Genomic DNA, 133,105 nt, shown 5'->3' on the forward strand with positions numbered 1-133,105 from the left:
AGACATAATTAGCACTGGTGTTTCCAGACTGCAGCTGCTCTGACACTAATATATCCAGGGTTACAACTCTAAAACACACTTCGCTATCAGATAGTGGATACAGCTCCAGGAAACAGATAACAACATTTTTTAAGAGCACTTTTCTCATAGGCAAAGCCTTGTTTTGGGAAATTTCTCACTTCATGAGGAAAAAAAGTAAAAGATCTGGCTGAATATTTCTTATCTATTTTAAGTTTTCCAAATGTTAATTGGACTTACTCCTATAAAAATGGAAAAGTTCAAATTGTTTTGAGGTTGTTGAAGCATATTGTTTTACGTCAAAATACACCTTTGTCTGGAGAAAAGGAAGATTAGCCTTTGAAATTTTTGAAACTTTGACTTTTCATCCCAATTGAGAATAAGGTTCTTCTAAATTTCAATAGTTTTCCCATGGTGAAAAATTGAGTACTGTTAAGATATGAAAACAATAGTGAGATCGACAGATTTTGTAAATTAGTCCTTCAGCAGTAGGTAGTAACCTACTGAAATTGGTCATCACTGAATTAGACTCATTGAGACTCATTTCACCATTATCCAGTAAAGAATTACATCATCTTTATCCCCAAAAATTGCAGAGAAAAAGGTTATGCCATTTTTTATGGAAGTCAGTCAAAGCTTAATAGGAAAGTAATAATATCATGGTCCTGATACTTACATTCCTAATCAGCATCCCAAAATTCTCGAAGTGGTCAAAGTTATAAAACCTTTATGGTGCCAAGAGATGAAAACAGCTCAGTAGAATGTTTGACCAATTTTGATTAACCAAGTGCAGAAAAGCTTCGGAAAAACATTAAAGCAACCGCTTGAGGAAGGTCAATAGGGATGAAGACAGTATGTTGATAAACACATACTGAAGAGTGAATAAATAGATTTATTCTTTAACTTTATAGGGTTATAAACTTTTGGTATTAATACAGTAAAGGGCCTGGGCATCATTGCAGGCTGCTCAGTGGAAACTACAGCTCAGTGAACAGTTTCAGTCAAATGAATAATCAGGTTACATGAATGCAGGGTGTAGAAGGTGATTATGCCTTGAGAATATTGGAGATGATGTAGGTCTGCTTTCTCTCCCTCAAAGGAGAACTTGAGTTTGGATTAGAGATTCAGAGAGGGCTAGTGAGAAAGAACAAGTGCACAGAGCAATTTCCCATGAAGAGAGACTGAAACTACTTGATTTGTTTACCTCAAAAAAGGGATAAATGAAAGTCTATGTGCTGAAAGTAGTTAACATTTCACACACATTCTCTAGCAACAGAATTAAGATGACAAAATCAACCACTAGGAGGTTGGAAAATGCCAAAACTAATAATACTTTAACAAATGTGTCTCAAAAGAGAGAGAAATAATAGTAAGAAAAATGTTTTGTAGAGAGTTGCTTAGTTGCTTTCTCAGACGTAAAAGATTTCATTCTTTGAAAAGATATTTCAGGTCAATTTTTGCAATATAAAATCTTCTTATGATATTTACATTACAAGAACTCTTTCTAATTATACTTGTGCTTACACTTATCAGAGACTTATTTATGTTGCATAATTGATAAATGAACCATAACCTGTCACAACCTTCATGTTCTTTCAGGAAATTAGAAGTTGGTACTATTTAAGATCAAATGTACCTCTAGACAATAGCAGAAATGGAAATAATTATTTTCAAAACACTCACCTGTAAAACAGTTTTCCTAGACTCTTTCCTAGACCTTCCACTTTTTTTTCCTCTTCCTGATTGCAGCAGCAACAATTTTAATGGTTAAAAAAATTTTACATGTTCATTCAAAATGTCAATATTTTATAAGTTATATATTACATATAGAGACAGTTATATAAATACAGGGAGGATATATAAAGCATAAACATTTTTCATGAGTGCAACCATCTTTGAGTCATAAAAATAGTTTGCCAGCATGTTAACCAGGGACAGTAATCCAGTCATGATTTGTAGCTTAATCTAGTAAGAGATGGAAACATTAAGCTTCTATCATACAGTCAATTTTGAACTGCCAGTGTATCTTCCTTACTTCAGATCTTTCAAATGAAAACAACGTTATTCCCTTTGGGTGGGTCCAATATTGTTTTGAAAGGATTCTAAGATGTAATGTGTAGTAGTTTCTGATTGTTAGACCAAGGAGAAAACATTTAGGATGTGTGGATATTCTCAGCTCAGTCAGAGAGAAAGAGAAAGGTTTTCTAACCAGGCAAGAGCCTGGGAAACAGTTGGGAAAGAATGTAAATAATTCTCTAATCTATCTTGTTATTCACATTGTTTATAGATATGCTCTGCCACTGTGCGTCATTCACTGCACACCAATGGTGTGACATGTTTTTACTCTAAGACCAATGAAATTAGTCTTCTCGATGTTCTCTATATATAGAGCGGTATATTTCAAATAAATCAGAGCTCATTTTCTTTGCCTTCTGATCTGGAGTTCTCTGTTCCCGTCCTGCTCGACAGCGACAAGGGTGAATTTTCTCAAAAACATAAACACGAACAAGATAATGGAGATAACTGATAAATGTAACTAAATTGCATATGATAAGATAGATAATACAATATTTAGATAATATATAATTACATAAACATATTTCTATTTATGTCAAAGTCTACCAATATGGTCATGATGTGAATATTAAAATCTGAAATTTAAACATATTTTACATTCTACTGTTTTGATAGATACAATTTAGTTTTGAATAAGACCAACAAATGATATCATGTTTTACATATCATTTACAAAATTATTGCTTGTGAAAATAAATTACAGGGTGAAGGTCTTTTTATCACACTCTGTGATCATTTGTTTTTTACAGCAGTACTACAGAGGTGATAATCTTTAGTCTTGTGGAATGACAACCTTTTGAAAACAGACAACTTCCTACTAAATTAGCATACAAAATATGCTTTCCTTACAGTTATGCAATTCCCACCCCCACAGTACCTCAATTATATACTTATGGGTAATAAATTATCTACAGACTAGATTATGGCTCTGTGTGTCATGACACACAGAGTCTATTTGCTGACTGTAGGCTGAATACTCAATGATGATTGTGTCAAGCTGCATTCCATACTTTCTACTGGTGCATCTAACTATTTATTAAGGACAGAGTTTAAATTCATTCTATTTCAGGACCAGTATATTGGTAGAATAAAGCTTGAAAGGGAAAAGCCAGTGGTACATGCAAAGTGCAATTTTCTCCTACATATGATCATCTTCTTTTGACATAAATTTGCCAACAATCAAACTAGATTTATTCATCTAATTCCACAGATCTTTTCAACAGACTGAATCTGCATGTTTTAATTTTAAAAGTAGTTATTCAAAAGATTTTCATGGCAGAATTCAATACTACTTTGTTTTGTTGCATCCCAGGTTTGGGTTTAGATTAGGGGTTCTAATCTAAGTTAGTTAGCTGAGTCCTGTGTACCCCCGTGCACCCCCCATGTTTCCCCCCACCCCGGGTGGCTCACTCCAGGCTGCCTGCCATTGGAGCCTCCCCTGCCACTCCTGTGACCACTCCCCCGTCCAGTCCCGGGAGTTCGGTGTCTGTCACCCTGATCCCGCAACCCCATTCACCCCGGGGCCCTGTGTCCGCCCCTGCCGTGTTCCGATTGGTCGCCGTCTCCACGTCATCGCCTCAGCGCCTGTCCCAGTTGGGCAGGAGGATGTCTGCCCTCCCTGTCACACCCCCTATATCATACCACTCCCCCCTGGTCCCAGCCACCATTTCCCCCACGCGGGAGCTGGAAGTGGGGGTTGCGGTCTCTCCACCACAGCTCTCTGTGACCAATAAAACCTTCCCGCCTTCCTCATGGGTGATCTGGACAATTTCTTCCCTCTTTGCCTCGGACCCTCACATGGGCGACAGAACCCAGCAAGCCCCAACCGGCATGCCGCTGCAGCGGCACGCGGGAGAGAAGTGGCGAGCCCGAGCTCCAGAGGGAAGCGGTGCCAAAAGGCACTGGAGCTGCCCAGAGCTGGGAGAAACAATGCACTGTCGCAAGTGACACCCGACAGTGGGGCCAGGGCCGATGGAGTCACCTGCGCAGACAGAGACTCACCATGAAGCACTGGGAGCTGCGCAGGGAGCTGTTGCCACCGGTGCGGGGCCGTGCCGCCGATCAGTGAGTGCCGCCGTCATGCTGAGCGAGTGCGGTCCACGTGGAACACCTCCGTGCAGCCACATAGCCGCACTGGAACAGTGCTTTGTGTTGGACTGAAAACGGGAGCGGAGACTCCTCAAAGTAGGTCAGTGAATTCTCCGCCACCCACAGGGACGCACGCAGTGCCCCCCTGCATGGGAGGGGAAGTGAAACTCTTCACGGCCACGAAGAGCCAAAGAAGAGAACCTTCCCGGGACCGAGGACCCTGGTGGCAGCCTTTTGTTTGCAGAGATTCCGGTTTGGTGACTATTTAGTGTCCGGGGGGGTATCCGGCGAATACTCTATGTGGGTGGGCTTTGACTGCGCTTCTGAGGGTATGGAACATGCAGCACACAGTGTGAGCGGTGGCTGCCGGGGTCTCCTGCATTTTTGGGTTTTTTTTTCCACTTTTTCTGCACCAGGGGTGAGGTAGTATGGGTAGAAATAGCATGGGGACTGTGCTATCTGCCCAACAGAAGAAATTCTATTCCTAGTTAAGGGGATTCTATCGGTGAAGGGCCCCCTCCCCACAAAGGTTCAGTTAAACAGTTTGTATGATGGCTGTACTTTTCCTTCCCATGCATAACCGCAGGGTACACTCACAAAACGGAGTTCTGGGAGCGGATGGGAGCGAAATCGGCGGAGGGGATAGAATGCATGGATCCCTCCGTAAAAGATTGCTTTGCCACCCTCCATTTGCTGATTTCAGAAGTTGTAAAAGTGGAGTCCACGCGGGAAGCAAGCAGGGAAGGGAGGGAGCCATCAGGCAAAACTGCTGTTTCCCCTGAACCTGTTTCCCCATCTTCTTCTCCTACCCCTTCTTCCCCTAACCTGGGTGGGCAGGGGGGAGTACTCAGCCGCTGTAAGGCGCAGGGCAGCTCCACAAACGTAGGTCGTGCTCCTGGCTCCCCCAAGCTCCCCCGGCATCCCCGCCTTGGCGAAATTAGCTACTTCATTGAGGAACCGACCCCCAACCCCTTTTCCAATCCTTTTTCCCCGGTCAGAAATCCCAGTTCTGGCACTACCCCGCGCAGTTCTATTTCTCTGAACCCTTTTCTTTGTTCCCCTGAGGAGGCTGCAGCCACGTGGTCGGGGTCTTTGTCTTCCCAAGATGGAGGACGGCCACATGGAGGGGCTTCTTCTTCCCACAAGCCCTTTCTCTCCTTTGTTCCCGGTGTCCCCGCCTTTGACCCAACCCCCTCCTGCCTCCCTGTGGGCATGGGTCGCATTGTTTCATCTGAGTATTAGAAGTAAGATATTAAACTCCATTCTTATTTGGCCTGAACTGTTGTTATTTTTTTATGTAAAATACATGGACTAAGAACTAGTTTCAACAGTAATAGAACGTCATAATTAATAATAGGCAGAATAAGAATGATTTCTTATCCTATTTAAAGATGGTCTTAACCAGCTTTCTTGAACAAACATAACTCCAGAAAGTCACTATATCTTTTTCATGTAATGTAAAACTAGTAAAGTAGATAAGACACTGAATCTAATATGGTGTACTAAAATAAAAAATTGGATAAAGCAACTTAATACCAGCTACTGAATCCTAGAGTTCTCCTCAAAATGTAGCCATTTATGTTTAAAATAGGTATCGCAGTAAATAAAGTAAATAAGTATTTAAAATACAGGAGAATACTTAAAAATAAAAACACAAATTACTTGGTTTTTGTCCATTAATAAGTCACAGCATCTATTCAATTATTTGTCATAACCTTCACATAAAAAACACTAAGGAAAAACTGTGGATTAGCGTGTATATTTCCAGTTTCCATTTAAAATTAAATTAGATAAATTAGGAGTGCACTATGCCAAGAATGAATCCTTCCTTAGTCAGGGAGTTTCAGAAGTATCGCTTATCTGAATGAGTAACTGAGCTGGGATCTGTATCCAAAGGAACTTATTCACTTTATTACATGCGAGGAGAGTGGCTACAGTCTGTATCATACATAAGAAAAAGTGATAAGGGAAAGAGAAAGGAAAGACATAGCCACAATTGACTATATGCCAAAATGATCATGTTTCTAGAGACCAAATTTGATCTGTTTTAATACCACAACTATCAGTAACTATCCCTTCTGAGTCCATTAGTGGATACCAACTTGCTTTCCTAGAGAATGACAGTTTTCTCTCTTCTATATTTCTTTGTTTTAGGTTGTTTCCTTGAATGATGCCAAGATTCCTACAACATTTTGCCGGGAATCTATTATGATCCCATTTTTTTCATCTTTTACCTTTTCAACATCATTATTTCTTCATTCCCTGTTGTAGTAATAAAATACTCTGTTCCCATTTTGAAGTAAACTCAGGCCTCTTTCATGATCCTCCTTCATTCTTAGTGACATCTCCTTTTTCCACCAAATGCCATTACCATTTCTTGGGCTTTGAATGTCACAGGTTTGCTCCTGTCTCTTCCACTTCTCCAAATTAGTGAAAGTTTTCAATATCAGAAATCATCTCAAAATGTAGTTAGAAATGTAGAGAACTATAGCTTATAGTCTTCTGTATATCCCTGAAACTCTGTTAGTAACACATGACCTATGAATATTTGGATACCTAAGTTTCATGACAGTGCAACCTAGATATTACTGAAAGTAGGATTGATGTGATCTGTGAGAAAGCATACATATAAATAAATACATACAAATACATACATACATACAAATAAAAATAGCAAAGGAAGGAATAATGCATCTCTGCAGTTCAGCAACATGGGGTAGATGGAGCTCTGTGGAGGGTTAAAAAGCATGTAATTTGAATATGCAGTGTATCACAGACATGTAATTTGAATATGTAGTTTGAATATGTAGAGTATCACAGACTAGATTTTCCATGGACAACCAGAGAGTTCACCCACTTTATGTCACTAAGTTGGTATTTTGAAACAAGCCTAGAAAACTCAAAAAGTGATATGGATTTCAGCATGAAAAGTAACACCAATAATGCATACCAAACTAGACAGTATTTCTGTGACTTTCTGGTAAACTTGAAAGACATATTCTACCTGAAAGAAACAGAAAAAAAAGTAAAACTTAATACCACAGAAGCTTTTTAAATGTTTCCTGTTACTAGTAACACCAGTGAAGCAGTACTTTCAGCATCAATGTGTATGACTGCCTAGGGAATAAAGAAAAGAAGAAGCTATTTCAATAATATTTTTACAAATCTGTATAATATTAAGCATAAATGTGATCTGGAAAATATTCTGCTATTACTAAGTCAGCAGTATGCCAGTTTCTATTATCTCTGTTATGGTCATGTATAAGAGCTTTAATCAAGGATGAATTTCTAATTCCCTAAAGCACTGTAAACCCATCCATGCTTAAAAATCAACTGTTTGACTAACAAGGTACCAGTAGGCATAACTACTGTCAAAGTTCAAGTAAATTAATATGTGATATTTTAATCACAATTAAATTTACTTTTGTTCAATGCCATGCAAGCACATACAAATCATGGTTATTTTTTTACATAAAGAAATTCAGATTTCAGGCACTACTTGGTGCAAGATACCGGAGCTAATTAATCTCTACTGATATATCCAATATCTTTAAACAGATCTATATGTCTGTCTGTATAAGCCTGTGGAAAATAATAATATAATTGAAGAGACATGGATGATGCCCTGTGAAACAGGAAAATCTACAAAGACACTAAAAGAGTAATGAATGGACCTTTGCATAACAAAGAAAGACTGGACAGTGGAAATCAGATAAGAAAATAGATAAGACTGAAAAATATGCATCAGATAGAATACTGGTTATGTTTAGCCTGAAGTGTCTAAGTACAAGAGGCTGGAAAACAAGTCTAGTAAAGAAAAACTACTGAATATAGATAGAGTAGAGGAAGTAAAACAGCTTCAAGAGAAATGACCACATACAGATATAACTTCTGAAAAGATTAAAAAACCTAATAACAGCTTTGAAAGCCATTGTAAGGTGTTAAAATAGAAATTGGATCATCATATTCTTAAGGTTGGAAAAGACCACTTAGATTTCAAGTCCAGTGATTAACCTAGCACTACCATGTTCACCCCTAAATCACATCTCTTAGTGCCACATCCCTTTTCAGGAATGACGATTCCACCACTTCCATGGGCAGCCTGTTCCAGTGCCTAACTCTTTAAGTGAAGAATTTTTTCCAAATATGTAGTCTAAACCTCCTGTGGTGCAACTTGAGGCCATTTCCTCTCATCCTGTCGCTTGTTACCTGAGAGAAAAGAGTGGTCACTGGAAGATATTGGAAGTCCTGTGATTTAAATGCTCAATATCAGATCTTATGTGTACCTTAGTTTCATTGGCATGTTTGATAACTGAAAAACCAAACACATAATTTAAGTGATGAAATACCATGTCTTTACAACCAAATGTGTCCATACTCTTGTAGGAACAGCATTTATGTCAACAAAATCCTATTACAGCATTAACCTTTTCCAATTGATCTGAAAGTAGGAAGTAAAAACAGAGTTTAGCAAGTTGCTAAAATTGTCAGTGTACATTCTACACTGTAGCATGAGGTAAGATGGGAAAAATCGAATGAGAAACTGAAAAGCTGCATCATCAGCTCAAAAATGCTTTTAAAGCTTCTGGTGGTAGAAGGAGAGCCAAATCTAAAGTTTTAATATAATTTGACTTTGTGCCATATTCATATTCTGTATAATAAATACTCAAACTCATCTGTAAGCAGTGTAGAAGGATAAGGCAATGACACAAGCTATGTAGAAAAGCATGAACTAAAATTTTGAGGAGATTTGTGTATGAAAGTAAAAGAATGTTAGTAAATATATGCAAATAATATTATAATTTTCTGACTGTAAAGATTTAACAAAGAAATCAATCAGGATTGCCTTACAATTATGTCACAAAATACAATATACTTTATCAGTTTCATTTTCATTTTTTATCTGAACCAGTTTTGCAAAACTCCTGATGTTCATAACTTGCAATGAAATTACCTTTTAAAGTTTTGTAAAAAAGGTGAAATGTGGGAGTTGCAATTTTTATTGTTCTGTAAATAACAGTACATATTGTACAATGAGTCTGACTTTCTAACTGATCATTTGTAGGCTTTGAAAAACTTAAATGAAAAATCCCTCTGAAAGCCAAACAAACATTCTGATATTTTGAATTGGAAAAATAAAAGTAAATTTTAAAATTTTCCAGTAAAAAAAAATATTCTGATTTGGAGGTCTTGAAATGTTTTAGTCTGTATAATTTCATTGTGTTATTTTCAATAATTACGATATACCATATTATGTATCATTAAGATTAACTTGTAAAAATACTAGTTAAAAAAATTAAGATAATTATAACTAATCAAAACAGATATTATTCTGATTATTAAGTGAAAACATATATTTTAACTGTATTTAGAATATTTAATTAGAATATTTAATTTTAAATGTTTATGTGAATGAAACACATATGTTAGGTTATGTGAATGAAAGCTAATCACAGGCAACACACCTGTCCTGCCAGGACTGTGGGAAGAGCGCAGGCAGATGGGCACTGACGACCCAATGAGTAAAATGATGTTGTAGAACCAGCTTTTCCAAAGACCATCAGAGAAGACTCACTAGGCCATTGACCCCAGTGGAAGCCCCACCAGGACCAGTGAGCTAAACTCTCTCTCTCTCTCTCTTCATCAGGATATCTGTTCTATCAGGGGTGATTCCCTGAGTGGATATAGAACTTACTACTGATGCAGGAGGAAGAGTATTTTGGTGTGCGAAAGTTTCTCATATGGCTTAAAGGGGCTATAGGAATAAGCAAGGCTTATTATGGGATGCTGTACTTGGACCGGCTGGACTGTATTTAGCTTCCTCCATAGTGGCCCATACAGTGCTGTGGCTTGCATTTGTGACAAATAAGAGCACTGATAAAACACAGGAGTTTCGGCTACTGCAGAACAGTGCTCTCACAGCATTAAGGTTTTCTCTTTTATTCATCCACCAGCAGCTTTCATTACTGAGCAGCCAGAGTAACTGGATCAAGTTCTTGCTGTTCGAGTTTATGTGGGCTCCGTGTCTGGTGGCATGGGTGCCATCCAAGGCACTGTTTTCTCTCTGTGTTGACGTGTGCAACAAGATGTGTTAGCAGTGTGGGTGTGCTAACAGGAATGCTTGACACTGTCTGGACCTGGGGACATGGAGCCACATCAGCCCCATGTCTATGAGGCTGAGACCGGAAAGGCTCACTTGAGCCCTGACGTCCATCAGACGTGGACTTTAATGACTTAAGGTCCGTGCTCTAAATTGACACACCCATACCAGGGGACACTACGGAATTTCTGAAAATCTGGTGATGCAACTGTTTACCTTGATGTCCTTGGTGCTCTTGGGTATTCTAGAAATGGAACACCATCCTTTTACAGTCTTCTCTCCTGAACCTGATTTAATTTCCTTATTTAGGTGCCTCTTACAGATAATACAGTCTCCTCTCTGACCTGTACAGCAAGTTCCTCTCAGCTTCAGCTGATGTGGCAACTAAAGAGTTCCTCTCTGCCAGGAAAAAATCCTTTGTTCCTTCCTTGAATTAACCTCTGTTTCTAGAGGTCTTCAGCAGCCCTTTGTGTGTTTCTTCTTTGTCTTAAATATTTTCACTTTCTAGTCTTCTAAGTCTCTGAAGAGAAATACTTTATTTCAGGTGCAAGGTTTACACATTTATTCATGGATGTTCATCATCCTATCTGACAACCACTAGAGATGGCAGTCACATCACTGTTAACTTACTGTCACTGCTAGAAGTCCAGTGCAGGAATCAAGGACAGTACCATGGCAAAAACTTGAATGGGACTCTTAATCACAACATTTAAAATAAATGGGAATTTGTCAACCTATAGACTAGGTCCTGAATTTTATTGTAACCTGTACTTACTCATATCATGTTGATAGCTGGAAAGATTTACAAGCAAAAAAAACATTCTAAAAAGTGTATGTATACTACAAGAGATCTGTGACTTTTTACAGAGATTATTTAAATTCTTATGCCAGGAATTATGATATCACCATTTTAAAGAAGACTGTAACTTCAGTCTAAAATTTGTATATGCTCAGTTAATGATTTGCTACATGAAGCTATTTTTGCTTTAAGAAAGAAAAATAGAAATGAATATACTTAGAAGGCAATAAATACCACTATGAGTTGGAAGTGTAATTTATGGTAAATTATGGGAAAGTTTTCCTTTTCAAAAGGAAGATTTCAGAAATATGTTCAAACATTTTTAATATTTCTAAATGCTGTCCAGACTGTATACCAAATATTCTATGTTTAGAAGGACAGCTTTTTGTGCTTGAAGATTTTATATTTTTTTTTCCTGAACAGCAAATGAGGATGAAAAAAAATACTTTTTTTTTCTATTTTATTTCAATTTATCCTATTTTATTGAAGCCCAGAGTTGTTCAATTAACAACTGAGTTTAGTAGCTAACTATCAGTAAAAATAATTCAGAAGAATTATACAAGGTATTAGGAAATGATCTGAACTGATTTAAAAGGTTTGTTGCAATCTGTGGGTGCATTACTTTTTGAAGGGTGAGAATCAACTGTGCTGGAGAGTAAGTGAACCTCATGAGGTCATGCTATTTCTATGCTGAGTCTGATTCTTATCTGAAGCTATTTTTTGATGGATTTTTTATGACAAGAACAAACAAAGCCATCTTGTCCAGTAGAGGAACTGGAAGATACACATACTTCTATTCATATTTTGTGACAGCTGATTGGCAAAGGCTGCTTTTCTATGCAACACCAGAATACTATTGAAAACCTGTTAGGAAAGTTATACATTTTGTTTAAAAGCTGGGTTTTTTTTTTTTTTTTTTTTTTTTTTTGGTCATATCTTCTATTCTATATATCAAGAAAAAATTTGATATATAGAATATCAGATATTTTTAAAATACATAGTTTAAGCTATTAATAGACATAGTTTTTTAAAAGACATAGTTTAAGCTATTGATAGAGGTCATCAAATAGGATTTAGGATGCATGATCATAGGTCATAACTTTCATAGATTTTTCTTTTCCTCCTGTTCAGAAATAGTGTGCAAAATAACATGCTTCTTATGAAAAAACACCAAAATAATCAATGTATTGACTTCACAATGTTGAATCAGAATCAGAAGAAACTAGGAAATTATAAAGAGGGAGATATTTACTAATGTACTAAAAAATGTTTTGGTCACTGGGATCATAAATTAATTAATATAATAAAAGAAAGTGCACAAAAATATTCTAGAGACAAACTTTGAATGTTAATGTATCTGCTTCTCTACAACCAAATAGGCTTGAACTCATTCAGGTTTCTACAAGCAGGTACCTACCTGCCTTTGCCAATCTGTAGCACCACTGTGGCCACAGTGCAGCAAAAAAATTCCCCACTAGATGGTAGTGGTACCACTAATACCTGGTCCTTCATCTTAAAACTGTATTTTTCAATTGCGTTGATCCTTGTACCTTCAAGATCATAATTAAACCATTTTTAACCCAGTTATAAGCCTACAAAAGGTACTGATAAATTAAAAAAAATACTGAAATTTCCACCGTGTTAGTAACCATTTTACTAGCACTTGTTGTTGGGCTAAATAGAATAAAAAAATAAATATGGAAAAGGAGCTGCAAAATTCAGAAATCAATAAATGACACTAAATGAATATAATAAAAAAAAGCCAAAATCTTTCACTTTGATTCAATTCAAGATTAAAATATAATTTTATATAACACCCTGACAATCATCATTTAGGGAATGGGTCTTCTGTTCTCTAAAGTCTTCAGTCCTTTACTGAATTATACTTTTCAAGACTCACTGTGCTTCTTTATCCAAAAAAAAAAAAAAAAAAAAAAAAGTTGCTGTGATTTAGAAGAAAAGGTCATCCTCAAAAGCTCATAAGAAAATTGTTGTAAGCCACAATTTTCAAGAGACTCTTTGCCATTAAAGAGAGGAGCACTCTTTATAACTAAATGGTTTCAAACTGAAAATTTATAATCAGTTCAAGAAATGATAATACTCAACATCCGTTTCCAGACACAAATAAGTGGTTCAGCAAAAACGTATACAAAATTTTTTGTACACAAACAAATATTGGCTATCAGGGAATAATTTAAAACAACATTCCCAGACTGCTCTGGGGGATATCAGTTGTATGTTATGCACTTTGACTTGTCTTAATGCTTTTCTGCCATTACCATTATATCATGTGTGTTCACTAGCTCTCTTGCTTTGCCCTGTTTTAGGAAGGGTCTCTGAGCTATTTTAGCCGCTAACACAGCCTCTACAAACTTTTTTAAAATTGCTTTTTTTTTTTTTCTTTTGAAGTACTCCTCTATAGCCAATATTTTGCAAAAAATATATATTAATCTGTATCTTCATGCAATCATATTAGTCTGCTAATTTTAAAGAAGCTTTCACTAACTTGGGGTTGCTGCTTCTAGATTATTTGATGCTTGAGAAACTAAAAGAAAGGAGCCCAGAAGTAATAGCAACAAGCTAGGAATTAATACCAAGGAGGAAATAAATCAAATTAAATATGTTGGGTCCATATGTTGGGCACAATCTGAATATCCTAAATCGAGTAAAACTATTCACAAGTAAATCTAGTTCCCCGATGCATCTACAGATTAAAAATAGTTTCTTCTAGAAATTCTACTAATTGTTTCCTTAGGGAGGATATTGATGTTTATATAAATTGTTATGTCTGCTGGCAGACATTTTCTTAAGTGGAAGATACTTCAAGGAAACAATTCTCTTTTCCTGGCTATAGCTACTGAATATCATGAAAACCGAGTCTGGTAATCTATCCTGCCAACTTTTGTTGTACTTAATGCTCATTTCAGACTGATTTATGCATTTTTCCTGGGTGCAACACATGGACACAATGAATTCTCCACTAAACATCCAAGATAGTTTCACAGGGTTTTTTACCCTTGGAAAGCATACAAAACCTAGCCCGGACATGTAGAGTCTTCAGACTTCAGCTGAAATATCTGCAGTCTGTAATCTGTGAAACAATTTTGTTTCCCTGAAACAGGAAGAAATGTGAGTAGTTCCCTAAAACCTTGAGTGCACTTTGTTGAGTTTCTCTTTTTGAGAAAAGGACACATCATTATCAGCTTTTTTATATTTATATTATTATGTTTGTTTTTCTGTGATTTAGGTGGCCAGAGAATATCATCTGGTGGACTTAAGGAACCAGTTCCAACTTCATATGAGGTTGCTACAGCTCCAGGTCCAGCCAATAGAAATTTCCCCTGTCAAATTTTAACACAGATAGTGAAAATAAAAGGCCTGGTAGATCATCCAAAGCAGCCTTGGACTTAGACAGATGTCTAAAGTCTGAATTGTGGTTCTTAATTCTCTGCTTAATTCCTGACTAGTTCTTGAGGTTCAGAAACTCAAATAATGGCTCGATTTCCCTTGGCATCTGTGTTCTATTCGTGTAAATGACCCTAGTATTTGAGATCTGACTCTATGGGGATATTTAGACCCCATCTCCTAGATGGTGTCTAAATACACAGCTACAAACTGAATGGGACAATGCCTATCTACCAAAGGACAGTAGAACTAGTAGTTGCAGTAGCTGTAGGAGGAATATAGTTCCCATGGAATTTTAAGGATTTATGTTAAACTGCTGGCATCTCAGTGACTACAGCTCTCACTCAGGACCACAAGACCAAGGTTCAGTTTTTCCCTTTCCCTGGGGATGTCACTTCAAATCACCTGCCTCCCTGATTAGAAAGTGAACTCCTCCTGTTGAAGTCATTTAATCCAAAGAAAAGCCAGTTGGGCCAGGAGAACTGTTACGTGTTTTTTGATACCTATGTCAGTCTCCTGGACTGTGGCATAAACCAAAGAGGGAAGCTCAAACCACACTAGCTTTATCATGAGTTGTAAATTCTATGCCTCTTTTCTTTCTCTCAACCAAAACCAAAGAAAACCTGAAAACAAAGAACAGCACATTTTATTTTTCAGAAAAAGTCACAGACCTTAGTCTAACAAATTTCTGCAGACAGTCCTGCAAGGAAGTATTCACCTTGGTGAAATAAAGCACCCTAGTTCTAAAGAGAAAACTTGTAGAAGCTTATTTCAGCTTTTCTGTCTCACGATGCTCAATACCTAGGCAGTCCAGTACTTAATTTTCTTCAGGCATCATGCTGCAGGGTTTTATCCCTAACACTCTAGTCTGGATTCTACTTGAAGAAGTAGGAACTTCAAAATGACATTTTTAAAGTCTCTGCATTGTGGTACACACACCATTTTTCAGACTATAGCCCTTTGATCTTTTATTATGTAGAGAATATTGTAGTCAGAGACATTAGTTGATTTGATTTTTTGGAGCATACAAAGAAAAGTGCCAATTCTATCCCATAGTGGTCAGTTTGGAATTTCTCAAATTCCAGCTGCACGTTTTAGATAGTTCTACATATAACTGAAAATCCTGCTGCTGTAAAGAAAGGCTGGTCATCTCAGGAATTTATTATAAATATTTTATAATCCAGAAAAATTAATAGGAAAATTAGCTTCATGTAGCAATTTCTAATAAACAACGTTACAATATATCATGTGCTAAAGAGGCGGAGAGAAAGTTAGTTTTGTTTTAGTTTGTTTGGAGGGGGGGTGGGTGAGTTTTGTTTTGAGTTTGCTTTTTTATTTTAAAGGATCTTTTCTTTCATACACAGGTTTATGGGCAATATATTCTGGAAGGAAAGATTTTTACAACAAATATTCATATTTGCAATATTTTGATATTTCCAGTTGAAAGACAATAACAAGTTTGAAGTCTATAGGAAAGACAATTACAAGTTTGAAATCTTTAGGATTTAATATTATCCTGGTTTAAGATTAGTTAAAATACTTCCCACAGAAATCAACCCCTCATTTTCCTGAGGATAGGAAAGTGTATCTCCCACATTCTTCCCACATGTATCTTAATGTTTATACTAATCACTGACAGCAGGGTATGTGCCAACAACACTTTTTCAGATGGCTGTCATTTTAAGGTAAAATGAAAATATAGATCCCAGAAGCCACTAACACCCTCCATGATTATTCTTTCAAAAGTCCTCTGTGCCGACAGTGTAATCACTGAAAGAATAGCAATAGGGACTCTGAGTGACCTTGAGGACTCAATAGATTTCTGAGTTGTGATGACTTTCTTAAATAATTCTTACTGGCTTTCTCTTATTGCCATAGAAAAATCTTTGCTTTTCTCCTTTCATATCACAGAATATTGGAGTTCTGGAAACATAATATTTACTGAAGACCTTACTGTGTAAGAATCCAGTACTAGTTACTTTTTAGAAACAGCATAGTAAAGTGTGTTTATTAACAGATGATGAGGTGATCGTAAACTTAGGAGCCATCATATTGGACTGGAAATTCAGATTCTGTCTGTTTGGACAAATATTGTTTTCTTCTAAAAAATATTCTTCGCACTTCTCTGACATTTCTTTCATGTTTGGGATATGAAATTACTGGAGTGTAAAAATAAGATTATCCAGTTTTTTACAGTCTGAGAAACTGGGGCACTATGTGGGCAAATGGCTTGCTTAGCTTATGGCAGAGTTGGGAATTAAAACAGCATTTTCTAACTGCTAGTTTCAGTAGCAAATATTATCCCGGGTTTGTTACTTCTTTTGGAATTTGGGGAGTTGGGATTTTTTGACTCCATTAATGTTAATTCCATTTTTGTTATAGTAATTTAGTAGCCTAGGGTCTAGTTTGTAGTCAGCTGCAAATTATTAATCCAATAGCCATTTATCCCAATTTTTTTATGTGTAAAGAGTTAGCCTATGGCTACCTCATGTACAGAAGAAATAAGCAGACCTGAGAAGAAGTTTCTGATTACCAGCTGCATACTGCTAATATGAACATATGTTGTATGTGCAACATACAAGTTAACTCTTTTAGCCAAGACAGATGAAAATTGAAAGCTTTTCCAAGTGCCTTTTAAATTCAAGGATGTGTGAGCAGTCAAACAACACATATGTTGTATGTTGCACATACAACATATGTGTTGTTTGACTGCTCACACATCCTTGAATTTAAAAGGCACTTGGAAAAGCTTTCAATTTTCATCTGTCTTGGCTAAAAGAGTTAACTTGTTTTAAATCATGCCTTGTGTAATCCTGTCCATAATACAAATAAAACAAATAAGACAAATAAGTCTACAAATCCTTTGGAAACTCAGCTCATGATAAAGGTTAGTGGTTTTATAGTTTATTTTCTCAAAGCCTACTTGCTAAAGAAAGAGAAAAAGATATCATTATTTTAAATATTTTCAAAAATATAAGTTAAAGGATCTAACTGCTGTAATTAAAAAAAAAAAAAAAGTTTATGTACTATAATATCTCACAGTGCTAGAAAACTGTAAAGTTTTTCTTCAACCAAGATGTTAGAACATACTATCAAAGCTGTTAAACCTTAGAACAAAATAACCATGCAGCCAAGTGTGGAATTCAGAAGATGTGCAGAAGGGAAAAAGTAAAAGAAGAAATAGGGAGACTTGGTATGTCAGTGCTCCTGAGCAATTAAGAAGGTAAAAAAAAAAAATACTGACACATCAGCCAGCTTCATATACAGATAGAAAAAGACATAAGCCTATGTATTATTACTGTAGGATGGAGTATTTGAGCATTTTACTCTGCTCTTTTCCACTCTCAGTGTAGCAGCTGCATTTAAATAACTCTATCACTTTGCTGGACCTGGGGGATTCACACTTTCACTCAAGTGTTTTCTCACTTATATTCTCTGACTCCAAAGGCTACCTTTTACTCAGATGGAAGCTGGAATACTTTGTCATTCCCTTGAAGTCTTCATTATTTTGTCCAGGACAGCTGGTGTCTTAGGAGAAGTAAAAAGTAATTCTGTGTGCAGAAAACGTTTGTGAATAATTTGCTTAAATATTGTCACAAGCTGGAGTCAACCTTTCTTATTCATGACTACATAAATTTTGATTTTTATTGGTTTTAAAATCCCAAATACGTAAATCTGATGTAAGTTATCAGCTGTGTGATACAGACCTGTTCACCTGGCCAGCTTTATTTGGTTAGACATTAGCCAGCAACGAGTACTCACAGCCCAGAAGGACATTCGTATTCTGGGCTGCATCAACATAAATGTGACAAGGAAGTCAGAGAGGTGGAACCCCACCTGAAGTACTGCATCCAGCTCTGGGCTTGTCAGAAAGGCATGGATCTGTTGGAGCACATCCAGAAGAGGGCCATGAAGATAGTCATAGGATCATAGAAAGGTTTGGGTTGGAAAGGGCCTTAAAGGTCATCTAGTTCCCTAGTGATAAGAAGAAAAATTCAAGAATGATTCAAAAACAGACAGGCAATGGCTGTGGTCTACATTTTTAAATGAGACTATATTCTCATTTTAGTGATGTCTCCATTGCTGTTTAAGAAACATTGAATTGATTTGATTTTTTAGGAAGTAGATTACTGCATTTTCAATGCTGCACATAACAATGCTGGACATAATTAATCAATGCAGAACCTGTAATTGCTATCTTAAATTAAGTTTCCCATGCTGAAAACTAGGAAAAAGTGTGGCAAGCATATTTCTCTCTCTCTCAGGATTTTTCATAGAGGTGCACAGAGAGAAAGAAAGAGAAAACAATTTCTATTTCTGCTCCTTGTTTTTCTCATGTGGAATGTGCTTGGAGAATTGTTTACCTGGGGTGATTGCTTGATTGGATTCTGGTGAGGATTGTTTGAGTCTGGTGGCCAATCAGATCCACTTGTGTCTGGACTCTCCCGAGAGGGTCACAAGTTGTGAGTTAGTTAGATATGGTAGTTAGAACAAGTAGGTATGTAGTTTTAGTATCTTCCTTTATATAGTATTTTAATGTATTATAGCATAGCTATAATAAAGAAATCATTCAGCCTTCTGAACTGGAGTTGGACATCATAATTTCTTCCCACTGGGTTCACCTGCATTTTTACAGTAACAAAGAGGTTAGGAATCTTCAAAAGATTCTCTGGCCATACAAGACATGCATCACACTTGGTCTTTGAGATTTAGCTGCAGCTTGCTGTGGTTCTCTTAAAGTTCACTCAAAGTGCTTTTCTTGCCAGGGAAAGGAATGTATGGATGGGAACTTTTGTGCATCTGATCTCATTCTGATATCAGATTAAAATATGCCTGGAGCACTTATATGGGCCTAGGTACTAAAATGTGCTCATGGATTCTACTCTAAATATAGCTCATCTGTCCTAAAAGAAGCCACTTCACCACTTTGCAATTCCATCTGTTTGATGGCGCCTCATTGGAATTCTGACAAAATTTTCTGGGGACTTTCTCTCTCCCAGCTGAGTCTGATAAAATGTTGGCAGACATTGGTGAGAACTTAAGTATGCAATGAGTTAATAAGAGATCCATGGTGACTGAGATAAAAAGATCTTTTGGCCTCTATAAGAACACTGCTTCCTATATTTAATTAAAAATATACTGCATATATATTTAATAAATATAAATATATTTTATATATATATTGCACCACTATATTTAATTAAAATACAGTGCACCACTATATTTAATTAAAATAATATTAAATTTTCCCTGGTATATTGCTGGCGAGTCAGTTAAATAATCTCAAGTGTCCTTAAATGATTGATTGAGCTGCTTGGAAGTGAGTTTGGTTGATTTAGTTGCATCATGTCTCCTTCAAGTTCATTTCTCTGAGCATGGGGTAAAGATCTCATAGCTGATCTGCACTTGGTTTCACAGTGTGTTGTCTTAAAAATATAATTTTGTACGTATATTTCACCAACTTAAATATTCATATGGGCTCTTTATTTAACAACATTCCTGACATTAGAGGAAATTATTCTCCAAAGAATGAGATAGAGACAGAATGCTCTGAATTAGTATTAGATGGCTGAAGAAAATATATGGAGAGGAATACTCTATTAATTGGAAAGCCCATGGGAATATTCAGCCAATGAAATCCAGTGATTGACTGCATGTTGCTAACTTACTAGACTTAAATAGATGTTGACTCATCGCAACAGTGGTCATAGCAACAGATCATTCCATTTAGAGGCAAGAGGGATGTAGAGCAATACTGTGCTTGAAATATGTTTATACTTAAACAGACACAGACATACAGAGAGCTATAGATATAAACATCTAAAACATGCTTTCCAAGAGCCATATAATCATTTTACAACCTGTTAGGAACTTTGCCCTAGGCAATACTTGTAGTCTACACACTCAAAGATATAAAATGAGAATTGAACCATTTTGCTGCAGCAATTCATATCCTGACTTTGTTCTGCTTAATCTTTAAATCAATTGTAGATTAATCATCAGGCAAAGTATATGAACAGGATTATATGAGAGTAGGTTAATACAGTTTATATTGATTTGAAATATATAATTTTTAAAACTGACATATGAACTTTTAAACAGAAAATTACTTATTATGTACTTTCACTGTAAGTTTTGTTGTTTTTTTTAATCAGAAGGGCTTGTAAGAATTGTAAAAGTAACATGCCAAAGTACCACCCACACAGTGATATTTTTAACATTCACTACCACAGGAACATAATGCCCTCATCATTGATGAGTTCCTGAGGAAAAATGGTTACAGATGCTTCATTTATAACAGAACCAATTTTTTTTGAGAGAATGATGAGTAGTGGAACCACGCTCTTGTTATTAGAATAATCCTACAAGAAGCTTTTATGTTTCACCTAGTTCTGATGTTTAGTCCCCTGTAGTATCTAAATAACTTATTGTCTTTATTATTCTTTTGATAGTATTAATAACAACTTTAATAATTTATGATAGCACCTTTTAACACCTAGTGATGTAAGAGTATGGAAAAATGAATTGGTGGAAGACACAGTCAGCATTTTCCACGTCATAGCACTTGAAAGGTTGGACTATTTTTCATCTGAACTGCTGCTGGAAAAATGTGGATGCAAAATTTTTACAGGAATTTACTACTTTTTCCCACTCACAAACAGGCTTTGCTTTAACTGGACTGCTCCTAGCAAGTTCTTAAATTGCTACCCAGAATCCTTGTTTCTTTCTACAGAACTACCTCACCTTACCTTAATAAAATTAAGAAAAGAATATGTCAAATATATGCTCAAAATATTTATAATATTTACAATATTTATCTTTTTAGACAGAAAATGCATATTGTGGGCCAGACCTCTATCCTATGAGAGAAAAAACAAAAGGGGGGAAAAAAGAAGAAGAAAAGTAGCTGTAGATCTCTGTATACAGTTTTCTTACTAGTTATTCAGTATGGATAAGTACATCTCACTGCAGGGGTTATGTCATTGACATATGGTAACAAACACTGTGCTGGCTTTTTCTTATTAATAGCCCAAGAGAGATACTTCCCCTCAAACTCAGAGACTTTTTTATAGAATTCACTTGCTCAGAGTTCAGAAATTCCCCCAGAGGAAAAATGCCTACTGAATAAAAAGATGTCACTTACAATAGTTTCCCTAATGTTTCTAATGAGATTTGAGACTGTGTGGCTTAGTCAAATATAGTTAAATTTATATATAAAACTATAATATATAGAGGGAATATAAAATATGTAGAATGATAATTTATACTGCACATATAAAAAATTTAAACAAATTTTGCTATTTTGGAAATTCTGAATATGGCTATTCATCCCTAAAGAATTATTTTTTACTTTTGCATTTTTTAGTATACATTCATATATATTTTTATACCTGAGGTCACCTTATCATAATTTTTAAAATCTCTATTACTGAATCTTGATTAGTTAAGATTAAGAAACTTTTGAAAACAGGTGCTGACAAGTGTGAGAACAACTTTAATTTGTAACATGAATATATTTGGCAAATTTCTATAATCTGATTCTATGGATAGAAACAAGCACAACAGAAACCAGTTATACCTTAATTTGTTGATAGATGTTCTATGATTACAGTGTGCAAACATACACTAGAGGAGCTGGGAAACGGCAACAACATTACCCAAAGAAATCTCTAAAGTCCCCTTGACATTCAGACCAAGAACTTCCAGAGATTTCTCAAAAGGAACTTGGAAACAGTGCTCACATGTGGGAGTTCAAAGACTCTCTCTGTGTCCCTATATAGATCCCGTTCTCTTAAAGGTAAGCTTCAAACCCAGTATCCAGGAATAGGGTGCACTTTTAAAACAGTTGAACCTCCTTTCCAATGCTGCCAGTGTTGGAAACTACAAAGCTGCTAGGCATGCTGAGAACTGCCTACACAGTGATACAGATTATTAGCAAGCAATGGTGCTTACTTCTTTTTCTGAATAATTTATTTTTTAATGTATCTTAATTGTTCTGTATTAAGAACTTAATGTTATTCCACAGAATTATTCATTAAAGCTATGTTTTCATGTAGAATAGCTCTATCCATTTTCAGTTATGCTATCTGAAATGCTAAAATGATAAGGTGCTAAAATGATAAAATAACAAAATGAAGTGGAAAAATAACTTCCAGAGTTCTAAACATGTCATAAGTAAAAAATATAGTTGGTGGAACATGAGTTGCATATTTCCACAGGGATGGTAATTTAGATGAAAATGTGTTGAAGTAAGTGGAATTAGAATAAAATAGAGTCTGAGAAATCAGAATTTGGTTAAATCCATGAAATGAAAATAGAAGAAAAATCTCAGATTTATCTTTCAAAGTGTGGGACAGTGGTATCAAGAGCTCTGGTGGTTATATGGGTATTTGAAAAAATTATACAGTACTGTAAAGAGGATGTGTGGTGATTGAGGGACATGGACAATGCTATACAAGCCAAGCTCATTTTTTACACTAATCACTAGTATTTATAGTTCTCTAACGTCCATACAAAATTTTCCACTTGGGCCCCTTTGCCTTGGTTCCCTTAGCAACAAAATCTTTCAGGTCATCAAGTCCCTGTTACATTCTTTTGCGCCAGCAAGGTCCTTGTTACATCTTCTCTCGTCAGAGGTGTCAGAGTGACCAGACATGATGTCTTCACTTTTGTTCTTGCCTTGAGTTTATCTCTCCTACAGCTTCCACTGCACCAGGGCCAGGAGGTCCGCAGCACTACCTAGCTCAGCTTCTGTAGCTGTCTGGTCTTCCACAAAGATATATTCTTTTTCAAGCAATTGTTCTAGCAAGATAGGCCATATAAAAACTGAGGATAGTCAAGAAAAGCCAGTTGCTAAATATTCCAAAGTACTATTTGATAGTAGTTTTTATTTGTGGATTTGTATCAAAAGACACAAGGAACAGGATGTGTCGCAGGACAGTAGCACAAAGACTTCTTTGTAAGAACATTTGTAAAAACTTAAAAACATCTATTGCTGAGTAACTGTTCTTCAGTTAATAGGTATTCAGTTAATTGGAGGCTAGACTATCTCATTATTAAATTATAAGGTATAAATCTAATTTGAAAATGATACTACATGGTGATAAGGATAGGGATGTATGTTTTCTTCATTGAGGTAGAGATTGCATATGTTTGAACAGCATACACCCCAACTGAGAAGACCAAAGAGCATTTTAATCCCTATTATTCAGCATTGTAATTCCCATTATTCAGCATTGAAACTCTGCAAATGGCAGAGTTTGGATTGTTTTTCAGAAGTGTCTTTCTCTTCCACTGACTCTGAGATAACAAGTTTGCATCAATCTTTCCAGTCAACTACTTTGAATAAAAAGACTACATCAAGAGGTCTCATTGTTCAGTCATTTTGCCCAAGAAATTGCAGCACAAGTTCTGATAATGTCAGACTAAACTTCTTAAAAATATTTCTCTCTCATGGTAGATAGGTATCTGCCCAGAATTTTAGGCAAGCAATTGAAACACACAGTCACAAAGGACAATATATGATGCAGTACTAGGATATAGTTTCAGTAACAGGATGAAGGACTTTTTCTATTTGAAATTCTCACACATTCCTACATCATGATGATGTACTAATATTATCAAACATGTCATTACACTGCAGTAATAAAGTAAGACATGCTCATACATCATAATCTAAAATACTGTCATCTGTAGAGGTATGATGATTTATATGGTCTGAGACTAAAATCACATAAAACTTGATGTGAAAACGTCTGAACCTATACTCCATCTAAGCAATTGCTCATTATAGATTCAAAAATAATCTAGACACAGCCAATGAAAGAAATTATCTTCCTAATCTAAATGCTATAGAAACTACAGGGCATTTCCAAATAAGAACAATTTTAATGTTAAAACCCCCTAAATCTCCTTGGTTTTTGGTTTTTATCTGTAGATTTTAAATATTATATTTTCATTTTTAGAAATATTCAGAATTCAGAGATAACTACTTAATAAAGCTTTAGCAAATGAGAGTAGAGAATAGACACAAATGTAAATAGTAGTGCCAAAGGCAAGTGCTTAGATTCTGCACTGCAGAAAGGAACTCTGGAAAAAATCCCAGATTTTTTTGAGTAGACTATAAAGCAGTAATGAATTAAAGAAATTCTCCTTCTCATAGACCCTGACACCCTTCAAAGTGTCTGATGGGTTCAAGTAACTTTAAAAGAAAAAAAAAAAAAGAATGAAGGCATCGAATTTTACATCCAAAGAGAGTAACAGAAGCTGAGGCTATCAACAGGTTATTCCCTGTAGGTGAAAATATCAGTCAATAGATTAAGAAGGGATTATTAAAATTGTTTAGCCATAAAAAAACTCCTTGGATTATTGATAGTAATCATTCCTTTGTCTCAATTCTCATATTAACACTTCTCTATTATTGGATCAAAGATGAAGTAGATAGGTAGTACATAAATTTCAAGGAATTATCTGGAATTTTTTAGAACAATTATCAACAAAGATACAGTAGGTGGGGCAGTAGACCTAGTGTTGAGGGTAAACAGTGTGAGACAACTGCAGGCAGGAACCAGGCAGCACAAGTTTAATGGTGGTAAATCCTGAATGCTGTATTAATAATTATTCTACGTTACCACTGATTACACCATTTATTAAAATTCACCAGTCTGCTGTGTTATGTCATTTGTCCTATATAGTACAGTTGTATTGAGCTATGACAACTTACAACTCCTAACTGCCTGCTGAGTTTATGAGCTCTAATACATGGTTTTTATGTTACCTAATGAGCATGTCATAGCCAGCAAATTGCTAGGGACAATTTTTGATGCAGGTTGGACACAACAGTCTGGAAGGTTCTTTGCTCCTTAAAATCAAAGATGAACTTGTCAGATGCATAATAATTGATGAAAGCTTTTGCTTAAGGGACTGTGAGACAGTAGAGATTTAACATCTCGGGAAGTGAGAGAGACTTCAGCACAGAAGGCTTTGGTATTGTCAGTGCACTAATAGGCAGGAAGCAATGGGATGCTGACAGGCCAGAGAAGGGGATCCAGAAACAGTGGCTTCATTTTCTAGGACAACCTTCACAAAGAACTCTTTAATGGTCTATTCCAGTGTGCAAGAAGCTGAATAGGCATGGCAAGTGGCCCAACTGGTTAAATAAGGAATTGCTGACTGAACTAAAAAATAAAAATATCCTATATGGAAGGTAGAAAAGGAGACGAGCTACCAATGTGAAATTAAGAATTATCACCTAAATTTGCAGCAGTGGACTTGAGAATGGCAAGGATGCGAAAGGCAACCGCAAATTTTCTTATATATTTAATGAATTTAAATAAGCTTCAGATGTGCCTCCCAAATCTTCACTCTAAATGTCATGAAGTGTTGCTAAAATTTGCACTAAGACCACTCTTCATCATATGAAGAACATTTGGGAAGCCAAGTGTTCAGAGGGAATCAAAAGTTGTAGCAGCATAATCAAAGGCTCATGTCTACAAGTCCAAGTGAATTGTGTTGGTTACATTTTCTGCAAAGTATAATGGGGGAAAAGAACATATACTGTGATCAAATGAAGAGGAGTTACTGAATCACATCCTAAGATTTAGAAAGATGAAGTGATTTTTTGATACAACAAATATATATTTTTGATATAGGCAACAATTGAAAAGCAATTCAGAAAAATTTAAATCTAAGAAAACTGCAGCTGAATCCATAAGGGAGGAACGAAAATTGATAACGTGACAATCTGTGATAGGTTTATCTTCTGAAAGTTCTTTAACACAGTACTGCCCTAACCGATCTGGACTTACCTCTTTGCCAAAGGTTGCCCTGTAGAGACAGCACAGAACAGACAGCATGTTCTTACAGTTCCTTTGGTTCACAGTCTGGCTGTGACACTCCAGCTCCTAATAAAAGGAACTATTTATTAATATGTCAAAGTGCAGCAGCTGACAAGCAATCTGTCCTGCTGTAGCTACTGAGGTGGTCGTGATCTCTGGCAGAAGGTCAAGGAAACATCTTCAGCTAAAGCTGCAGTAATGGATCTGACAGAACTTTAAATTAGTGTTTCCCATTTCAAACTGGACAAAAATTGAATTTTTCTCTCTTCCAATTGTGCTCTAGACTTTTTTTTTTTTTTTTTCCTACATTGGTCTGCAGGAAACTTTAAAGGAAAAGTGAAACATAATTGAGGGAATAATTTTTAATTACTACTGGCATTAAATACACTCCAATCTAATTGTTTGTGCCTGTCTCACACTTACATAATGTTAAACTTCCTGTCTTTTTTAATGTTTCATCTCCAAATTATTGATACAAGCTTTGAAATAGTAGTTAACTGCATTTTGGAATTTAAATGAGCTGTGACCTATTTTTTTTTTTCCGACCAATGCCAAAGAGAAAGACCACTGTCTTTCAAAACAAGCTATATCAAATCAAAGATTTTATTAGGGAAAAATGTTCACTTCTAATCCATCAATACAAGCACAGCACTGTAGTGCATGATAATGAACATAAAGAGATCATGGGAGACTCATTTGTGAATTTGATGAACATTTTCCACACATATGTGATCAACTTTATGGTACTATGGTACATAAGCTTATCACTCTCCCATTCATGTTAGAAGACTTCTTAACTGCTGCAGAGAAGCCCTGTTCTTGGCCAACAAATGTAAATTTTGTGGATACTATGCAACAATAAAAGTGATATTTTTGTTTGTTAATTTAAAAAAACAAAATCCATGGGTGATGCTTTCATTTGTAAAAAGACATTCCTAATTGGGCACTGCCTTTCAAGCAGAATAATCTGGTAATAGTGATGGACTTACATAGTCATGCAGACCAGCAGGTATTACTGAATATTTTGAAACAGTTTTATGGCTGCATTGTCTCACAGACTGAATTAATGTACCAGTTGAAAGGAAGGCAGTAAGCACAAAGGTATCCAGGAGATCAAGCTCTCCTCCAGGATTCCTGCTGGCAATTTCTTGTAGCATTTTTTTTTTCTTCATCACTTTGGTAACTACAAATATGAGATAATAACTGTTCTTTTATTCTCCCTTCCTGTTTCCTTTGTTCAGATTGTAAGCCCTTCAGGAGAGCAATATTCTCAGATTGATCTATTGCTCACTGTAAAACATCTTTAGCTAGATCACCTAGTCCTATGTCTATATCTATCTATATATCATCTATATCTATATCTATATCTATATCTATATCTATATCTATATCTATATCTATACCTATCTACCTACATCCATCTTTATATGTATGCATCTATATCTTTTATATCTAGATAGATAGATATACAGATAGACAGATAGATAGATATAGAGACTATATAAAGACTGATAGACACACACTGTGCCCAAGAACTGTGCTTCTTTCAGAGTAGGTCCTTTACTTACACTTGAACTTCAAGAAAAAGGTGAAGAAATAAATTGCTTTAAATTCTGGATAAGGATAGAGATTTGATGTATTAAGTACAACTGTAATACATTAAAAAATTTGAAATACAGTTATAAACACCTTCCCTATGAATTCATGATTTTCAACTAGAATTTCTAGTAAGAGAACATACTTTTGTTAAATATTTCTCTCCAAAATAGTGCTCAAGAATGACAGAAACCAGAAGGAATAAACAAACTAACAAGATAACAAAATGGTACCTCAGTAAATTAAGTAAAAACACAAGAAAAAAATATATTTTGCAGAGAAAAATTCCTTCAAATACATTTTAAATGTCCAGTATAATTTTATGTAAATTTTGAATGGAGATTTTTGTAAAAGGCTCTTAGGGAAAAAAAAAAAAAAGAAAACAAGGGGGCATGATACTTTTATTAAATAAATAATGGACCTTGGAGTAGATTTTAAAGTGGATTTATAAATATTTAAAAGATCAATATAATTTTCAAGTATTGATCTGAAGGGCTTGATATTTCATTAAACAATTTCTTCTGCCCTTCCCCTCTTTTTGAAGAATTTATATTTAAGACATAAATTTGATTTACTTTTCAGGCTGTTAACTGTGTCTAATTTCTAACTCTAGGCAGTAAACTTTTAAGTATTTGTAAGCATATACACAAAAATCTTCCTGCATCTCAAAGAAAAAAATTGCTTTTTAAGTAATAGTAATGAAAATTATCTTATTATTAACAAGCTTTTTGATTTTCTGATTCCTGAGAATTTTGTTCCATACTATAGCAAATATGTATACAAGGAATATATTTGAATGACTATTTTTGAACACAGCCAGTTGCATAACCATATGGAGCTTGTAACAAACATGCAGATCCTTTACTTACACTTGAACTTAAAGAAAAAGAGGAAGAAAAAAGTTTAAATTCCATTTGTGGTCATCCCCGAACAACAGCAGATAAAATCTATCCATATGTTCAGCCAATTAAAAGCTTTGGGGTTAATATTAAAGATACTCTGCAGTAGTCTATGGGAACTTTAATATCTTGTACTAAGGAAAGTTCATACTGCCACAAAAAGGTATGAAGTAAAAACCCCAGGAATTTGTATTATTACCTGTTCATGAAAGAACACTAAACTCACAAAAGCAGCACACAAAAGGCAGACATCTATGTAGCACAGGAATGGATCTTCACAGGAAATAGTAAAACCCCTATAGGCAGGTTATGATCAAAATAGAAAAGTATTTAAAACAGACATTCATGACCATTCATTTTTGAGATAAGCAAGGAAAGCATCAGTTCTGTCACTTCAAAATACATGAGCTCCACACTTGGAACTACAGCTTTTTTGATAAGTACTTTTGTTATTATTCTATCTACATTAATCAGAAAAATGCATGAGTTAAATGTTTATTTCATAATTAAAGACTGTTATAAAAGCATAGGAAAATTATGTTTGTTTTCCTGAATCTGATGAATCTGTCTTTAATAAATCAAGGACAAATCTTCCTGTTAAAGTTTTAGAGAAAGGACTCAGATCATTAAGCAATTTTTTTAATACAACAGTATACACTATAATTGTATTAATTCAATAGACATCTTCTGAATGTACATTTTGTTGGACAGGAAACTACTGAACTGCTGAGGAAGTTAAGCTTTAGTCTGTGTAAAGTAGCTTCTTAATATCTGCAATAACTACTTTTGTAAAGAGCTAATATGTATCCCACTGATGAATATTCTGTCAGAGTTACGTCAAAGACTTAATTATTTTGCAGAATCAATTGGCTATCAGTCTGCTTTTCGATATCTTAAAGCAAACTTGGGAGATAAGTAAACAAGGGGGAAGAAAATGAAAAATATAAGTTCAGTCATTTTTCGTAGTAATATCTTCTAGACTTTCCAACTAAAATAAGTACAAGAGTTTAAGGAGGTTAATTTTATTTTTACTGATGATCAGCATCACTATGTGACCTTCAATTCTGCTTTTAAAAGTTCTTGGCACACTTGAGGTTTGTACCTAGTTTGGTAAGGAAATTCACAAACTGGTGAATTCTCCTGTGTACACCATTATGAAGTAGAGTGCAAAAGGAACTAGAAGAATTATTTTCCTAAAGGACTTTTCACTTCCTAGTACTGTTTTCAATTACATCAGCTTCTACCATCAGAATAAAATGTTACTGCAGAAATGCACATATCAAGAGAAAGGCAAAAACACTTTCCACAAGTTGATAAAACTACTTGTAAAACATCTATGTTTTCTCTCAAGGGAAACCCAGGAAAAATAAGAAGATGTTTCCCTTTCTCCTCCTCTGTAGTGTCCCAGTATTATCTGCATTTGGACATACTCCTTTACGTTGTCACAAAAGCTAAAAGGGAGCAGCAGCAAAGCCAAATGTTTCTCACAAAAACCCTCAGTTCATCTCAGGAGCTGATTCATCTCTGATCTCAGCACTCAAGGATACCACAATCAGACTGTAATTGAAAAAGCCTAGTAAGACATTTTTTACATATGTATTACTTCTCTATGATTTCAGACATTTCAACTTAGTTACTCTGTTTCCAGAGATTTTACAAGTATAAAGGTTTTATAGTTGTCAAAATATCATATCTTATGATAAGATCTTTGAAAGTCATTTAAGCCCCACGTAAGTTGTGGCCTCCGTGTGCCATGTAAGTTTTTTTTTGAACAATAAGTGTTGAGCTTCAAGACCAATCATGCATCTGACTCTGGCCAACAAGGAAACACTACCAAAATCCCTGGGGAAAGTTTGATGAACTCATTTGCCCTCCAAGGATGCTGAATGCCAACAGAACCTTTCTGAGGATGTTGTGCTATATTCCAGTATCTTACTGAGGCCAAACCTACAGGGTTTGAACAATTTTCGGCGCACAAGAGGTGAGCAAAAATCTCTGGAAAAGGCTGTGAGGACAAACTGGATCCTAGCACTTCATGACACATTTGAGTAATGGCTGCAATTTAAATACAAACCACAAGAAAGAAAGAAACACGCAAAATAGCAACACGTGTTCATATATTGCAGTGATCTGTTTCTTGATTTTCAGCTGCATCTATCTCAGGAAGGTTGACTAACCTTCAGTAATGAGATACAAGAAGAGACATTCAGAAAAAATATATCTGTAATAAATATCAATCATCCTGCTAGAAAACGCTACCATTCATTAAGAGTAAAAAACAAAAATACAAAGGCTTTCTCTTTCATTGCTAGCAATCAGTGTATTTTACTAGAATAGTTGTTACCTCATTTGTTACACCTCTAGATTTTCATAATTTCCAATATATATTAGATGAGCTGTAGAATTTTCATATTGGTTAGGCGAAAGCAGTAATACTAGCCAAAATTAATTTATCCAGAACTGATGGGTGGCTGGAATTCCCTGGTCCTTAGTTATATGTTTCAACATCTTCCATTTGCTGTGTATAGTCCCATTACATTCCACTGATAAACTTTTACCAGACATGCTCAAAGCCACGAGTTATGTTTTGTGCTAGGTAATCAGATAATTTATATTCTAGTACCACATGTTACATCTAAATTGCCCCTTCTCACTAAAAAATAATCCTATGAGAAAAACTATGTATTTCCATAAGAAAACATTGTAAGAGAACACACATTACACAGAATAAATTTCACAGCTTCTGAAATAATTTTAGTATATTTGACATCAGTATTTCATAGTAAAAATAGAGCTAACACCATCCAAGCATGAAACATATTCATCAGGACAGTTTAATCTTTAATTCAGAGAATACTAATAAACAGTTACATCTGACTCATGTCCATATGTGTTCCATAAGACCTGCAGCAGCAATCAAAAGAGATGAAAAATATCCATTCAAAATGGTTTTCTTAAAGAATGTGTGTTTCAGCAGTTTCTCTTCAAGATCCAGGTAACTCAGAACAGGCCCTCAAATATGAGAATTTTAAAAAGAGAAATGTAAACAATATTTTAGTCAATATTATATTTTCTTGCTTCCTGTCCATACTCCCTCCTCCTTCTGAAATCTTTCCCAACCTTCCACCCAAATTTTTATCTACTTACTGGACATATTAACTTCAGATAAGTCTTGCAATGGGAAACTAGAATGTAGTGTGCATGCATTGGCTTTGCACATTAAACCATGACTGGTCTATTTATTTACATTTTCAGATCTTTGAACTAAAATATATCTTGTGTTTGTTTTCCATAAAGAAATTAAATAACTTACTATTTTCAAAAACTTAATTTTATGACCCAAATAGGTTTTATATCATTCAAATCATCACAGTTTCTTTTCTGCTTTCTTCCTTCCCTTTCTCCTCACTCAAAAAAAAAAATGTGAAGGAAGAGAAATAATATGATTTTTTAGGGGGTTGTTATTTTTTATATGTTTTATAAGTTTTTGAATTCTTTCCAGTATTTTAGTACAAGTAAAGTATACAATTAAGGGCAAAAACATTTTCCATTTAACTCCCATTTCACAGTCTGAAAGATATGAAAGTTTCAATCTCATGTCTTTCCCCACCAGATAATAAAAACTCTTTTTAGTGCACAAAATGCAGTCCAGTCTCAGAACACAAGGGAAAGGATATGTGTTCTAGGGACAATATCCCCATGTCAGCACGGACAAACTGAAAACTGTCCTAGGATATTTTTATCCTATAGAAACATAAATGTGAATCTGTCCAAGAAAGGGAAAAAAAATTCTGCCTGCCTAATGCTAGCTGGCCCTTGTTATAAATGGGATTGAGGGGTTCACCAAAGCAAGAGATATCATTAGTAATCATACTACCTTATTAGTATGCCCTTAGGCATACTAATATATACTACTAAAAAAAAGTCTCAATGAATTATTTATAACAAGAGATTTAATTAACTAACTTCCTTGCTCCTTTCTGCCTTAGATTTGTCTAAGCACAGATTGCCATTTTCACACATTTGTTTCGTACTCAGAATAATTTTTCTTAATCAATCTTTGAGTGAGTAGTTGTTTGTTAAAAATTCATCATAAATATCCACTGTTTATCATGAATTCAAATTAGCTTGGCTTGTTTTTTGGTGGGTTTTTGTTTTTTTTTTTTTTTGTTTTTTTTTTTTTTTTTTTTTTTTTGTAGCAAGAGCATTTAGTTTCCCTTCTGGAGAGTAATTTTAGAGTATTTGCACCAATGTATTTGTTAGGTAAGGTTTTCTATTTGGCACCAGTCTTAACAGCATTTGTATTAGACATACTTCTATAAATAATACAGTAACTGCATAAGAATGGGTGCCTGAATATTTAGACACCAATGATGAAAAATGAGCAAAGAAAGTCAGAGAAAGTTGCTTTAACCACAATTGCATCCTAAAGAAACACTGACCATGACTGCCCTTCTGTGCATTGTTTGCCTGTAATGCATAGACAGGGGTTCAGAGGCAGCCCCCACTGATGGCCTCTGTGCCTATGTGTCATCATATTCCCTGGGAGCCACTGGAAAGGAGATGTAACAGAGAGGGGGCTGTCTGGGCTCTGAGCACAGAAGGTGGCTTAGTACGAGAAGCCCTACTCTCGCCAGACATATTGGCACTGTCAAACCATCTGTCTGCGATTGTCTAACTCATACCAAATCACACTGCCTTACATATGTAGTTATGTGAGATTACAAGACCAGCCTCTTGTGGGCACATAGATGCAGGTTTGCTCCATGGTCCCTAAGTCGGGCCCAGTGTTTATATCAGCATTTCGTAGCTGATTACCCAGACTTTTCTCTGCTGGGAACTCAAACTCCATGCTAAACTGGGAGGTACCAGAGTGATCAAGAGTACAGAATAAGTATTAATTAGGTTGCAATAGACACAACTCCAGTGTCCTCAGTCTGAAGTCCTGCAATTACATGTAAGATAACTTGATTAAGTTGTCAAGAATATGACTGTAAGCGCTGTGAGATCTATATATACATATATACATGATCCAACACATATCCTGGAAAACTGGGTTGATCCCATTAAAAGTTGTAGAAATCATGTAAATATAAAATAGGCCATTTGCATTTTCATCTTACACAGTAATCTTACACTGAGCTTACTGAAGATTCTACCTTTGTATGTGAATTTGACATAGGATTACTTCACTGTTTTTTAAATAGAAACTACATTTTCCTGAAATTCAGTCGCAAAAGAATGAAAATGATTCCATGATACAAGACAGTGGATGAATGCTACTGTACTTATTTACAAGTCATAATATTTTAAAAGTGGCCTTTCTCTTCCAGTTTGTCCTTCCCTTCTTTTTTCTTTTAAAATTGTTACTTACAGACATGTTCAGTGTCCTGCCAGTTATGTGAACAAGACAGCTTTGTGAAGCATTATGGTCTTGATAGCTGAAGGAATTTAACATGTCCTCCTAAGTCTAGAAAATCAATTTATAAATGATGCACTAAAAAATAAAAGCATGAGATATTTCACTACTGTGCTGTGTTGTTCTCTTTCTTATATAGCAGAGGAGACACCAAAAATACATGTGCAGATTTAATCCCTGAATCACATACAACAGAAAGAGGGACAACAGAGAAAAATGCCATGTATTTTTTCTGTAAAATAATAATCCTTAAAATTTAGTGTAACATAAATCAACAAGAATGCTTCTTCATTGCAAAAGTACCATATGCCACTAACTCTTCTCCAAAAACCAGAGACATATTTAAATTACAATGTAGAACTAAATTGCCTTGAATGTTGCATTCAACTGGAAGAGAAAGTAGACAATCTCTATTTTCTGAAGTTTCAGAAAGCAACATTTCACATCTCACTCTGGCAAAGCCCTCTCTTGTTCAGCATCTAATATGCAGTAAGGGCTACATTAAATGATTCTTGGTACAGCAAGTTTCTGGCTGATCTCAGTGTGGACTCTGACTGACAGAGCATCAAACGTGGCAGAGCAAAAAAAAAAAAAAAAAAGAAGAAATAACTGCTAAAACAGAGCTGTACTGTACAATGACAGTGCTGAGACCGCAGGTCCAATTAAGACTGCTGCCAAAATATTCCTCAGGAGGCTGGATAATTTCCTAGAACCGTTGGGGCCCTTATTAGTAAGATCGGTTCAATCTTCTTTTGCAATCCAAAGCAAAGCACATCCATACACAGTATAAATTTGTATTATGTGTACAATTCCCATCAATAAAAAAATTAAGTGAACTGACTTGTGCAATGACTGAGAAATAATTACCTTTATGGACTGGCTTCTCTTTACTTCTAGTTTGCCTAGTTTAGGCCTCACACGCACTTCGGAACTACAGTGATCAAAGGCCCCATTTTAAATCCCTCTCTCACGTCTCAGAAAGAGAACCTTCTTGTTCTCTTCAAATACCAGCTGCTAGCATAGGCATTACTGAGCAGAATAATATTTAAAGCAATCAAAAAAAACTGAACACTTCAAATATCCAAAAGAACACATCATTCATTTTAACCCCTCCAAAAACACTATCTACATATCACAAATATAAGAAACATCTACCTAACCTGTATAATTTAAGGACCAAAACAACATTTTGTTATTACTGTTACCCTCTTTCCTTTCTTTTAATAGCTGCACCATTTAATTAACTCTATCCCAATTGGCTATGACCTTCTTTAACTCTTCAAAGTAACAGTCTTTGAACTCCTTTTCTTCACAGTCTTCTGCCTAGTTGAAGGTTCTCTGTGCACAGTTAATAACTTCCTCCATTGCCAGAAAGACAAATTTATTAGCCTCTTTTTGTGACAGAAGTTCTAAAATAGTCTCCACAAGCAAGTTCTTATACCTTCAAAAATTTTCAGGATTGCACAATCTGAAGTCTAGTAGCAAGACATATTCGTGAAGTCTGTGATTAAATATGTCTTTGTAAATGCAAGCAACTCACCAGATACTGGGTTGTAAAATATTTCTACATTTTAGATTAAATGCTTTACAGCAAAGTTTCTGTTTCAGTGTTAATTTCAGAGCTGTGAAATTATTATTTTACAAGGGGCTTAGTGACAGGTTCAAAAAAATTATACAAGTCTGGCATTGTTTGAATTACTTTTCTCTCAATACTCTCACCTATTTAGACTTTTACACATAAGGCTCAGGCAAATTTGGCCCCAATTTACATAATTATAAGGACATCATAGAATCATAGATTATGCAGAGCTGGAAGGGACCCACAAGGATCATCAAGTCCACCTCCTGGCTCTGCACAGGACAGCCCCAAGAGTCACACCATGTACCTGAGAGCATTGTCCTAACATTTCTTGATCTCTCTCAGGATGGTGCTGTGATAATTTCCCTGGGGAGCCTGTTCCAGTGCCCAATCTCCCTCTGGGTGAAAAATCTTTTCCTGAACCTTCCTTTTCCTAAACCTCCCCTAACTCAGCTTTGTGCCATTTCCTCAAGGCACTGGTCACAAGGGTGAAGAGATTGCTATGTGCCCCTCTGCTTCCCCTTGTGAGGACATTGAAGCGATGACTGCAATGAGGTCTCCCCTCAGTCCTCTCCAGACTAGGTATTATAAATGGAGAAAAATTCCATACCAAGTCAACACACTGTGGATAGGACAGCTGAAACCTTTGTTTCTTCTACAAGGTGTTTGCACATATTTCTCTAGACATCACGCTCTAAGACTCGACATGCTACTTTCAGCTTGTTTACTAGTTGTTTGCAACCTTCTGAAAGCCTTAGAGAGCAAACCATATCCTTGTAATTGCAGAAGTAGTGTCGATTTTTTTCCACCTCTCAAGTCTGTGCAAAATCTCCATCTCACCTGTTCCATTTTCTTTCTGGTAGCAGGAATATGCAGGGCAGATTGCAACCTACACTTTTCTCGTGGCACCAAATCTGCCCTCCTGAAAGCCAGATCTATGTGTAAAGAGCATCTCTTTGTATCTGCTTTCTGTACAGAGATTCTTATACATGGACAAAATCTGTTTAGTTCATTCCTTTAGTTGACATTTCCATCTTAATACTATACATTCTCTTAGCTTCAAAGGTCTAATTGCAGGCCTGTGATCAAGAGAATGAACCTGTTTCTTTCTGACTGAGGCTGATGCCTGATATAAGTGACCAAATGACCTCCAGAAGTCCCTTTCAGTCTCAACCATTTTGTGATTCTCTGATAAGGACTGTATTTTGCAGTTCTGATTAAGAATAGTCTGAATTATGATGTTAAAGTACCACCACACAGAAAAATAGGATATTGTGCATGATATCAGAGTATTCAGCAAACACAGTGCATCAACATCCCCCTGGTGTCTGTCACAGCCATGCTGATACAAAAGTGCTTTTGCCATTTTAGGTTATGTTATTCAGGGTAGGTAGTGTTGCTATGACAGCTGAAAAGGTTCTCCTGTCAGCCTATGCTGCATCTCTAGCAGGAGCTCTGCCAGCGTGGCTGTGCTAGAATTGGCCTTGTAATGTAGATGTGTTCTGAAATATCAATGGAGCATGATGCCTGGAAACAGAAAGGCTCAGGAAGCTGGTACTATTGTTATCGGAAAAGGGATGTTTTGTGCTGTCAATAAAACTAATTTTTTCCCAGAAAATTTGGAGCTGTGAAAATGTGGTTGCATGATAAACAGATGAAGCCCTCTGAGAAACTCGGAGCATTGTATAATTCTATCCAGATACCATGCCTTGCTGCAGGACAAGCCCATTTTGTTTGGCATGTATAGAGGTATATATGCATTTAAGTGCCTACTGCTTTGAACTCAAAGGCAGAGGTATTTGCACCAGAGGTCCTCCTTCCAAAGTCCTTGAGAAGAATGAAAATTTAAATTTTTTGTAATTGTCAAATGTGACTTGACATTTCCATCTATTTTACATCTCCAGATCTCTTTAGAACCTGGAAAGGAAACTCAAAATATATTTTCAAGTTGTGACAAAAAAAACCCAAAACAGAGTAAGGAAGGAACTGCACTTCATTATATTATGCCATAAGCATGGGGAAATCATGTCTGAAATGCTGTTCACTAAAAGGTTCAAAATATAATTAGTAAATTTCATATGAACTGATGCTGAAAATACTGTTAAAAATAGAACAAAAATTTGGTTCCAGTACAAAGCAAATGACATAAAACCTTTACAGCTGCAATATAAAACATGCATGATGGAAAATAGATTCGAATTACAGTAGTTGGGAAGTTGTATACTTAGTCATATGAGAGAAAGTCCTGAAGTTTAGCAGATGTGTAAGTGCATTCCAAAGTCTCTGATTCTTTTACAAAAGAGGGAATCTGAAAGTTCACATGAAACTTAAATAGTGACAAGTAAACATTAAAATTTCTGAGACAAGGTGGATTATGCAAAAGAAGGCATTCAGTAACTCTACATCCTCTGTTACCAGGGTCCCCTCTCCATTTAGCAATGGGCCCATAATATCCATAGTTTTGCTTTTGTTGTTGATGTATTCAAAGAAGCCCTTCTCATTGTCCCTAATCTCCTTGGCGAGATATATTTCCAGTTGGGCCTTGACCTTCCTACACTTGAGCAATGACATAAGTTCCTTGTTCATCCATGCAGATCGGAAAAGTGATCCCTGAATATCAACCAGCTTTCTTTGATCCTTCTTACCTGCAGGGCCCATTCCCACAGGACTCTTTCAAGAAGATCCCTAAGGAGGTTTACTTAGGTCTCCTGAAGTACATGGTTGTAGTCTTACTTGCTACCCTGCTTTCTCCTCATCTGATACTGAGCTATATAATTTCATGGTGACTACAGCCAAGACTGCCCTCATCCTTTGCATCTCCAACAAGACCTTTCCTGTTTGTTATAATGAGGTTGAGCAGTGCACCATTTCTTGTGAGACTGTCCACTGTCTGTCAGGAAGTTGTCATCAACACTTTCCAGGAACATCCTGGACTGTGTGGTTTGCTGTGTTTCTTCTCCAACAGATGTCAGGGAAGTTTAAGTCCCACTTAAGAACCAGGGTCTCTGGCTGTGAAGCTGCTTCAAGCCACCTGTAGAAGTTCTCATCCACTTCCTCATCTCAGTCAGGCAGCCTGTAGCAAATACCCACAACACTGTCACCCTCACTAGTCTGATCTGTTATCCTAACTCATAGGCTCTCGACATGCTTATCCTCCACTTCAAGACAGAGCTCAGTACGTCCCAGGTGTTGCTTCATGCAGAGACCAACTCTCCTGGTCTGTCTTCCTTGAACAGTGGGTGGTCTTTCACAACAACGTTCCATTCATGTGATCTATCTCACCACGTTTCTGTAATTGCAATGAGGTCAAAGCCCTGTAATTGCACACAGATCTACGGTTCCTCCTGTTTGTTTCCCTCAGTGCATGCATTGGTATACAGGCACGTTATAGAAGTATTTGACTGTGTCAATATCCCAGGAAGTGTGCAAAGCTTAGCCCACAGAAGTTATCATAGCCATCCATCTCTATATATCATATACAAAAATGATCCAATATAGCAAAGTACCTTGAGTCATAGCAAAGTTGTTGCAACCTGCATGCCTTACCTTGTAAAGAATATACAAAGTGCAACAGCAAATAGATTCTTTTTTAAACTTGTGCTTTAATTGGCTCTTCCATTATATTTCTGACTATTTTTACTATAGTATATTGTATATTCCTAAAGTACGTGTGATGCAATTTGATGTGGTTGGGAGCAGGGGGTGGAAGGCAGGTGACATAATATCAGAGTGGAGACAATCAAGAGTAGCAAGATCTCAGGAGCCCAAAGAGAAAGCAATTGAGCCTGAAAAGCCATTGAGTTCCCTGTCTGGCAAAATGCCCATTTCTTTCAATCAATCAATCAATCAATCAATCACATAATACATTTAAATGAAAGAATATTTAAAACTTAACTTAAAAAAGTACTCCCTATTCAACATAAGATGTGAAATAAAAATAAACTATTTCACTCATTTCTCCATTGCCATCTAATACACCACATTTTTAATGAGCATATGAAATTTGTATCCTACACATTGCTGTTAAGTTCATTTTGCTGGAGCCTGTTTCTATAGCGGCAGAAGCCCAAGAGAAAGACCACACCACAGAATATAGCTGTAAGGATATGATAAGCTTTTCTAAAACTATTTATGATACTATACTGGATAAATTTTTGTTGCCTGTATACCTAATATTTAGTGCTTTATAGCAGTGGTAAATACACATACACAGTTCAAAAAAGAAGACTTTTCTATTCACTGCCCCAACCCAGAATATTTATCACTGTCTTTTTGAGTCTGTTTATAGTTCAGTTGACAGCATTACAACTTAGGATTTTATAGGTAAGGGAGACACTAAAAGGATAACTGATACCCTATTAGGTCCTCTATGCACAAGGATGACATGTTTTTTTCTTCATTAATATAATGTTATGGCTTGTTATAAAGAAACATATGATTAAAACTGTCCTTGAATCACAGCAAATTCTTGGTTTCTTATGATCCAGTATAAGAGCAATTTAGTAGTCACTGCCAAAATTCCTGAAATCTTATGTACTCTTGCTGGTGGTCTTTGAGCTATTGTCCTCTAGGCACTACTACCAGTCCAGTTTTATTAGGAAATGATTTTGTGCCTTAATCAGACTGTATAATAAACTGAAAATTATTATCAGTTCCTTTAAGAAGCAAAACTTAAAGATAGGTGAAACTACATTATATATATCCCATAAAGGCACTGTAAATGCTAATGTGCTCTATGAATTTATAGAGGATTTAATGCTAAATCTGATTAAATGAAATATTGAAGTTTTTCATACAAGAAGGACTTTGGAACCCAGGGGAAGGATAGAAAGCACTAATAATGTCATTATTTTCTGACATGTAAGACAAGTTGGAGAAACTATAAAGAAATCTTTTGTTTTTCCCTTTCAGGCCAAAGACCTGTGTTCAAGGCAACAGAATACTTTGTTTCTCTTAAAAAAAGGCTTTTATGCAGAGAGATACAGAAGTCATGTAATTTAATATGATAAAGCTGCATTTTACATGTAGGGAATATAAATTAAGCTAAACCCTTGTTAGAAAAAGAAAAATCTCAGAATGAATTCTCTAGGTGACATCTTGTAGCACTGAAGATGATGATGAATAAGTACTGATGTTTCCACAGAGATGACACTGTCATTCTAGTTGCTTAGTTTTTGTTGCTATTTCCCTGCTAGATCCATTAAATTGGTATACTGTGAAGAAAATAAAATATCATCCTAATGAGACCAGGTGCTCTTTATGTAGTACTAGCAATATGCCTAGATTTTGTTCCTTAGTTCTTGTGTATATGTTCTTTTTTTTTTATTGTACAAATGCTGAAAAAATGTTTTCAAATTGTGATTAAAGATGCAATACTGAATGTTCTAGATCTTCTGGGCTTTTCTGGTTTCCTATAGAGATGTTCATTTTTCTCTTCCTCTAAATTTATGAAAGAACTGTATTTAGAAAGACTAATTTAGTTGGAGGGATTAAATGTGAAGAATTAGTTTACCTACATTTCATCTCTGGTTATGCATCTGAATATTTGTTATGATGAACAGTTCTTGATGAAATTATTTGTCACATCCAGCCTATACAATCCCTTGCTATTAGTGACCACTTTGAGGAGTCCCAGTATGACTAACCTGTGCTTATTCACTTAATCTGTATTATACATTTTTTTAAGTAAAATAGAAAAGACTGCATTACTACAAAGTATTTCTATAGGGTGTATTCACTGCACTTAAGTTTTTTCCCTTTGCACTACATGGCAGATGTTTCCATCCTCCAGACAATGATGAAAGCTGACAAACAAAATAAAATCATGACAATCATCAGGCTGCTGTTCTCACTGGTATTGGAGGATACTGGACTCTTAGGGCTGGGACTGAGTCTTGAGATGATGTGGTGGGGGAATATTTGATGGCTGTAACTCATTCTATGTGACTTGATTCCAGCACAACATCTGTAAGGTTTCAGAATATTTTATACCATCTTTGATGAGAATGCAACTTAAATAAGTCACACAGACAGTGTACCTGGTAATTCTCCCTCAGAAGACGGATACACACACCCAATCCCACCATCAGCGCCAGCAGAGTCAAAGCTTACACAACAAGGGAATTGTATTGATAGTTCTGAGATCCTCAGCCACCAAAGACAGGCCTTTGAACTGCTTGTGATGGATAGAAATCTTAATCTATCTGGTTCTTTATTCCTGGGTCACAGGACAAACCTGTAAAGCAGACTCTTTAGATTAGGTACTAAAAACAAATGGCAGAGCAAATGGGGTGCTGCCAAGTTTCTACTGTCCTTATGACACCCTATACAGCACAGCATACCATTTAGGAATCATTGGCACTTGGGCTACATTTACCTTTGGAGATTTTGCACTTTGCACTGCAAAGCCACAGCTTTAACCAGGCACATTGGAAGACACCAAATTCTAAATATAAATCTATAACAAATTACAGACTTAATCTAAGTATACATATCAGCAAGCTTCTCACAAATGGAAATTGTCATGATTTAATATCCACAGATTATGAAATAAAGGGAAACAATGGCATATCTGAATCAAATTGTAATATTGATTTTTTTAAAAACAAACACAGATATATTCTCTTAGTATTACATCAGCTAAAGACTTTACACTTGCATTTAAAGTTAATAGAATACATCTTACAGAAAAAATTAAAAAAAAAATACTTTGTGGCCTTCAAAATGACAATAATTTTTTCTAATTATCTTTCTTTGTTTTTTTCCCAAGCATAAAGTATTTGGATTTAAAAGATGACTTAGCAGTCCTTTCTTCAAGGCGTGGTGGTTATAGATTTTTTTTTTTTTTTCTATTTTAGCTAAGGTAACAGTTTTGAAATTATAGAGAAGCAGATTAATAGGAGCCTTGGAAAACTGGAAATCTGTTCACGTGCACAGACTTAAACTGAGAAGGGCCAAGTCATTTGATCTGGCACATTTAGGACCTAGTAATAGCCCAGGCTCCCACTTGAAGCTGGACATTGAAAGATCTAAAAAACAAGAAAACCAGGAGCTTACCAAAGGAGGCAAAATGGATCTGTTGAACCAGATTTCTCAGCAGAGAAAACAGGTGGAACAAACTTTTGGTCAGCAGATAATGACAGCATTTGTAAAATTATAGAACTGATAAGGCTGGTATCGCTGATGAAGGACTAGTGTCCCCCTAGTGTCAGGTGAAAACTTTTCAAGACTGGAAAGAAATACAGCATATCTGTTGACACAAACATTGATCTAGGCAGACACAACGGCAGCTAAGAAGAATGAAATTTGGTGGCAGAAGCAGTCTAATTAAATTCATTAAGAGTCCTGTGTGAATGAACACTAATGTGAAGTAATCTATTGAGCACTGTCATGGTTGGACACTGGCGCAATGCCAGCATCCCCATGAAAATGCACCTTCCCTAAATAAATGCTGTGAGATGTTATCAGGAACAGAGCAGAGCAGGCCCAAGCTTAATAACGAAGGAAAAAAAAACTTTATTAAACTACTACTAATACAGAAAACACATAAACTAAATCCAGGATGAAGACCTTTTAAACCACCCCTCCTCCTCCCAATTCCAAAAACACCCAGCATGAAACATCACCCGGGATTCCTGATCAAATTACCACCCTTCAGATAATCAATACTCAAACTATCAAGGGAGAGAGAAGTCTCTCTTGTACCACAGACCCCCCAGGAAACACAGCTGCTCCCCTGTGTTTCCCTGTCACACATGGCAACCGCCAGGAAAAAATCTGCCAGTGTGACGCTCTCCTTTCCATGTCACAGTGCTCTCACCACCGTGCATGGACAGACTGCTCATAGGGCTCCTTTAAGGATGCTTTGCCACAGACCCAAAGATACAACAGTTCAGTTTCTCATCCTGGGACTACAGTCCCCCCCATTTTCCCCTGGGGCCGAGGGGTCCAAACAGGACTCATCTTCTTCCCGAAGACAGAGGGTATCACCATTCCCTCTTCAGCTTTCTTCGTTTCTCGCCATTCTTGTGCTGTTCGAAGCTGAAACAGGTCTCCCTGGGTCACTACTGCATCCCCCTAAAATGCAGTCTCCACTGCAGGAGATTTTGGTTCAGTCCATGGCTAACAAGAAAAGTCCAGCCAAAAGCTACTTCATCATCTCTTCCCACCTAAATATTTCTTCTTCTAACATCTCAGTTCCCGGACTATCTCTCTTCCACTACAAATCAAGGAGGAGTAATACTTTTAAAAAGCCCTCATTTCCTGGAAAGGGTTAAACGTTCAGACTCCTTGGACGGCTGATATCTCGGTCCAGCGTTCCGCCTCCCACGCTGGCCATCCCCCCCCTTCTCCTTCTCCTCTGCCGGCAAATTTCCAGGTGCCGCCAGGCTCTCTGTCTCTTTCCCTCTGTGGGGGGGGAGGCAAAGGCATCTCCACTTCTCTCCACCCTTCCGTCCAGGAGCTGGCTGGTTTCCAGACCCTCAGCCCCTCGGCCTACCTGGGCAAGGCCGCGTGGCTTCCCCTCCCCCACCCAGCCCGTAGCTGGGCAGGGGAGCGTCTGCACTCTCTGACGACCGGAACCAAAAGAGACAGTTCTCCTGGGAGTTCTTGCTTTTAACCCCCTGTGTTCTCAGAGGCGTGTCCATACTTTCAGTGGTCACTCCAGGTGCCAATATCTAAACCTGACCACTGATTGGTTTGACCCAACTTCCTGGAAAAAATTCACTTCCATGTCAAACCACGACAAGCACAAACTGTACATACTTGTCACCCGTTTTTTTAAACCTTGCTGATTTCTGAGAACAGTTTTTTTATCCCACTTCTCAGTGTGGTGTTCACCTTTCCAGGAACTACTAACTAGTTTGAAAGTTTGAAAGTAAGAACAAAACATTTGAACTTTGGATTTAGAGTTGAAGTTCCAAGCACCTGAGAGTTTCTGTTTTAGGATTAAAACTCAAATATTTCATTTCATTTGGGGAAAAAAAAAAAAAAAAAAAAAATAAAAAAAAGAAGGAACTGCTGAACTGCTAGACATAATACTTGGACTGCTTCTTGGTTTTGCTAATGTCACCTAATGAAAAAAGAGTATATACAATGTGGTTTGCTTGATTTCTTCTGACATGAGTGTTGTGGTTTAACCCAAATCTGCAACTAAGCACCATACAGTCATTCACTCACTCCCCCGCAGTGGGATTGAAGAGAGAACTCAAAAGCTAAAAGTGTGAATACTCTTTGTTTGAGACAAACACAGGTAAAGGTGAAGCAAAAGTCACACATGCAAGCAAAGCAAAACTATTCAGTGGTTCCCATGGGCAGACAGGTGCTCACCCTTGCCCAGGAGAGCAGGGCCCCATCACATGTAATGGTGACTTGCAAAGTCAAACACCATCACTCTGAATGCCCCCCCTTTCCTCCTTCTTCCCCCAGCTTTGTATGCTGAGCCAGATGCCTTATGGTCAGTTGGGGTCAGCTGTTCCCTTAAGACTCACAGTGTACCTCCAGCCTCCTCTCCACAGGGGTGTGGTGAGGAACAGAAAAGGCTTTGACTTTGTGTAAACACTGCACAGCGAGAACAAAAAACATCCCTGTTTTATCTACACTTTCCAGCATAAATCCAAAACGTAGTCCATACTACTGACTAGGAAGAAAATTGACTTAATACCAGACAAAACCACCAGGAGGAGACTGCCAAATTCACTTCCCACTTGTACAGGAAACAGTGTCACTGGCGTGCTTCTGGCAATCTGTTTTGGAAAATATCAGTTGGTCTGGCTTAACTGAAACTGACAGAAGTTGCTTAGATAGCATTTCAAGACCATTAATTTGATATGGAAAACTGATGTTTTGCAAATAATTTTCCATATATCTGTTAATTCACTTGAGTATGGACTTTTACCTCATCTCATATATATTTTCATGCATTTTATATTTTCATACATTTAAAATGTGTGTTCCAAAGAGAGACAGAGATAGCAAGAGCATTTTTTATATACGTCCTTCAGTCTTACTTAGATAAGACTGAAAAAAGCATTATTGAGGGAAAAAAAAGTTCAGGTTCTGGAGCCATACATTCTTGTGTACATTATACCATTCATTACTTTACTGTAGTGATACAGAGAGATGGTGCTTTCTCATCATCATAATTTTTTCCATCTCTTGCACTCCATACCTTCCATAACTGTCATGCTGGTGTATGGATCCTAAGGTATGATCACTCTGTAGTTAAACTGAAACTTTTAATTCCAGTGAACGTTTGTGTTACACATAGGTACAACTGGTATTCATCATAAACGGTTCAGCAGACAGAGCACAAAACATAAGTAGCAAGGTTGCCTCAAGATCTATATAATGAGGCAACTGTTATTTCTTTTCTGCCAGAGACACTTGTTGCAGCAGTCATTCAACAGGTAGAAACTGAATCTGAGTTGACTTCTTTGAGGTAAAATGCAGAACCCACACAAGTGCAAGTCACCACTGCTTTTGTAATATTTGGGAATTAGACCAGGAAAGCAAAGGCCAAATACATTGGTTCCTAACACACTGCAGGTATAGAGAAGGTTAAAATCTAATGAGATGAAGAGGAAAGATGAGGCAAACAGCCTCATCATGAGGACAGCCAATCATCATGAGGAAAACAGCCTTCTAGAGTCTGAGAGAGAAGCTAGAAAACACTTTTGAGGAGGGCAAGAACATGAAAATAAAATCCTGCTTTGGATAAAATCCCTTTTTTTTTGCAAGGGAAATGGATCATCAATTAACACTGTGTATTGTATTTGGTTTCTGTTGCCTGATTTGTAAGTCATGTTTGCAGCATGATTCTCTTCCTTTTGGTGGAGAAATCAAAGCCTCTTTCATAACTGGGAGAGAACGTAGTGTTTCTCTTAAAGCAGACTCACTGCTGGAAGCTGTCTAAAGAACCTGTCATAATACTCTGTAACAAAGACATGGCTGAATCACTAAACATAATATAGAGCAGGAGCAAACTTATAATTCCTGGAAACTAATGATCTGTTTTCTATTAATTCTATTTCTCATTAACTCTAGTATATGATAGATAAACAACCTTTACTCTTCCTTTAAGACAAGAAAGGCTACTATAAGTAGCTTTTCATTTTGAAACTATGACAGACAGAAAACATCCTACTGGGTATTGATTTTATTGGATGGCAGGACTAAAACCTACTTTCAGATGGAAGTAAGGAATGTGAGCTTGGAGTCACATGCAGGGGCTGTTTGACAGAATGACGCGATGGATACGTCCTTTCGTTGCTATGGTGATGGCTCATCTGCTTATATGTCCAAGAAATAGGGCTTTTCATTTCTTCCTCTAAGAAGAAAAACTGCTAACTCATAATAACAAAGTGATTTGTTTTTGCATTAAAGCATAGCTAATGCAAATACCATTGCCCAGTTTTAATTTGGACATGAAATTAATATCCTAGAGCAAATAATATGAACAAACAATTTTCCCATCTTCTACCTACTTACTCCCATAGAATTTTTCATCACAGCAACTGTTTACCTCTTCCGTGAACCTCCAATATATCTGCAACAAATTGGATTTCTGGAATAACTGACACAAGCTCCCAGAATACTGTGGTAACTTTAATAAATTTATTTCAAAGTGGCATTTAATTTTATTTTTTTTACTGAAGCTATTCAGATGTTAGAACTGAACAGATTTTACCAGCATTTTCTATCAATAGTCTCCTGAATATTTAAGTGAATTCTGTTCAGCTGTGGCCATATTCTATTTCTGTTTATTTTCTTCAAGTGCCCTCTGACCAGTCTCTATTACTGGGAATGTTTACAAGAAGCTCATACAAAAATGCTCAGCTGAAGCTCCTGAAAATATTTTTTTCTTTTTTTTCTTTTTTTTTTTTTAATGTAAACATGGAATATTTTTGTTAGGATTGCCTGCATTCACAATCCAGGATGAGCAACACCAAGATGTGACTAATCAGATCAATTTCATGTGTCAAACAAAAGTAGCTATTTGATAACACTTGATATCTTAACTATTCGATTTGAGATGCAACACTATTTTTCCTTAAGCAATAGAAAAATCAGTAGAATATTAAATACAAAAAAAAAAAACACCAAGGAAATCATGTTCTGTCTGCAACAGTTCAAAATGAAAAATTAAATTCTCAGTTAAGATTATTTGCAGATACATCAGTCATGCCTTAATTAAATGTAGCTGTCATTTCATTGTAGTAATCCTCATGCTGTGTCAGAAACCCAAATAAAATAAATATCAAGATCAACCTGATGTGGAAAGCATTACAGAAATTACAAATATATCTATGAGGCATTGAAGTCATCCTCTCATTCAACTCATTCAAAATCAGAATGCATGACCATGTTATTTTATCAAATGCAATAGGGGCTCTATGGCCTCCAGAAAGTATTTTTGTAGGTTACAATAACAGTAATTGCAGTGTGACACTTATTTCCATGTGATACTTATTTCCAGATGTCCCCTTGGTAAGTTTGCCAGATTGAAAAACAAAAAAATCTAAAAATACATTTTAGTTGGCATGCAGCATCAAATCTTCATGTACCTGTTGAAGAATAAGCCTGTTTGCTTTGAATTAATTGTGATATTTGTTTTCAATGGTTTTCCTCCCAGGTGTATTGCATTACAGAGTATATTATAAATTCCCTTGTTAGAGCACTGCACAGATATACATTTTGAATAGCAATAGTCTTTCCTGATATAACAGGAATTACTTTTTTTTAAAGGAAAATAGAATGCATGAGTTTTCACAAATGTCTGTGAACACAAACTTCCAAATTATCATCTAAAGTCCAGAGATGTATCCTTATGTGTCTTCTATAGATGGTCCATTTTATTATAATAATGGTTTTGAGGTTGAAAAAAAATACAACAACAGCTTTCTGCAAGTAGTAATGGTGATAATCTACACAAGAAAGCAAGGACTAAAACTCGTGGAAGCAATCACTGATATTCTACCAAAGCCATCCCCATCGCAAAATATTTGTACAGATTCTGTGACATGGTAGGCTCTCCAAGGTGTTAGATAGGATCTCAGTCTCTCTTCCCACTTTATAAATTATGTTTATGTTATTTATAAATTTGTGTTTATAAATTTGGGGTTTGTTTTCATGTGAATTTTTTCACCGATGATTTTTAAATGTTGGTATAAGATTGATAATACAAGTAGGCTAATAATACAAGTGTGCTGAGTGGCTGAGTGCATGGTTTTTGTTTTTTTTTTTTTTTTTTGTTTTGTTTTGTTTTTTTTTTGTTTTTTTTGTTTTGTTTTTTTTTTGGTTTTTTTTTGGTTTTGTTTTTGTTTTTTTTGTGTTTTTTTTTGTGGTTGTTGTTTTTTTTTGTTGTTGTTGTTGTTTTTGTTGTTTTTGTTTTTGTTTTTGTTTTTTCCCAGAAATAAAGCAAATTAGCCACAGGTAAACTCACCATCTGCTTTATGCCTGAGCAACTATTTCCCACACTGCAGCTCCTATAAACTCACCCATGTTAACTCCACACTAGCAAATAGCTAAATTGAAGCAAAGAAATTTAGAGGCTTAAAGGTCCCTTGCCATCCAAACTGTCTCACACAGGTCTAGGACCTTGCCAATACTTTCCTCCAGTCCATATCCAGTCACCTTTGCGTGCCATCACTGTCTGGCTAAATTTCAGCTGTTGGTCTGAAAGCCAAGCCTGTGATCTGGCAAGGAAGCTCTACTAACCGCACAAAATACTGACACCCTCACCTCGGTGCTGACGTTATCAGACTCGCACCGGGGACACTCTCTGTGGTACCACTTCCCAGTGCTGAGAGATCTGTGCCTGGTTCCCAGCAGTGACATTTCTGTTCCTAATCGAGCCTCAGATCCTGCTTTAGCCAAGGTGACGTCGGTCACAGCTGGCTCATCAGACTGCCTCTGGGCTGCAGCAGCAGGTGCTCCGCTCAGCCTGCCATGTTTTGCCTGAAAGAATATGCTGAACTTTAATTGAAAATTACCTTCCTGTAACAGATAGAACTTGCCCATTTTTCTGTGATCCTCATTCTCTCAAGCATGCACACACACCCTGCACCTCACAGAAAATATCTATAATTAAGCTATGCCTGGCCTATGGCTTTGATCAGTCTGAAACCCACTTCTCCCTGGGCCGCGTTCCTCACTTGCTGCTTCTCTTCAGCAAGTGCTTGTGGATGTGCACTGTACTTTGCCTTTTGGGTAATATGCACCTGCTGCAGCACTCTGCAGAACCCTGGCCAGTGATTTAACTTCTGATAGTGTCCCACTGCATGCAGGTAGTAGATGTACCAGGCACCACACATGAGCCTTCTGCAGCCGTCTTGATGAAGGGAAAAGGCAAAGGCCTGGTGCAGAATCATGGCATTGCGAGCTGAAGCCCAGGTGTTTGGCTGGACAGGGGAACCAGGCACCTGGGAAAGGGGTGGGGAGGTGCTGTTTAAGGACAACTACCTGGCAGCTGGATGCCAAGGAAGCCCTGGCCCCAAGTCATCTGAGGGAAGACATTTTACTGTTCTTCTAATTGCCACAGTGGCAGGAGATCCTGGCAGGCGGGATGCTTCACCTCGTTGTGACCATGTGCTTTTGGCTTGGGCTGTGGAGAGAGCTGGAGCCACACAGCCAAGGCACCAACTGTTGTCTGTAGAGGTGGTGACACATAGTGGTGTGAAAACTTACTTAGATAATGGCAAAAATTTATATTCTGCTGGGGTAGAAAGTGCCATTAATCACCTACACTGTGACTGAATTGGGCCTCTTCTGCTACCTCAGCATTGCTTTGATATTAAAGCAAGGGATGTTTCAAGATAAAACAATTGCAGAGCATTCATTCCTACTGTGTTTTATTACATTGCTTCCTGCAGTTTCTAGGTGCGTTTCACCTTATGACTGAAAGTATAGCTATAAATAAATTTCTGTGAGATCTTATCCACGTTTCGTTCCTTGAGAGGGGCAAGCTCATCAAACCTTACTATTGTCATAAGGATTGCAAATCTGGAAGCAAATATATGCAGTTACAGGCAGACTGATGGTGGCAATATTTTCTGTGGCTTCTGAAAAGAGCTCTAGCAATTTAGATATCTGGGATCTTTCCAGTGCTCTTTTGAAATCAGCTCCCTGGAATTAAAAACTATTATACAATATAATTGCTATCCATTAGATAAAAATGCATTCTGAAATCAAAATAACTCATCCCTGGACTGAAACAGAGAGACTTAAGTTATTAATTCTGAGGAGGACATTACATTTTTAAAGTGATTTGTAGAAAACACAAACTGCACTATTTAAACTTTTTAAGGAATTTTATTTTTGTTCCATATATCTTTAAGAAAAAAAAAAAAAAGTCATTCCTATATTTATTATTTGAATTCAGCTAGTTTTCTTAGGGAATTAAAACCAGAAAATTTTGAACTTTGTATTTAAAATTAACTAAGTAATTTATCACAAAATGTTTTTACTATAACTCAAATAATCTTATATGACAACATTTCTTATGTTACATTAAAAATGGAATTAAATACCAATCCAAATTTCATACACATTGCCCTCTGTATTCTAGTCTGTACATCATACTATGCTGGAAATATGGGCTACAAGTTTCATAACTACACACTGGCCTAATACATTAAAATTACAAAAATCACTTGAATTAAAATAGGGAACAGAATGCAAGTTACATAACAAGTTTATTAGAATTGAGTTTCAAATGTAAATTTACAGAAATTTTCTCAAGTCCAGTATGTAAAATTTCTCTCAGAGATGCATCTCTACCGTTTTCTGGATTAGGAATACTCAGCTTATGCAGACTCTATAAAATCCAAGAAGCTTTTAAAAAAGTCACGTGCTTTCATGTAATCACAGTGGTATTCCAGTAAGCCAAAATTTTTCACTACTCAAGAACTTGACAAAACTATACCTCAGTTTTCACATAAATTAACTCAGAGTCCTGCATATTATTCTAAGGACTCAGAAAATAAATAAAAAATTATAGCTGATCTTGTGACCTATTACAGTGTGACAGGAAGATAGATGGTGAATTATGTGCAAGGAAAACTAAGATTTGAAAAATTATCATTTTCGGCTAACAATGTTAAAGTTTTAAATTTTCATTTATTTTGTAAAGTTTTGAGTGAATGTTGGATAGCTTATATGACATCTTTTATGAAACATTTTTTGTGGCCTATTAATGTCTTTTAGATACCTACAGTTAAATGAATAATTTCAGATTGATGCTTGTACCTTGGATGTTTCCAGCCTTGATTAAGTAGATTTACAGTGCAAGAATCTAAGTTTAATGCTTACTGCATTGTGTGAGTAGATACACATTTGTCAGGTAAAAGAATGACTGCACATGAGTCACATAATAATTTCATGTGGAGTTCCATACTGGAGAGGCTGCACTTGTGGGCCATTTGCCAGAACGACTGACTCAGCACATGGCTTACTCCCCTGTTATTTCTGGAAAGGTCCTACGCAAGAGCTTGGAGGCTTCTTGTCCGCAAGAGGCACAGGACACAATTATCCATGGGAATTTGAGTGGATAAAAGTAGTGTGGAGTACTTCCCATAAAGGAAAAATAGAAGGGCTAAGAAAATTATCTGAGAGTTTGCTTAAGGCTAGGAAAAAATAATGCTGGCTCATGAATACAGATAGCTGCATTTTAGTTCTCAAGAATTAATCCAAAATTTTATATCTTAAGCAGGTTACACTGCCCCCATAGCAAAATTAAGCTTTGCCAAAATGTTAATTTTTTATTCATTAAGGCATCCTGACTTTGGCTTATTTTGTTTTAAATTCTTGCTTAAATTCCTCTATTTTTAAAGCTATTTTTTTAAAATGTAGAGTTTTTTTAGGATTGCAAAAGTTTAGCCAATGATTTTTATGCATATTTGAAATGACTTTGCATTATTAGGTTAATTCAATTTTAATTTTCAATCCAATAATTTGGAGACAATTTAAAGGCAATCAAAATACTGAAACTTTTCAAAATAATTCCTAATTCTGAAACAGTTATGTAAGTACAGATAGAATTGTCAAGAGTTGTATGCTACTGTAAAATCCTGAATGATGTTATTAAACCAAATCCACAAGATTAGCTTATTCTACTGGCACATACATCTTCTCTGCTGGTTGCCACTAAAGACTGTTGCCATGTGGAGTCCTGAAGTACCCTCATACTTCTACAGTCAGACCTCTGGGTTTGACTTGCAATAAATCCTTCCTAAAAGGGAATTTAGCCAGCTGTCCCTAGCTGCTGCTCTAGATTTGTACAAAAGGTTGTACAGATATGCACCAAAGGAGTGCATGTATTCATCAGTAATTGCTTATCCAGATATGCAGTGTTGGAAGTGATGTATAAGCCAACTAAACTGAAGCCTTTCCTTCAGGTCTTCCAGCTGGCATGCACTCATGATGCCCTGAAAGCCTTATAGGATCTATAGGATCAACAATCAAAATGAGTGAATTTTGTTGCACAATTGTGTCTATTTTAAGCATTAAAAACATTTAGGGTGGGAAAAAAAAGGATTAGAAAATTATCTAATGAGAAAAAAAAAGCCCTGAATACTTGGAAGAATTAGGTCCTGTGTTTACTTTTTATGAAAAACTGTTTTTGGAATATGTGACCTGATTATTAGGTCACCATTTCAGTAGTAGTATTAATTTTTTTTAAGTTTATTTTAATATACAAATTTTCCTCAGTACTGAATAGCAATAAAAATCTCAGTAAAGATATTATGCATGCAGTTCATTTACTGTGCTTTCTTCACACTGCCTGCTCCTACCTAGGATTACTTGCAAATAATAGGGGAAAAGACTGACAGAGTGGAGGTGTTAAATAATAGTTGGGTGATTTATCCTCCCAACTATTCACAAGCTATTTATGCATTCAAGTGATAGAGGAACTCTGAAGCTTATTGAAGCTCCTTGTGCTGTTGAGCATGGGAGCATTACATGAAGACTGCTTTTGCTGGTTTTCAAATCTTACTATTCACTTTCTAATTTCCTCATGATTATGATATTTGGTGCTTTTCATTTAGAGTTACAGGAGAATATCTCTCTTATCTGGAAAAGTCTTTATTTTAAAGAAGGATCAAAAATATGAATATGGTTGCATTTTTAAGACATGATGTGGAAGGCAAATTAAAGGACTTTATTATTGTTATTTGAAATCACATTTTTATTTAATGCTATTCTCAGGTTTTTGTGTGCTTGATTCATGGTTTGTGAAGGATTAAGGCTGGCAATGACAACTTTCCAAGTGATCCAGCGAAACAACTCCAGTGTATTTATTTTAATTCTGAATAAGTCTCACTCTTAGTCCAGAAAGAAAATCAAATTCATGGTGTGGACTTGAGTGGGGAGAATTTATCCTATATTATTTGCAAGTAAAGCATATATGTGTTTGATGACTGGTTAAAGGAACAGTTTGTGCTGCTTCTGTCATTTATTACAGAAGTATAACCACACTGAGAGTATAATTCCTGTTGCCATGGAGTAACAATGCATATCAACGTTAGACAAATTTTAGGTTATGAAATAAAAAATATACTGGGCTAGCTCTAAAACAGAGAAGGGGCATTTAAGCAGAAAGAACTCAGTCTTAAATTTGAACAAAACTTACTTTTTTTCAGAGTGTGTCCTTTAAAAAAACACAAACAGTGGTGTCCTGATGATACATTTCAACTAAATGAGATCACAATGTCCTCCAATTTTCCATAATAAAATTGAAGTAGTATTCACTATCATGACTGCATAAAATTCACTGGTAATACTCCAAAAGTTCAGATGTCCTGTTCAAACACCAGCCAATTTACACTGTCTTTACCTGCAAGACGTGCTGACATAAATGTGAGAGAAAAAAAATTTTAAAAAGGAGTAGTGTTGTTTTTAATATAAATTACTTATATTCTATTTCATTTTATCACCAGAGTTAAAATACTTGCTTTTTCAGAAGCAGCAAACTCAGAAAATTCTATATTACAATGTCTGAATGTTTAAAAAAGGATATTGCCAATTCAATTCACTTTCTGTTGCTGCAAGCTTTGAAATTAAGAAAAAACTTCACAGACTCTACCATCACAACTCAATGAGCCATTCATTCCCACACACACAGAAAATCCATTAATACCTTGATCCCTGGTATTAGCAACTGTGCTCTCTGTTGCCTAGGGAGGAAAAATTAAGGACTAGTGGGCAGTAAAATGAAGCAGTAATGGCTTTTACCACTATGGTCCATTCCCACTATATCTTCATAAATACCAGCAAAACCTTTCTGAGATATTACCCTCTTGCACTACTTGTGTGTGGTGCTGCTACCAGCACCAAGCCCAGCACAGCTAAGTATCACATCAGGAGGTATGCCCTGGAGTGGGAAGTTTGCTCTGCCTGCAGAGTAGCCACTGTGGTGATCTAGAGCTGGCAGAGACAAACATACAGAAAATCAGGCTGAGGGAGAAGGAAGACCCACTGCAGGGTGATTTAGATACCCACACACACAGATGTGTAGAGTGAACTCCCAAATTTTCTGTTGGCATCTCCACCACCTAGAAAACATGATAGTTAAATGAAATTAAATAAAAAGTAGGATAACAAGGGAAATGCAAATCCAATGGTTCAGTATAGCTGACGTTGTTGACATTTGGTGTTGACAAAACAAATGTAATACATATGATTTTCAAATGCTTTAGTCATTCCCTATGACTGTTTCATTCCCTACTGAATGCAAACTTAATTTTCATAGCTGCCTACAATTATGTATGTGCAGCTGTATCCAAACATATTTGGAATGTATTATCAGAGTTCTCCTTGAATGTTGTTTTTTTTTTTTAAATAGAAGAAGAACTGAAACCAAGAATGTCATAGACAGATGATAAACAGCTTTTCTCGGCATCATGGAGCACTGCCCAAAAGTTGTGGTGCTGAAGAATGAAACTAAAAAATAAAGTAACTGATGAGGCTGAAACTGAACCCCATTTTTAAGAATTCTTTCATGTGGCTACAGACAGTACTCCTAATTTCCTTATTTGTGTATTTTTGCAATGCATGGAATGTTTTTCATTCCATCTGCCCACACTGGCATCATCCTGCCCGTAATGACAATTAGATGGTGAGTTGACACTACCTAATATTCAACTTCTGATGTGACCCTGCACTGCAGTTATTCAGGAGAACATTCAAAAGTCTCTTGGCTTGTCTTCCTGAATAGACATACTTATCTATGAAAAACGAGTTTGTTTTGTTGTTGTGTTTTTTTTTTTTTTTTTTTTTTTTTAAATTAGGGTATTGGTTTTTACCTTCCAGCAATATCCTAAATAAGAAGAGCATGAAAAATTATTTTTTGAAAGCTATACTGGAAGCTTCATCATATTTTAGATCAAATTTCAATAGAAATGTTACATAAGATTGATTATGTCTTTTGATTACTGCTTTCCTGGACATCAGCATTCCAGGAGTATGTGAATCAAACACAAGTTCTACCTAGAAGGTGTAATCCAGAAACAATTTCAGAAGGAAGTAGGAGAGTCCTGTTTAGGACCAGTCTGACTGCCTGGCCCAGCTAACTGCAGACATCTGTCTAACAGACCTTCAAGTCTGTTTGGGATGACAAAACACCTATTCTCTGTGGCCATGTTTCATGGACCTTCCATGAGAAAAAAAAACCCAGTGAACATAAGATTTTCCACTATGGGCTGTTGTATTTCACATGCTGTTTCCCATAGGATGAGGGAGCGACATTTCCAATACTCCTGTCAGATATGCTGCTAAGAATCAAAAGAGAAGAATGTTATAAACAAATTTACACAAACAGAAACTGCACCCATGTTGGTCCTTTCCTTCAGGCTTGGAGGTTTTGGTGGCTTTATATTTTACAGCTTTACAGTTTCTTTATGGCTTCATCATCTCAACAAATAGGAGCATTACAATAATTCAGAAGTACTGAGAAAGGGTGAGTGTTAAAAGAGGAAGAAGGGCTAAATGTTAGATTCTATGTATAAAACTAAACTTCACATGTAGTCATGTAAATGACTTGAATCTTGTAATAAATAAATATTTTCTACAGTACTTCAAGTTTTACTTCAAGTTTTAATTTAATTGTAACTGAACTAGGAATAACTTGCACTTTTTAAATAGGCCAATAAAACATTAGTTAGACTAAAAGTAAAGTCTTTATTTATTTGTAAGACAGGCTCCCTTTTTCCCCTAACAGTCTTTTGATGGTGACATCAGGGATGATTTCTTGCTAACTATTCTTTATTGCTGAGCTCCTCTTGAAACAAGGTCTATTTTCTTTCTTTAAAATCTTTGGGAACAGACAGTTATTGTCAAATGCTTCAATATTTAGTGTTGCCTAGTCTGAATTTGATTTCCATTCCTGACATAGCCCATAGGAGACTTCAAGTGCAACCCTTATTCTAGCAGCTATTTAATTCCTCCCTCAGCTCAGAAGCTGGGTTCTTGACATGTGCAGAAAAAGATAAGGGATAAATGGGACTAATGAACACTTAAAAGAAAAATAATTAATATAAAGATTATAAATCAAAGTTTATATTTAAAGAATAGAACCCCTTGGGGGTTCATGCTGTAAAATTGTATGCTTGTATTAAATCAGAGATTTTTCAGAGTGACTAGTACTAAAACTATTGTATGTCATTTGTCTGTAAAATGGTATTTAATTGTTATCAAACTACTGTTAGAAAACTCAAGTGGTCATAATAGATCACAATAGGACAGGGACATTTCGGAGTCAAGAGAACAATAGCATATGTTCACTGGTATGAACAGGTGGAAAAGGGACAGCCAAGCTGATAGTATGGTCAGAGCCAAGGAAGAAAAACATGTTACCTGGGATTGAGATGAGAAGGGATTATTTTTGGAAGGATATGCATTTCTAACAGTTGGTCTGAAAAAATTGCATCAACATCAAAATTGGTTGGGAGAGATGACTGGTATAAATATAAATATTAATGAAACAATTAATATTTCTGCTTTCAAGCTAGGTGAAGTTTCTGGTAAGAGAGATATTGCATGAAAAAAACTATCAGGAAAGACTAGAACAGAGTGAACAAATAATTGGCATATTAGCTGTTCAGCCAGTCTGAAACAGAATTTTGGGGATCTAAGTGATCTATAGTTGGTTTAATGTGCCTGTAGCAGCTGTGTTTCTTTATTCTGCATGTAAACATCTTGAAACTTGAATATGATATTTGGAGGACATATATTTTTACATGACTTGGGGTTTGTAAAACATGTATATGTAGTCCATAGACCTACACAATATTTTTATGCAACTTTAAAAACTATCACAAAGGACTTAATGAGGTTTTTCCATGTTATGTTTTAAGCATCTGATATTGTATGATTAAAAAGTAAACAGAATCTTCTTTCTGTGAATCAGTGCAATTGTTTCTTTGGGGTCATGTAGTCAGTGCTCTGTGGCAGAAAAATTTGCAGCCTAAGTTGTATGGAAAAATATTTTGGTTTGAGACATACCCCTGATAATATCATTGTATTTCTCTGACTTTTATAAACTAGCTGAATATTTGTACATATTTTAGAATCTGGAAAGAAACGTGCAAAGTAAAATTCTTGGTGTGATTAAATGAAATCCGTGTGCACACATGCAATATAAGCAGAAAGAATAATGGCAAGTAGACTTCATGTCTCTAAATCTCTTAAATTTGTTGTAATTTTCTGCTAAATAGTTGCTATTTATACAATTAAGACTGAAGCCAAGACTTCTGACTTTTTTTATATTTATTTTATAAAAATGACAAATCACAGTGGTCTGCTGGATGAGGTTAATTTTGCAGATCATTAACAGGCAGATTCACATTCTCCTACAGCCTGGACATCTGACAGTTGGGCAATTTCACAGAAAAAAAGTATATATTGCTTGTGTAATAGTGTAAAATAGCTATTTTTTATATTTATGAACTTTAATATACCAAAATTCTCAGCTGACAGGAATCAGTGAAACTGTACTGGTTTATGTGAGATGAAACAGGTGCTGTGTCTCAAAGGCTACTTGGGTATAACTTCTGGAATAATCTTTTGGAATAATGTATATACTTTTATAAATAACAGGGTTCTCAAAATGTGTATACTTGGGTCAGTGTTTGGTAGCTGGGATAGTATGAGTGATGATTATTTCATTCAATTGGGAAAATATTTTCTATAACCATTATTAATGTATGTACTTTTTCGCTGGATTTATTTTTGTTTCTATTAAAAACTGTAAAGGCTATTGACTTATACTGTGAGTCTTTTCCACCATATACACATTGCAATCTCTCAGACACGTATTTGAGGTAGGAATAATATTTTTAATAAGTAAATTCATAAAACCACATAATGGAATTCTTATTACAAGCAAAAATTTGAGAAACAGTACATGGGCTATAAGCCAGGCCACTACTTGAATTTTTTTCAGCTAAGAAAGTTGGCTTTAGCATGTGTGATTTCCCAAGCCTCAGTGACAAGATGACAGACATTTGTAGTTCTTAATTACTCATAAACCACTTTAATGATACTTAGAAAGTGCATTTATTAGGAAATAATTAAAGAATAACATTACTACAGTTTATGAACAAATTGTTCAAATAAAAGGAGTTTTTGAAATTATATTTCAAATTGGATCTCCACATATATTTATGTACTTTTGTATTACATTTTAAGGATTTTTTAATGATTTTTTTTCAATGCCATATAAGGGAAATTACAGTTCCCTTCAGTATTTCATAATTAATCATATCTAACAAGATAACATTTCAAGAGTGGTCAAAAAGAAGAAAAAGATGTGACAATTTTATAGGGATGCACTATACACTGATACAGATTGTTCGTGATAGTCTCTTAATTATGGATAATTCATATACCTTCCTTCTAAAACAAATTAGAAGAAAAAGAATTAAAATCATTGCTACATATTGTGTCTATTGAAATAACATATGCTTGTTTCATATCTAAGCACTTGCACTAGCCTAATGGTAGAAGAAAATGTGCAAAGAGAAAATGTGCAAAGCTACTCCAAATGAAACTACATTGTTGCATACAGTTACAGTTTAAATACATACCCTGTTTTATATTAATATATTCATTAAGATTCTCTTTGCTGGTAAATATTTAATAATGCCAAGCTTCTTTGTAAACATGAAGTTTGCAATGTAGATGACCACCAATAAAACTATCTATCTGTAAGAGTTCAAGGTGTGTTGATAAGATCATATTCAGATTGTCAGCATAATCAAGATTGTGATATAGGAAAGGAATTCTTGCAGGATTAGGTAGCGTTCAATAAGGCTGTAAGTGTGCTGCATACAGGGAGGGGGACAGGGGTGTTTCACTGCTCCTTCACAGAGGTCCTTTGGCTTCACTGGGGCTCAGATCAGAAATGCAGGGGAAGTAGGAAAGGGATGAGCATTTTCAGATGCCGCAGAGTAAGACTCGCATTTTAGGAATAAATCTATCCAGGTTGATGACTGCTATAGGATAAGTACATTAGATAAATCACCCAGACAGAACTCTTAATAATGCAGTTGTGCTATGCTAACCTTTCATACTGGAGAAAACTTAATGACTTGGACTATAAAAAAGCATACCACGGCTCATCCACTTTCACAGAAGCAAGTAATCTCAGATGTTTCAAACTGTGTCTCCTTAGAATGGACAGAAATTATTATTATTTTCACCAGTCATATTTATGTTGACCATAAAGAGTCAGATCTTGTGAGGGGCTGACTTACATTGTCATGCTCATTGTCAGTGAGCAGCTGGCAAGGCTGATGATTGTCTTGCATGAATCACTTTGACTCTTTGGAAGAAATAGACTGGAACTAAAAGTAACCATTGCTGCAGAGTTAAGCATCATTCATTATTCTTCCACTTTTGCAATAAGTAGTTTTGCAATCCTTACCTAAAACATACTTTAGAATGGCAGTAAATGCAAAAGTAATTTCAAGAGGGCAGCAGATATTATCCAAAGTTTTCATCCATAGTAATTTAAACAAAATTATCAACTCTCCCCCCAAAGAAGAACAAGAGATAAATTTCTTAAAATTATTGCTATATTTAGCAGCTCATAACATCACCAACATGCACATTTCTGTGATTTAGATTTAATACAAATATTTCAAAATACAGATCTGAAAAATGCTCTCCATTTTTATTACAGGCCTACTCAATAAAATATATACCTTTGGTATAATATGTTCTGTTGTATATAGCAAACCATTTTCATTGTCATCAAAAATATATTTTAGCACTTGCGAATTACAGGGGACTTTAATTCCTCAGATAACCCACATATTGGATACAGTATCTTGAACCAGCTCATAAACGTGTAGACATGATACAGATGTACATTTTCTGTAGGAAATGGAAAGTGAAAGGTCTTTTAGAATTCTAAATTTACTAATGATTAAGCTACTTCAACTGTCTTTATGCTACTTTCATAGATATATAATAAGACATTATTTTCATTGAAAATATGCTTTAAATAAGGCAATTTTTGTAAGAATTTAAATAATATTTTTTCTTGCATGAAAAACTCATTTACTTGTAAGGTGGTCATGCCTCCCTTGCTATTCTAAAATCACTACACACAAAGCAATAAAATTACAGAGCTAAGCATCCTCCAAGGATGAATTCACAGTGAAGAAAGCTGTGATATACTTTATGCTGTAAATCATGTTGTATCATATCATATGATGATACCACAATAGAAGAGAGCTGGTTATTTACACAGTGGTTCTGACTGGAAAATGTAAACAAAGATGAGTCAAGCACCTCAACAATGCATTGACTTGCTAGTTCATATCCAAGGTTTTACAATGTTGTTCATTTAGTTCCATTGATAACTTGACATGAGGCACCTGTTTTTAAGGTAAGAAACTGATCAGGTGATGAAGTGTCAGTGGGCTTTCAAGTAAATATGAATTGATTTCCATTAGTAAACCAAGGGTATACTAATCTATGATCGAAGAAAGATGGAATGCCATAATATGCAGTTTATATGCAGTTTAAGGAGCTCTGTGACAGAATGACAGTTGTTTTCTGAGACATATAAGCTCAAGAAAATCTTCAGTAAAGTAAATAATATTTTAAAATAACTGTTTAAGTAAAATTCACATTTTAACATAGATTATCAAAAGTCTGATGGCTATTCAGAAGCTCTTTCTCCCACTGACATTGTTGGAATTGGCTTGGAAAAGCTCAAGTGTACTTGAACATCACTGTAGGTATAAACAATTGAGCATTAAAAGGTATGATAGTTGGAGCTTCTTTCCAGAACTAAGTGCTCTTTCTTTTTAAGGTCAATTTGAAGGTGAATCCTATTGTTGTGAATTGCTTTTCTCTGCCAGAGGACTTCATTATAAAGAGAGATTCATTGTTGCAGGAGACAGCCTGTCTTGCTATTCTTCCTCACTTCACACTGTATTTCCCCTTACTGAAGAGGTCCCTGCTGTCTGTGGAAAGTCCTGAGAATCACGTCCCTCTTTGTACCACTGTTAGAAGTAGTATGTTCTCTTTTCTGTTATTTAAAGGTGTCTACTTGTTCTAGGTTATTACACTATGTTCATAATTGAGGTAAACACCTAATTTTTAATTTGAAAATTTTATCTGTGGCAGATTAAAAAATAACTGCTAGCCTCAAGTTATTCTCAGGAGATCAGGTTCAGAAAGATGTTAAACACTCATCCTGTTTACAAGTCTTATTACCCAGTGTTTCATGGGCTTAAGATTCCACTAACCAAACAAAACTGCCATACTCAACTATCACTCCTATTAAATGCATTAATCTTCTTCTCACAGAGATTTAGAACTTCTGTCTTGTACACAAGTGAGATATAACAGTTCTTCCTCACTTACGTTTCTAGGTGTTTCCTCAGAAACTCCTCTGGGGCACTTCCTGATTTCATGAGTTACCGTCTCTTCAGAAATAATGTTAATTTAAATTTCTCTTCCCAACCCTCCTACACCTCTTTTTCATGCTGAAACGGCTTGAGGTGATGAATCATGGCTCTTTTCCTTCCTTGCTGTTTATCCTCCTGCCCTTGGAGCTTTGAAGATAGTAATTCAGGCATGTTTCTCCTCCTAAAAGCTATTTTAAAATTGAGAAGTCAATTGAGAATGTCATTCCTAGGAGGGCTGGTGAGGTTTAATATCCAAAAAAATTATATTCGTGTCCATGTTAGTAGCAAAGAAATATAGATAGAGGTACTTATCAAAAATCCTAATGAATTTTCAGTTACCTTGATTTTTCACTCCACATCTCATAATATATTTCATAAAGGTCTGATTTCACTTTTTGAAAAGAAGTTTTCAGAGATTTTAGAATCAGGACTGTAACATGGACAGAAAAAGCATTTGGAAAGTGGAAGGAATAGTTTTATGATTTGTTTTATTGAACCAGGCAATATGGATACTTCTGATTCAATCTCTTTCTAGGTGCTTATCTCCATCTAAGAAAAAAAAAAAAAAAAGAAGCCATTCATAACTTTTTATTCCCTCAAGGATATCATTATGTCATTATACAAGGGATATACCATTGTATAATAGGATCTGTATGTCAAGGCTCTGTAACAAGCTTCCAAACACAATGTGAGGAATTTGATCAAAGTGCTTTCAGTGTAGAAGGTATATTTCACAATAATATTTAACAGGTGGTCTAATAAAATGGACACTTTTGTTGAATGCTGTTGAGTGATAATAGTAAGATTCCCATTTTCAGACAGAGTCCACCTTCACTTGATTGTTGTTTGTAATCAGTGGAGAAGGTTTGCTTCTCATTCTGTCTCCTGCATCATTAGAACTATCCTGGAAAAAAACTTTTGCTGTACAAAAATTGACAATAATTCTCTTGTATTCTCTTCTGAAGTTCTGGTTCAGGAGTCCATATACTATAGCATTAAGGCAGCTATTGAAATATGCCATGTAATAACTAGACACAAACAACCACTCTGGAATCCTAGGGATTACAGTTTTTGGGTTGACAGCCACTGCAATGCCTATAAAGTTCAAAGGAGCCCAGCAGACTGCAAACAGTACAAATACCACAAACATGGTTACAAAGTTTCTGAAGTCATGTGGTTTCAGCCTAGGGTTGTTATCCGGTTTAACCCTTCGCCTTACCTGGATAACGAGGATCCATATTCGCAAGTAACAGAAAGTAACTACGGCTATGGGAAGCAGGAAGTGGAAAAACACAACTGCTATAGTGTATGCTGAGCTCACAGACTGTGCAAATGTACAGGAGTAAATCCTGGGGTCATACTGTAGCGATCCCACAAACAGGTTGGGCACGATAGCAACAAATGTTAGGACCCATATGAGAACAATATAGCACAATGAATTCCTGTCGCTGTACAGCTTGTCATATTTGAGGCTGTGGCAGATATAGCAGTACCGATTGATAGCGATGCCTGTAATATTGAAGATTGATCCAATGACACTTAGGCCCATCAAGAAGCCACTAATCTGGCAGTGTAGGTATCCCAGTTTCCATCCGTTGTGAAACACAGATGTGAGGACCAGTGGATAAGGGTAGATAGCTACTATCAAGTCTGCAACTGCCAGGCTTACAACAAACACATTTCCTGTAAAATAAATATAAAAAGGCAAGTATTAGTTTTTCTTTTGCTCTTTTCTGTCATTTCTGCTCTCGTTGTAGTAATGAGCAGCCTCAGTGGAACATTTTAAATGTAATTAGTTTCTACCTCCTAGCTCAAAATTCAATGTCATATATCAGAAATAAGAGACTCATTTTTAGTTTTCTTTCAAGAACTGCATTTTTAAGTTAAGCTACCTTTTTAAACTGTCTTTATCTACTATTTTATCTACCATGACCTATTATTTTTATCATGCCATTTATTTGGATTCTTTCAATCACACAGAATTCATATCAAATCAAAATATTCATAGCTTTAAGGCTTGCTTTGATTTTAAATAGTCTTGCTTGAAATATCAGCAAAAATACTATTTCTAATAAATTTCCAAACTCAAATTTACCTTCTTTATTTAACTTTCTTTCATTACATTAGCTAGCCCTTAACTTGTCCAGTCCTGAAATTAAAATATCTTTTCTCCCATTTATATTTCAAGCTTCCATGACTTGCATATGACTTTTACATTATTCTCTTTGAATCTGCTGGCAAATATTTAAATAATCTTAACTTCTAAGAGTCTTTTTGAAAACAGACTCAGTTGTCTTTCCTAAAGACATGCTCTTCAGTAAAAATAGAGATGCTGGGCAGTGGCCTAGACAGTTCCCAGACAGTACTGATGTCCCATTTTTCTCTGCCTCCAAACTGGAAAATTAGGCAATGGAACATTCTACTGATTCATTTTTAAACAAAGGGAGATTATATTCTTCAAAGACAACAGAATCCATTGTGTTTTGAATTCATTTTTTGAGAAGAGATTATATTTTCTTTTTTTAGTTGCTTAAATGATAACCCATCTGAATACCTCCCAACCATTCTAATTTCTAAGAAGAGGCTCACAAGAAACATTGATGTCACTTTTATTAATTTCTTTAAAATAACTATTACATGTAAAACTCTAGATATTCATGCCCATAAGTACAGAAAGCTTTCAATTTTATCTTTACATGCGTGTTTGTACGTATATAAATGCATATATACATAGACATTTGACATTCTACTTTGTAGTTTTGAGATTATTCATGGAAGATGAAATACAAGCTTCTATTGCAACCTGTAATAAAATATATTATTAGTTTCAGATTATGTACAATTTCAGTGCTAATCCAAGATGGGCTTGGTGAATTATTCAATGCATTTATTCTGAACATGCAAAATATAAGCAGATAATAGCAGGTTAGTAGGAAAGGCAAAACTATCTATGGACCAATATGGTGTTTTAGCTGCTAAAATTCTCAAAACTACTTTTTTAACATATTATTTAAAATATCTTCAAATGCATAGTCCCTTACCAATCTCAGGCTTTAAATGTCCAGTTAGAAATGTTCAATCTGCAAATACTGTCAGAGAAAAAAGAGAAATTATCTTTCTCTGGATGCTACCTACACCGTTGTGTTTAAATTTTGATACATGCACAAAGTACCACATTTGATTTTTATACTAATGGCACCTTGAACAAATGGCCTCCATTAAAAGACTGCTGCACCAGTTTTTCTTGATTTAGTATCTGGATTTAAAAATAACTTTCTTGTGATGGTGTCTGTAGCTGTTTTGTCTTTGACTGGGGATTCACTGCCAGACTCAAATATGCTTATCCTGAAGCCTTTGGCAGAATCCCAGATCATTTCAGCACAAACATCACAGCTTCTTTAAGCAGAAGATGACACAGGAAAAAAAACACTGCTTTCAGAATTTATCTTTGACGTAGTGGCAACTGATACAAGAACAAGAGACTGTATGGAACTGAGAGCTCCTTGTTTATCTGACGAATCAAGAAGTGGAAAGTAAATGAAAAGGTGCTGTTGGCAGGTTTTTTCCCCCCCTGTCCAGAATATTGCAGGATTGATGAGGTGGTAACATATAAACCCCAGACACTTATTAAAATGTAATATTTGAAAGAATTCTATTTATATTTGCTTAGTAACTTTCTGCTTAGCTGGAGACTGCGCATCCTAAACTTTTTTTCTCTGCCATCCACTAAAACTGCTGCTGCTGCCCACCATTATTATTGCTAACATTGCTATTATTTAGCCACTTTAGCCAAATGATAAGGACAAAGTTAAAAGGGTTTTTTTTCCCTTTAAAAGGCGTTGTACTGAAAGGTGACAGATGATATACATTTCTCTCTGAATATTTTTAGCTTTGGAAACAAAGGGGTTTAGGAAGAGTAGGCACTCTGAATCAGCCAAATTTCAGGCTTCCATAAACTTATACACCATGGTTGTTCCAGGCTTTTTCAACTGCCTGCTGTAGAATGACAGACTGAAAATCTTGGAAACACAAGCTGTTTCCTGTGAAAATTGCAGGCCAGCAGGAGTATAGGAGGATATCCTAGTAGTCTAGCTTAAAGGAGAAAAAGGAAATCATGAGTTTGGAAATCAAGCCCCAAGCTGCCAGCTCATGGTTAGCATGTCAGGTGAATGAGTAAAGCATTGGGGGTGGAAACTGCTTGGAAACCAGATACCTGTTTGGAGACAGGACTTTTAATTTGCCTTTCAGGAAGGGTTACTTTAAAACTTGACTTCAGATAAATTTTTGTTATGAGCATGGAAATTGTTTTGCTCAGACAGAAAATTTAAGTAAAAAAAAAATATTTGGCATTAGTATGATTGTTGAATATTTTGGGGCTCATTGTTTCAGACCCTGAAGTTGGATCTGAAATGAAGTTGAGCTTTTTATGTCATATAATAAACAATTTAAAAACATGATCTTAGCTTTAGGTACCACAATTACTGGAAAATATTGCTAACTGAGGAAATTCCAATATTATAGTAGCATATTGTGAAATTAAACTCTTATGTTTGGAGCATAATTGCTATTTTGAGGTGAGTATCATTAAAAATGTATATACGAAAGGGTTAATTTTTATCTTCAGAGTTAGGTTTGAATAGAATGTTATAAATGAAGCCTGAAGCTCTATAGTGAACCCTTCAAAAGGGCCACAAAATCAAAATCTTGAATAACTCTTCCCTGAAAAAAAGTATTCATTCTCTTTAGAGAGTAGGATCACGTAAGTGTGAAAAAATGTGATTTGTGTACCTAAAGAATATATTATTATGCATTAACACCAGCTGGCTGAACGGAGAAGGCAGAGGTTGAATTTCTTGACTTTGACATAAGCCAAACAAGCTTTAATAAATTTAAGCAAATGTTGTGCGGTGGATGTATGTGGGAAGAAAGATAATCCACTGGTAACCAGCTTGAGCAAGTTATGTTTTTCGATGATGTCTAATGCAATGTTCCACTAAATATTTTCACAACTCTTACTGAAAAAGAAGCCTTTCTGCTCAGCAAACACATAGCAACATCAGATCTACCTGCTGAATATAAAGCTGCATTAATGCAACAGAAAACAAACAAGTGTTTTCCTAGACAATTTGACTTTTCCAAGATCACAATACAACATTAACTGAGTGCAAAAATTGTAACCCTGACAGATTATAAGAAAAAATGCTTATGGGATTGCCAAGATATCAAAATGAATACAAGAGCCTCAATAAGAACTACATGATGTAGCTGTATCAGTAGCAACTTGTATTTGCAGAACATATACAAATTACTGTGGGGGTTGTTATTCCCTAGATTTAGTGCTAAGTATGTCCTGAATGATAATTAGAAAGTTACCAGAAATTTCTAGCAACTGAAATATGTGCAGAATATTAATGGAAAAAGATTAAAGTTACAGGTGGTGCTGAATGCCTGCCATAGAGTTAGAATGGAGGGCTGAAGACTTTGCCAGCAGGTCAAAAATGACTAATTCTTCTGGCAATTTTAGGAGAACTGAGGGTGGTGTGGTCTACAAAGCCCTTTCCTCAAGTGTTAGGACTGTGAAGTATTCTTACTGTTCTAAAATATTTAGTCTGGGGAAAATAACCTACTGTAAAAAAGGGAAACAGCTTATGTATGGGAAAAACCCCAGCCTTTTAAAGCATTAGGGGTATTCCAGCTAGGATATTTGGTACTCAGAAAATTGGAGTGAATTTTAGAAAATATCTCATACTGCTTGCAACATCAGTATGGCTACTTTTTCTCCTTTTTTTCACAAGTTATTTCTATAACTTTTAATATTGGTTGCCAAGTCACTATTCTATTTACCTTTTTCAAAGTTTTTCCTGGATAAACAATACTTTGGCTTCTTACAACAAATGCTTGCCACAAGCCATCATGTTTTCATCATGTAGTTGCATTTTGAAACACATACCATCATATTTGCATTACTGCTTCAGATTGGACCAATTTTAGGTGAGGGGTTTTTGTCTTTATGCCAGCTGGAGTTGCTTTATCGTTTATGTAAGACTAAACAGTACATGCAGCTGTCATTGAAGTAACATAAAAGGATTTTGTTTCAGTGGCCACTGTCTCAGACCTCTAATGTTTACTTGCTAAGTATACCTTTAAGGAAAGACGACAGTGTTATTGGTCCAACACTGTTAATTTTTAGAAGATCAAACTTCGTTTCTAATGATCAGATTGATGTCATTCTTATTTACTGTCTTTTCACTACTTGTAAGATATTGCCAGATACATTAACAATTGTTTCATAACTAGCCTTAATTAACAGGATGCTTTCCTATAAATTTTGATCATGTTTTGTAGACATTAAACAGTATTTAAATATCATACAAGTATCATATCATACAAATATCATACAAGTTGTTATGTACACATTTTTTACACATCTAATGGCACAAAAAAATTATTTACATTTTTTAGCACTGGTTTGTGATAATTCTAATACTTCTACAAATTTTCCTCAAGGATAGCTTACAGATTTTTTTGGCATTATGAAATCTTTCTGATTAATCTAGCCCTTGCTCAGGATGTTAATTTGAGAGTTTATGCTTCTAGCTGAAAACAAGACTATGATAGACGCTCACCAGTGAACGCCTGCAGCGTCAGAAACTTTAAATGTGTTACCTCATAACGGTACAGCATCAGAGATTAACGTCTTCCTTAGAAAGGCATTTTGTCAGGCCTGTGCTTATTTTAGGATATTTCCATGCACAAAATGGTGTCCCAATGACAAATATTAAAGCCAGATTTTTTTCATATTCCATTAACATTTTTGCCTTGAATGTTATTCCATTAGCACCAATATTTCACTTATAAAACATCTTAAACAACTACAAAATCAAGGAGTGAAAGCTGTTTTTGTGAATACCTAATACACATATAATAAAATTTTCTTGTAAATGGATCCAGAAACAGACCTGAGCTCTACTCAATGTTTCTTCTACCTGTGAGATCAACCAGTTAGAATGTTTCAAGAAAAAGATCAGTTCATAATCTTTCTAGCATAATTAATACTGGAGAGTTGTTGTACTTGGCAGCACAGTTTGGGTTTTCAGAGAGATCATGCACAACAAAAATTGGTAAATTAAAATAGTTGTAAGTGGGGACAATGACCATGGTTTCTTTGAAAAAAATCCCAAAGTCAAGTAAGGTTACCTAGACAAGCAAGTGTGCAACCCTAGCTTCACTGAAGAAAGATTTGAAATGTCTAAGAAACCAACAGTCCTTGCAGCAGTCCTCAGCATCAAAATGGCACAAAACAGCTGAGCAAAAATGTAGGAATAAATATTACATAAGCTCTAGTTACTCCTGGGAGCTTCATTCACTTTACAGATCATAATATCAACTCCCCTAGATCTGAAAAGCCTATTTTTAAACTAAAGGCACTATTTATAAACCTGTCCTGAATCAAGAAGTCCATGTGCACATTAAATTTGAATAGTGTGATGGGCCTGTGGGGTTTTCTTCTCATTAGCAAGTTAACCCTGATGCTGCAGGTGGTGATGCAGGGAAATGTGAAAGATTTAAAACCCATAGTCAACCTTGTAGCTTTAAGCATATGTAAGGAAACCTCTCTCTCTCTTTTTAAGCTGAGAAAAGATCTTGGATTACTTTGTCATTTTCATCAAACCTCATTCCAATGTACACTTCTGTCACATCATAGAAGGGACTTTCAGACCTTCTATCATCTCATTGGGATGCTAATGAAACCAACAGGGCAATTAAAGACATTGCCACTTCATATAGAAGTAATGATGATAGGCAGGTAACTTGTTAGCACTGAGGAGAGTATTAAATATTTTAGGTTTAAACTAATTTACAATCTTACTAAAGTAGAAATACTTAGTGTCAGGTAAGTTCAGATACTGAAATGACCTAAACAACCTCAACATTTAACCCCAGTTAATAGAAATTCAGGGTTCTGAGTCTTACAGGGTCTGGACAGCTGGAGAACTACCTAAGAGTATATTAGAGAAATATTGAAGAATAGATTTGTTAAAGAGATATCAGAATATTGTATACATATTGTATTACATATTGTAATGTTTTGTTTCACTGTGCTGAAAGTTGAAGAAAAATTTACATATCAGCACAGCATAAATGAAAGATTACTGATGCATTCAGAAAAGAAAATGCTATACTGTATTTAGATTAATTTTCACACAGAACCTTCCAGCGAAGCTGCAGCAACAATTAAATTTGAAGTGCCTGTGCCATCTTCTGGCCAAGAAAATCAGACGCATGAAAGTGTAATTGGCAGAAAATGGCAGTGACAAATTATGTAGTATTCAGACCAAAGGAATGGTTGTGTATCAGGTCCAAGTTGACTGTAGCCAAAGAGTATGCAGATGAGATGAAGTGTTTTTACAGATATGCCAAACAACATACAATTTTCTGTGGTTTTATCACCTACCATCTTTGTCTGCAGTCCCATGGTACACGTGTGAGTGAGAAAGCTCCTGCTCTCCTTCTCATAGTCTAAAAATATCTGTTGCTGCTATTTTTGGTGGTTCAGTCATGAGAGGAAAGTGATGTGAGTTTACTCTCAAGCACAGAAGGGAATTGAATCCATATGCTGGATGAGTGCTACGGACTTGGGGCTGTTCCTTGCCTCTGGCAGTTTTGTATGACATGCCAGGACTGCTTTGAAATTATCTCTTATATTGGACCTCTCGCATGAGAGGCATATTTAGTATGTACTGATTTAGGCAGGTTTAGGAGGTGCAGGGATATTGAATACCTCAGTACTGATAAGACTGAGGTATTTCTGGGTATGCCAAGAAGAGCAGCACTATCTACTGGATTAATTTACCTGCCATGAAATACAAAGCACCTGAGGAATGCAGCCCTAAAGAAAAGGCCTGTGCAACCATTGCCTACTTAGGCACCTAACACAGGACTAAACAGGAATTGACATTGACTGAAGATTTCTTGTGAAGCTGAACTTAAAAAAAAATCTAAAAGTGGTCAGGGTCTGGGTCTTTTTTAACAACTTTTTAAAAATGCCATTTTCAAAAGCACTTTAGATAGCTCTCAGACCTACAGTGCACCTCAGGACACTCTCATCTTTCTGTTACATTATGCAGTGGCATGAAATATTTTGCTTTGAGATTCTACATAGTGGGTCCATGTCCAAGATATTTTGCTTTAGAAACATCATCAAATTGAACAAGACTTCTATTCTTTTACAGAAATTTCTAAAATTTTATCACAGCTATCTATTTATCTCGGTAACAAGATAGTATTAAACTGGCACAGTCATAGGGTTTGATACTTTTAGAACATAGAAATAAAAGATAAAAGTGACTCTTTTCAGCCAAGAGTGAACTAAGACCTAACATAAAATATCAAGAAGGCTTGTAATGACACTGATGTGAATCAACAAATCCTGCCTTCTTATAAGTGAAAGTTAGAAACCAGGGCAGGCTCGTATTCAACCAGGTATTCAACCAGGGCATACTGGTGAATGTCTCAAGTTCTGTGACCCTGGTTTTGGCTCTGGTATCTGCCTGGCCTGTTCTTTCCACAGTTCACTGGGTGGGTGGGTTTTCAAGGTCAGAATATCTATCCCCTTTGAACATCAGCTTCTTTGATCATGATGACAATATTTCAGAGATCAAATAGATTTGCCTGAATAACTTATCCGCTTTTACAGAAGGGAATTATATTACCACTTCTGACTTGATCTTTTCTATCTCTAATTTCTATGATTCATTTGGGAGGAAAAAAATCCTGTGGACAGCCTGTTCTCCAACAAGGTATTGCCTAGATGTTACAGAACACTGAGGTTCAGCAAGCTGTATGAAACCAATTAGAATAACAATACTGCTGATGTCAGAGGATCACACAACTGAACTGCATCACAGTAGAGTCAATGTGAGAGTACTTTTCTCCCCTTCAACTGTATTTGCACTAAAGACTGGAAATATATGGAAAGACAAAAATTATACTGTTCACAGTAATATCAGAGCTCAGATAAATAAAACTAATAATAGAGTTTGAACATAGGAACAGGCAGAGATGGATGCTTATGAAATATAATTATGTTTTGTGTCTGTACAAAATCTCACAGATCTGTCAAGACTAGATAATGTGAAGATGCAGTCTATTCCCTTCCAAATCCTAATATGTATTTTGAGAAAACAAGTGGGAGAAAACAGGAGAGTGAAGTTGCAACCATAAAACTGACAGGAGAGCCTGACAGGACAAGCTTCTATACTGCATAAAACATTGCAAACACAAAATCACTTTCCTCAATTTCTTTGAAAGTCACACTTTTATGTAACAGGATTTTGTGGTTGAATTTGTCCAGAATTTTTCATGGGATGGAAAAGAAATTTTTAAATTCTCAAGAGGACAAAACAATGCATTTTCTTTCTGTTATGACTAATAACTGTATAGCTGGTCATTCAGCCAATGTAGACAGTAGACAGCCAAGCTATTAAAATGAGTTAATAAAATAGTCTTCCCAGTTCTTTCTCTTAAAATCAACAGTGGTAAGACACCTGCCAAGAAAGTAAAAAATAGCATTATAGAAAAAAAAACCCACTTATATAGAGTTGCACACTTGTGTTTACTCTCCCTTCCTCTATCCATTCTCTTTTTCTCTATTTTTCCTTTTACTCCTTTTCATATTTATTCCTTCACTGTGTTTTTTCTCTCCTCACTGACTTACACCCCAAAATCTTTTGTTTCTGACAGAAGCCTTTTTTTCTCCATATTTTCCCCTCTTTTCCTCTCCTCTTTGTGACCCAAGTTTCTTAGAAAAGAAGACACAGATTATCATACTCATTCCCACTTTATCAGTTGGATGATTTTTAGAGTATATTCTACTGTGCCACTATCACAGACTCAGGGTGACTTCAATTCTTCCTCCATTCCTTTCAGTTCTTCATTTTCTCTATTGTGCTACAGCAAAAGTCAAGTTGAATGGTCTCACACCAGAGTGGAGCAAGTGAAATGTTATCAAGTATCATGGGGAAGTCACCAGAATAAGTGGTATTTTAATTGCAATATTAGTGGGGTTTGCTTATGAAAGTAACTGATGGTATCAAGAATTCTTGCTGTTCTGTACCATCAGAAATGTATCACCACTGGAAACTGAAAAATAGGCAAATAAGCGTAACTTCTTCTCTACTGTTTGTCTTTTCCTCTTTATGATGGACAATCAAATCAAGGAAACAGGATATGGGAAAACAACTCTGGATTAAAAGAGAGTGAAGACCCCAAGATGTGCAGTTCCTTTTTTCTGTAAAAAGATTTTATAACCTTGTGAAATTTGCTCCAGTTATTGGACCAAAATACACTCTCCAGCTCAACACTAGACACCTATACTATAGTCCTTTTGCTGTTGTTTGTATACGCCCACAGACTGCCAGGAGAAACCTTTACTTAACACACTATTTTGTAATTTGATGGGAACCCACACCTGCAGCAGGGTTCTGCACCATCCACAATGGGGTAAAAATGTAGCAAGAAATATAAATTAGATCTTAAATGGGTTACACTGAGTTTCAGGCAAATTCAAAATATGACAAAACAACAAAGAAGATAACTTTCTCAGAGCAGATATTCTGGATTGTTGCAGCAAGCAATTAAATGACAGCCCTAGCAATTTAAATTTATCAAAATCTTAGAGGTAAGGTATATTTTTGCCCCTTGTATTATATAAAAAAAAAGGATTTAGATATACAGTGGATTTATAAGAAATTAATTTATTAATTAAGGAAGAATAAATATTTAAAAATTAATATAAGAAATATATAAGAAATGAAGGAAGAAGGTAGTTTATTCATTATTGCCCTCATTCATTAATCATATTTTTTTTAGCTCCTGCACAGTATAATTGGCTCAGAAGCAATGTTTGTTTGCTTATATTAGATGTGTACTTTAAAATATGTTGCTGATGAAATGTACAGTTTAAATTTTGTATTAGAGGAGAAAGAATGAAGGTGTTACACTACCTTAAGTAAAATCTGTATTTTAATTTGTATCAAAAAAGTTGCAGGAAACATACACTTTATCTGCACCTAAACCCCCTTGTTTTTGTTCTTTTTTTTTAATTAAAGATCTAACTTCTAGTCCTCTTATAGAACTAAAATAGATATGAACCAATAAAATTCTAAGTTTTCTAATGTTATCCTCATTGCTAGTAGCAACAGTCTATAAAGAATTTAAGATAAAGCTTAACACTTGTGACATTTGAACGATCATAAATTATTTTCATTTATTCTAAGGCTCCCTGGGATTCTTCTCATTGTACAATTTAGTTTCTTCATTACAAAAGCAACTGTCAGAATAGACAAAACAACAGGAACAATCTGACTGTAGATTTTACAGAACTTTAAAAATAGTCTTAAGCAATTTTTCCTGTAATTCTTCAGACAAATAAAGATATGAATTTTTTTTCAGTACTTCTTCTAGATGGCCTAAATTAGACACTGTGACTTCACTTCAGGCAAAAAGACTAAGCTATCCTAAATTCATGCCTATACCTTTACAGTATATTTGAGAAGTACTGATGCTTACGTGCATCAACGAGTTATTCTGCAACTGGATGCACTATTATACTTGAAGGTAATTAACATACCTCCACTAAAATTTTAACTGAATGATCTATTTTTTATTATCGGTCTGAATGATGAATCTTCCACAGAAGTTGGCTCTGGGTTGACCAGATCTCTGGAAGTCATAATAAGGAGACCTCATTTATTGCTTGTTTCTTTGTTTGTTTTTTTTTTTTTTTCCTTTTTCCCTGTATGATGGGAGTTTTCATGCAGAACAGAATAAAATTTTCAAGCAGTAATAATTTTAGAGAAAACTTGTTAGACAAATAGTGAGGTATGATTACCCTGTGACATCATAGAATATTTCAGGTATTTCCACACTGTGCCTTACATAAGTGAGGTCAACCCGAAGGATTTTTCTTCTCTTTAGCAACTACTGATATGGAAGTCAAAATTTTTTCAATATCCTCTTGATTATTTAATTAGAAAACACATGACTTTTACATTTAATGCTTATTAGAAATAAAATGGGGTTTGGATTTGTGCCTTTTATCTTAACAGTATTAAATGAAGTTCTTTATTGAGAGCTCCCTTACATAGAGACATCTAATTCAGCATATAGATGAAATTGCCAGTCCATTGAATCCTTACAAGTAGGCTTAAGAAAAGAAAAAAAATAGGCTAAAACAGTGATTCAGCTAACTCTACTGACAAGTTGAAGTAGTGTAAGTGACCAAATAAGTGGGTTGTTGCATTATTGAATTGTTATTCCTCTCTATTTTGTTTTAGTTATTTGCCTTTTTGCTGGGTTTTACTTTCTTGAAGAGTGGTGTAGAATTTCTCAGAAAGAATTTATATTTTTGTTGCTTAAGACCAAACTGCTTGTTTATCAGTGAATGCAGTCAAAAAACTAAGAGACTATGGCACTAGCTAATATGAAAGAAATATATAAATGGCGTTGACTTTCAGTACCTACATATGTCTTCAGAACTTATCACTCAATGTTACTTAACAAGTTGTACAAGACTGTCCAGCACAATAATACAAAACTGCTGAAATCTACACTTGCTGTCAAAAGTATTGGATTTTGTATTATAGTAATTTCAGTGTGGGTGCATTTAAAAGCTGTGTTATGATATCTCATCTGAATTATTTGTACCCATTGATTTTTGTTATGACTCAGAAATACCCTAACTGAGCACTTTGAGAAACCAAACACAATTTATAAAATTAAGTTCAATACCTCCAGTGTAAAATGTGAGCCCTTTCCCTATGTGAAAATAAAACAAATCTGGAAAACTATACCACCATTATAATCTTGTAGTGTTATGTGTATAATAGCTGTGGAGCTCCTTTCCTTTTATAATGCCTACTTTTTTCTCTTATATTCCTTTCTATCTTTAAATGTTAGCAAGAATCTTACAGGAAAAAAGCTTTCAAGCAAGCTGAAAAGCTATATATAGACAGCTAAAGATAGTATCCTTTTAAATATTCAGTAAAAACATTTCCAGTTCTCCCTCTGAACCTTACTGCTCAGTTCTTCATCTTTTTTTAGGCACAAGCTTTCTGTGTTCCAACATAATTCATTATTTAACAAAATTTAGCAAACCAGAAGTCAACTCTACTACTTATGAAACTAAAAATAAGAAACCCAAAGAAATGTGGGATAACAGCCTCAATTAATATTAATAAAAAGTATGTCTATGTTGAAAGGATGCCAAAAGAGTAGAAGTTCTGTACAATTAGTGTATGTCAAAGATGACATGTACTTATATTGTGTTACAAAACCTGACTCGAAGTTTATTGTGAAGAAGAATGGGTGGTAAGGAAGCCTTAGCTTCAAACAGCATTGAACAGCAGCTTCACATTTCTTTACTTTGTTCTATTAGGGAATAACCCCCTAATTTTTAAAACAAAATCTTCTACAGGTGACTGAATGCTAAAAAAAAAGGTGGGGGGGGGGAAAAGCATCTTTCATACCTCATCTAAAACTGCCTAAATTTTCTTACTTTAGTTTCAGAAAGATTGGTATTTAGCTTTGTAGGTGAAAAGATTTCTTCAAAATTTTTAAAAGACAACTTCAGCTCCTCAGAGATCCACTTTAGCCTTTTCCATGAATGAGTACAAAAATGTCTGCTTTAGCACATTATTGTATTTTTTAAACTAATAGCAGAAGAGCTTCCCCTAAAGATCTGAATAATAGGTTTCATTTGTGTTGTGTAAAACTGGTCAGTTGATGAATCAGAAGTTAATTATTTTGGCAACAGGTAAAAAAATCTTGTAAATCTTTTATTGAAATTGTTTGTGCCATTGAAACCATTGATAGGAAATAATAGAATTTCTTGGCATTATAGTCACTTCCTGATAGACTTGAATTCACATTTTAGGAAAGGCCAAGTGAATTTTTTGTTTATAAATTCCAGTATCTGGAATAGGACTGTTTCAGTTCTTTCCAGTATTTTTTAGATATATTTTATTAACAAGCTTGCTTCCTATAAGTTTGGTGTGGAAGGATGTTGATATGGTCAAAGCTTTAAAACAAATCAATCAACCTTCTTACAGCGAGCTCAGTGAAGAAAACAATGTAAGACAGAGAACAATAAAAACAAGCCAGTTTCGCCCTGCATTTTTTGTATTTCTAAGGCACCTCCTTTCTTCCAGAATTGATTTCTGTCAGTTCCATATTTTGATGGTCTCCTGTGGTCCTCTTCTCATTTCTTAGGCCTGATGTGTTTTCTGTTCTTCTCAGCCATCCCAATTCCTGCTGTAGCTGCAAGCTCTCTTCTTGATGCCTTCCTGTTGGCTGGTGCTTGCTTTTACTGACCCTGTTCAGCCGCTTCTGAGGGAGAGTAATTTCCCCTTTATTCTGTGAGATAAACCTCACCCACATATGCCTTTACCAAAAACATGTGGCAAGCAGAGTAAGGAAAAAAGATAAAAAATACCCTTATTCAGACTTAAGGGAGAGAAGAACAGTAGTTAAACTTTTCATTCTAATGACAGTCCCTGAAAATGTCTCTTGCAAGTCTGCAAGGAATTAAAAATCTATGCCAAAATGCTAAGTCAAACAAGTGAACAAACACATCCAACTTTATTCTTCCAGCATAAGAAAGTACTTAGTTATATGAGATTTTCCAGGAGAGATATAAAAGTGAGATGTAAAAAGCAGGACCAGTATTAAAAGAACAAATCAAAGTATTGCTTATCTTATCCATCAATGATTTGGATGAAGAGGCAGGTGCCTCCTCAGCAAGCTCAGTGAGCACAAGCTGGGAGGAATGGCAGACAACCCAGAGTGCTGTACAGCCCTTCAGAAGGACCGTGACAGCCTTGAGAGATGGGCAGAGAAATTGATGTACTTTTGATAGGATGATGGGGAGAGACTTGCTCCACTTCCCTTCTGCCCCAGGGAACTGCATTTTGGAAAGTCTCTCCACAGATGAAGCATGAGAGCAGCCAGGTTCACTGTGAAATGCATCCTTATGCTTGGATTCTACCGTATCTCAACAGTAAAATGATTGTTGAACAAATGTTCATGCAATTAGTTAGTATTGCAATTGTGATTTTTACCATAAACTGCAGAAGTATAACTTCAATGTCCTTTAATAATAACAAAAAAAAATTATTATTTTGCAATTAATATCCTGTGTATTTTAGCCTATTTTTACTCACCCAGATCACAGAATCATCAAGGCTGGAAGAAACCTTCAAATTCAACTAGTCCAATCATCAACCCAGCACCACCATAATAACCCCTAAACTGCATCCCCAAGTGCCACACCCAGATGTCTCTTGAATATTTCCAGAGATGGTGAACCCACTAACTCCCTGGGCAACTTATTCCTTGGGTATTTTTTTTCCCTAATATGTAGTCTGAACCGCCCTTGCACAGTTTAAGGCCAGTTGCTCTCATCCTTTCACTTGAGACATGGCAAAAGAATCAACACTCACTTCACTACAACCTCCTTTTGGGTGCTTGTAGAGAACAGTGAAGTTGTCCCTGAGCCTCCTTTTCTCCAGACTAAACAATCCCAGTTCCTTCAGTCTCTCCTGTAAGACTTGTACCTCAGACCTTCTCTAGCTCTGTTGCCCTTCTCTGGATTGGCTCCAGCCCCTCCATTTATTTCTTGCAGTGTGTGGCCCAAAACTAAACACAGGGTTCAAGGAGCAGCCTCGCCAGTGCTGAGTACAGGGGGACAATCCCTTTCCTAGTCCTGCTGGCCACGTTGTTACTGACACAGGCCAGGGTCCCACTGGCCATGGCCACCTGGGCACACAGCGAGCTCCTGTTCAGCCAGCTCAGATCCAGCATCCACTTGTGGGGCACCTCCACTGGCTGGGTCGCTTACCAGCTGTGTCAGGCCGTTCTATACTCTCCAGGACCCTTCTAGATTGCCTCTTCTCTGCTGTGCTGTATTTCCAGCGGACATCTAGCAAGTGAAATCCCCCAAAAGAGCAAACATAGGCTATACAGGGCTAGAAACAGTCTTAGCTATATGGTGGGAAAAAATAAGGACTGCCATGCATTTGTGTCTCTACAAATAGGGAAGATTATTTGAAATCACTGTTGCCCCTAGTTCATAATAAAAATTTAGATGTTGATGTAAATTTGATTACAGTCCATTCAATATTTAAGGTTTAAAAATCATGCTGTACATGGCTTCAAATTACAAAGCAACCTCACATCTATTTCAGTTAATTGCACAAATATAGAGTATTTGGACTAGGGCTTATAGTATTAAATGACTGCATTAGTATTTTATAATATATAAGCACATTGTTCATACATAAAATTATTCACTGAGAACACATTATTATATAGTGACCTTTTAGTGCTCCCTACAGAACCTTGCTCACTGAGAATATTGAACTTCATAGAAATGAGAAGAAATTTGAATCCCCAAAAGAGCCAATGACAGAAATCTAGCAGAATTATCAAACCACCATGAATACATTGTGTATTGTATATTACTTACACTTATTGTTATTGGACACACTCAAGCCCTGCAAGGAACACATGTGGAAATTTCCAGTAGCAGCTATTACTGCATTTTATTATTTTAGCCACTTCATTCTCCCCCCCCCAAAAAACCTGTAGAGTATAATGATATCAAAACAATGCTTTTCTAGAAGAAAATTCCAAGAAGCAATAAAAATATTTAAAAAAAAATCAAATCCAGAAGAAGTAGCAACATTATCAAAAAAAGTGTAATGGGGGCTTAGTAGATTGGGTTTTTATTTTCACATAGTATCTTTTTAGATTTCTATTTACTAATTCATCATGATTCAGTTTCCAAAATTAAAATATCAGGCATAACCTATTTTCTTGTAAAGTTAACTATTCTGAAGACTGAATTCATTTCTTTGCACTCATGTGTGTTTAAGAATGAATAAAAGTACCCCAGTAGATTCATTCATATAAGGTTCTGAAAAATCCTTTGAAGTAAATTCAAGGGTAAAAAAACAGATATCTTAATGGTTTGGTTTTCATGACAAAGATTAAAGAAAAGAAAATAATGCTTTTTACAGAAAGCAGAAATATTTCACTATCTGGACTGAACTTTGTGTATAGAAATAAATTGAAATTCTGTGTATAAAACTCTTGTACAGAATACCAGAGAAATTAATTATGGAGACATGTCCCTCAGTCTGCAAGATATTTCAGAGAAAAAATAATTAATTAAGTTCTTAAGCGTCTTTTAGGCTGATGGGTGATGCTTTGCCTTGCTATACTATCAGTGTTTGCTGTAGAGCCTTACCTTCGTTTTCTGAGCAAAGGGATTATTTTAAAAAAATCTCATGGTTATGAGTCTGGATCAAGAGTTTAATTTAAAAAACCCTAGCACCTAGTACAGACCACTTTGTGTGTTATAGATTTTGCTAAAAGGTCAGAAAAGCAAAATTTCTATTTTCAAAAGAATGGCTGCCTTCATTAGGACAGGGCTGTAACTAATTCTGGGCTTCCAGTAATCTTAAGAGAGCTGCAGCGTGGTCACGTCCAGCCTGACCTGAGCCAGCAGAAGAAACTGAAGATATGTCACTTCTGTAGACAGTAAACTGATGGATCACTCCCAAAATTATACTGGCTATTATTATTATTATTATTATTATTATTATTATTATTATTATTATTATTATTCCTTCTCTGTTCTTTGATTTTTTCTCCCCTTCTTCTACCTCCAGTTTGAGGCACAAATAGTGGAGGACATGATAGCTCAAAATTACAAGCTCTGCTTTCAGCGCATGAATGCTCCAAAAACAAAAAGAATGAGGCAATGAGTGAAACAAAAAGAATCTTATTTGAAGATAATTTAATCACATTAGGACCAATCCTTTTGCTTTTTTTTTTCTCATAAAGATATATTGATGTTGGATGGAATATGGGGAAATACAGCCTCTGAAGAAAAATGTTTCATATTCCTTAGTCTAGTAGATACATGAAAGGATATCACAGTGTCCATCACTAAGTGATGGACAGCTTTTTGTCCTGAAGTTTTTTATGCCATGAAGTTAATAAAAAATTGATGCCTTTGCCAGTGGCAAGTGTAAACTAAAGTGAATTTGAATGTGTTTCTTATCTAGCTACAGGAAATCTTCACAAATTATAATAAAAATACCCTATCCTGGTGATCTTGACATTAGAAACACATGACAATGTGTTATGGAGGTTGTACTAGAATTTCTATAAAAACTATCAGAACCATAAAATATTTGAAATAATGAAAAAAAATGCTTAGGTACTTTACTAAAACTTTATCATTAAACCTACTTTCAATCTTTCAAGTAATTTTTTATTCTAACTGGCGAATACTTTTTTGTGTCATTAAATGCTAGTGCAGTCACTGAAGGTAACAAATCTATCAAGTCTGACATTTTCTCCTGCAAAGTTTAATGTTCTGGGAATAGAATTGTCTTGTTTGCTATTAGTTGTGTTGTGTTTAAGAATGAATGCAAGTTACACATTAGATTTAGTAGCCTAAATGAATCTTTCAGTTATAGCCCTGTATTCCTTTGGCAAAGGCCAGCTATAAAAGAACATAAAGAGTGAAAGGGCCAGTGTTTGTGCTAATGTGCATTCATCCTACCATCTCTAAAAAGGGTTCTGTGTTTGAGAGAATTTGTAATTGCAATGATCATTGTAGGAAAAGTACTGCTACTGAATATGTGTTCACCTTCTGGAAGACAAAGGGTGATGAGTGCCATCTGCCATTTCTCTGTATTTTCTTGTGATTGTATTGGAGGAAAACTTTCAGGTCCAAATATGTTTGCTTAAGTTAATCAATGTAATTACAGCAACTTTGAGGAAACCATACACAGTTGCAGGCACTGAGAATAAATCCATTTAGTGGTTTCTCAATTTCAAAGTCTTATACATTTGACAATGTGTCCTTATCAAGGCCTAAAATCTATCATTACTATTATATGGGACTTTAAATAACACCAATTTTATTATATTGAAATCTATCCAATAATTTCAGCATAATGCTTTGGTAAAAATAGAAACTCTTACTAAAAATTATGATCATATGCTTAACAACATTAGTTTTTAACTTTTATTTAATAAAAAAATCACTTTTAACATCACATAGCAGGAGCATTTTGAGATCTGTGCATGGTGCATTTTCAGAAAGCTGACAGAATATAAATAATCCACTGGTTCTATGGTCTGTTTCTCATCTGTACTGCTCTTTGTATGTGAAGACAGCATAAGAATGTTCTTTAAATCATCTCATCCATAATGATGCAAGATACCCACATTCCTGGCTTTCAGATCACTTGAACAATATGCACAAACAAAAAAAGGACTAAAATATGCAGCATGTGCAATTCTCAATTCATAATGGCATATGCTATCTACTGTAATAACTTCAGAAGTTACAATATTTACCACAGCAACAAATTTCTGTTCCAGAACCTGAACAGAGATACATTTGATGAGACATTGAGCTTTTAGATGCCTACTTATTTCTTGTATTTACAAATCCCATGCTATTGAGGGACATAGCAGTTCAGCATATATGAAACTTTTGGCCAGTTTTTTGAGCTACAGCTCTGTGAAAAAAAAAAATTAGTTATTTCCCATACATATTAAAAATACTATAGTATTTCAGGGGATATTGTAATTCTCACCAGCTGGAATTCTGTTTGCTAGCAACATTTTATTTTGGTTCAGATCTTACTCTGTACATTTGCATTAAAATTATTATAATTTAGGAAAAGTCTTTTTTTTTAGCCATTGTTGTTAATTGTTAGCATTTTTCTTGGTAGATGACTGTGAACTTCAACAGAGCTAAACATTGAAAATAACAGACAGCTCTTGTAGTCAGATAAATCAGAATCACTGAGTGCAAGAAGATCAGCATAGAAGGAAAAGTTCTACAGAGTCCTGAAAGCATGTCTATGAGCCAATATGACCAAATATTTGATATAGCCAGGGATCAGACTTGGAGGAAATTTACTTAAGCTTCCATTAAGCTAGAAAGTGTACAGATAAAAGCTGTGGCTCAGGTCCAGATCATATCTGTATGCAAAAGATGGCTCTGGAATCAGTCACATCTAAGAAGAGCAACTGCTCAAGATCCCCAGTTACTTCTAAGTTTTTCTGAGACAAAATTATGAAATCAATCTGAATTTTCATATTAGACACCATAATTCTGCCCACTGACTTTTTGAGAGCTATGAGCATACTACTACTACTGTGAAAAACTCCACAAAGAGTCAGGCAAAGTCATCACTAGGAATATGCTTATGTAATTAAAGGATGCCATTAATCCAGTGAATAATGTTGGCATAGAGAAGATTTCTGTTGCTTCACAAAGTTAAAATTTACATTTGAAGTACGTTTTAAAAGTATTTTAGATAGCTTTCAAGTGTGGATTAAAACATATTGAGAGAACAATATCCTAGGTACTTTTTTCATGTAATAAACGACACATAGTATTTACATGCCTGTCAAGCTCCACTCATTTCAAATGATATTAAATGCCAGTCTGCTCTCAGAATTCAATACCCAAAGAAAAGTCAAGTGTAAAGTTCCAATGACATCTTAAAAATTTTTTTTTTTGAAAAACAGATGGGTATCCAAGAATTTTTTCTGAGCCAATAATCTGTAAATTTAGCATTTCATATGTGCGTCCATGAATTAGTCCACAAAAATATCTTAGTAAAGTAGTAAGTTAGTGACTTAAATGCAGTACAGCTCTCTCCTCATGCTTGCATCTGTGGTCTAAATGCAGCCCATCTTCAAAAGTTAATCAGCATTGGATTGATGATTACAATGGTTGCTTTGCTTCTGTTCATTTGAAGTCTGGTGGATGACAACACGAGTGAATAGTTTGCTGCTGCTGCAGCAGAGAAAGGATGCTGGGTAGCATCAATGTGGGCATCACCAGCAGGTAGAGAGAAATCATTGTGCCACTTTGCTCAGTGCTTGTCAGGCCACACCCAGAATGCTCTGTTCAGTTTTGGTCCCCACTATACAAAAAAGTGTATGGGCTGGTGAGAGTCCACAGAAGGGCCACAAAGATGATCAAACAACTGTAAGATTGTGAGGAAAGCCTGAGGGGACCGGGTTTGTTCAGCCTTCAAAGAAGAAGCCTTGGAAAGACCTTATCACCATGTTCCTGTATTTAAAGGCTAAGATAACTCCCTTTTTACAAGGAATCACATGGAAAATACGAGGGGCGATGGGTACAAGTTACTCCTGGGAAGATTCCAATTGGACGAAAGAATTTTCACAATGAGAACAATCTGGCCTGGAACAGTCTCCCCAGGAAAGTGTGGGATTCCCTTACATTGGAATTTTTTAAGATTCAGCTGCACATGGTGCTGAGACATCTTGCCTAGACTGTGGTTTTACTATGCTCTTGCCAATAAAGATTAATCCCCCTTGAGGTCCCTTCCAACCTAGTGTCCTATGATTCTGTGAAAATAGCTCAGGAGAGATGATTTGGGAATATGCAGAAGTTAAGTAACTGGACATTTTTGATTTTTTTGCAAGAGAAATGATTACTGGATAAGTAATCAGCTGACCAAGTTAGCTGATTGAGTCAGCTGACCAGTCTTCCCTTTCAAAACAAAAAAATTAAGTACGAAGTGCTTAAAAAAATTACGAGGAAGAACTCTTAAGTAATATTCCAAAACTGACCAAAGTGCACAAGCTAGCAACCCAGTGCATGGCAATAGTGAATCTTTACTGTCATTTTTTAAACTTGGATATTATGAAAGCTGTCTGTAATACTTGACAGTGGTCTTTTCCAAGGAGTAAGCAAACATGTTTCCTGCACTGTGAGTTGCAGTGGAAAGATGGCTGTACATATATAAAAGAAGTACTTTCCAATCTACTTGCTAGTCATGACACAGAGATGACTTTGATTCTTACTACTCTGAGGGGAACTGGCCGGAACAGAGTCTGCAGTCAATTTAGCTGCATCTGAAATGGCTCTAACATACAACACAGACCTCAGAAAGGAGAATCCACCTGTGCTAGGAATATGCATAATGTAGACTTTAATTTTGTTCATACAGAACTGGTTGTGTAGGCTGGTTACACAGCCAACACACACCATTTGAAGAGTGGGTTTAGTAATGATTTGACAGTAGAGACAACAGGGATAAGAAGCTGCAGCAGATTCAGTCATAGCCTTTTTTAATAACTTTAGTTCAGGTTTTCAAAGCTGCATTTAATGTTTACACTCACATTTGGTACCAATTTAAACTGGAATTGGCCATCTAGCAGCTTGAGGTGGCTTTACAATTATTACCCACTAATTACTATTTTACTCTATCAGCAGCTAGTGCAAAAATGTTCCACTGGGACATTTATATGTCCCAGTTATACCGGACACTACCCTGGGGTTGTTGACTTGTTGGGTTGTCTCTTGTTAGTACAAGAGGGAATTGAGGAAAAGTATTTTTCCATCTACATGAAGAAAGCAAAATGAAATTGAGGTAGCCATGATAAAAGCCTCTAAGAGTATCAGAGAAGTTTAAGTTTATATCAAGTTAGTTTATGGCAGAAATCTGACTCTGTTACAAAATTGATTTTTTTAGGTGCATTTTCTTGATAACTCATAGTATAGACAAAGTTGTTGACTAATAATGCTAGAATGCAATGTGATAGAATAGCAGACATATCTACTAGTTAACATAATCAGAAATCTTAGTGACAACTCTCATTCATTAGGGATATATTTTCCCCTTGTTGAACATACATCAGCCTCATTGATATTAGCAGGAGTGATTTAAGCTTCTTTAAAACTGAAGATGACATTTAATAACTGCATCAGCAATGGATATGTGTTCAGATAATCCAACCACTCATTTTTGGAAATCATTGTCTGGAAATTGTTTCAGCTTTGCTAAGTAGTCATATTTGCTATAAATTGTGAAGGAAAACTGTCCGAAACATATGAAGTGCTCCCTTTTATATATAATTCCATTATAGATGCATTACTTTTACATAAGTGTTGCTTTGGTTTATGTAATTAATTGCACTTTTTGATTAAAAATAAAGCCCTTAATTTGAGAGAGGCACAGAAATTTTGAAGAATTGCTAAGACAATTTTCAGAAAAAATCTCTATAAATTTACATTTGTAGAAGAATAAATAAAAGTATTAAATCTTCCCAGTTATTCAATATAGCTGCATGGAATCCTGTCTAAACTCTGTATTTGGCTGTCTCTTTATAAAATTGAGTACTCCCAGATGACCAAATCAACCAATGTGGTTTTAAAGATATTTTCCTTCATGTTCAGATATATTTACACTTTAGAATATAATCTCATCAAAAATTTGGGGACTCCTGATCAGCAATAAACCAATCAAATAATTTTAGAGAAAGGTGTCACTCTTTCACTTGTTATGGTCACCTTTTTCTACCTTTGTGGCCCCCAAGTGTACTTGCAGCCTTGTCTTCTCACCTACTAAATGAGTATCAAATAGAAGTTCATATTATTCTTTACTTGTCAATTCATTTTTTCACCTAGTAGAACTAGCACAGCATCATTTCTCACTGTACTGTAGCACTCATACAAGGGGTAACCAATTATATTGAGTAATTCTCCTGGCTGACACTCCTATTTATCTTTCCTCCCTTTTACTCTGTTTCTTGCATCTATCAAGATGAAAACAGAACAACACACAACTCTGCCCTGCCTGGAGTATTCCTACACTTTCTACCAAAACTAACCTGCTGCGAGTCAGCAAAGGAAATAAGGTAAGAGATGTCTTCACAGGATAACCTGGTCTGAGCATCTAAAATGGACCACAGGGACTTGGATGCACAGGTCTTGGGTTCAGGGGCAAGCAGAAATCTAGTTTCTGTGGGCTTCTTTGAGATTCTCAACCACATTTTTCAGCAGTACAAACTACAGGTTGTATTAAGGAGTTGTAACAGAAACATAGAGAAAAGAAGCAGGTAACAACCCACTGATTTTAATACTGTCCTAAAATCCTATATACTAAAAATATTCCAACACCTCGGTCAGAACGTTTTTTGGCTTAGTTTGTGGAGAACACTTGCACACATCTGTTATTCTGCCTGTTACCCATCACTGTATGACATTTCTGCTTTCTGAGCTTGTCTGGGAGAATACAGCACTGAATTTTCTAAAAATCTGATTATTTCCAGCAAAGTGTATTGTGAAATATATTTGGATATGAATATTCAAAGTATTTGGATTTTGCAAAGCTCTAACTATTCAAATTTTTTATTTTGTTTTTGTGGTAAAGCAGAACATAGAGAGTGTGGAGTTCAAGAAAAAAACCTGTCAGACTTGTTTTAAGAATCACAATCACAAACATAGAAGAATTCTTTGTGCTCATGAAAATTAGGATATATTTCATAGAAAAGAAAAAATGCAGTTTCTGTGAATGAACATGTTCACAAGAACTTATCCGTACATAGAAATTAAATGAACCAGCTACCATCACCTGGACAAAGTTGTTACATTCTAATTAAAATACATTGCATTTTAATGGATTTTCATACTCTGTAAGGATTAAATAATCAGACTATATCACATCTTGATGCCAGCTTACTATTTAGTAACAAATACTGTTATGAATCCCATGTCTGAGTGCTAATCAGTGAATCAATAACAATATGAATACAGTATAATTAATCATTTCCCGCTACAAATAGAAAATCTATAACAAATGTATTATACTCTGCATTCTTATTCTGAGAAGTGATGCATAAAATGGAATACATTACAGCTTAGTTTGCATCTTAATGGTCTAAAAACATGGAACATTTTTCCCCTCTAGTGTCTGTTAGTGGAAATGACAACGAGTTGAATACATTTTTTTATTAAAAAGCTTTATTTTTTTAAACCGATACTTTTTTTTTTAATATGAACATGTTAAAGTCTAACCTAATCTATTATTTTGAAATTATTTTCTAATGAAGAATTAATATCAGACCAAATTCATACTGAAATTTTTACTAAAGTTTTATTGTTGATGTCAATGTGTTTTTAATTCTTTTTTAAAATAAGAGAGTGGAGAAAAGATGTATCTTCAGAAATTTCAGATTAGTTAAACTCACATCATAGTACTGAGTTAAAAGCAACTATAGCAGATGTAGATTGGAGCTTGTATTGATGATGTGGATCTTTAACTTTTCAAAAAGCTCTAAAACTTCAAATGCATCAATATAACCTTCACTACAAAGTAAGAGATTCTGTTAACTTGCAGTCAGAGCCTGATCTTCCCCATCCAAGCTTGCCTCTAAGCTTTATATATTTAATACAGTGAAGCCATAAATTGATCCTGGCACTTCCTAGAGCAGCCAAATTCAAGAAATGCAGAAGAGCAATTCAAGGTGACTGCTAGCTGTACCCATCACAGGCGAGTCCTCTAGAGCCAACAGAGAACAGCAGGCACATGGTTTGGGGACTGAGAGCAGATGTTCTGCATGGGGCCTTTTCCTGTATGGGGGGTGCTTTGGGGAACAGACAGGACCATTAATTGCTACTTCCAGTGTCACTGCAGTGACCAGATTTTCTCACAGGCCTGAGAGTCCATTCTCTGAATGCACCCAGCAAGTGGTAAATATTATTCAATGAGACTAAACAACTGAATGTTTCTAATTTTCTGCACTGAATGTATGTTCTTAAAGCGTCTATAATCTATTGTACAATTATATTAAAATAAAAGCCTTTGTGTGTACATGGGACTTATCTGGATTTTGCTAGTTTTTCTCAGCTCTCATTAGAGGAGTCTACATTTGGAAGTCTATCTGTTTTCTCCAGGCATTAGTTTAGTGAAAGTTATCCCTTTGGACAAAATTTAACTCAGATAACTAAATTTCTGTAACTTTTCCAAATTGGTTAGAAATGGCAGATTTTAAACATTGTTTCCCTTGGAGTTTGGGTTTTTGGAGTTGGGTTTGGGGATTTTTGTTCCTTTGTTTATTTCTGTGCTGGTTTATCATTTTTTTTCCTAAAGATTTGCTAACTGTGAAGGAGAGCAAGCTAACTCCTGCACACCCAGATTCCACAGGCAAAAAATAAGCATGACAGCTTCAATTATTTTATTTTCCAATCAAGGTTTTTTAAAAAAGGTTAAGGGAAGCAAGAAATTGTGTCTTTCTTTTCTTAGTACCTCTGTACCAACTTGCATAAACATACATTCATTGTTTTGGCTTCTGATGTCTCCATAATGATGTTCCATACTGCTGTGTATTTATTGAGAAAAATTAAACTTCATACCTTTCAATGAAACCACTTGTTGTTCCTTCTCCATTATAATTAATAGGCCTCACTCTTCCTCCCAGTGATTCAGATACACTGTGTTTTTAAGAATGAGTAGTTATCCCAGTAACCAAATTGAAACCCAGAAAGAGTTACTAGGGGAATGGAGCAAATAGCAACCAGATGTTTGATTAGTGAGAAAATGACGGCTCTCAGAAAATTCATAATAGTGCTCCTTATTATCAACCTTCTGCATGGCACTCTTATGAAGATTTGAGACTTTGTTTAAAAACTTAATGGGGAATTCTGTCTCAGCTGACCAGCTTCCTTGAGGCATTTCCATTGATTTTATAGATGTCTCTGATACTCGACTCCTAACTGAGGTACTCTGATTGCTACTTTACATCAAATTTGGTTGGTACTTTAATCTGTAGAAATTTTGGTGTCTAGCACTTTGACACAATATAGTATACCTCCTGTTCAGGAAATTGCCTAGGCATTTTTGGCCTAGAAAATATTCATGGAGGAGAAAGAACTCTTCCATATGACACTGTTTTATTTTGACACTCCTATGAAGGTAAAAAGAAAAGATGAAAAACTTTTATAGGAATTTTATTTATAAACTTAAATACAATACTGAAGTCCATTATTGTTTAAAGTATTTAGCACTCCTATATAAGAATGAAATCAAGTAGCTCATTTCATTTAAAGAAGATGCTGGTCATCCTCATGGAAACATTCCTACAAAAGTATGTCAGACTTAAAAAAAAAATTAATAAATTGCATTCCAAAAGAAGAAAGTTTCAGTGCCCTGTAGCAATCTCAGAAAGATATGCTTTAGGTACATCAAGTAATAAAGGAACTTCCAAATCAAAAGATACTGCAACTTATTATTTTTAGTGTACCTAATGGAAGATAAATTCCCTACAGGGAATAAAGAGTTCTAAACAGCTTGATGCAATAATATTGCATTACTTTTATTGTAGTATCAACCCACTTCCAGAATCATTGCTAACAAAGTACTTTACTTTCAAAATCTCAAAAAGAAAAAAAATCTTACCAAGTGTGGGTGAGCTGTAAAAATCTGACGTTTGTTGAACCTAAATAGTGCCAAAGGAAGGATAAGTCAAATTTTTTGCCTAAATGACTCTTTAACAAAATTCCTCAGAGTTTTCTGTAGATGAAATAACAAACAGTTGGTTGCAGAGGGAGTTCTCTGTAGATGGCATGCTAATGAGTTCTGACAGGCTGAATGGTACAAAGATAATGGGCTGAGCTGTCCACTGACTGTAAAGCAGAAGATGATTAAGGTTAAGACTTAAGGAAAATACCCCCCCAAAAAAATGATCAAAAGGAACAATTTGACTTAGGGGTTGAACTGCAGGGGTCCAGTTTCTCTACTAATGATTGATGTGTTAGTCAAATTCAAGTTAGTCAAATTCTGAAGTTTTACAGCAGTATCATGACTTGCTGCATAATTCATGATTGTTCTAATACTGCCATTCACTTTTCTTTTCCAAATATGAAAGGTCAACCAACATTTACTTCATCATCTTAATACTGCCTTTGAAATAAATTCAGATTCAATTAGATATAGAGAGTTATTATTTCATAATTTGATGGAAAACTTTTTCAAAAGAGAATACCTGAAATTAGATTTCAGAAGATGAAAAAAGGATTAAATAATAGTAGAAATATCTACTGAGGAATTGTTACACAGTTTTTCTTCCAGAGAAATTGTCATTAAAATCATGGCTGATAAAATGAGGACTTTATGTAAGAAAGGTGGCAAGACATGTGAAAAGGTTGGAAGACTTTTTTCAAGCCTGTAATCAGTAAAAATATATATAGTACTTGTTAGGCAGAAAAGAAAGTTTTGCTTCTAGAGATATTAATTTATCTTATGCACAAAATGGATTACATATCTCAGAAATTCCAACAGAATTGCACCATTTACCCTTTCTATTCTCAGCAGAATGAAAAGCAATCAAAAATATATTTTTTCCCCTTTTTTATGTAATTTGTTTAGATGTTGCCTGCAAAAAGCACGCTGAACTGTTCTAGACAGTGATGTGTGTATCATCCAAGACTGGGTCCTCTTATCATTACTCAAATATCAGACCGAGGTGCTTTTCTTGGACATGTTTATAAAGAATAAATAAATTCTACAAGACCAAACCAGAAAAAAGGAAACAGAATCTGAAAGTGAATTTGGCAACATATCAAACTTACCAAGCTTTCATAATTAAGCTCTGAGAGTTCTGAAAGAGTAATGGATCATTAACATCAGTAGGGTGCTGGAAACAACTTTCAGGGGAAAAAAAAAAAACCCCAAACAAAACTTCAGCAAAGAGATAAATATTGTTTTCAACACACAAGTATGGAAACTTCATTGTTAAACCATACCTTGCTGCTTTCAAGCTATAAAAAAACCCCTTATTTTATAAATTAAAAAAATATTAAAAGTTTTTTTTTCTTTTTCAAAAAGTTATAATCTATCTTGAAGCAAAAAATCCTAATATAATTTAAAATTAAAGATTTTGCCTTCAAAAACTTTAAACATTTCAACATATGCAGACATTTTTTGCCATAAACCTCAATAAGACGATTCACAGGACCCAAAGTAGATTTCTAACTGATCAAAATATTTTGAGAATTTTCTTCATAAAGTCTTGGGTGAAGGATAAAGGGCAATTGAATATTTCTCATATTATGTTATTGGAATAATGATTATGTATTTTTAGTCTTTGTATGCTTTACAGACAGGTGACAAAGATAGGCTCCTCACAAATTGATGGTGATACTTTTGAGTTTTCTTCATCAATGCCACATGTCATTTGAAGCAGGAAGAGAAACAACTCTGAAGAGAATGAGAAAGTAGTTCCTGTACACATAGATGTACACTCATTTTTTACTCCATAAACTAACTGCACAGAATTAAGCAGAAAGATTCTGAAATCCATTAGTGAATTGGCTGAGGGGATCCTTTTTCAGGGTCATATGAGTAGAGCTGATCCTGTGTTAGGTAGGACTCCTTGACATTTTACTACAGCTGTTTTCTCTCATCCCTATAGAATTTGACATATCCAGTATTTTGGGAGCTATTAATGATGCTTTCTAAATTCCCCAAAGACTAAACAGTTGAAGAGACACAGAGTGGAACAAATCAAAATTTCCAACTACAAACAAAAGTGTAAATATATATATATATTGTAAGTACCCAAACATTTCATAATTTAAGTTCATGTTTATACACTGCATTCAGTATTCAAATGCCGTTGTAATGTCATAGATCATTTTTTAGTCACTACTATCTGCCAGGCAGAAATCAGACAGCAATCATTGTGGCTATATAATTTCTAAACTGTTGAAAATACTGCTGTGAGACATTTTTCCATCCTGGATAACTACAATGCAGATGGAGTCTGAAGAGACTTTCTGCTTCATGCAGTTGTTAATGACATTAGTGACAAAGCATATACATCAGGCAGATTTGGCTTGACAGTCTCTGAGGTAGCAACTTCATCTCATTTCTAAAGAGAAATGATGTTCCCTTATGACAGTCATGCTCTTCAAAATTTTGGGAGGACAAAAAAACCTGCAAAAAGTGCCATTTAAAAGATGTGATTAGGGGAAGGAATCACTGACACAAAACAGTCAACATTTTCTTGCTGGAAATGGTCAAATTTGTCATTTTCAAATGATCCATTTGCCTTTAGAAACCAGAAAAACCCTGGCTGCTTCATAACATTCATAAGAGCTTTCATTTGAAAAATATTGAAAGATGGGGTAAAATGTAGAACCACCTGGGAATTAACTTGAAAACAACAAAAACATATACACCCTAGAAAATTTAGCTGAAATTTCTTTTTGCATTTTAGACTGCAATTGATGTGCACAGCTTTGGCCTAACAGTATGCAAAAAACAGCATCACAAACTTCATTTTGATGAAAAGCAGCTGCCTTTATTAATATGACTTTTGTGACAATTCAAGCAGCTAAGGATAAGCCAAAGGGGAATGCAGTGTGTTGGAATAAATTTTGATTTTAGATAAATCCATGTATTTGAGTGAGTGGAGCATGGGCATAGGAGGAATGTAGATACAGTGACATAAGAAGTCTTTCAGTTACTATTGCTAGAAAACATGTCTTAGGAACTTCATTTTGAATACTTTGTTTACCACAAGAAGAGTTGAGTCATTTGAGCAGAAAGTGCCTTGAGTATCTGGATAGAAAACAAAATACTTTTGCCTCTTCTTCTCAAGTATAACTGGCACTGAAGCTATTTTTCCCCTAGATGTTTAATACATCAATCATTATCTGCTTTTGTGGAGGTGCTGCAATAAGATGAAGACAGAACTATCTGAAGTAACTGAAGTATTCCTGGGACTTGTTGCAAATTTAAGTGTCAGCACTCTGTTTGTTTACATTTTAATCTTAAATTCAGTTTAGACAAGAAAGAAAAAAAGAAAAACAAAACAAAACAAAAAAAATCTTTATAATGGTTTTCATTTCCAGACACTTCAGAAGTGACATGCATAGCTAAGCACTGCAAAAGCATTTCAACGTATGTTAGCTTCAGGGATAAGCATTGTTTGATTGGGGCATTCAATATCCTTAAGATATTTACGTGTTTAAATGGAACTGCCCTGAAAAAGAATGCTGTCTGAAAAATAACTAAACCACAACAACCCATCAGAGACCACCTTTTGCCCTCTTCACTTCACAAAAAAAAAAGAAAGGTCATGTGAAAAAAAGAAAAAGGGACACTTAATGTGAGTTCTCTGTAAGGCGACTATATTTGAAAGACAGCAGGAACTGAATTTCTAAAAAAGTCCTTACAGCAAACTGTAAAGCCTTGCCTACCTATCCAGGTTTTTCTAAAGAGGACAGAATGAACTATTTCCCAGTTAGTAGCTCCCAAAACACAGAAAATCTTTTATCTCAAGGAGAGAAAGAGAAAATTGCTAATACTTACAGATGGCCACAACTGTATGCTTGCCCATAACAGTACAGGAGGGATGTATATTGCACACTCTTCAGCTAGAAAGTTCTATCTCAGGAATGCTCCTGTGAGTCCAACTGTCCCGCGGTTTTCTCTACTTCAGAGTCAGGTAGAGAAGCTTGTAATGGCTTTCCCCCTCTCATTTTTTCTGAACTGCAGTCTTGGTGTATCAATACCTTTGACTTGGGGAGAATTACTTGGGGGTGTTGTTGACACAAAAAGCTCAACATGACCCAGCGATGAGCACTTGCAGCCCAAAAAGCGAATTATGTCCTGGGCTTGTGCATCCAGAGCAGAGTGGCCAGCAGGGACAGGGAGGGGATTCTGTCCCTCTGCTCTGGTGAGACCCCATCTGGAATACTGCATCCAGGTCTGGGGTCCCCAATGTAAGAACATTGTGGACCTGCTGGAGCAGGTCCAAAGGAGGGCCACAAAGTGGATCAGAGGACTGGAGCACCTCTCCTAGGTAGGCAGACTGAGAGAGTTGGACCTGTTCAGCCTGGAGAAGAGAAGGGTCTGATGAGACCTTAGAGCAGCCTTCCAGTACCTAAAGCTGAGGGAACTAACAGGAGTTAAGGATGTGGTTTTTTGATTTAAAGCAGATTAAGGAGAAAACTACCAGACTCTGTAGAGGCACAGACACCCTACTTGCACACAACAAAATGTGGTCAATACCACACCTATTAAAATCCACTGATAATATCAGTTCAAGGTAAAAAATCCACACAGCTGAATTCAAGGGAGCAGTTGGCTCTGGATATTCATACAATAGATGAAATATGACACTGAATTGAAAAGAACAGTTTGACATACTCAGTCCATCTGAAATTAGGTTTGAAGATAAATATATCATTAGGTGTATTCTCACATACAGAGAGGGCAGAAAATGTGCACCCAAAGCTATGCAGATGGTAATTATAAATGAAATTATTTTTGTAAGGGGTGCTGCTCTGAGCAATACAAAAGTTATCACATTATAGGGATATATTTCCCTTACTATATGATATACACAGTACATAAACACCAAACAGTCTTTCAGTCTGCCACATGTCTTGTCCAATTGTAATACAAGTTATAGCTCTGACACACATCTGGAATGAATGATTAGCAGAGCATTCTGGAATACTGCTTTGATCAGACTTCAAATAATAAACAATTGCACAAACTGAGTTCATAATGGCTTAATTGTAACCCTTTTAAGAGGGAAGTGATTTTTTGGTGCTTTTGCAATGTTTACTACATAGCAGCTCAGTATAGTGCAATATATATTATTCCTATAATATTATTCCTATATAATTTAATTTCTGTTGCCATAAACATATGCCTCTTTCATCTTTTTCCTCTGGTTTAAAAGATACTTTTGCAAATTGGTAGATAAGGCTTGTGGAAATGAAAACAAGACTCTTTCCATATTTGTGCTTTCCCGTTAAACTGGTCATGAGAGTTTCAATTTTTTTTAATCACTGGACTATAAACAGAGGGACCACTGAAATGCTTTTTAGAAATTTTATGTTTACTATTTACAGCTGTGCTAACAAATCTTTGAGCCATGCTAGTGGCTTGATTTGTGGTTTACTCTGTGACTTCAGCTCTGCTACTTATTTTCTTCAAGAACAAGATTTTTCAGGCATCTTCTCTGATTAACTTAGCTTTTATGAGAGAGAACATTTGGCTGCTAGTGCCAGACTAATGTTTTAATGTAAAAAGCTTGTTAATTCTCTCTGATGATAATACTTCTAAGTCAAAGTCACTCATTAGCCCTTAAAATTAACATCAACATATAAACATCAGTGTCAGCAGAACAGAAACTTTCCAGAAAGTTCTGAAGTATGCAATTTAAGTGGCAAAGACCATAGCTAGAGTAGCAAACAGTATTAGCTTTTCTTGTAGTGATTTTAAAGCTATGTCAAGCCTATATTTTATGACTACTTTATGGCTGTCAGTAGAATTTTCACACATGCATAGTCACCATTGACTGGTATTTCACCTTGTTTACAAGGACATAAACAATTTTATTAGAAGTTTAAAAATTCACAAGCTAAAGGAGACCTGTAAAATTTACTATAAATCTATTCACAGATATCCTGCAATCTTCTGAACGTGATCATCAGACATGCGGGTCTTAAGAGAAAACAGACAGAGCTGTCTGTAAATAAGCAGCACTGTACAGAAGAGTGGGTTTTTTGGATAAGCATTTTAAAACAATGGTAACTTCTTTGATGGGAGCAATCTAGCAAGGAGAGCTATGCAACTCAAACCCATCTACTGCTTATAGCAGAGTACAATATCTTCTGTGAAGTTTCTGATTTCAACAGTATGGAATGCTATGAGGTGTAGTGGAAGAGATGACACTCCTGGTAAAATGAAGATTTTAGGGCCAGCTCAGTGAAGAATACCACAAGCTTTAGGTACTGATGCAAAAGTGACAGAAAATATATTCTGGGACATTAGACATTACTTGAATTGTCATTTGAGTGAAAATGTCTAAAAGATCTATTTTCATTGAAGATAGGCAATATGAGGCAGAAAAGCCAATTAAACAGCATGGCTAAAAGGGCTGACATAAAGCTAAAAGAACTCCCATGATCTATGGGACTTGTATGACTAGTGAAGGATCCTCATGACATACCAGAACAAAAAGACAAATGGACATGGGAGTTTTAAACAGTATTATGTGAAAATGTTGAAAATTAAGATGTTTTAGAGGGAGGTCACAGTATCCAGTACCTGTAATCCAGTAACAAATGTTTAGTTACAGCTGTACTGAAAAGACTATGCTGTTCTTGAACCAAAGATCAGCTGAATCACAGTCTCATGAAATCCTCTAGCCTTGCCATCTAACTGATGCCTCTCAAAATGACAGATTTTGGAATAATCAAAGAAAAAAAATAAAGCAAACATCCCCTAATGTTTATCTTAATTTTCTCACCTCACCCAAAACCAGCTATGCAACTTCAGTTGTGTCAGTACATGATTATAAAAACCCATCTAATTACATGCATAACTTCATTTTTCTGAAGGTGTATTGGACCTGAATATTCATTGAGTATTCATATTCATTGACTTTTGTAAGCAAAAGGGATTTATAATAAAGGAAGTTTGGAGAAAAATTCAAGTGTTTCAAAGTTATTTATGCATCATACAGGGTACATTTACAGAATTTCACAAGCTGCACAAAAATTGTTTAAAAATGTATGGGAAGATCAAGACTGATTTGTATACTGACAGACTCATAGAACACTAACAGAAGAGCAGGGAGAGTATAAAACTTGAAGTTCAGAAATTAATATGTGCAATGATATATCACAGAATCACCAAATAAACAGAGTTGAAAGGGACCCACAAGGATCATTGAGTCCAGCTCGTGGCCCCACACAGGACAACAATCTGCACTCTATATAAAGCCACAAGTCTTGAAGTAATGGGTCACAAACATGGGAAATAAAAGCACAATTTCCCATATTCAGAACAGGTGACTTACCCCAAACACAAATTCACAAATCTCTGCCTCATCTTTAAAGTACTACAGAATAAATAGCATATAAGGCTTGGGATTCAGAGAAACTTAGTATCCTCCACAGTATTTAGAGGTTCTCTCTAGCTTTTTAAAGTGACTGAAGTCAACATGCTGCATTATTATGGATACTCACTTTACCGAGATAATAGGTCTCACTTGGGTAAGACAGCCTGACACTGTCTCACCTGACACAAGTAAGATGTGAAAGGATCCAAAAAGCCCAAGGTAAAATGAACTTAATGAAGCAACAGTCCAGAATAAGGATAGTTCTTAATAATTTCTCCCAAAAAGTATTACAGCACCACTGAAGTTAAAAAGCTTCCTTTTTGCTATACCTAAATGTAGGTATATTAGGTATAGCAATTATTAGAATATTTAGCTAAATATGCTAAACTAGGCATGGTCAGAACATGCATCCATCACTCAAATCTCATTACGCAGCACCTGAAATTCCTTGAGAGGCTATGGCCATTGTATTGATCTTGAAGATCCTAACAAAACTATTAAGAAATAAGAAGAGTCTATACACATAACTTAAGCAACATCTAAGAGTGGATGATCAAATAGGCGATGCCAACAAATTAACTGTTCTGAAAAAAAGAAAAAGGATATTTTTAAAAAAATACTCTGCTAAAAAGTGCATGCTAGATACATAATAGAAATATTTTTTATTCTTTTTGGGGATAAAATCAACAGTGGATTAGTGCAACACTGACAAAAGAACCAAGAGACTAATTCAGGGACACCACAGGCATCCATGCAATAGCTAAAGACAGGATACAAATTCAGAGAGACTATGAGGAGACACTGAGAAAATAAGTGACAGAAAGTAGAAAGATGGATCAGATAAAATTTGGGATGTAGTAAAAAAATTAAATGCATTAACTATATGTTCATTCTATGAAAAACCATGTTGGAAGAAAAGCTGCAGTTATAGTCTGTTACAAGGCTTCTTTATGGCACAGAGGTGCTGTGGAAGATGATAGTTTCTGCAGTTATTTAGGATAAAGAACTTTGGCTGTCATACTGGGACAAAAGACTGTTCCAGAATGAAGCTGAGAAATGTTCATGAGAACAAAAAGTATTGGAACAAGTAGATTCAATAGCAGAATTATAATGCTACATACAAGCCACTATCACCCAAACAGTGAAGATGAAAAATGGCTCAGAAACTGGGCTTTTACAATATTACAACAGTAGATGTAACAGGAGACAAACAGTTGTAAAACAAGAAGGAAATTCATTCTCAGCTGATAAGAAATTACTTAGCATTGCACATGCCTCAAAAAAATGTCAAGAAACATATAAACAGTATGGGTTCAAATAAAACAGACTGATGTCAATCCCAGATAGTATTTAATTTTCTTGGAAAATGCTTCCCAAGCTAATACTAGAATTCTGAAAAAAATCACGTGGTTGTAAAATTTTGTCCCATACTTAGAAAGGCCTTACTCTTATTTTGTTACATACTTCTGTCACCTTTTTTTGGTGTCAATGGTTTGCACAATGCATACACTACTACTGCTTGAAGGGCTTTACAGTGTTATCAGGGAAATCAGTTTAGACCCAAGCAATAGTTAACTGTATCAGTAAAAGCCACTAGTGACAGAAAAAAACATACAGTATTTTTTTTTCCTGGATTCCCAAAACTAGAAAATAGGAATTTCAGATTCAGAATTATTCTACCATTTGCTTCACTTCATGAAGACTAATTTCAAAATTCCTATTAATTTCCTTCTCCATGGCCCCTCCTCTCTGAACAGTGCCAGCACACCATGAAATTTTAAAGGCAATGCTGATCCACTAAAAGAAGCCATCTGTCTGGACAATTAACAAAGCATTAGGTACTGGTTTAAACAGCTTAACTCCAAGCAGACTGTATTGTCCAGTGGCCATAATCCAAACAAAAAGTTGAACAGCAAAAAAAATCAACAAATACTTACCAGTAAATCCTAAATGCTATATTTCAGATTGTTCAACTCTTCTTCCAACTTATTAAAAAAATTCTGTCTTTGGAAATTGTTTTGACTGAAGTTGCATTGTTGCTGTACTTTCTTCCAGATACTACTAACAGTAGTCATTAACTGGAATGCTATCAAGCCTATTTGTACATGCAGAAAAGACTTCATAGCTGAACATTCCTGGTGTTTCACAATGATTTCTAAACTGAAGGCATTTGATGTAGATGCAGAATATATTAAGTGACAAAGTGTAATTTTTAAAGTCATTGTTTCCTAAACATAGTCACAGTTTAAAATTAAACAGGGTTTGATATAGAAATCATGCATGGAAAAAAATTGTCTAGGGACTGCAAAAAGCAATAGAAGACAATGGATTTATGTTTTCTACACTGATAGCCTGAAAATCATGACGTAAAGCAAGATCTATAAGAATATAAAATGAAATGTAATGAATTATAAGCTTTGGCTGGGAACAAATATAGAAAAACATTCATGACAGATAGAAGAACGAAAAGAACAGTCCTAAAAGCAAAAATCTCAGGGAGAACAAGACAGAGGTGGCATGTATGCAAGTGCTCAGAAATTTAGTATTCAACATATGGACAGAGATTGAAAGATAATGGTCACATCTGAACTTTGAGTATGGACATGGAGCCAATGAAGTCTACAGAAGACTGGGAAAATGGTTCTGGAAGGCAGTAAGGAAAAGGGCAACTGATGCCCTTTCATTAGGATTTCAGTAGAAGATATTTTTAAGTCTGCTCCTCCAAAGGAGCAAAAATAACAGCAATGGAGAGACTGCCATTTGTTGTTGAAGAGTTGGAAAAACAACCTAAAGCTACTTAACACTCCAGATCAAAAAAGGGCAAGAAAAAAATACAAAATTAACTATGCCTACTTGTATGTATTATATAGACTTTTAGGGCATGCTGGATAACATGCTGTTTTGTTTTACTTATGAGAAACCAAATGTTTCATTATCCCTGTCAGATAATGATCAAGTACAAGAACTGAATCTAATGCATTCCCTTAACTGTGCCATCTAAGATGATCAGAAACTTGGTAGAAGCAAGATGTCATGAACAAAAGCCAAGACCCTCCTGAAAAGCCTCTTTGTAACAAGGTTTATGATGGCATCTAGCTCCATGAACATCCATTTTGCAGATGGTGCAGAGGTATCCTTGAGCAGATGCACTGTTGTGCATGGTGGCCAAGAATAATTCCAAGTTGGAGCTAAAAGCTAAGTTGAAGAATTAAGTTCAGGGCAAATAAGTCAGGGTACTTATCAACTATATCAATACTTATTTACTATATATACTTATCAAATGACACTAACTGAAATATTCTGGACTCTGAAGGATCTTCTTTTCCAGAAGCAAGAGAAATTAAAGCATAAAAGAACAACACCATTTTGAGGCTGCTAGCTGAATGACACCCCGTGGACTGAAATCACCTCAAAAGAATGATAGTTTGCAGCGAGGCCCTTTCTGTTGCAGGAGCACCATAATTACTGCAGCTGTAATCACTGGGTGTGGGGTGGGGCTTTTAAGCCTGAGAGCAGTCTCTGTTAAAACAGAGAGACTCCAGCCCCAAACAGTCATCCAGGTACCTATGCAGAGAGTACAACCTTACTTCTAATAACCAACTCAATCATTACACCTGTGAGAGGAAGGCTGGGTTTAGGATTACAGACTAATGAGTGCCCTACTATAGCTGACATAGTAATCCAATTTTTTCAGTTACACTGCATTCCTAATTTGTCATCTTATATGACTCTTTTCTTACCTCAGTATAGGCTCAGAGTTTCTGAATATAGAAGAAACAAAATATTTTTACTTTACAGATTATCATTAGACAGGCCCTTATTTCCAGTGTACTAAAAAGTCAACATTTTGTGTTTCTATTAAAAAATATTTATCACATACTGCATTTGCACTTATCAAATGAATATGTAAAAATGTTCCAACAAAATCAATCCTTGAAAAAAATGCTGTAAATATGTCTTCAGAATAGGTATTAGCTTAAATGAAACGTACTGGAGCTGCCTCGCAATGTTACTACTGAAAATTTCATTTACTTCATTGGAATACCTGTACAAGAGAGTAGACCAAAAACAACACCATCAAATCCATGATTTGAGATTTATTTGCAAGATAAGCAAGTTTCTTGCTTTTGAGTAAAGTAAGCAAATATTCTGTCCAGTCATCACAACAAATGATCAACAATTCAAAAGACAGAAACAGAAATATCTGTGAAATTTGCATTCAATTGTTTTCTGAGTAAATATGGGGAAAGAGATAATATGAATACCTATATAAGCAAAAGATCTTAGAAATCAATTCACTGCTTTGGTGATAGTTATGTCTGCACTAGAAAGACGTGCTCAGGCAGCTTTACCCCAGGAAACATTCTGGCAGCAAAGGCCTGCCACTGCAATAACTTGATCAACAATTCAAAAGACAGAAACAGAAATATCTGTGAAATTTGCATTCAATTGTTTTCTGAGTAAATATGGGGAAAGAGATAATATGAATACCTATATAAGCAAAAGATCTTAGAAATCAATTCACTGCTTTGGTGATAGTTATGTCTGCACTAGAAAGACGTGCTCAGGCAGCTTTACCCCAGGAAACATTCTGGCAGCAAAGGCCTGCCACTGCAATAACTTGAGAAAAGGAAAACAAAACACCCACGAGCAATGAAAAAAGCTTGCAATGAAAAGATGCATCACTCTTGTGACAGATGGGACATCCCAGTACAAAACAAGCACCAATAATAAGCAGACTGCAAATTCTACGCCCACTAGGTTACTTAAACTTATCTTGTACGCCTCATTTTTTTCCATTCATACTTCTGCATGTCCACATTTGTAAGATTCAGCCACACCTTTAGGTCATGTTGCAGATAAGAATAGCTACAAGTGGTATTAACAAAGTACAAGTGCAACTGTATAATCTCCTATAGATTGTCACGAATTATGCATTAGAAATTCTTACCAGGAATAATTACAAAAGCAGCACTTAGTTTAAAATGATAGTATTCCCAATGCCCCTAAAAATTCTGCAGCATCTCAGAATTCTGTTTTTACAGACAGTATAAATATCAGTTTTGACAACATGTAAAGGGGACCATGAGGGAGAGACCCGAGTCAACAACAACTCTAAAATAAGAGCCTTTCAGAAAAAGACTGACATCCACACTCAGTGGAAAAATGTAGGAGAAATAAAACAAAGGAAAAATTCAGCAGCAAACAATTTAGCAGGACAAGTGAAAAGTTGTTCTTCAATACAGGAGTGGTCATCTTCATGCCATCCTCAGCACAATACCCGTGGGTATGGATCATCCAAGGTGCAAATGTATGATGAGCGGAAGCATGTCAAATTCACAGGAACATGCATAAATAATTGAACAAAAGTGGACATGTAAATACAAAATACTTTTGGAGATTGCCTTACAAAGGAGACAGGTATTATGACACAAAAATTAAGAAAATCAAGGCAGTTTCCCACCAACGAACAAAATGATCATAGTAATTATCAGGCATTACAGTAGTGGGATGCACTGAGGGGCAAGAGAAAAAAGAATCAGAACATCTGCAAAAAACAATAGTATGTACACAAATTTGGAAGTGAAAACACAAAATTACCAATTATTTGCTAAAAAATTGTTCAAAAACCTTTTCTACAAGAGCAAGAAAATCTGACTGCATTTTGAGCTCTACATTAGATATTTAATATATGCTAAGACACAAATTGCTGTTTTCTCCATACTTACCAGTATACAGAGGAGATGAAAAGCTCTTTTACTGAGCTTGATGAGGATTACTTTGTTAACTCTGTAGTCCTGAAAGTTTGCATCCAGACAGTTAGAATGAGCTTGGCCAATGAAGATTACGTGTACATGATACTCACAAATACAAAAATTCCCATGGGAAGCTGTCTCAATAACCATGAATTAAAACACAAAGTTCTTCTAAGTTATCCTAAGAACTAAAGCCACCACCTGTGTCTAGGTGAAGCAAAGGTAAAAATTACTGTCCTCTCTCCCCTCAGAAATGCTGAATATTGTTGTCCTGTCTATGAGAGACTAATTTCTGGAGTGTGTATATCCACAAGCAATACACAAAAGTATGAGTTACAATGTGCCAGCAGATGTTGCAGTAGGAAAAAAAAAAAAGCTTAAATGAAAAGGTCCTTTCTGCAAAAACCACCAAATTAGAGGAAATGTTTCTGGATGTATCTGTAAATTCATGAACGCAAACTACACAAAATTAAGGAACCTTTAGTTTAAATAACTTCTGCAACATGGTAAAAATCAGTAGGATTTATGTGTGCTTTAATATAAATGTGGTTCTGTACATACCCAAGATAAGACACAGCCAATGCTATGAAAATCCTTAGCAACACATGTTGGAATGTGTTACCTCATCAGGAATGGAGAGTAAGATGGGTTTATAAGCACTGAAGAGATTCTCAACAACACAGTTCTTCAGACAAGGGGAGAAAAAAACAAACTGAAAAATTACTCTGATTAATGACTGTAATAAAGAACAATGAGTTCCTAGAAAGTAGAAAAGGACAAATATATCAAGAACATACTTGTGTGATCTGACCAGACAACTCTAGTACAAGTAAAACTGTCTTTGTCCTAAGTAATAATTCCCATTTGTAACCCTACAAAGGACAGCATTGCAGTAGCAATTATTTGTGGTCTCTTGTGTTTTCTTTATACCCAAGTGTGTTCTTGAAGCATTAATTCCCAGACTTAATAGCTTGCATACCTACTATATATGAAATTGTAAGTGGCTTCCTACAATGCACCCACCCCAGGATATATAGGTCAGGCACTTATGACCCTTACCTTTATTCAACTTTATTACAACACTATCAGTGATCCAACAAAAATCCTATTCCAGCTCCAGAGTTATGGAAGACTTCTCTGCTTACCACACTTGGGGTTTAAGGCTATGAGCAGTACATCAGCCTTCTTACTCACTGGCAAGTATTGCAGAGATAAAAAATGAAGTGAGACAGGCACTGACCTTGGTAAGAGATTTGCTATTGATTTCAGTAAAACCAGGATTTCACTTTTAGGGAAGTTATTTCCAGAGATCAGGCATACTTCTGGAGATGGTGCTCCCTTGCAAAGTGGAAAGGTTATTTTGTAGAAAGACTAACAGAATTTGATATCAACCTTTCTTTGACTAGCAAAGCAACAGTCATGAGGTGATACTTTTATTCTCATTACAGGAACAGTAATGCCATGTAATACTGGTACAACAGCAAAGGCATAAAAACTGACAGAAAATACATTCAGGCAATGAGGATCATAGAATGGGTTGGGTTGAAAGGGACCTTAAAGATCATTTAGTTCCAACCCCCTGATGTGGGCAGGGACACTTTCCACTATACCAGGTTGCTCAAAGCATCATCCAAACTGGCCTTGAACACTTCAAGGAATGCAGCATCCAAAACCTCACTGAGCCACCTTCCAAAGTATTAACACTCTTTTCTGTTGGGGCAAGGTGATTCCAAAAGGATTTCTATGAATACCTACAGCACCTGAAAGCTGTATTTGATGATACAGCTTTCTGTATCTCATTCAGTCCTGTGTTCTAAGTGAGAGCTAATTCAGTGACAGATTCAGGGAAGGTTCAGAGATGTAATATGGAATAATGGGAATGTGGGGAAGAACCTAGGTTTTAAAAAGTAGATTAAATTATGTGAACCTGCATGATAGTTGCAGTACATTGCAATACTCAAATTACAGAAGGCAGACCTCATCATTGCACTGTCAGAGATAATCTGGAGACATCTTTAATGCAAATAATTACTATAAATATCACAGGGCATATTAATGTAAAATACACAAACCTTTTTATTTAAAGACCATGAACTCTTCATCCAAAGTGAAACAAAAATGCAACTGAAGTAAATTACTAATTTGCATTTATGTAAACTGTGATTCTTCATAATATGCAACTCCCATATTTTCAAAGTATTCCTAATAAAAATGTCACAGCCTAGCTGTACTGGACTCTTTCACCTGTGAAAATGAAAATACTTTTGTCTCCCAAATACAGATAGAGAGATGAATGCGTCCTTAAAAATCAAGTTAGACTAAGGAGTACAAAACTGTTTATCAGTCATTCTGGAAAACAGAAACATAAAATGAAACCTGTAGTCACTACTGGGGAAAAAGAAAATCCATCGTTTTTCCCAGAATGCAAAGACCTGGTGAAACTTCTGCATGGTGTGACTGGATATCAATTTTCAAAGCTGATCCCTGTACTCATGCCCATTGACCACTTTGGTTCATCTCCACAGAGCTGGCCACTTTGTGTGGCTGAGTAACAAAGTTCTGGCAGCTGCACCATAACCTCAATAGGTTTATACTTGCTGCAGCTGAAACAGCTGACTAAAAAAGAAGTCACATTGACCTCAATACCAAACATGGAGCACTGTCAGCACAGGGGCAAACTGCCTCTACTTGGTAACCTCTCCCTGAATACAAATCAGTTTTGCTAACCTTGCATCTGCAGCCAAAACCAAACCCCAAACAACAAACCCCATGGTGATATGATATAAACAGACCTTATACTTCAGCACCACATGTAGAACACCACATACACGTCATGTAAAATGGGGTTTCTGTAGGCCTAAATGAAAAAAGTACATATCCAGTCCAACTTCCACAATAAAGGTAGCTCAACAGTCAGTTTAAAGGTGTTAACTGAAAATATAATTAATCTGAAACCATCCATAAACCTTTCCAGCTGCTTAGTCTGTGTTTGACTAGAGAATTTCAGTGCTTGGTCATGCATATAAGTGTTTAAAATTGGCTGCTTCTATTTTCTCTTATTTTAGAGAACAGCAGTCCTTAAGATAGGGTAGAGAGTTCAAATGAAGCATTGAAAGTCTTTAGTGGAATTCTATCAATGGAAAAGATGAGTCCTCCACCAGCAGGAAAACCCAACCCACCACCCTGCCCAAAACCCAAACAACCAAATTCAAGTTCCCAACTCAAGCACAGGATTCTCTGATATAATCAAGACCTGAATTTTTATGCAGACCAGTAGTCTAATACCTATTCTTCAAAAAGCATATCTAACTACACAATCTGGTACTGTATTAGGAAATTTATAAAAGAATATATATTCATAAAAGAATGAGCTGAGAATTTTTACTTTTTGTGTGCTTCTTCAAAGAAGGGAAATTTACCTCCTCATTAAAAACACCTACAGAACAGGAAACTTTTTACACATACTGGTCAGTGACTACCACAAAGCTACTTAGAAGCTACAGAAGTTACTATCTAAATGTTGTAAACAGCTTTGCTGATTACTTTCAGTTGCTGCTCTACTTGAAAAAAAAAAAATTGCAGCATGCTTGTCATTGGAATTTAAGGGCACTGGTGAAGTTAATTTGCATATTTTATCTCTTTAAAAAGTAAGTAAGAAGTTAATTAGACATTTTTTCTGTCATTTAAGGCAGAAACCTTGATTATCCCACCTGTCTACCTGTGACTTCAGGAGGGGTAGATTTGGAAAAAAACTTTGGATTTGTTTAGTAGCAGTATTTGTATTATAGTCCCAAGCATTACTTAACTATGCACATAAAATACATGTTCATTTGTTCATTCAATAAGCAAACATTTTTTTGCTTTGGCAACAGTTTGTTTTCTGTTATCTTGAGGAATTTTTAGTAACACCTGTCCTCCTGAAACTGATGTCTGTAATTGTTTCTCAGGAGCAGAAACGTGGTATTTAAGGTAACTCAGATGTGACTAGATGAAAAACTGCCGACAGCAAGGGAGGCAAGTTCTTATTGATATTGCAAAACTAAACTGTGATGCCTAGCATTGAATTGACACCACAAAGTTTTTACTGCCCTAGGAAAGCAAGCCTCACCAGAGAAACAGAATGGACATTGCCACACCAGCACCGGATGCCTACTCTTGGTAGCATTTTCTGTCACTAACTTAGACTTGCTGATGTCTGACTGCTGGAAAGACATGAAGTGTCCATGTTATGAAAGAAAAGTGGATAGCATGAAAAGAAATAGGAAAGAGACAAGAGCAGAAGTAAATCAGATACTGCTAGTGAAAAAAATAAGATGAAAAAAAATTTTATGAGAAAAGTGAAAACTCCTCAAAAATAACCTAAAAGAGACAGCAAATTGTAGAGCATATGTATATCACTGTCCACTGGCAGCAGCTACACTAGAAAAAGCAATTTCTCTAAAAACTTCAAAATGCACAATCTTGCAAAAAGAATAAATACCTGAGCTCGACAGACACATTAGTAAGAATAAATTATTAATTATTTGGAATACTCACCTCTACCTTTGGGGTCACTAACAGCACAGAACCATTTAAACAAGCCTTTGAAGCAAACCTTTGATTCAGTAAAGTATTCAATCAAAACCACTCAGAAGAACAACTTTATTGAAACTGTATTTTTATGCTCACTCCTGTTCAACAATTGGCAAAATTCAGCATCTCCTCTAGACTTTTTCCCTTCTCCCAAACAGCTTACCATTTTTAATACTGGAAGTTATTAATTTCTGAAATAATGTTCATTGCCATCAACATCTCAGTTTTTATCAGAACCCTGAATTTGTGCTATAACTTGATCTTCTAAGCTCTCTTCCTTGAGTCAAGGATTTGTCGGGCTACCCATAGTCTCTCAGGGCACAAAATGAAGTCCAAGGTTCACCTGTGAGAAAAAGAATGATTTCATTAGTCTCAATTCACAAAAGGAGTTTCATTTATTAGATAAAACAATCTTTACTAGAGCATTTAACATTATAATTTTAAAACTAAAAAACAAAACATCATCAAGAACAACATTTTTCTGAAAAGGCTGATGATATCTCCAATCTGGTTATCAAAAGACAGCTCCATCCTTATTTTTAAAATTTTTATTCTAGAAGGTGCATTAAGAGAGGAGCACTCTTCAACTAGATTCTTACACTGCTTAAACTACAAAACCCAGGGCCAGTTTGAAAAGTCTCCAAAATTAAATTCTTACTGATAGATTCCCAACCCTAATTCTGCAATGCTGTAATATTCAGCAAAGAATGAAAAAAAAAATCATAAGTAGTTGTGTTACTTAGTTCTTTCAAGAGTGACTTCATTGATATGAAGAGCTTTTCGAGAGATTACCCTTACTCAATATTACCCTTGAGTTCATTGTATTCTTTTGAGCACTCACAGAGCTGTCTTCACAGAACTCTTGGGATCTAACGCAGGTGAGGCAGATTGAGCATACAAACATTGGGGTTTTTTTCCCTTTGCCATTGCCATCTCATTCAGGAAAGTAGCTACCACACATAGGTAAGTTTAAGCATGTGTGCAGTCCTAGTGAAATTAACTGTATCTTGTTGCCCTGGGGCAATGTCAAACTTCCTCTATGCCTTCTTCACTACTAACACAGTTTTAGCAACAAAACATTTGGGCTGAGGATGTGGAAAACTAGAAAAAAAGTACAAAAACCCAAATACACCTAGCACAGAACAGAGATCAGTGAGAAGCAGGTGAATGCAGCTTTCTGCCCTGATTTAGTAGGTGCTAGTTACCAGCTTGGCACCAGACCCTGGATTATCCCAACCCATGCCAAGTGCTAGCAGACAGGACAGGCACACAGGAGCGAGGCTGAGACTGCTGGGCCTCCCTTCCCACACTGGACTCCATTGGAGGGGTAGTCAGGGAACCTCTGGACCTCAGCACACAAAGCACCCAGAAAAAAGCAACCCACCAGGCCAAGAGAAAGTTTCAAAAGGAAGAGAAAGAAGAGCAAGAGGTGTAATACCATTCAAGAAAACTTTCATCATTGACTTTTCGAATGGTCCAGTCCTGCAATCCTGAATACCCAAATCCACCTGTCACCAAAAGAACAGGCGTGTTTTGACATTTTAATGTCACTACCAGAAAACTAATGTCCCTAGTCAAAGACTTAGAACTGCTCCCTCACCTTGTTCTTGATGCATTGTTTTTCTTGGTGTGGGTAACAACAAAGGCATAAGGATACCAGCAATCACCAAATTTGTGTGTAAATCACTTAAATGATCTCCTCGGTTTTCTGAGATGCTCCGATTCGATGTTGACAGTTTCAAATAAAAATTCCACTTGTTAAAAGTATTAACAGTTTTTAATACACCTTCCCTAAGGCTAGTTATTGCATCTTCCCAGGGTGGATCTGTTGAATGACCTTATTTCTCATCTATGAATATTTATAAAGGTGAATGAGACAAAGATTCACACAAAACTTCTTTTTAAAATGATCTGTTCTCATTCTTTTTAAAAATTAGCTATTAAAGAAGGCACATCAGTTTAAAGTTCAAGCTGCATGAATATGCTACCAAGATATGGTCATTAAAATCCTTATGCCTTGAATGTTTCCCTTGAACTTTGTTTCAAAGTTAAAAGATTACAGATATCATAAACCAAATTCAGTCTTTGTGTAGGTCAGCTTTAAATTGCAGCTGTCCCCATCAGGACTGAATTGGTGTCAGGCACCTCTTGGATTACAAGCCACCATAAAAGAAATAACAGACCAGAACTATGAAACTTATTACAAGTCAAGTACATTAAATAAAAGAGGATCCTACCAGTTGCATCATCAGCTTCTGTGTCTAGAAGAGCATCTATTGAAGTCATGCTTGTGCCTATGAAGGAGTCTGTAGTATCAGACACTCCTCGCTTGCTGAGACAAACTTCTTTGAGTTACTGACTTCTCTGCTTTGATCAGTGTCTTTTACTAACCTTCTGACTGTCAGGAAGGTTACACCACTTGTTGAGAAGGTTTTTCTAGGCCTTCCTACTATTCCCCAATGCACTTTAAAAATTGTAAGTCCACAGGTTCAATTTGTAGTATCTTCCAATACATATGTATATAATAGAGAGTAGGACAGAGATGAAAGATGTTTTCCCCCCCTTTGTGAAAGGGTTAAATACTCCTTATTTCTGTTAGTCCTCTCTTGCAAAGAGGGAAGAAAATCTTCAGTGAGATACATTTTCTTCAGGAGGTATCTTCTGTTCCTCCCTGACCTTTTTCCAGTGGAATTTTCATCCTGTGTCCTTTTTCCTCAATAAATGTGCCAGCAAGACTTAATTAATATAAGTTGTTGCAAAAGTAGAAGTTTCTTTCTTATTACATTTCTGTAAAAAGTTGTAACTGCTTTTGGCATTACCAAGTTACAAATTAGTTGTATGGATAAATCAGATTATTTTCAATGTAATCTCTTCCTGAATAATCTGAATTAGGAAACCAAGACTTGGGAGACTTTAGTCTTCAAGCTCACAAATATTAGGCCAGGGTCTTCTAAATGCTTACTCCCTGTTATAAATTTATTTGCCTGAGTAAGCCCTAATTGAAGGCCCAATTAAATAGTGGTGCTCACATAAATAAAGTTATTCCCAGGCACAGGTTTTTGCAGGATTAGTCAAGAACACTTACAACACCTTTTTAAAACTTGTGTTGTTTCCTAAGAATCCTTCAATGCACTTACTAACCCCCCCCCCCATATTTTAAAGAAAAAAACGCTCAAAGTTAAGAACTTTAAAAGCTTGCTCTTATTTTTCTCCTAAATCAAGACTATAAACTATTCACCACATTGTACCAAGTATGTACTTGTTTTAATTAATCCTTAATTTCAGAGGGTCAAGCAGTTATCTAGTTCATGTTCCAGTCTCAAACAATTTATGTTCAGAAGAATGCTCTACTCTCCTAGCTGTTGCCAGTTTATTGCAGATCTTAACAGTCACTATGACAGAAAAGGCAAGAACAAGAAATGCAGTAAGAGTGAGCAAGTGAGCACGTGTTGAGATTCAGGAGGAATTACACGATAGCTACAGCAGAGATTATGTACACACAGAGAGCCCAAGGATTCAGTTATGTCTCCAGAAAAAAGACACCATGTTTATTTCAGACTTTACCAGACTTATCCATATTGCAAACTACCCACAGAAGTGCTAAAGCACAGATTTACTAATTAAGGAGGAGGACAATATCACCCATTCCCCTAGAGTAACCCAAGTAATACGCCTGTCTCAATCCTTTCACCCTCCATCTAAAAATCCTCCAGGGAACAAGGGTAGTCAAGTCCTCACTTGGACTCCTGGAGTTGGAGTCTCCTCTCAATTATATGCACGTGTTACCCTGCCAGCTCCAGTGAATGAAATTTCTGCCAATGAAAGCGGGAAGATAATATAGCTTTCAGAATTTACATCGGTGGCAATTGTAGGGAAGAAAAAATTAAAATCTGTTACTCTTCATTTTGATCTTGTGTGTGGCATTCCACTACAGCTGAATGAAACTGAAGCAGACAACCCACTAGAATTACCTGAATTAACCTTAGAAAGATAAGCATGCCACTGTTTGCCAGAGTCCAATTCTAGATACCTTTCTTAGGCTAGCTCAAAGCCCAGGGTCAAATTCCCCCTCAGATGAATCTTAAAGCATTAACTAATGAACTTCGTGCAGTAGCAATGAAGACCCTGACAGCCCAGTTGTGAAAAAGATAAATGCAGCTTCTCAGTTGTCATGGAGTGAAATTCTGCTTTCATTACCAGTACAGCTTTCCTCCCATGCTCCTGTATTTTTTTCAATGAAAGATGCATAGGGTTTGGAGTGCACAGATTTGGTACACGTGCGCAGCAGCTGGTCTGACATGATAAAGCAGAATGAATCTGAAGAAGTTCCTGCCTGTCTGACCAATAATCCATGAACTAAGAGGGATTTACTCAATAGACCAGCACAGATTCTATCCTGTCAAAATTAAAGACTGATTTTTTTTTTTAAAAGTGCCTAAAGCTGTTTTCTGTTAGATGTTTTCCATTCCCCAAAGACCTAGACAGCAAGTAGGAGGCGAACAAAGGTGGGGGGGAGGGAATTGTCTGGATCCTGCAATGTTTATAACTTCGTATTCGCTTGATTTGAAGCTCCAGCCATAGAATTTGTTACTGAAGACATTTCTGTAACTCAAAGAAAATCAATCAGAAGAATAGCATCCAGCATGCACAGACACACACTGTATGCCAAGGCAGCATCCCCGATACCATGCCTAAATTTAATTCTTAAATACGACTTACTTGCCATTCTCTTTTGCTAGGTGGGAACTGCCGAGAGCTAAAAATAGCACCAGGATTCAGTGGCTGGAGCTAAAAATACCCTTTCCCGCTCGATTACCGACTCGGCAGGAAAGACGGAGCTCTTGGCATCTGTCACAGCATATAACCGCCAGCTGGGGATGGAGACAAAGAGCCCAACCCCGGAGTTCCGCGCCCGGGGAAAGTTTCACCGGCAGGCGAAGAGGCCACGGCGCTGCACCCCGGGGCCACGGGACCCCCACCCACCCCAGCCCGGGCGGCGTCCCCGGGCCTCCCCGCCGCCCCTTACCCGCGTTTCGCAGCTTCTTGTTGCGGTAGACGGAGAGGATGACCAAGAGGTTGCCCAGCAGGTCCACCGCGATGGTGAAGATGAGGATGGCGGCCAAAGTGGAGGTCACCCAGGGCTGTCGGCGCGGGGCGCCCTCGGCAGGCGGGTCCCGCGGGAGGACGGAGCTGTTCAGCTCGCTCTCGTTCACTCTCATCCTGCCACCGAGTCTCCCAGGGCACAACCGGGTACCGGCGGAGCGGGCGCGCTCGCCAGCGCTGCCTCCGGCGGGGGCAGGGCAGGGCAGGTCAGGTCGGGGGTCGCGGTCGCCCTGCGCCGCGGGGCTGCCCGCCCTAGGGCGGAGCGGGGCTGGCAGGAACGGGCGCACCTCCCATGGCGGCCGGCGCCGCCACTCCAGGCAGGAAGTTTCCCCGAAGTGTGCATGTGCCGCGGCGGGACACTTTTATAGCCCGCCCGCGCCGCCGCCCCGCCCGCCGCCACCGCTGCCGCCAGGTGACACCGAGCCGCCCCCGCGCCGGCACGTGCGCGGCCGGGGCTCCAGCTGCTGCCGCGCGGCGCCACAGCGCCCCCCCGCGGCGCCCGCGCCGCCCCATTCACGGCGCGCTCCGCTTCCCCATTCATGCTCCCGGCCGCTCCATTCAGAGCCGGCCGCTCCATTCACCGGCGGAGGCGCGGCAGGGATCGACGGGGCTTGCTGTCTGCGGTTGGGTGGTTTGCAGCGCTCGGCGCTATTTTTAGCACTCCTGGTTAACGCCGGCTCTTAATTAGGCGCCCGCCGAACTCCCTTCCCCTCCTCCCTCTCCTTTATTTAACATCGCACCCGCACGGTAACGTGAGCGCGGCGAGAAACCTCCCATCGGGGAGCGGGTCGGGGCTGCTATAAAAAGCTCCTCGCGAAGGAGACTGGCTGGCTGGGCAGGGGGGGCGTCTGAGGACCCGCGTCCCGGGAGCACCACGTGCTGCCGCAGCAAGGGGCCGGCGGGGGGGACACGCACCGCCTCGGCAGCCCCCCCTTCCTCCTCCGCAGCCTTTCTTCCTCCCCCGCACCCTGGGCAGCGGGGGCGGTCTGCACAGGGAAGACAGAGAGAAAGGTAGCGGGGATGCCCCGTGCCACCCCTACGAGCCCGGTGATGTCTGGATCCCCTGTTCCCCAAAAGCAGCATTAGCTTCAAAGAAAGGACGGAACAGGGAGCCATTGCCCAGCCGTGAGGAGGACCCAGTTGACTGAACAGGGTATCCCTTCACCCTCTCGTGCGGTGGGCGCTCTGGTAAATAAATTAAATAAAAAAAAAAAAAAAAAAAAAAAAAAAAAAAAATAGCAGCACTGTCTTCTGACTGAATCTTCTCGTTTGCATGGCATAGAGCTGTTGAAAATCTCTGAGCAAACTGGGCGTGGGAATCACTCTCCCATTCAGGATAACGGGCTGCGAGTGCGGAGGGCAGTGCGCGCTGTTTTCCGCCGAGCGCAGTGCTGGGCGCGGTGCTGGCGGTCAGGGGCGGCCCCGCGCACCCACCGCCACCCGCCCGGAGCGCTCGCAGGGGTGCTGCGACTGGGGGGCAAGCGGGGAGTCCGCAGCGGCAGCGCGGGGCTTCTCCTGGCGCCGCGCAGCCTCCGCCGGCCGCTGCGGAGCGCGGGCGGTGTCGTGCGCGGCTCTGCGCGGGGCGGGAGGGGCGCATGCGGAGCAGCCTGCGCCCAGCCGCCCGGGCTTACGGCGCTGCGTCCCGTGGCAGCCCGAGGCGAGGGATAACCAAAGCCACCGTTGTGACCAGCAGTTACATAACGCGGCGGGTGTGACAGGACACCGCGGGAGCGGCCGGCCCGCAGCCGCGGAGGGGCGCGGACAGGCAGGGCGGTGGCGGCAGCAGCGGCACCCCCGCCCTGGCAGGCGCCGCAGTCCCAGCCTGCACGGCTGAGTGCCAGGGAAACCCCGAGCCTCCCATTCACCCACGGTTTTCTCACAGCAGCGGAGCGAGGAGCGCCGCCGCTCAGCCTCCCGGTGGTGAATGAGACCGCTTGTGTTTCGTGCGGGAAGTGCTGATTTATTTGTTCACTTACTGACTTATTAAAAGCTCAATATTACGGCAGCGTGTTTTCCCGCTGCCCCGATAAACAGCAGTCCCGTGGAGATGTGTCGGCAATACAGAGCATTCCTTCCAACTGCTTCCCGAGCAGCATCCAAAGCCCACCCAGCACTGGAGCTGGAGAGCAGCAGCCCGCACTACAACCCCTCAGCGCGGCGCCGCAGCTCCTGGGCAGAGGGTGGTGGTCAGAGCACGCCCTGACAGCCACATCCACCCACCACCAGCCCCCGCCCTCCACCCCTCTCGGCAGGTTAGTGCATGTGTCCGTGTAGGTGAATAACAAGTAGGTTATCAAGCTGTGGGAGAAGATTAAAAATAGGAGGAGCCAGTATCAGGGGGATATCAGATCAAGGGCAGCCACACGTGGAGACAGGCAGAACTGCCTGGTCCTCAGTAGACCTCCACGGGTGTTTCACTGGATGGGGAGGGGCTGGCTGCCCAGAGACAGCTGTGAAGTTTCACAAGGTCAGGTATTTTTAACCAGAAGGTAGAGCGACGATGAGGATCAGCCCATGATTTTGCTTCAAAGAAAAGGAATCTGGTCCATGCAGGAACTGCTGTTATTTGTCTCATTCCTGGGATGTTCAGTGACATATTTGTTATTTAGACCCAAAGGGGAATGGAGATATCACTCCATCCATCCCATTTTAGTCTTATTAAAAGAGCATGCTCTGGACCAAGACTGCTTGTGTGGTTGGAAGGGAACGCTTCTTGAAAAGAGGACTGAAGATATCCTAAGGCATCACTACCAGAAAACCCTATATGAGAGCTAAAGGTGACCCATGCACCAGCAAGGGCCGTGATACATTGAGAAGCCTTGTGCTGCTGCTCTGTGTGTTCATTTGTTTCCTGCAGAGTGGGAGATGGGCATCAGGATGTGGGTCAGAACCACCTTCCCATTCCCCACCAGGGAGTGGGACAGCTTTCTCTTTCCTCCTTCTCACCTTGACAGAGACACATCATACTAGAAAATGCTGCTCTTTAAGGTTTTGCATGTGTTTACTCACATTCTGGAGAGTTACAGACTCTAAGATGCCACCCAAAACAAGCAAGCTGTGAAAACTGCAGAGGAGCAGATCTAACAACATCAGGCTCCTTCACACTGATCAACATTCACAGTCAATGAGACAATCTTAGAGGCAGTTTGTATTGTTTATTACATCCTCTGATGGTCTCTCTGCCCTCGCATTTTCTGCACTTTTTCTACATACACGTTTTTAAAGTACAAGTGAGTGAAGTTAAATGATGCTTTACATGAAAGCAGCATAAGATAAGATTAGGGCAGGAGAACAAGCAAATCACTTGGGCCAGCCACCCCATATTATAATAATTTAAATCAGAGTTGACTTCACTGTGGTGAGCAATGTTGGTAGAGATCTTATTACATGAAGAAATATGGAACTTGTCTGATCTGTCATAAAAGAGTCCTGATTTAGTTTTGCTTGAGTTTGGGACGTGCCTGTTGCTTATTCTGTCTCCAGCCAAGTTTCCTGGCGGATCTTGAACTGATGTTGTAGTCTTGGTTTTGGTCCTGTCTCCTGTTGATTCAACCTGGGCTCTCTGGATGAGTGCAAGACCTGAGTCTTCTTTTTGTCCTGTCTAGGGCTGGCAGTTGAGCCTGTTGTCAGCATCTGGCTCTGCCTGCTGCTCTATGGATCTGTGAGACTGTGGTCTGGCTGGTGCAGGCACTGCCTGGGCTCAGGTTTTCCTTGGCTCCTGGTTGGCTTCTCTATGGAGAAGCTCTTAAAACTACACAGCAAGGACATTAGATGAGTTGAGGAAGCACCGCCCATCTGAAAAGATAGATAGAAATATAGAAAACATGAGAAGAAATCAACAATTCAGCTGGTTCTCTGAGTAGGAGAATGGGAACTGCCTGGCAGATGAGACTGAGATGATCAGTAACAGGGGCAATACTGAGAGCATGCTGGTGTGGGTGCCTGGCACAGAATGGGCAAAAGCAGAACATTTGTCTCCTTAAGGAGAAGTTTTCACCATGGCACAGTGTGGTTTTCGTACATCAGAGGAAATAGCTGTGGAGGCTGATGGCAGATAAGATATCTTGGAAGGGGCTGACTTGAATACAAATATGGGAGGAAGGCCTTGGAGGGCTGTACCGGGAGCAGGGAGGTAAGTTGACTGTGGTGCCTGTGGCAGAGAAGCAGCAGCTTCTGATATCCTTTATGTTTTGGTGCCCTTCTCTCCTTCAGAAAAGTCCAGGAGCTGCATGAAATATATAAATGTAGACTCTATTCTGCTCAATCACAATAGGTATTTCTGTAGAGAAAAGCTGAAACTTAAAACTGAGGTGGAAAAAAATGAGGTAAGCCAACCGGCAGTGTGTTTCTGTGGTGAGCAATAGTGTGGAGAGTAGGAGCAGCTGCTCATTTGAATGCTTAGCATTATATTAGGTGGGTGCAGATTCTGTCTGGTGCTGTTCCTTACTATTTGGAGACCTTCGTAATTCCCGTTATGCTGAAGAACAATTATGATGCTGATGGTTCTTGAGCACTGTAGGAAAGAAAGGAAACCCACAGCTCCTCTCCACTGTGGTGCTCGGAGGTATTTTCACCATTACATTTGCCAGACTCTTGGGCTGCTCTCCCAGCACACTGACACAGTCATTTAGTTCTCCCCACAACCTTGCCTTGACAGCTGTTGCTGATACAGATCTTGCTGATACACCTATGGGGCAATGCCACTTCCTCAACAGTTAAACTGCTGTGGCAGCAGGCTTGCTGCAGCTCATCCCGTGGCAGGAGGTATCTACTCTTCATTACATCAGACCATTGGCTGTGATGCTGCACTACAAAAAAAAGCTGGCTGTTGCTCCTTCTGTCTTTTAGAGGAGTGATTCAGAGTGCTGAAATTTTGCCATGTTTTATTTTGTGATGTGCAGCTTTCTTTCCCTGACAAGTCTTTTATTTCAGTGTTTTTTTCATAGTTACAATCTGTGGCATCTCCTAGATGTTTTAAACAACTCTGCAAATCGTATCCTCTCTATGAGTACTGGGTTTGGGCAGATGATGCAAGAGATTGATGGGAAGTGTGCCAGGTCTTTTAATTCTTAATTCAGCACTGGCTTAGAGCACAGTTTTTGTATTCAGAGAGCGCTGTTATGACAATTCTTGGGCAACACAGTCTGCTTTTGCTTCTGGCTTTGGGGTTTCTAAGGTGAGATGCTATTCACCACATAGTTGGGACAGGGAATTTCATTTAGAAATAAAACTACATCCTAGGACTCTTCTCTGCATTAATACTCTCTTCTCTTCCAATATGAAATGGCCTCAAAAGGAAGAAATAGTATCTTCTCACTGTAGAAAGGCATATTATATAATTGTTAGAGCATTCTCCAAGATGATTAGAAAATTATATTTGAAACTTTGCAAGCAGAAAAGATAACTAATCTCAGCTTAACTGTATTTTAGGGTAGGAAAGTGAAATGCTGTGTATTGTAATTGACTGTTTTAAGCATGCTACCTCATAATTTTGATTTTAAAGATTAATTTGGAGCTGATTTTGAAGTTGTGGGGATGAGAGTGGGTAAGGTTCAGGGCTATAAAACCTGATCAGAAACTGATACTTTTTGAAGCCCAGTCACACACCACAGTTGCTGAGATAGGTGAGTTAATACTCAGCTTTGTCTTCAGTGGCTCCAAGACTTCTAAATCAGTGCATCTAATGGCTGATCACACTAAGACACCTACCTTGCTACATACAGAGTGAGGTTGCTTACCTCAGACTGGTTTTCTGGCCTATCTGTTTGCCATGTCCATTTCTTTGTCCTGTGATTCTTCAGGATATTGGTCCCCAGCCACTGCTTTTGAGAGATGATTGATGTAGATTGTTCCACAATGTGAGCAGTCCAGTAAGAAGCAAGGCTTCTGGAGAGAGGGCACTCTGGATTACCACACATGTGCACCAAGGAAACAAAACTATCCTATTATTTGTGGTTGCCTTCTGCTTCCTTCAAGTCTGCATTTAAAATGTTAAGAATAAGGATTTCCATGGCACTAGCATTTTATAGTGTCATGACAACATGTCATTCTTCTGCCCTGCCCTCTGAGCATAGATCCACAGTTCCTGGTAGATACCATTTGCTGCATTAACTATAGAGGTTTAAATACTTCTGCAATAAAATAAAAGCTCTGCCAAAAGCCAGAATGTACCTGCACATTCACATTGTTAGCTAGTATTCTTTTCTTGCAAGGCTGTAGCCTGTTTTTATATGCTGTTACAGTGCTTTTTTATTAAGCAAACTCAGAAATCTGCACCGATTCCAGCCCACTGATTTCTCTGGTGTTCTCACTATGCTGACCAAATTCAGCCTGTCTACTTAACATTTAAATTTGTTTTGTATTTTTTTTTTCTATACAGGAATCTATAACAGTCAGGGAAATAGCATATTCCTTTAACAAAGCATACAGAATGGTTTGAAATAGAAATAACACTCACTTTCTTGTTGTATATTTTTATATTTACCTTTGAATATTCTGCCTCTGTGTGTTTATTTTTTTTCCTCCTTGGCAGCAACTTTAAAACCTTTCAATATCTCCTTGTATTCTTTTATATGACTCTTTTGTCAGTCTGAGTGAATATTTTATTTGGCTTTCCTTTTGTTTAAATATGGGGAATAGAGGGAACATGTCTTGAATTGAAATCACTGAACTGGAAAGGGACTACAAAATGAATTGACTGTAGTAAAGCTTAAGTATTAAAATCCAGCCAGTGCAGTTCTTACCAAGTGTAGAAAAGCAGAAAAATGCTTACAGCCTCAGAGAATGCATGGAGAAGTTACAATGGAAATGGTTGAAATGAATGGGAAAAATTGAGATTGGTAGTCTTGAAATTGGCAGTCTTTGACATGAAGCTAGATGAGAATGAGCCAACGGTGGGGTAGGGTGGTGTGCTGAGTCTGGGGGATTGGAAAAGGTTAAAATGCTTAAAATGGAGAAGCATAGGATTGTTGTGCATAGTCAATAGTCTAGTTTTAGGCTGTTATTAATGAACTGAAATCAGTGGAATAAAACTTGGTTGAAACAGGGATGACGCAATTCCATGATGTAATGCTAAGGAGCACTTCACTATGGGCCCTTTAAGAGATGTGGAATCATTTGTAATTAGAATTGATGGGAAAACACAAAGATTTAATCTGAATTGAAATCCTCAGATGCTGTACTAGCTATTGAATGGTTTTGTTACTATAAAATCTCACAAAAAAAAAAAAAAAAAAATCAGCAACATAGTTGCTGTTAATTTTTTATTCAGCAAATATGGGCTGAGCCATTTTCTTCAATTAGAGTATCACCAGCAAATCCAGGAAGATTTTTAAACAGTTTACTTTGTCTGCAGTGTTTCCAGAAATCTTTCCAGGTTGAGTCTACAAATAACAGCTTCTAGGTTTGGGGGCTTTTCATTTGTAGTTCTGTTTGCATGCTCACACGCATATGCATGCACACACTCATAGAGACATCCCCCCAGTATTCCCAGGGTAGGCTTGGATACAGTTTGTAGATGATAATAGGGTTCATGACAATGATTTATCTTCCCCATTTGCCTATGAAAATTACAAAAGTCCCTCTAAATCATCCAGATGACATGCCACTGTGAGCATTTTCTAAACTTGAATCCTAGAAGGAGAGAATGTTTATGAAGAAATAGAGGCTAGAAAAGCCAAGCAAATGATTTTTCTAAGCTGGCAATTGTGTACTGCTTAGCAGCTCTTTATATTAATTTTCCTTACTTCTTTCAACAGGCTATTTCTTACTTTATCTAATTTACTTTTATTTTCTACTCTTCTCATTTCACTAATAAACAAAAATGGATTTTGTGACAATTTCTGCTGTAACCTTTTAATTCCCTCTCAGTGTGGTATACTAGGCTTCATCCATATTAGTATTAGTAACTCCTCGGGTAGTTAAGAGTTGTGTCAATATAAAACCTAGTCACAAAATAAACCACGAGTTCAACAAAGGTTACTTAATCTTGTTAGAGATCTCAAAGTTTGATGTTTTCCTCAAAGACAAAACGACTGACACATCAGAGGTTCTTTAGAAAGGATTGAACACATTTAGTATTGCTCAGTAATCAAAAAACACTTTTGTGTTTTCGATACAGTGCTCTTCAAAGAGACAACTAACAGCTCTGAGAAATGTTTCCTCTATGTGGAAAAGGTACAATACATCCTGGGAACAGAAATGCTGTCTCTATTACTCTTACCTGAATATATATTTCAGAGGTAATGAGGCGTGAGAGGGCAATTCTGCCTTTAGAGGAAGAACTTACTATTTATTTTTTTGAAACTACAACCAGGATACCTGCTATATTGAGATAGTTAATATTCAGAACATGTAAGACATGTCTCTATTCCTGTATCTGCTCAGGAAAAATCTGAAGTGGTGTGAGATATTCTTGAAGTCAGTGGTCAGCACTACATCACTCTGTCACTTGGTCCAGCTTGTTCCAGGTAACATGGCCTGTGTCTTGTGATTCCTCACAAGTCCTATTCAGGGCTGATTGTATTAATTTCATCTGCTGGTTTTGCATCCTCGTGTCAAGATATTTGTGTGGGCTTATGCTTATCTAACACTTAGTAATCTTGCAGCTGTTTATAGTATTTTTGTTACCTCCCTCTACACGTCCTATCCTCTTGCTGAGAAATCCAGTTTGTTTGTCTGACTTAGTCACAATCCTCAAGCTCAGTTACAGAATTTCTCTTCAGTTCTGAGGCAGTTTCCCCCTAATATTTAATTTCTGTCCTTGCAGATTTCATTTCATTTCCGTCCTTGAATCCTCAGCCTGGGACAGTAAGACAGAGGTATTTATTATTTTGGCTCTCTATTCTTTCAGAGCATGGTCTTTCCTGGTAATTACTCCCCTCTTTCAACAAGAAACTTCCCATGTCTCTTAGAAAAGATGAAGAAAAATGGGAAGACAGTAAAATAGAATAAAATAAATCTGGTGATTAATCAATAAATAAGAACCACTTGTACACACACTTGCTATTTAAATCTATTGTCTTAGAAATCTGACATCATTAATCCATGATTAATTTTTGAAAATAAAAATTCTCGTTTTGCTGAAACTGTTTTGCATTCTAAAACAAAATGGAAAAAATGACAAAATGCAAATCAAAACTGCATGAGAAGACAGCATGCAAAATGAATGAAAGAGTCAAAAGTAATATAAAAATCTTTACTCCTTGAAAATTGTGCTGGTTACCATAAAGTGTATTTATTCTCACTAGTTTTTTTTAAAAAAAAGGTGCTCAGTTAGCTTCTAGTCATGAAAATGCTAGAAACTATTCACAAGAGTATAATTATTTATATGGACCAGGTTTCTGGGCTAAGTTCTTTTAAACTTTTATATAAAATACGAATTTATAATATTTATAACTCAACCTGTGATTTGATACCTATTAGTCTGTCTGACGTGGTCAAATGATGTTTTTTTTTTACAGCTCTTGAAAAACAAGCATGAACAGTTACTTCACTTTTTGTGGAAAACCTCAAAGTTATGAAAAAACTTAGGGAATTATTTAAATGCAGAGTATGGACATAAATAAAGTGCTAATGGAGGATTTATTAGTAATTTTCTTCGCTGTGAGGGTAGTGAGGCACTGGATGTCCAGGGAAGTTGTGGATACCCTATCCCTGGAAGTGTTCAAGGCCAGGCTGGATGGGGTCTAGTGGAAGGTGTCCCTGCCAATGGTGGGGAATTGGAACTGGATGATCTCTAAAGTCCCTACCAACCCAAACCATTCTATGATTCTGTGATGTACTGGGTGAAGTGTTTGATCAGTTTTGTGTTGAAAATTTCACCTTATCTACATTTTTTACCTTCTGGGACTTCAACTGTGAAAAATTCTGCAGCAAAAAGCTACATATGAAAGTGCAGACGTATTCAAAAGTCATCCATGCTAGGTACAGTTAGCCAGCAATTTTTAGTACCATCAGTTTCAATTATGTTGATTAGATCTACATCTTATTTGTTGACATAAGTGATTAATTTCAGCAGTGTTTTGCTACAAGGTCTGCTGAAGGTATGTTGTCTCTAAAGTTTGAATTTTCTCTAGAACTCTTCATATAACTTTGATCTCCATTATGAAAAGATATGCTCCTTTTAGGCTTGTTTTTAAATCTAAATATAGTAAAACATCATATAAAGTTGTCATATACTTTTTATGTGATCTGGGACATAGAATAAAGGCTGTCACTTTGATACTGTGCATTGACGTTGTTGAATTTATCTGAATTATTTCTGAAATTGGTATAGTGATCCATTTCAGAGAAGCTTTTTGGATTTAGAATTTCATACCAGATTTTAGCTTTATTTATATCATTGTGATTTCTTAGACAGGTGCACATATCCTTTGGATTTATTTTGGAACAAGTGTGTAATTTCATTGCTGAAAATGGATGACCAACATTTTGACTGTGATTCCTGTGATATTCCCCTGTTTATGTGTGAGGAACTGGTCTGCAGCCTGTTGTTAGAGATAAATGTCAGTGATGCCAGTCATATTTATTATTTCTTTAAGAGAGGAGGAAACAGTGGAGATGTTAATAAGACAGAAAATTTCCAAAGTTGTATATTTTTAAATTATATATAAAGTGACGGGGGGGGATACAAAATGACACCTCAGTGGTATTAAACCCTGAAGCTTTTTCTAAACTCCAGTAGCTGTGACATCATATAATCATATCATCCCCTAAAAAGACTTATTTTCCTTATCTTCTATCTGACTTATTTGATAAATGTTCACCATTCAGTGTTTAATATGAAATAAACTAGTGCTTTTCATCTAGTTAATGGATCAAAGCAATGTTCAAAGAAGAAAAACTCCTTTTATTAGCATTTTGTAGCAAATTCAGCTGACACAATAAGAAAGCAATAGAGGTGGAAAATGGCTTGCTCTTTTATCTCTGAGTGTAACTCAAGGTTACAGCTAGCATGAGTGAGTGGTAGTTATTAATATTTTTAATTAGTCTTTTGAGAAATTTTCTATTTGATACTTAGTGCCCCAACAAGTTATTTGTAAACTGAATCCACTTAAAATTATCTTTGGTAAACAACTACCCGAGTAATAAAGAATCCAGATATAATACTTAAAATGTTTTAATTGAGATGGTTGAACTTGCAGCTATTTCATTATAACTGAAGAACTCTTGTGATTTTATGGGGAAGAAGTAATCTAAGAGCCAGCTCTTGAGTTTTTTACTCAATTCTTCAATTAGAGTACATTTTAAAATATATATCTGGAAGAAATGAGCCAAAATACAAAGCAGCAAAAAAAGCTGTCTGCTGAATAAAGTATAATAAACAAGATAAATGGTACAAAACCTTCCAGTACAAGTTTGGAGATTTGTGTGGATTTTTTTTTATTTTTCTTTTTCTTTTCTGAGAGAAGTTTGCAAAAGGTTGTTTTTTTTTTTTCTTTGAATCACAATTTTAAAGTCTTTCATGATGTATTCATTTATCTTTCTATATAATCTCCATGAGCTTCTTTCACTGCTATTAACTATCCCTTCTATTTTTGTCTATAATTTTTCAGGTGCTGAAGGTTTTTCCTTATAGGAGAAGATGGATTGCCAGGTTGCCCTATCATAGAGAAATATATCTGTCATTTTGCCTGTCATATGGATTGTTAGTTATGAAGAACTATCTCTCCTTTCATACAAGAGGATATATTTGTATCGCTTGCTTTGATTCTCTCCAGACATTTAGGCCCTGGTCTGAGTGTTATTTCTTGGGATCAGCATGTGCTTTATGATGAGTTTTGTTTGAATGTAACAAAGTACCCCAGCTAAGAAAATAACAAAAAATTTCTAAGCTGTTGTAATTACCTGTAACTGTCAGTACAGAGAGAGGATCCATAGTGACTAAAATGATGGTCTTTTTTTCTCCTACTGATTAACCTGCTGAAATAATTTGTAAGTTATATAGTAGGTTGAAGGTACTCTTTTTTCCATGTCTGTTCTTACTACGAACAACAATGTTCACTAAGTTATGGGCTGAGGTTTTTCTATTATTTATATTTTACTTTAATTTGATATAACTCTGTGGACTGCAAGTGAAACAACAAGGCTTTGTTTATGGTGCATTTGTCTTATGCACTCTTAGTAAAGTTTTTGTCAGTGCCACTAAAGCCTCAAGAATCACTAATTCACCATGTAGTGCTGAGCTATCTTACTGTATGGACTGCCAGATTTTTTGATATTTAAAAATTTTTGAGGAGTAAACCAAAGAAACAGTGGAAACAGATCTGTAGTTTAAATGACTCATCAAATCCTTGGCATAGCTTTGATTTTCTTACGTCATTGTTGGATGCCTGTTGCATATAGGCAACAGGTATATTGAGAGTAAAAAAAAAACAAAATGCATTTGATTTCACAGTGTTTTTTTTTTTTTTTAATTTCGGTGGGTTTTGTCATCTATAATGTGATTTTTTTCAAAGGAAAATGTCTTTCCAAATTTTAGTGTCCCCCTTTCAGTGATTACTAGAATTGTTCTCAGGTGTGTTCCATTGTCATGCATTTTCCTTAAGGCAAATAAAAATATGGGCAGTAGCAGAAGAAGAACATTTTTATTTAAATATTTTTGAATCTAAAAGTTTAAGTGTAATCTGTTTCCAATATAGTGAAGTCTGCATAAAAATTACCAATAAATGTGATGGAATTGATCACTACATCACAGAAGTAGGGCTAAAACATGGGTGGCGCTTAAGGAAGAGAGCCGAGCCATTTTCCCCCACTATGTTCTTCCCATATGTTTTTTGCAGCAATGGCAATCACTGAATGTGAGGTACATGTCTACCATGCAGCACAGAAACAGGAAATGGAAAAGTCTTGAGAAAACAGGGCAAAATTAAATTGTTAGGCTTTCCTCACAGGCTACTGATGAGTCCAGAGAGAATCTGTACCTTATTTTATTCTTTGTATTCTAGTGAAGTCACGTGTGTGTTTTTCCATTATTGTAAGACATGTTCCAATGTGTGATCAAACTTCACACTTGAAAATAAATTGGGTTTTTCCTTTTCTTTTCTTTTCTTTTCTTTTCTTTTCTTTTCTTTTCTTTTCTTTTCTTTTCTTTTCTTTTCTTTTCTTTTCTTTTCTTTTCTTTTCTTTTCTTTTCTTTTCTTTTCTTTTCTTTTCTTTTCTTTTCTTTCTCTTTTCTCTGTGTTTTTTTTTTGTTGGTTTTTTTTTTTGTTTTGTTTTGTTTTTGTTTTTTTTTGTTTGTTTGTCTGTTTTCCCATTGAGTCAGCAGCTGTTTTATGTCTCTTTTCTGTGTGACTGTTCAGGTTAGCCTGCATTTGCATGACCATGTCAGGTGCACGTGTGACATTGCCTTTAATGAACATGCATTGTGAGCTGTAGTTGCACAACACTGGCTTATTTCAGAGCAAAGCTGGAGGACACAACCCAGAAAATAAGTTGTCATTGAAGTGCAAGATGAACTTCAGTGTAGTGGAATTAAAACTTAGAATGAAAATGATAGCATATATTCCCAGTCTGCTGAAAAACCAAGGAGGCATACATACTGTCTGCAGTTGGTACTACAGAAGGCTGGAGGAGGAGGGGCCTGTTTTTGTTTTGTGTATGTTTGTTTTCTACAAATTCCATTCTGAATTTAGACATTAAGAACACAGTGGGTGACTGGGATTTGGACATATATGTAGACCAGCAAACAGAAGGGATCCCTGGGATTATGCAGAACAGGGTGTAGAGCCTGGTGTTGATTGGAGATCTGGGAAGGAGGAGTTACTTTCCCTGCAGATACAACCAGGGTCAAGGCACAGACAGCCCTGAGACCCTGCACTGCCCGGTCTGTGTAAAGCCTGGTGCCTTCCCCTGTTAATGAGTGAAATAGTGTTTATGGAGCTTCATAGGGGAGGTGTAGGATTGCATGGGAGCTCTGAGATGCTGAACTCCACAACCATACCCTTCCTGAGAGCAGTGACTCAGCTCACACTGAAGCAATGGCTGGTGTCCCCGTTCTAGGAAAGGATATCTGAGTTTTGTCAAGATTTCTTGAGGAGTGCGTGTTTTGTTCTTAAATGAAATTTTGTCTCAAAGTAGAGAACATGTATTTCCAGATGCTTTGCTTGTGCTTCTAGGCAAGGTCAGTTCTAGACCTAGATGCCAGAGCCTGGAAGTTTTGCTTGAGTCTTTTTATTTCATGAATGGAGTTGAGGGACATGAGAAAGCACCAAATCAAGGTAAATTATCTTTTTAGGGTCCTTTCTGCTTTTCAAAGGCTGTCAGGAGAAGCAGGTTAAAAAATCTGGGAAAGCATTCTTCTCACACGAGCCCTTTGTCCCTCTGTCATATGCCTTGTGTTTCCATTTGAAATCACTCTGACATACAATAATTTTCTTTTGGGAGACAAATACTCCTTTCAGAAAAAAAGAGAGGTTTTTTTTGAAAAACAGAGTGCTCAATTACGTAACAAAACCGTCTTTGTCACTGGCTAGATGAGATCCAGTTCTTTTCTTTCTTTCTTCTCTTACTCCTTTCTGATTACTGTAGCCTCTTCAAACTTGCCAGCTGTGCTACATGTTCCTGTTGTGTTTGAATGAGTGTAAAGCTATTCTCAGTAAAGCAGATACCTAAAAAAGGATAAAGTAATATGGTTTAGGTGACTGGACCTTAAGGTGACTTTTCTGTGGACACTGCTACTGGGAGAACCTACTGTAGAAGGAAAGGAGGCAGTTCTGCTGTCAAAATATGCAATTCCTGTCATACTTAAAGGAGTAGGATCTGTTTGGACAGGTGTAGTGTTGGAGACCATGGCACAACTCCACCAGGGAGTCCATTGTTCTGATGTCAGTATTGCAAGGGAAACCACCCAGTGAGGTAGAAGAGGAAGGATAAGCCCTGTATAGATGTCACATCCTCTTTGATCTTTCTGCCTTTGCTGTTGTATTATTCCTAACACCTATCCTGTTAGGTTAGGTAATAGCAAATGAAGTAATCATCATGGAGTTCATCTTCTGTGTGATGATTTATGGCTTTAATAGCAGTAAAATGTTCTTGGTACCATTGTGAGAGCCTGTTACGGCTCTTCCTTAGTAAGCTAGTTGTGTTCTGGTTTTGACTTAGAATGAAGGATTTTTAAAATGGAATATGGATTTAAAGTGGCATTTGGATACACTGGGAACATGGATCTTGTAATCATCTCCTCTAAGGCCCCTCTTGTGCTTTGGGAACTGAAAAACAAAGAAGTAGATAGCTGAGCTGGAAAAGAAAATCCTGTGCTATGTGAGAGGCAGCTTAAATACTAGATGCATTTATGTATCTCACTCTGGACAGCTATTGTATTTATGCATTTCTTAAGTCTTGGAGAAAGAAAAAAAAAGTAGATTAATCAAGGAAAATAACTCCCGGCTTAAACCAAGAAAACAGCTGAATCAGGGAGATAAACCCTAGTATAAATATATATTTAATCATAAGGAAAGCATTTTCCATCTCTTATTACCCTGGATGTTATTAGCTTTGTATTTTTCTCCAGGGCTAAGGAAGAAAATTTAAAGTACACCAGATGAACCTTAAAGCTTGGATCAATACACACAACAGAATTCTTAAGAACAATTCTTAAACTGAGCCTTAGCCCTATTATGACATGTAGTAGAAGACACACTTTTTCTTGGAGAGATGAAGCAACCTGTGATTTGCAGATGCTGTGTGTAAGGAGAAAGATCTCGTCCTCCACAGCAGAATAGTGTGACAAAGACCTCTCAGTAGTTACAAGTTAGAAGGAGGAATGAGTGCTTGAAACAAGGTAGATGTGGGGTGGAGAGGACAATGTGTCTTTTCTGATCAAATACTTATGAAAGATAAAAAATCTCAGTGGGTTATGGAACCATAGCAATGCTTCACTGGTTTAGAGAGTGCCAAAACCACAATATTGCTCTGCATAAAGAAAAATGGGAATTAACTTTTGGCCCTCTAATCACCCTTGTTTGTTCAGCCCTTTGAAGTACTTGTTTTTTGTGGGTAAGTTCGACTGCTGTCTCACATGGACTCCTTGGCTTGGTTCTAAAGGCTGTACAAGCAGCAGGTAGTGGAGGGGCAGGGAGCTGGATTTCTCAGGGGAAGGTGAGGGAATGGGCAGCGGGGCTGGCCAGTGCTTGCCAGGACAGACTGTTGGTACTCCAGCACAGCCCACTGCACCTGTCTGCTCTTCTTGATTACATTGTCTGAATACATTCAGAACTTTCTTTGTTTGGGGTTCTTTGTTTGGTTTTGGATGGGCTTTTGGGGGGGGGGGAGGGGGGTGTGTTGGATTTTTTTTAGGTTTTTTGTGGGATTTTGTTTTGTTTTGGATTTGTTTGTTTGTTTTTTCTTGTTATGTTTGTAATTTGGTTGCTTGGGGTTTTTTTGGTTGGCTTTTTGCTGGATTAGGTAGTTGTTTTTTTTCTTTGATTTATTTTGTTTGTAGGTTTGTTTCTTTGGGGTTTTTTTTTGGGTTTTTTTTGGTTTTTTGGTTTTTTTTTTTTGTCAGTTATGGGATTTTTTTTACTGGCTTTAAGGTGTCCCTGAAAATGTAGCATCCATGCATCTTGCAAGACTGTCTCCTAGAATAGTTCTGTATCCATTCTTACAGGCAAAGCCCTATGGGCACAACTTAACTGTAAAGTTACATAATAGTCAAAAGCTTAAAAAAAAGGATGTTTTTCCCTAGTTGATGTAGTTGTCCCCTGCAACCACACATTATTGAGTGTTGGTGGGTGCTCTAGAAACTTATCTCATTTTTCTGTCTTTTTCTATTGAGTTAACTGTGGTTTTAATGGACTGTCTTATTACTGTAGCCTGTTGTCCACCTCCATCTTTGTATTTGCTTTTCAAGGTAATTTACTCTCTCTCTAAATATGTATTCACTGTGAACCCTTAAGGATGCTGTTACAATACAGTAAACAGATATCCTTCATGCTGGAACAGAGTATTAGCAATTATAGCAATTACAGCAAAGAGCTGATGAAACCCTGAGGTGCCTCTCACTCAGCAATGCAGCATGTTTAAAAAATGATATGAACAAACAAACAATTTACAGACCAAAGAAATGCCCTCACACACACACACACAAATATGCATGGACAAGAAAAGACCTCCAGAAAGATTTTGTGTATTTTTTGTCTTCTAAATAAAGCAACAACTTCAGAGCACATACTATACAAATACTATGTTGTTTACAACTATTATTTTTCTATTTCAGGAAAACTGTTGTGCTTTTAGTGTCATGTGCAACTGTACAGCATATCTGGTGTGAAAGAAAATATGCTGTTAAAACCAATGAACTGTATGTTTTAGAAACTGAATCAGTCACAAGAGAATTGGTATTAAGGTTTTGGAGGTTTATTTACTGGCTGACAGAACTGGAAAACTGTGAACTTTCAACCTGATTGTAAGAGTCAATATATATGGTGATGAGTAAACAAGGACAAAGGTGAACAATTTTTAAAAAAGGAATTCTAAACAAACAAATATGCAATAAAAAAATGTTGTTATTGCTGACCCAAATTTATCTGCAGTTAATGTAGGAAGAGAATTTCTTTAACAAGCTAGATGAGTCTAACAAGGGGATTTACCAGGGGGTAAATCTTCAAGGATAATGTGATGTTGCTTATTGTTCTGTGAAGACTGCAAATACACAGTGGCAAGAAGGATGTGTTCAAGCTGGAGATTAGCCAGAGTGGGAATTTGAACAGTGGGGTCATGGTTAAAGGGAATGCATAGAGGCTTTAAGCAAGCTGCAGTGCATATATTTGGCAGGGAATTAGTCTGTCTCATTCTGACATCAGCTTCTGTCTGTTTAGATGACTAATAAAGCAAAGGGCTACACTTTTATTTTACAGTTGTTTTTGAGCTGCTTGTGCACAATCCTAATTGTAAAAGGCCTGTTATTTCTTCCCTTTGTAATTGAAGCCACAAACTCCTGAAATCCTTGTTTGCCTTTCTTGCCCCTTCCATCCAGATTGTCATGTGAATTTTCTTCAGCTCCTTGCTGAAAATTTACTCCTATGAATCTTTGAATGAAGTACTGCATGTTGCTATGAAGGGGTCAATTATAGTGTCTGTCCTCAGTGTCCTGAATTGCACCTGAGGCTTGGGCAGGATCAAGGTGAGGATATGGGAAGGTTGGCACAGCCTTCATTTGGGAATAGGCAGAGAGAAGTTTTGTTGGGGGTAATGCCTGCAGCAGAGGTGAGCTGTAAAAAGGCTGCTGGAGCTATGTGGGAAGTGGGAATCCTGCAAAGAGCTGAACTGCTCTGGGGGCTGACTTGAAGGGACATGAGCCTGTATGAGAGGCCAGACTGACCAAGGGATAAAAATCTCTATATTCTAATACAGCTTCCTGAAAAGGAGGTGGAGAAGATGTGTGTAAGCATGATGAAAGAACATATATTAGTCCAGTTCCCACTGTGATTTCCTTGTATTGGTTTTATTATTGTCCTGGAGAAGAAAATTCACCATATTTTTTGATATTGTTTGCTAATGCAGATTCTGGACTGACTATTGCTCCTTCTAATGCCCACCTCCAGTCAGTTTGTGCAGCAGTCAGGACTGTGTGGCAATTTTATATAAGACAAGTCTTTACTAATTTGCTTTTCAGTTTAGATCCTTGTTACCTTGGAGGAATAATGTAATCCTTACTGATTCCTGGTTCTAAAATGGGAGGAGGGACCCCTCTCTGCAGCTTAAACCAGAAGTTTACTGGTATGTGAACAGCTACATGCACTGAAGTTCAAACCAAACAATGTTCTTTAATCCTAGTTCTTGTCAGTACTATCTTGAGTATTTCTACCCAAACAACAGTGAGCACAACGAGAAATGTAGTCCAAAAGACTGGGTGCAGGCTCCTTCAGCCTGAGAGGCTGACAGTTCATTTGGGCAAGTTCTGAAGTTAATAGTATAACCAGAATAGCAGAGACATTTTTTTAACAGATCCTTTAAGCACAAGAAACCAGGCTGCTGTTGTGATCACAAGCTGAAGAGAAATTGCAGTCATTTTAAAATCCATTTATATTTTAATTTGAGCTAGGAGCACATACTTTTTTTAGATGCTTCAGAGAATAATGATGAATCAGGTTCAGACTGAGGTTCCCTTACTGTCTTGCTGCTTTAGTAAATACAAATAATCATAAATCATAAATCAAATTGCTCTAGG

General features: G+C 36.7%; 1 protein-coding gene across 1 annotated transcript; it reads right to left on the reverse strand.

Annotated features, from left to right (window-relative positions):
* Nucleotides 1-63,548: 63,548 nt before the first annotated feature.
* On the reverse strand, nt 63,549-114,324 carry MTNR1A (melatonin receptor 1A). The gene is made up of 2 exons (XM_053975787.1): nt 113,861-114,324; nt 63,549-64,417 (listed from the first exon to the last, which is right to left on the reverse strand). Exons 1-2 carry the CDS (start codon nt 114,051-114,053, stop codon nt 63,549-63,551), a joined length of 1,062 nt encoding a protein of 353 aa, XP_053831762.1. The 5' UTR covers nt 114,054-114,324.
* Nucleotides 114,325-133,105: the final 18,781 nt, after the last annotated feature.

The sequence above is a fragment of the Vidua macroura genome, chromosome 4, assembly GCF_024509145.1.
Source record: "Vidua macroura isolate BioBank_ID:100142 chromosome 4, ASM2450914v1, whole genome shotgun sequence".
Lineage (NCBI taxonomy): Eukaryota > Metazoa > Chordata > Aves > Passeriformes > Viduidae > Vidua > Vidua macroura.

Bases quoted from the DNA above. Each gene is read 5' to 3' on its own strand.
- MTNR1A (XM_053975787.1), bottom strand. From the start codon at position 114,053: ATGAGAGTGAACGAGAGCGAGCTGAACAGCTCCGTCCTCCCGCGGGAC. The intron at 64,418-113,860 runs GTAAGGGGCGGC...TTTATTTTACAG, and splicing joins CAAGAAGCTGCGAAACGCGG to GAAATGTGTTTGTTGTAAGC.